Raw genomic sequence first — 134,751 nt, 5'->3', positions numbered from 1 at the left:
GCCCATTTTTCACGGAGAGCTGCACTGAGGAGAATTATTGATGTCGGTCGGTGAGGCCTGGCACGAAGCCGGCGTTCAAAAACATCCCAAATATGTTCTATAGGATTCAGGCGAGCACTCTGTGCAGGCCAGTTCATTACAGGGATGTTATTGTCGTGTAACCACTCCGCCATAGGCCGTGCATTATGAACGGGTGCTTGAGCGTGTTGAAAGATGCAATCGCCATCCCCGAATAGCTCTTCAACAGTGGGAAGCAAGAAGGTGCTTAAAACATCAATGTAGCTCTGTGCTGTGATAGTGACACGCAACACAACGAGGGGTGCTAACCCCCTCCATAAAAAATACGACCACAGCATAACACTACCGCCTGCGATTTTGCTGTTGGCACTACACACGCTGGCAGATGACGTTCACTGGGCACTCACCATACCCACACCCTGGCATCGGATCGACACATTGTGTACCTTGATTCGTCACTCCACGCAACACTCTTCCACTATTCAATCGTCCAATGTTTACGTTCGTCACAAAAAGCGAGGCGTTGTTTGGCATTAAGTGGCGTGATGTGTGGCTTATGAGCAGCCCTCAACCATGAAATCCACGTTGCCTCACCACCCGCCTAACTGTCATGGTACTTGCAGTGGATCCTGATGCAGTTTGGAATTCTTATATGATCGTGTGGTTAGATATCTGCCTGTTACACATTACGACCCTCTTCAACTGTCGGTGGTCTCTGTCAGTCAACAGACGAGGTCGGCCTGTACGCTTTTGTACTGTGCGCGTCCCTTCACGTTTCCACTATACATTGGAAACAGTGGACCTAGTGATGTTTAGGAGTGTGGAAATCTCTCGTACAGGTGTATGACACAAGTGAAATCCAATCACCTGACCACGTTCGAAGTCCGTGAGTTCCACGGAGCGCCCCATTCTGCTCTCTCAGGATGTCTAATGACTACTGAGGTCACTGATATGGAGTACCTGGCAGTAGGTGGCAGCCTAATATGAAAAACGTATGTTTTGGGAGTGACTGGGTACGATGGATTACATACTGTATATGTCTTAAAATTTACTGTATTATATGAAAGTACTAGTAATTGTAAAATAAAGAATAATGTCGGACTTTTGGATTTTTGGTGTAAACTGTGAAATAATGAATATGTTAAAACCGCGTGGCGTGTTATTGCAAGTCGTGGCCAAGAACAGTTTTGAATTTGCAGCCTACTTCGTCAACAGCAGGATATAAACTCGTCTCAATTAGTCTGATGTAGAAAATAGCCACAGTTGCAAAATTCAGTTCCTTTCATTCAGTTGATGACCGGTTCAGATAACCGAAACCGGTCGTCAATTATGGTTGTTTTCTACATAAAACTCGATACACAGGTTTTTCAAAGTGACCCATTTTGTATAATACTTAAGCAAGCACTCGAAAATCCAGAACAGCACCGATGTTGCTCACAATACGACGTAATGGAAGATCTTTGCGCATTTTTGGAAGAGCATATAACCGTGCTGGAACAGAGCTCTAAAGGTCTTAATCTTTCCGCAACTCTTTGCGGAGGAAGGGAACAATCCACCAACGCTCACAGCTCAGTTCCATCATGATTCTATGGTCCTCCAAAAATACAAAAAATGAGGTCTTCCATTACGTATTCTTGGGGGTAATATCAGCGCTCCAACGTATTACTTAGTTAAACATCTAGCGCCTTCACTGAGACCTTTTTTGGGTAAGTGTTCACATCATATTTGCACCTCCGGTGACCTTTAAGGCTGAAGGCACTTCGACTTAACGTGTTCGACTTTCTTGCTTCGATGTCGTCTCACTCTTCACCAGGGTCCCTCTCATGGATTCTTTCTCACTCACCAGCAATAAGTTCAAAGCCGATATAACAGCGCTATTTCATAATGTCCTTTCCTCAATCAACTTTTCATTCAGCAATACTGTTTTCAGTAAATTTACGGTGTGGCTCAGGTAGCAAACTTTTCTAAGGAAGGTTTTGAGGCGAGGGCGCATGTTTTGTCTGTTGGAGACAGCATTGTAGGCGAGCTGGAACAGCTTCATTCAGTTTTCAAAGAAAATAGATATTGGCCCCATCAGATTAGTAAAGCTTTAATGAAGAAGGAACGTGACCACACGTAAGATCAAGAGGACAAGGAGCGGTTCAAGGCCATGGCTTTCTTCTCGTACTTCGAAAACTTTTCATCGAAATTGGACAGAATCTTAAGAATACACCATGTCAAAGTAATCTTCTGCCCACCTACGAAGAGTTGTACTGTTCCCAGTTCGGCAAAGGACGATCTGGGAATCTAAAGAACACCTTGTAAGTGTGGTAAAGCCTAAAGTGGTCAGATGACGCGCACAGCGCGTGAAAGATGCGTTGGACATGATCGCCACATACGCCCTTCACAGTCCGTCATCCATAGTCGAGTATTATATATCCACAGGACATTCCATGGATTACTCTGCCACAGAAATCTTGGCCTCTGAGAGATCCTTCTGGGATTCAGTTGCTAAAGAACTACGCTTAGACCAAGATGTTATTAATCGTGGGGGCAGCATTCAACTGGATAAGGTGTGGGACCCGGTGATTTCATTAATTTCCTCAGAAAACAGTTTTTGACCAATGACTCATCTGCCGACAGTTAGTTTTATTAATTTTGACATCTAAGTTTTTACTCCGCGAGTGCTCATTAGGACAGAGCGGGCGCATGTAGTGCCACATTACGTACGTGCCTGTGCGCCGTAGAGGGAGCAATATTCTAAGAGGGTTCGTAGGAGGACAGATGTCGCTAATTTAGCGACTGCCTTTGCGCATGCGTATTAGCGCCTAATTTTGAGATAAAGATAGCGATGCGAACTAGCAGTTTCCAGTGCAAAACTCTCACCTGAAGATTACTGAATGATGCTCAACTTAATATCGCGACAGGAAGTCGACGTTATCCGGTTACAATCCCGAAACTTCATGGACTAATCTGAGGTTGCTTCCTGGCGTTACAGACCTAAGTTGGTAGCCCCATTTCGCATGCAGAAATGTCTAAATTTGTAAATAGTTTTCGTTTCCTCACTATTTATATAGTGTAACCATCACACAGAATTTGAGGAAGTTTTCTGCGAAAGTTTTCACTGCCCTGTATTTTCGATGAACTGTTATGCTTTTGAACAACGTTTTCAGAAATTTATTTGTATCCTGGTTCGTAGCTTCAGGAACCATTTTCCACAACTCCAAGTCTTTTTTCATCATTTTGGATCATTCTACAGGCTATCTATCTCATTCTTACATTATTTGCCCTTCAGGTGTCACAGGTCTTCGCAAAGCATATGTAGTTTCTTCAGATCGTAGTTTCTGGTTTTGTGCTGCAGTCTAGTCAATCACAAAAAATTTTGCCTCCAGGTCCATTATGATGACAATAATAATCTCAGATTACAATTACACATTGGCATCAGTTACTATTACTTGCGGTTTCAGCACTGTTTAGTCAAATGATGTTCACTTCGAGTAGACGTTCATCACGCCAAAACATCATATTAACCTCAAAATATTTCGTATCGTATTAAACATGTCTTACGAGTTTCTGAGCCTTATTAAAGCTTAGTGCCGAAAAATATGTGCATCACCCTGAGGTCCGTGTTCATTGGCACTCGGTTATAGTACCTGCATAGTGAGACGTTGAAGTGTTAACGATTTATTTGTCACGGTCGTTGGAGATCAGTTGACGCTGAAGAGGCCTGTCTGTGCACCTTCTTTTATGACTCTGCAGGCAGCAACTGTGACGAGTTCAGAGGTAAGAGGTAGCTGCAACAGTCAGTCTAAGTTACAACCATGCCCCCACTGACGTGTCCATACTTCTGTTGAACGAACTCAGGAGTTTGAATGAGGTCACATATTTGGTGTGCGGGAAGCTGAATGGAGGTATGGAGGAATTGCAGTATATGTTGTGCCCAATGTTTCGGTGGTGTGTCACTGCTTTCAACAGCGCTCTGTGGAACACACCCACACCTGTAGACCTGATTGTAGACGTCCGCGTAGTAGTCCGCGCAGTGCAGACGCACATTAAGATGCACACATTGTACAAGCAGCAGCGGCCGTCCAGACATTATTATTGGACGAAATATGGCCACATCTTGTGTATGATGTGTCATTAGGGACCCTTTTGAAACCGTCTGCTTGCAGCAGCAGTAAGAGGACGTATGTATGCGGCCAGGCTACGACTGTCATCACGATACTGCCAACCACGGTTACTCTGGTTGACTGGAGAGTGAAGTGGCACTCTGTTGTTTTCACAGTGATGAGAGTAATTTCTGCCGGTATGCAAATGATTAATGTACACGTGTATGACGTGGAAATGGTTTACTGCCTATTCCAGGGTGCATTCGCCCTCAACACACACGGTCCTATAGTTGGCTTCACGGTATGTGTGAGGGGGCGTGAGAGGGGGGGGGTCATCAGTAACAACTCTCGGTCACATTTGGTATTCCTGCAGGGCAAAGTAAGCAGTGTCCGCTACATTGCAAAGGCTGTCATCCCCTTGCTATTTCCATTTATTCGCCAGGAGGGTGATTTTTCAGTAAAACAACACACGACCATATACAGCTGCTTCGACACGACATGCTGTTCGTCATGTTCAACTGCCCTCATCAGATAGATCACCTGGTCTCTGACCAAATGAATACACTCCTGGAAATTGAAATAAGAACACCGTGAATTCATTGTCCCAGGAAGGGGAAACTTTATTGACACATTCCTGGGGTCAGATACATCACATGATCACACTGACAGAACCACAGGCTCATAGACACAGGCAACAGAGCATGCACAATGTCGGCACTAGTACAGTGTATATCCACCTTTCGCAGCAATGCAGGCTGCTATTCTCCCATGGAGACGATCGTAGAGATACTGGATGTAGTCCTGTGGAACGGCTTGCCATGCCATTTCCACCTGGCGCCTCAGTTGGACCAGCGTTTGTGCTGGACGTGCAGACCGCGTGAGACGATGCTTCATCCAGTCCCAAACATGCTCAATGGGGGACAGATCCGGAGATCTTGCTGGCCAGGGTAGTTGCCTTACACCTTCTAGAGCACGTTGGGTGGCACGGGATACATGCCGACGTGCATTGTCCTGTTGGAACAGCAAGTTCCCTTGCCGGTCTAGGAATGGTAGAACGATGGGTTCGATGACGGTTTGGATGTACCGTGCACTATTCAGTGTCCCCTCGACGATCACCAGAGCTGTACGGCCAGTGTAGGGGATCGTTCCCCACACCATGATGCCGGGTGTTGGCCCTGTGTGCCTCGGTCGTATGCAGTCCTGATTGTGGCTCTCACCTGCACGGCGCAAAACACGGATACGACCATCATTGGCACCAAGGCAGAAGCGACTCTCATCGCTGAATACGACACGTCTCCATTCGTCCCTCCATTCACGCCTGTCGCGACACCACTGGAGGCGGGCAGCACGATGTTGGGGCGTGAGCGGAAGACTGCTTAACGGTGTGCGGGACCGTAGCCCAGCTTCATGGAGACGGTTGCGAATGGTCCTCACCGATACCCCAGGAGCAACAGCGTCCCTAATTTGCTGGGAAGTGGCGGTGCGGTCCCCTACGGCACTGCGTAGGATCCTACGGTCTTGGCGTGCATCCGTGTATCGCTGCGGTCCGGTCCCAGGTCGACGGGCACGTGCACCTTCCGCCGACCACTGGCGACAACATCGATGTATTCTGGAGACCTCACGCCCCACGTGCTGAGCAATTCGGCGGTACGTCCACCCGGCCTCCCGCATGCCCACTATACGCCCTCGCTCAAAGTCCGTCAACTGCACATACGGTTCACGTCCACACTGTCGCGGCATGCTACCAGTGTTAAAGACTGCGATGGAGATCCGTATGCCACAGCAAACTGGCTGACACTGACGGCGGCTGTGCACAAATGCTGCGCAGCTAGCGCCATTCGACGGCCAACACGGTGGTTCCTGGTGTGTCCGCTGTGCCTTGCGTGTGATCATTGCTTGTACAGCCCTCTCGCAGTGTCCAGAGCAAGTATGGTGGGTCTGACACACCGGTGTCAATGTGTTCTTTTTTCCATTTCCAGGAGTGTATATATTGGATATGATAAAACGGGAAATTACTTTTTCTCCTTGGCTTGCAAGAAGCATTGCAGAATTCCGAAAAAAAGGTGCGATTTGCTTGGGAGAGTCCATTGCGGGAGGGCTTTCTACACCTTTATGATCGTTTGCGTGCAAGAATGCACGCTTGGCTTGCCACCTAAGGGAAGTACGCTGTCTCTTAAACTTATAAACTTTTACTACATCGGTTTCAAATGTTTTAGCTGGATCTAGAATAGCTTTAAAGTATCGAACAGCGTCTGTCATAATTGTACACTACTGTCTGTTAACATTGCAGTACCAAGAAGAAATGCAGATGATAAACGGGTATTCATTGGACAAATATATTATAGTAGAACTGACATGTGATTACGGTTTCACGCAATTTGGGTGCATAGTTCCTGAGAAAGCAGTACTCAAAATAACCACCTCTGGCCGTAATAACGGCCTTGATACCCCTGGGCATTGAGTCAAACAGAGCTTGCATGGCGTGTACAGGTACAGCTGCCCATGGAGCTTCAACACGATACCACAGTTCATCAAGACCTGTGACTGGGTTATTGTGACGCGCCAGTTGCTCGGCCAAGATTGACCAGACGTTTTCAGTTGGTAAGAGATCTGGAGAATGTGCTGGCCAGGGCAGCAGCCGAACATTTTCTGTATCCAGAAAGGCCCGTACAGGACCTGCAACATGCGGTCGTGCATTATCCTGCTGAAATGTAGGGTTTCGCAGGGATCGATTGACGGGTAGAGCTACGGGTCGTAACACATTTGAAATGTAACGTCCACTGTTCAAATTGCCGTCAATGCGAACAAGAGGTGACCGAGACGTGTAACAAATGGCATCCCATGCCATCACGTCGGATGATATGCCAGTATGGCGATGACGAATACACGCTTCCAATATGCGTTCACCGCGATGTCGCCAAACACAGATGCTGTGAACAGAACCCGAATTCATCCGAAAAAATGACGTTTTGCCATTCATGCACCCAGGTTCGTCGTTGAGTACACCATCGCAGGCGCTCCTGTCTGTGATGCAGCGTGAAGGGTAATCGCAGCTACGGTCTCCGAGCTGATAGTCCATGCTGCTGCAAAACGTCGTTGAACTGTTCGTGCAGATGGTTGTTGTCTTGCAAACGTCTCCATCTGTTGACTCAGAGATCGAGACGTGGCTGCATGATCCGTTGCAGCCATGCGGATAAGATGCCTGGCATCTCGATTGCTAGTGATACGAGGCCATTGGGATCCAGCACGGCGTTCCGTATTACCCTCCTGAACCCACCGATTTCATATTCTGCTAACAGTAATTGGATCTCGACCAACGAGATCAGCAATGTAGCAATACGATAAACCGCAATCGCGAAAGGCTACAATCCGACTTTTATCAATGTCGGAAACGTGATGGTACGCATTTGTACTCCTTACACGAGGCATCAGAACAACGTTTCACCAGACAACGCCGGTCAACTGCTGTTTGTGTATGAGAAATAGGTTGGAAGCTTTTCTCATGTCTGCAAGTTGTAGGTGTCACCACCGGCTCCAACCTTGTGTGAATGCTCTGAAAAGCTATTATTTGCATATCACAGTATCTTCTTCCTGTAGCTTAAATTTCGCGTCTGTAGCGCGACAGATGTGATTATGTATCGATTATTAACTCAGGTCTCATACAAGTCTGTCACCCATAGCATAATACTACCATTACTGGCAGAGACATCCGTGGCGTCGTGCATGTTAAGTCCATCGTCTGCCTGGTGACTGCTTATCAGGACACGACTATCCACCCAGTGTAACGTGAAGCGCGATTAAGTCGACGAGGCGACATGTTTCTGTTGATCCATGCTTCAATCTGAATTATCTCATCCTCATTGCAACCATAACTGAGTCATTGGGGCAGCACGGGAATGCATAGGTGTCATCCACTGCGGAGCCCAGTGTTCAATAATGTGCGCTGAACGGTGGGCAGCGAAACACTTGTGCTGCTTTACAGAGAAACCATAGGTCCCTCCTCTACACTCTGTGATGGGGATTCGAGGTCCGCCACCTCGTCGACAGAAGCTCACTACAGCAGTACGGGAACAGCAGGCCAACTTCGCTGTATCCGAGACGTGTATACCCAGGCGCCGGACCATAACGATCCGCCGATCGTCTAAGTTGTTTACGTCAATGTATCCGCCACAGTGTATACACGGTGTTTCACGAATTTATGAAAATTTTTTAATATGTTATTCTACAAGTAAAACCAAAGAAAAGGTTCGTATAAACATAGATCCGCAAATGTTTAGTTATGGAGTTGCGGCTAATAAAAGATTTTGCCTGAAATTTAGTGACTTCGCTAATACGAAGCCATGGAAAAATTGTACGACGTTAAAGTAAAGCACGATTTCCAGGTATTTTGTTGTTATTGATCTGGTGAATCTAATAAAAATTGTCCCAGACGTGTATCTCCGATAGTTTTCCGGAGCATCCAGACAAGCAAAGACACAAGTAAATTTGTTTACTTTCCATTAAGAATGTAGAAACGTTTCTGTCATTGTTGGGAACCGTTAGGAGAAATGCGCCGTTTGCTCGAAGATGTTTCACTCGCTACGGGTTTGAAAATGTATTTTCAACATGACGGCGCGCCTCCACCTTTCACCAACGCCATCGCCGTTACTGCACATTTAAGTGACCATTTTCCTCAGAAATAGATTGGTCGTCTAGCTGCACGTCTGTGGCCATCAAGATCGCCGATTTAACACCAATGGATTTTTGTGTATGGAGACGGAAGAAACAAAAAGTTTATGAGGACAAAGTCAACATACATTGGGCATCACTTTGCTCGCGCTATGAATGCAGTATACGAAACTGAGAACAAACCTGTGATACTGAAAAGAGCAACAATATCTGTTCATACACGTGCAGCTAAATACATTTAACTCGGTAGAGATATTTTAGAAAATTTATTGTGACTGTATTGTGAAATTGTTTTTACATTGTACGAAAAATGTTCAAATGTGTGTGAATTTCTAAGGGACCAGACTGCTGAGGTCACCGGTCCCTAGGCTTACACTCTACTTAAACTAACTAAGGCCAAGAACAACACACACACCCATGCCCGAGGGAGGACTCTAACCTCCGGCGGGAGGTACACTGTACAACTTCCAGTTTAACTTGAATTGTCCTGTGTTTGGTATTAATAAAAGCAGATTATGTGACCGTTCTAGTTTCAGTTAAGGATATTACCATCATTTATCCTAAGGTAAATTCTCTACAACTTCTGTTGAAAACTTTATGCAACTGTCTGGAGCTTAAAAAATCAAATTGGGCCAAGTAGCTAATAAACCAAAAAAAATTACGAAATTACCTTTTGTGTTCTCTGGATGTTCTGGAAAACTGCTGCAGATACATGTCTCGGATATGTTTTATTAGCTTCACCAGATCAATAACTACAAAATAAATGGAAATCGTGCTTTACTTTAACCTTGTATAGTTTTGCAATGGCTTCATGTTAGCGAAGTTGCTAAATTTGAGGCAAAATCTTTCATTAGCCGTAACCCCGTAACTAAACATTTGTGGATCTATGTTTATATGAAATTATTTCTTTAGTTTTACTTGCAGAATAACATATTAAAATATTTGCATATCTTCGTGAATAACCCTGTGTATGCCCCTATCCACTGTCTTCTCTTCCTCTCTTTGATTTACAGTATATCCATCTACCACTCTCCATTGTCGAACTGCTACTGTCTCCTTTTGTTTTTATTTCCTTCTACAATATCTCGGTTGCTCAAAAATTATTGGGGCTGCAACTCATTTTTTCCCCTATATCCATGTGCTTAAAATTTCCGTCCGAAATGCATCCTCCTTATACCTAAGTATTAAATACTGATGGTCAGCAGAGGTACTAACCGCCGAAGCCAATGTGTGGTCCCAATTCGCATGTATTTTTCATTCTCACTGTTTCTCGTCTCTTTTGCCCCCACTTCTGTCTCCATCCATGGGTCTTTCTCTTTTACTGCGACTCACTCTCACTGACAGTCAGCATCTCGTATGTCTTTGGCTCTCACTGTCACTGTCTTATCCATGTCTCTTTCTCTTTCGTTGCAACGTTCTCTCTCCCACCATCATTGTTTTCCCTCTCTTTCTCACCCTCTGGCACTGTCTCCTCTTTCTTCCACCGTCACGTTTTCTCTGCTACGGTCGCATGTCAAAATTTTTCGTTAGGAACGTGGAATAAGGATTGAGGGAGCTGGTTTCCGACGATTCTCTCAGCACAAATTCGCCTTTTTTGTGCTCCGACAGAAGCATTATTCCGCTGTTTCCCTTATTTTCCTTGCTACAGTTGGTTATGCTGCTTACAAAAACGAATTCTAAAAGTCAGTGAAGTTCTGAAATTTTATTTACATACTTCTATACATTTATATAGTTTGACACATTTAAACATAAATAAGTACGCATTAACACAAAATCTTTTGCTATTTTATTTTTCTGTCTTGAAGGGTAAAAGTGGTATTTGAAATATCGGACTGTAATCTAAGTCTTTCCGGTTTCACATAATTCTTTTCAAGAATATTAAGAGCGCTTTTAGTCCATTTTTGTCACTTTAGTATCGTTTTGTTAATGTCCTTACAAGCTTCAAATGATCATTACAGAGACAGTGGGTCATAAAGTGTTATAGATAAAGAAATGTTGGCTAGAAACATAAACCAACAACATCAGAACCCCTGCGTGGACCATAGAACTGTGTCAGTAAAATTTATATTTACACCTCAGACCGGATGTTACGTACGTATTTTACGTGCTTGAGTACGATAGCTTTGAACCTCTGAACTTCAGTAATGAATAATGTTACCGACAAAGTTTCAAGGTTCCCGAAATTCTCATCTTAAGGACAGATGGAAAAAAAGTTTGACGATTTGTCACCCACAGAAATTTCTAAAGTGATCATCCCCACAACTGATACTTTTGGTACCCAAAAACCATGGTTTTTCGTCTGTATCTTGATAACGGATACAGATTTGCAAATAAAGGAAAATGGCCGATATAAAAGACTGCCTAAGGAATGCACAGCGAAAATTAGAGTCCTTAGCTATGGTTGGTTATTTATATAATTGCGGCCTGCAGTGCCAAAACGGCTAAGAACCGGTTTTTGCAATTTTCTGCGTAAGTGCGGTAACTTCGATCCTCTGAATCTCGGTAGTGGATAATGATACGGAGAAAGGTTCAAGGTATCCAATGAGCTTCAACTTACGAAAACATGGTGAAAATTTTGATGATTTCCCATGAATAGAAAGTGTAGAAGACTATACCAACAACTGGTCCTTCTCATATGTAAACATCATGGTTTTTTTCAGGATTTTCTCAGGGAATATCAGTGACCAAAAGGGGATTATATGAACCATTGAAGATCCACCCTAGACCACACCTAATGCAAAAGAAAAAATCAATTTGCCGAATCTGCCTGGGCTGGAGGAAGCGTCTAATATTGACCCTGTAGTATAGGATAGTACGTACGCTCTTTCTTTTAATGGCTATGAAAATGGTCGCTATGCTATGGGCTATCCAAAACACAAGACACCTTGTCGCAGCAGTCAGTAGAACAAGAGATACGATTCCCTGTATGGCAGAATTACCGCGCGCGTCTTCTTCGAACATACCGATTCATATTGGTACTGTAATTCTATTTTTTGCACATGAAAGTAGGACAGTGACTGCAAAAAGAGCACCGATGTTCAGTTGTCATGTGAGTAGTAGGAATTGTGGTCTGGGATCTGACAGATAAAGGAAAAGTGCACTCACTGTGCTCTACATGGTAGAGTTTGAGCTTACGGGCGGTCTTGTATTGCCATTTTTCACGTCCGTTGACATTCGATACGTTGGTATTACACACAGAGAGATAGCGCAATAAGTCGATTAGGTAGTATGACATCACACAAGGCTTGAGAACGACGTTCTCGTCGCACAGATAATTTGACCTCTATAAAACGTACTTAGATATCCGCCTGGAAATTTTATACGTGACGCTCAGGTGGCGCAATGGCAAAGTTTGATAACGTCAAGAGACCGATAAGCAGGGTGACAGCAGAATATTCTTCTCAATTTTATCTATATTCTTCTCAATTATCTATCTCAATTACCTAACTATATATCTTCTCAATTATATGTCTTATCTGAGGCGTTTTGTTACGGTCCGCGCGGCTTCCCCCGTCGGAGGTTCGAGTCCTTCTTCGGGCGTGGGTGTGTGTGTGTCGTCCATAGCGTAACCTAGTTTAAGTTAGATTAAATAGTGTGTAAGCTTAGGGACCGATGACCTTAGCAGTTTGGTCCCGTAAGCCCCTACCACCAATTTCCTAAATTTTCCAATTATTTGTAACTCTCTTTTCTGTCTGTGGACACTTAACAACACAAAAGAAATGGGGTGGGTGAAATTGGAACTACACGTCATGTTACGCTCGAGTCAGTATCTCCACAGGGTATACAGATCAGCCTATTAAAATAAGAACTCTTGAAATTGTGAATGCAGTAGTAGGACTATACAACTTTTTGGCCCTTAGCATAAGGACGCATCATCTAAATACATTGAAGAATACTGCGCTGTGACATCCGTTGCACTGCAGATAGACCTTCATTTCATGATGTAGAGTAAAGAACAGCAACAAGAAATGTCGGCAGCTATAGTGCAACGTAATCATATCTCAATCAATGTCAGCAGTCGAGTAGATAAATACCGCGCAAAAGATTTGTTTCGTATGCATTACCCCATTAATGTATTTAATCTGCAGAAATCACGAATTTAATAGACAAACAGAAGGCAATATCCTCTGGATTATTACTCCACATAAAATTTCTTCTATTTGATCGACGTTTCGATCCCTCTGCTCGGATCATCCTCAGGATGTTGTGCTGTACACGGTTCATTGTTCAGGATTCTGTAGAAAACCCCAACAGAGGTGGTCGAAACGACGATCGCATGCACTGATCAGCATAAACATGATAACCTCTGCATACCCAGAAGTCCTATGCTCCGCGTTGCTCTGAGGGCACGTGACGCTGTATAAGAAGTATAAGATCGGAGCAGAAACGATTCGGCTTAAATGCAGAAATCCTCCGACTTAAGCGACTTTCACAAAAACCACATTGTTGTGCCCAGTGTCTGGGAGCAAGCATCTTGGAAACAGCGAAGCTGTTCGGTTGACCGCATACTGCTGTGTGAATATTTATGGAAAACGGTTGAAGAATGCTGAAACCAGGAATATGCAACAAGAAGCTGGACGTCATACCTCATCTCTGAACATAGGGATCCGAGGTTTTCCCGCTCGTTAAAGCAGGATAGACGGCCATCTGTGACCTATCCGACGACGGAGTACAGTGCTGGAGCACGTTCGAATGTTTCGAGCGCACAGTTCATCGCACAGTTTTCAACATACTGTTATGCAGCAGAGGACCCAACGTGTTCCCATGTTGACCAAACATCATCGTCGGTTATGATTACAGTGGGCACGGATCATCGTAATTGGACCGAAAATCGATGGAATGATGTTGCCAGATCGGATGAATCCCGTGTATTGTTAACCCAGGTCGAGCGTCGTGTCCAGATATGGCGTCATCCAGGCGATCGGCTGACTGAAACACGCAGAACGCTACAGACGCTGGCCAGTGGGGCAGTATTATTTTTTGGGACACATTGACTTGGGCTTCCAGGGGACCTGTTGTAGTAATCGAAGTCACCAGCTGTGAACTACGTGAATGTTATTAGGGACCACCTGCAACACCTCTAACATTCTGCGTGGTGTCTGTTGTTCTATGTCGTGTCTCCCTACCACTTTCGCGCAACGACGATCTGAGAGTGTTTTTTAGGGAATTGACTAGTTTGAACCTGGGACCTGTTGCTGGTAAGGAGACGCCAGACCACACATGAAATGTAGAGTTCAGAAGAGTTCAGTGAGAAAAGCGATGATATAACCAAATACTTAATGATTTTAGCGTCAGCTCCACTGCACTCCCTGTAAAAGAATCTTGATACTAACAAAATTTAGTGGAAGGGATTCAAGGCTTTCCTATTTTAATTAGCTGGTAAAATAACGTCGAACGAGCAGTTAAGTTTACCATTGGAAATTTTATTCTACTCACAAAACATTGTTTATAAATTGCACTATTGATAAAAGGAATTGTTTTGATACAGGATGATAAAATCCAACTGCGTTCAACAAAAATGTGAACGAATATTCCCTTAGTGGGTTTCCAAGTTCTACAATGGATCGAAGGATGACCAATGCCGTATCACATCTATAATCTAGGTTTAAATTAAGTTTCACAAAAGAGAAAACTACAAAATGGTCTACAGTGACCCTCAATTATCTTTAATTACTTATCTAACTTGTCGTAAATTACAGTGGCTGAAGTGGCTTCTCAATAATTGTATAACAGAAAAATCATCGCGTTTCAGATTTTAACTTACGTGAAAACCATCAGCTTCAATTGAGGATCGACACTAGTATTTCGTAAAAAGGGGATGTAACAGATGAGACTTCCGCAGCTCTGAGTGAAGCCTTATGCACTCAAAAATGCGGCATCGCGTGCGTTCATTAAGTGTCGGTGTTCGTCAGAGGGGCGGCGGCCGGCGCAGCTCCATACAGCTCGCCATCTCGGAAGCAACTGTGTCCTCACTTCTCCTTACTACAATTTACCGAAGTTGGTTTTAAAAAAAAAGTATCTGTCTGTGTTTTCATATGACCAATCTTGGTATCAATGTTAACCTTAAGCTCCACCTACAAAAATTCTGTCTATCTAATGAGAAACGTTATACTTTTCGTGACGAGGCAATGTTTTTAAAGTTTTCAACGTAACAGAGACGCGAAAAAGTCTCACGCTAAAACTTGCAGCTGGTGTGGCCCTTTTAGTGTTATCGTAAGATCTATACTGTTCTTCTGGAGAGCTCTAGCTTTTAACATGGGCTGGGAGGGTGGTCCTGGCGGTTGGCTGGAGACATGGATGTCCGTCCCTTATCGTAGGGCCTTCTAGCTTAACACGGTTCTGCTCTCGGCTTCTGTTTTCGTTTCTTTCCTTGGAACTGTGTCTGTCTTACGGTGGGAAGTTGTGACATGCATTTAGGCATTCTTCTGTTAGTCTGTGGTATTCCATTTGCTAACCCATTACTCGTATTACTTTGGTTAATTTAATGTCACGATTCATTCGGAGCTATGTGACATACTACTGGATTTGCTTATCATGTCAGGGTTTTAATGGAAGGTGTTGGATTTGCCTGACACCTTACACACCTTAAGCTTCCCCAACGGCGTTGGTATCTTCCAGTAGGGTAACTGTTCGTGTCACAAGGGCAGAATCCAGCAGCATTGGTTTGAGGAGTTTGATAGTGAACTCATGTTGATGTCTTGGCCATCAAATTCGGATTATCTGAATGCGATGAAACCCAGCTGCGGCGCTATCGGATGCCAGCTCCGCGTCCACAGACCAACCGCTCGTAAATTTCGGGAAGTGTGTGACCTGCCTATAGGAATCTAGTGCCACAAATCCCTGGAAATCTATCAAGTACTTGTCGAATCCACGGCACGCAGAATCACTGCCTAATTGCGTTCCAGAGGTTGACCAATACCCTTGTAAGTAGGCGATCATAATGTTTTGGCTCATCGGTGTTGAAGATGTATAATGGTGCGCAACATTACCTTTAGTAGCAATGACAATGAAAGCCTGCAGATTTATAATAAACGAACAGTTTACGGTTATTATCAACATATTTTGGGCCCTTAAAAGGGCAGAGAATGTGACCTCTTTACCAGTTAGTATCTCATTCAAAGAAATTCAGTTTTAATGACTATCTACAGTCTGCAAGGGAGGAATCACATTTATAGGAAAATAAATCTCTCATTTTCTGCCACTTCCTCCCAACCAGCTAGGGTGCCTTCCGAGAGGTCGTAACAGATTCTTGGCTCGGGGACACGTCAGTTTCGTCGCATAATTCGTTTCGTCTCAGCCCATACATTTCCAATAGCACTATTAGGTCTGCTGCAGAAAAAGGCCAATTGACATGGAAACCCCATTCTGTTCTGCAAATCACTTCTGGACCATCGCTGACACGTGTTTATAAGACTGATGGTACCTGCATGTTACTCACAATATGAATATACTAAACTGCATGAAGTCGACCAGGTACCTTGTGAAGCATTCCAAGTGCAATGCAGCACATCCAGCTCCAAACAGCGACTGCGAGGTGACTCACAGATGAACCCGTGGTTGAAACGGTCACCTTGTGGCTTGTATATTCATTCTGGAACACCTTTCACTGAACACTATACCGATTCGGCGGGAAGCACCACGTTCTGCCAGACACGACTATTATTGTTCCTGGTAGATGCTAATGTATAGAGTCATTGATGATTGTCCCTGATCCTGTCCTTGATGACCGCAGGTTTATTAAGTATTCCCGAAACTGACGTCGAACGCTATCTATCGCCCCGGGAAACGGTGCTGTATGTATGAATGGCGCTGCGCTTGGAAAAGTATTTTACTGTGACGTATTGACAAAAAAATGTTTCAAATGGCTCTGAGCACTATGGGACTTACCTTCTGAGGTCATCTGCCTCCTAGAACTTAGAACTACTTAAACCTAACCAAGCTAAGGTCATCACACACATCCATGCCCGACGCATGATTCGAGCTTGCGACCGTAGCGGTCGCGCGGTTCCAGACTGCAGCGTCTAGAACCGCTCGGCCACTCCGGCCGGCGGCGTATTGACAAGTACATTACTATGTACAGATAATTTTAGACTCCAAATTCAGTGCTCAGACACTACTGGATTCTCTAGATTCTTCAGTATCTTGAAAATATTTGTCCATCATAGTGCAGTGCGCTCAGGAACACAATACCGCCCTCATTTATTGTATAACAAAGTTCAGTGTCAGCATCAATATAACCTTTGCCTAAGCAGACGCTCCTCTTAGCTACAGCCTTTTTGGTACTTACCCAGAAATTTTTAGGTGATCTATACATCTGTATTCTTAAAATATCGACAATGACCGCATAGCCTCCGACGAGGTCAAAGTCCCGTCCACCCCAGGAACAATGACATAGTCGCTAATAATTTGCTGGCAATGAATGATGGCTCATAAATAATGTGACTGGACTGAAGGTAGTGGGATTCCGGTATTTGGCCAAATTCGTGCTCTGTCAGTGGCTGTTCCAGAACTAATGATTTCTTGCACTCCTAACTCGCTGCGACAGACCGTAAGTCAGTTAAAGTGTAATATCAGTGAGAATTATGCGAAAAATTCTTCTGAATTATGTCAAGTGCAGCATTAAAATTCATGGTGAAAGGATATATAAGATTCACTGATGATATTATCATCTTCAGTGAAACTAAAGAATAATTACTCGATCTGTTCAATTGAATGAACATTCTAGTGAGTACAGAATGTGGATAGGGAAACACGAAAGTAATGAGAAGTAGCAGAAATGAAAACAGCGAGAAACTTAACACCAGAATAGGCGATACGAAGCAGACGGAGTCAAGGAATTCTGCTACCAAGGCAGCAAAATAACCCATGATGGACGCAGTAAGGAGGGCACAAAAAGCAGACTACCACTGGCAAAGAGGGTCAAGTGAAGTCTAGTATTATCGAACTCAGGCCTCAATTGAGGATTAAATTATGAGGATTTACATTTGGAACACAGAATTGTATGGTAGTGAGACACGGACTGTAGGAAAACCAGAAGAGAAGAGAATCGAAGCATTTGAGATGTGGCGCTACAGAAGAATGTCTAAAATTAGATTGATTCATACGGTATGGAATGATGAGGTTCTCAACAGAATTTGCGAGGAAAGGAATATATCGAAAGCGTTGTCAAGAAGAAGGGGCAGGGTTATAGAATACCAGTTAAGGCGTCAAGAATAACTTCCATGGTACTAGAGGGAGCTGTAGGGGATAAAAGCTGTAGGAGGAGGCAGAGAGTAGAATATATCCACCAAATATTTGACGTAGCGTAAAAGTGTTAATCTGAGATCAAGAGGTTGGCACGGGAGAGGAATTAGTGGCGGGACGATTCAGATCAGTCAGAAGACTAAAGACTTAAAAATATTTCAAAAATAGGTACTAAATTTAATTTTTTGACGCCAGTGACGTCATTCTCCACCACAAGTGTTTCTCACTGATTTACAGTCAAAAAAATCCTACGCGTCATCTCTGCGAAGTTAGCTGTACGCCATCTAATAGTGTTTCATATACTACAATGGGAGGCATCATAGACAACAAATTGTTGAATCAGAAGAACATGTCCCTTAAGGCGGAAAAGATCACATAGATTCCAACATGAAACTTTAAACACAAAGCCTACACGTTATTTATTCAACTACAGTGATCACTTACTAAATTACATCTATTCAAGAAACGTGCCCAGATTTTGAAAATGGCTGAAATGGCTCTGAGCACTATGGGACTTAACATCTGAGGTCATAAGACCCCTAGAACTTAGAACTACTTAAACATAACTAACCTAAGGACATCACACACATCCATGCCCGAGGCAGGATTCGAAACTGCGACAGTAGCGACGGCGCGGTTCCAGACTGAAGCGCCTACAACCGCTCGGTCACAGCGGCCGGCCCACGTTTTGAATGCTATGAGGATAAACATAATATAGCGATACAATAATCGCACGTGTGTTCCAGTAATATTCGAGCTACAAGACTATACTCCTCGGCAAGAGAAGACCATGTCAGACAAAAAACAAATTTGGTATGAGTGAATGTAATCCTTAAATTTCTCTGAATCACTTTGATTTTTGTATCGGTGTGCGCATTCTTAAGGCACTGCAGAACGAGGGTATAGTGCATAATAAGTAACTTTATCTTCATGCCTTGTTTGTAAGACTGTATATTTTCCACGAAGTTGTTTCTGTAGCGTCACAAAATTACGTATACAGCAGATAGATTTACAGATTATAAGTTTGCTTTTATGTGTTACTAGGACCAGGAATTTTATGATCTAAATGTTATTATAACATGCACAAAGATATATCGTTCATCTACATCTACGTGTACATCTACATCCAACTCCGCAAGCCATCTGACGGTCTGTGGCGGAGGGTACTTTGAGTACCTCTATCGGTTCTCCCTTCTACTCCAATCTCGTATTGTTCGTGGTAAGAAAGATTGTCGGTATGCCTCTGTGTGGGCTCTAATCTCTCTGATTTTATCCTCATGGTCTCTTCGAGAGATATGCACTCCTGGAAATGGAAAAAAGAACACATTGACACCGGTGTGTCAGACCCACCATACTTGCTCCGGACACTGCGAGAGGACTGTACAAGCAATGATCACACGCACGGCACAGCGGAAACACCAGGAACGGCGGTGTTGGCCGTCGAATGGCGCTAGCTTCGCAGCATTTGTGCACCGCAGCCGTCAGTGTCAGCCAGTTTGTCGTGGCATACGGAGCTCCATCGCAGTCTTTAACACTGGTAGCATGCCGCGAAAGCGTGGATGTGAACCGTATGTGCAGTTGACGGACTTTGAGCGAGGTCGTATAGTGGGCATGCGGGAGGCCGGGTGGACGTACCGCCGAATTGCTCAACACGTGGGGCGTGAGGTCTCCACAGTACATCGATGTTGTCGCCAGTGGTCGGCGGAAGGTGCAAGTGCCCGTCGACATGGGACCGGACCGCAGCGACGCACGGATGCACGCCAAGACCGTAGGATCCTACGCAGTGCCGCAGGGGAACGCACCGCCACTTCCCAGCAAATTAGGGACACTGTTGCTCCTGGGGTATCGGCGAGGACCATTCGCAACCGTCTCCATGAAGCTGGGCTACGGTCCCGCACACCGTTAGGCCGTCTTCCGCTCACGCCCCAACATCGTGCAGCCGGCCTCCAGTGGTGTCGCGACAGGCGTGAATGGAGGGACGAATGGAGACGTGTCGTCTTCAGCGATGAGAGTCGCTTCTGCCTTGGTGCCATTGATGGTCGTATGCGTGTTTGGCGCCGTGCAGGCGATCGCCACAATCAGGACTGCATACGACCGAGGCACACAGGGCCAACACCCGGCATCATGGTGTGGGGAGCGATCTCCAACACTGGCCGTACACCTCTGGTGATCGTCGAGGGGACACTGAATAGTGCACGGTACATCCAAACCGTCATCGAACGCATCGTTCTACCATTCCTAGACCGGCAAGGGAACTTGCTGTTCCAACAGGACAATGCACGTCCACATGTATCCCGTGCCACCCAACGCGCTCTAGAAGGTGTAAGTCAACTGCCCTGGCCAGCAAGATCTCCGGATCTGTCCCCCATTGAGCATGTTTGGGACTGGATGAAGCGTCGTCTCACGCGGTCTGCACGTCCAGCACGAACGCTGGTCCAACTGAGGCGCCAGGTGGAAATGGCATGGCAAGCCGTTCCACAGGACTACATCCATCATCTCTACGATCGTCTCCATGGGAGAATAGCAGCCTGCATTGCTGCGAAAGGTGGATATACACTGTACTAGTGCCGACATTGTGCATGCTCTGTTGCCTGTGTCTATATGCCTGTGTTTCTGTCAGTGTGATCATGTGATGTATCTGACCCCAGGAATGTGTCAATAAAGTTTCCCCTTCCTGGGACAATGAATTCATGGTGTTCTTATTTCAATTTCCAGGAGTGTAGATTTAAGGGGGGGTCGAACGTCGACACGATTAATCTACATGGTGACTGAGGGAAAAGCCAACCACAAACACAAAATGCTATAAGATTTGATAGTTTTAAACATGTTTCTGCTAGTGAACTGGTTAGTGAGCCAAAGACGTTTTACCAGAAGCGCATACAGCGTGTCCTTTCAGGAAGTTCGTCCACCAGTCACACGAAACTATTCAAGAACATTTATAATAAAATAGTATTTTATGCGAACTTCCGGAAGTTGTCAACAAATATTAGAGAATCTAAAGGTTATTGGGGCACACCAACTACAATATCCATTGCTATAGTTTGTTTTTAATTTAGTGTTGGGTCTATTGTCAATACCTGTGAGGCACTTCCTTTCCTTAATAACTCAAACATAATAAAAATTACATTTATATGAAACAGAAAGCTCTTAGGTTCGAGAGCAGTCCTTTGCATCACGTTTTAACTGTGTTTTGCACCACATTGTTAGAATTGTTTACTGTGTTTCTCTCCAAGCCCCACTGAGACATGATAATTTAAAAACACTACACGTAAACCACATGAATTGAAAATCACGACGCACGCAGACAACTGGTAAAACTGCAAACAGAAGTCGTCTATCTTCAAAGAGCGCCTGTCGAGTGTCACGTCATACGCTTCAAGGAACAGCGTGCGCGCTATCTCAAAGAGGCCGTGCTCCTGCCGCTGACGTCTCTCTCGCCGATAACATCGGACTTCAGTGCCTGAGAGTAATTTTGATGTTTCCTATAACTAGTGTTAACATACAATACTGGAAACAGCCGGCCGGACTGGCCGAGTGGTTCTAGGCGCTACAGATTGGAACCGCGCGACCGCTAAGGTCGCAGGTTCGAATCCTGCTTTGGGCATGGATGTGTGTGATGTTCTTAGGTTACTTAGGTTTATGTAGTTCTAAGTTCTAGGGGACTGATGACCTCAGATGTTGAGTCCCATAGTGCTCAGAGCCATTTGAACCATTTGAACCAATATGGTTCAAATGGCTCTGAGCACTATGGGACTTAACTGCTGTGGTCATCAGTCCCCTAGAACTTAGAACTACTTAAACCTAACTAACCTAAGGACATCACACACATCCATGCCCGAGGCAGGATTCGAACCTGCGACCGTAGCAGTCCCGCGGTTCCGGACTGAGCGCCCTAACCGCTAGACCACCGCGGCCGGCATTTGAACCAATACTGGAAACTTTTAGCGATAAATCATAGGTAACGTCACTATTTTTTGTCACTTTCCTACATAAGAGTCACAACAAATACAGATTCTTCACAGTCTGAAAAGTAATTCTATTTCCTACCAATTTCAGTCTGCTCATCTATTTTTCGGGTTATCTAGCAACCGTACAAGAACCATATTTCTAAATTCCTGCGCTCTGAATAGTAGAATTACAAACTTATTACTCATCTTACCGAAAGAAATACCACCTGGAAGGCAATATCCAGAGTTTAGAAAGAGAACAAGTTTATCTATGCAGTTCTCTTCAAAGAAAATAATCGCTTGACATTATTTGCGGAAGATTGTTCTTCGTAAGCAGTTAATTAAGAGTGACTGTTTTCTGTTTTTATTTTAGAGTTAAAAATCTACCCGTATTTTCACACAGCCATGGCATCACCGTGGCAGCATTTAACAAAATAGCATCTCCTTGAGTCATTAGTTTCCTCATAGTTCGTTCGTGTTGATTCTTCCGCCTTAACGTGTAGTTTCTATTAGCACAGGCGGGAAGTTGCCCTGAAACTCATCTAATCTTTCACCCTCATTTGACAACTCAGATGGCATAATAACGGTTTCTCCTTATAACGGAAACATTCGACCGTCGCAGCAGTAGTAGCTGTGTCGAAACCGGGACTCAGGACACTTGGATTTTTAGTAGAAGGCGCTATCCCTGGAGCACCAACCCATAATTGCCACAAAAGAGTAAACGGTGAGCTAGAACCCGTCAGCACGATGATCGGCTTATGCATTTGTTTGAAAGCGTATTGAGACCCTTTAAACACTATGTCACACAGTGGAGTAGATTTTTTTAATTTCTGTAAAAAAGCCTCACTGTTAAGTGATGCATCTGTGTAAATAGGTTTGACGCTTCTTTCGATGAGATAATTCGTTGAAACAATACTACATAAATCTCCTCCATAACAATTAAGGCCCACAGATAATTCTGAGTGGAAGATCATGTATTATCAGGAAGAATCAAAGCAGCAGTGTACTACACTACTGGACATTAAAATTGCTACACCAAGAAGAAAGGCAGATGATAAACGGATATTCATTGGACAGATATACACTCCTGGAAATGGAAAAAAGAACACATTGACACCGGTGTGTCAGACCCACCATACTTGCTCCGGACACTGCGAGAGGGCTGTACAAGCAATGATCACACGCAAGGCACAGCGGACACACCAGGAACCGCCGTGTTGGCCGTCGAATGGCGCTAGCTGCGCAGCATTTGTGCACCGCCGCTGTCAGTGTCAGCCAGTTTGCCGTGGCATACGGAGCTCCATCGCAGTCTTTAACACTGGTAGCATGCCGCGACAGCGTGGACGTGAACCGTATGTGCAGTTGACGGACTTTGAGCGAGGGCGTATAGTGAGCATGCGGGAGGCCGGGTGGACGTACCGCCGAATTGCTCAACACGTGGGGCGTGAGGTTTCCACAGTACATCGATGTTGTCGCCAGTGGTCGGCGGAAGGCGCACGTGCCCGTCGACCTGGGACCGGACCGCAGCGACGCACGGATGCACGCCAAGACCGTAGGATCTTACACAGTGCCTTAGAGGACCGCACCGCCACTTCCCAGCAAATTAGGGATACTGTTGCTCCTGGGGTATCGGCGAGGACCATTCGCAAACGTCTCCATGAAGCTGGGCTACGGTCCCGCACACCGTTAGGCCGTCTTCCTCCCACGCCCCAACATCGTGCAGCCCGCCTCCAGTGGTGTCGCGACAGGCGTGAATGGAGGGACGAATGGAGACGTGTCGTCTTCAGCGATGAGAGTCGCTTCTGCCTTGGTGCCAATGATGGTCGTATGCGTTTTTGGCGCCGTGCAGGTGAGCGCCACAATCAGGACTGCATACGACCGAGGCACACAGGGCCAACACCCGGCATCATGGTGTGGGGAGCTATCTCCTACACTGGCCGTAAACCTCTGGTGATCGTCGAGGGGACACTGAATAGTGCACGGTACATCCAAACCGTCATCGAACGCATCGTTCTACCATTCTAGACCGGCAAGGGAACTTGCTGTTCCAACAGGACAATGCACGTCCACATGTATCCCGTGCCACCCAACGTGCTCTAGAAGGTGTAAGTCAACTACCCTGGCCAGCAAGATATCCGGATCTGTCCCCCATTGAGCATGTTTGGGACTGGATGAAGCGTCGTCTCACGCGGTCTGCACGTTCAGCACGAACGCTGGTCCAACTGAGGCGCCAGGTGGAAATGGCATGGCAAGCCATTCCACAGGAGTACATCCAGCATCGCTACGATCGTCTCCATGGGAGAATAGCAGCCTGCATTGCTGCGAAATGTGGATATATATTGTACTAGTGCCGAAATTGTGCATGCTCTGTTGCCTGTGTCTATGTACCTGTGGTTCTGTCAGTGTGATCATGTGATGTATCTGACCCCAGGAATGTGTCAATAAAGTTTCCCCTTCCTGGGACAATGAATTCACGGTGTTCTTATTTCAATTTCCAGGAGTGTATTATACTACAACTGACATGTGATTACATTTTCACGCAATTTGGGTGCATAGATCCTGAGGTAAGTACCCAGAACAACAACCTCTGGCCGTAATAACGGCCTTGACAAGCCTGAGCATTGAGTCAAACAGAGCTTGGATACCGTGTACAGGTACAGCTGCCCATGCAGCCTCAACACAATATCACAGTTCATGAAGAGTAGTGACTGGCGTATTGTGACGAGCCAGATGCTCGGCCACGTTTTCAATTGGTGAGAGATCTGGAGAATGTGCTGGACAGGGCAGCAGCCGAACATTTTCTGTATCCAGAAAGGCCCGTACAGGACCTGCATTATCCTGCTGAAATGTAGGGTTTCGCAGGAATCGAATGAAGGTTAGGACCACGGGTCGTAACACGTCTGAAATGTAACGTCCACTGTTCAAAGTGCAGTGAATGCGAACAAGAGGTGACCGAGACATGTAACCAATGGCGCCCCATACCATCACGCTGGGTGATACGCCAGTATTGCGAGGACGAATACACGCTTCCAATGTGTGTTCACTGCGATGTCGCCAAACTCGGATGCGACCATCATGATGCTGTAAACAGAACCTGGATTCATACGAAAAAATGACATTTTGCCATTCGTGCACCCATGTTCGTCGTTGAGTAAACCATCTCAGGCGCTCCTGTCTGTGATGCAGCGTCAAGGGTAACCGCATCCATGGTCTCCGAGCTGATAGTCCATGCTGCTGCAAACGTCGTCGAACTGTTCGTGCAGATGGTTGTTGTCTTCCAAACGTCCCCATCTGTTGACTCAGGGATCGAGACGTGGCTGTACGATCCGTTACAGCCATGCGGATAAGATGCCTATCATCTCGACTCTTAGTGATACGAGGCCGTTGGGATCCAGCACGGCGTTCCATATTACCCTTCTCAACCCACTGATTCCATATTCTGCTAACAGTCATTGGATGTCGACAAACGCGAGCAGTAATGTCGCGATACGGACAAACCGCAATCGTGATAGGCTACAATCCGACCTTTATCAAAGTCGGAAACGTTATGGTACGCATTTCTCCTCCTTACACAAGGCATCACAATAACGTTTTGCCAGGCAACGCCGGTCAACTGTTGTTTGTGTATGAGAAATCGGTTAGAAATTTCGTCTGTCGGTACGTTGTACGTGTCGCCACCGGCGCCAACCTTGTGGGAATTCTTTGAAAAATTTCGCGGCTGTAGCACGTCATCTTCGCGGTGCAGCAATTTTAATGGCCAGTACCTTGGTATACCTACATCGGGTGATCTACATATTTGTATACACTGTTTCACCCAGGTGCCTGTTCATTTAATATTAGCCTCATGCATAAGTTCGTAGTGTTTGTGTTTTGTATGTGTTTTCCTGTTGCTATGGTTTTATTTATCTATTATGATTTTCTATTTGTAGTTAGCTGTTATCATTTTGATAATCATTTTCTCTTAGTGAGTGTAGGTCTGGACGTTAGAGAATAGAGTGCCACGTGAAGAAAACGAAACATGTACCACATATTCTCTTGCTTTGCGTTCAGTACATTAACAGTTGTGCCATGTTTACGGTTAAATGCCATTGGACAGAGCACATAAAGGAATTACTTTCTCATTTTAAGGGGGATCGTTTTGACGTTAGTGACTCTTGTCCCCCCCCCCCCCCCCCCCCCCCCCCATGAACCATGGTCCTTGAAGTTGGTGGGGCGGCTTGCGTGCCTCAGCGATTCAGATAGCCGTACCGTAAGTGCAACCACAACAGAGGGGTATCTGTTGAGAGGCCAGACAAACGTGTGGTTCCTGAAGAGGGGCAGCAGCCTTTTCAGTAGTTGCAGGGGCAACAGTCTGGATGATTGACTGATCTGGCCTTGTAACACTAACCAAAACTGCCTTGCTGTGCTGGTACTGCGAACGGCTGAAAGCAAGGGGAAACTACAGCTGTAATTTTTCCCGAGGGAATGCAGCTATACTTTATGGTTGAATGATAATGGTGTCCTCTTGGGTAAAATATTCCGGAGGTAAAATAGTTCTCCATTCGTTTCTCCGGTGGGGGACTACTCAAGAGGACGTCTTTATCAGGAGAAAGAAAACTGGCGTTCTACGGATCGGAGCGCGGAATGTCAGATCCCTTAATCGGGCAGGTAGATTAGAAAATTTAAAATGGGAAATGGATAGGTTAAAGTTAGATATAGTGGGAATTAGTGAAGTTCGGTGGCAGGAGGAACAAGACTTTTGGTCAGGTGAATACAGGGTTATAAATACAAAATCAAATAGGGGTAATGCAGGAGCGGGGTTAACCACTAATAAGAAAATAGGAATGCGGGTAAGCTACTACAAACAGCATAGTGATCGCATTATTGTGGCCAAGATAGACACGAAGCTTATGCCTACTACAGTAGTAAAAGTTTATATGGCAACTAGCTCTGCAGATGATGAAGAAATCGATGAAATGTATGATGAGATAAAAGAAATTATTCAGGTAGTGAAGGGAGACGAAAATTTTATAGTCATGGGTGACTGGAATTCGGTTGTACGAAAAGGGAGAGAAGGAAACATAGTAGGTGTATATGGATTGGGGGGTAAGAAATAAAAGAGGAAGCCGCCTGGTAGAATTTTGCACAGAGCATAACTTAATCATAGCAAAAAATTGGCTGAAGGATCATAAAAGAATGTTGTATACATGGAGAAATCCTGGAGTTACTAGAAGGTATCAGCTAGATTATATAATGGTAAGACAGAGATTAAGGAACCAGGTTTTAAATTGTAAGACATTTCCAGACGCAGATGTGGACTCTGACCACACTCTATTGGTTATGAACTGCAGATTAAAACTGAAGAAACTGCAAAAAGTTGGGAATTTAAGGAAGTGGGACCTGGATAAACTGACTAAACCAGAGGTTGTCCAGAGTGTCAGGGAGAGCGTAAGGGAACAACTGACAGGAATGGGGAAAGAAATACAGTAGAAGAAGAATGGATAGCTATGAGGGATGAAGTAGTGAAGGCAGCAGAGGATAAAGCAGTTAAATAGACGAGGGCTAGTAGAAATCCTTGGGTAACAGAAGAAATATTGAATTTAATTGATAAAAGGAGAAAATATAAAAATGCACTAATTGAAGCAGCCAAAAAGGAATACAAACGTCTCAAAAAAGAGATCGACAGGAACCGCAAAATGGCTAAGCAGGGATGGCTACAGGACAAATGTAAGGATGTAGAGGCTTATCTCACTAGGGGTATGATAGATACTGCTTACAGGAAAATTAAAGAGACCTTTGGAGAAAAGAGAGCCGCTTGTATGAATATCAAGAGCTCAGATGGAAACACATTTCTAAGCAAAGAAGGGAAAGCAGAAAGGTGGAACGAGTATATAGATCATCCGTACAAGGGCGATGTACTTGATAACAATATTATGGAAATGGAAGAGGATGTAGATGAAGATAAAATGAGAGACACGACACTGTGTGAAGAGTTAGAGAAAGCTTTTGACAATGTTGACTGGAATACTCTCTTTCAAATTCTGAAGGTGGCAGGGGTAAAATACAGGGAGCGAAAGGCAATTTACAATTTGTACAGAAACCAGATGGCAGTTATAAGAGTCGAGGGGCAGGAAAGGGAGGCACTGGTTGGGAAGGGAGTGAGACAGGGTTGTAACCTCTCCCCTATGTTATTCAATCTGTGTGTTGAGCAACCAGTAAAGGAAACAAAAGAAAAATTAGGAGTAGGTATTAAAATCCATGGAGGAAAAAATACTTTTAGGTTCGCCGATGACATTGTTATTCTGTCAGAGACAGCAAAAGACTTGGATGAGCAGTTGAACGGAATGGACAGTGGCTTGAAAGGAGGATATAAGATAAACACCAACAAAAGTAAAATGAGGATAATGGGATGTAATTGAATTAAGTCGGGTGATGCTGAGGGAAGTAGATTAGGAAATGAGACACTTTAAGGAGTGAAGGAGTTTTGCTATTTGGCGAGAAAAATAACTGATGATGTTCGAAGTAGAGATGATATCAAATGTAGACTGGCAATGACAAGGAAAGCGTTTCTGAAGAAGCGAAATTTGTTAACATCGAGTATAGATTTAAATGTCAAGAAGTCGTTTGTGAAAGAATTTGTATGGTGTGTAGCAATGTATGGAAGTGAAACATGAACGATAAATAGTCTGGACAAGAAGAGAATAGAAGCTTTCGAAATGTGGTGTTACCGAAGAATGCTGAAGATTAGATGGGTAGATCACATAACTAATGAAGAGGTATTGAACAGAATTGGGGAGAAGAGGGATTTGTGGCACAACTTGACTAGAAGAAGGGACCGGTTCGTAGGACATGTTCTGAGGCATCAAGGAATCACAGATGTAGCATTGGAGGGCAGCGTGGAGGGTAAAAATCGTAGAGGGAGACCAGGAGACGAATACACTAAGCAGATTCAGAAGGATGTAGGTAGCAGTAAGTACTGTGAAATGAAGAAACTTGCACAGGATAGAGTAGCATGGAGAGCTGCATCAAACCAGTCTCAGGACTGAAGACCACAACAACAACAACGACTCTTGTTATTCAGAAAGTCCTTCGGAGTTTGATTTAAATAGTTTACACGCATTAATCCACCTGATCCACTTCATTGTACTCGAGAACTGGCACATGTCATCACATGTCATTCTATGATGGTGTGACATTAGCATGCAGCGGGGGAGGTTCAAAAATCAGATGTAGGTCTAACGCATGCTCTAAGCCAAAATCACAAAAAATTGCCTATAGCCGTTTTTGTATCTCTGAACGTCTTCATTTCGCTTGTGAACAACACCTACCAATCGTATCCTGTATCGTTGCTAGTGATGAGTAATGTAAGGGAAATACAAGGAATGTTTCTGCCCAAACAAAGCAGAAACTCCCCGTACAAAGACATGCGCGAATCCTCATGAGACAATGTTGTACCTCTGGTGGAACAGCGATGGTGTGGTGCACTGACAATTGCTTCTCCGAGGTGTAACCGTCACTGCCGACATCTGTTGTCAACAACTGAGACACCTTTCAGACTCAATCCAAGAACAACGCCAGGCAGGCTGCATGATGTGGCGTTATTCCACAATAACGTCCGCCTGCATTCTGCTAGTCTGGCAAAAAACTCTGCACAGAGGTTGGGTTGGCAAATCATTCCCGATCCACCTAAGTCACTTGAGCTTGCAGCCTCAGATGTTTCCATTTACCGCTCTCTATCATACAACCTTCAAGTAACTTAATTCCCGGGTAAAAGTGAGATCAGTACATGATGAGTTCTTCCCCTCAAAGCCACATGATTTCTACAGTCGCAGAATTGAAAAGTTGGCAGACTGTTGTAAACAGTGAGGGAGAATACCTTATTGATGACTAAAGTCTCTGTTATGTGTATCTGTTGTGTTTATTGAACGTATCGAAAAACGCTACGAACTTATTCAGCAACCTAGTATTCTGAAGTAATACACATGCCGGCTAGCTGCTGAACATCGACGAAGGGCTTATCTTCAGTAAACCGCACTATCTTTACTTAAAATTTACGAACATGTGACGTGGTAATCTATTTACCACCACTACTAAGACGTTCATGGGCGTAAATATTAAGGTACACAAAGAAATTACAAACTACTGGGCGGTTTGTAAGGGGCTATAACGTTAGTAACACCAAAACATGGAAATTCCAAGTCAAAATTGAGCCGTACTAAAACACTATCAGTCAACATCGGTTTCTGCTATCGTGGTTGTAGATATAGGTAAATGTAGTTTGTGTCATAATAATATCGGGCGTTTGGGTATGAAATCAACCGAGAATCGAAAAGGGCTAAACAACAACTCTTGGAAGACCAGTGTAAAGAGCAGAATGAAATGATCAACTTAGGAACATTGGAATGTGCCTGTAAGTCAGCTGAACAGTGTCCGCTCCAGATAGCTCAGTGGTCACCGGCACGTTAGCTCAGCGTGTTCCATCAGAGGGTTAGCTACTCTCCGTAATAAAAAAACTGAGTTAATCGATCATCAACGAACGTAATCGGATGTCTTACGACGTCCACCCCGAGCAGATACAACGAACAAAAGCGAACAAAATGAGATTAAAAAAAAGTGGAAGCGCGACAGACTGTCAATCCTAAGGGCCCGTGTCCGATTCCCGGCTGGGTCGGAGATTTTCTCTGCTAAGGGACTGGGTGTTGTGTTGTCCTAATCATCATCATTTCATCCCCAAGTCGCCGAAGTGGCGTCAAATCGAAATACTTGCACCAGGCGAGCGGTCTACCCGACGGGAGGTCCTCATCACACGCCGTTATTATTAGCTGAAAAGTTATTTCGAAATAGACGAATAAAATGAATTGGAGTCCAAAATGAAGATGGAATAGTATCATGTGAGCGGAAAAAAATAGCAGCAAAGAATGCCTCGAAAAGCCGTATGCACTAAATAGTGAAAATCTGAAACAGAAGATCGCTGAGGAAGTCGATTCAAAAGAAGGGGACTGTATTTTGCACAATGAGTCCGACTCTGCATTTAGGCAACTAAAACTTTGGAAAGCCGATGGATATGACGATACACCAGCAGAAATCTTCAAGGCTACTGAAAGCCAGCTACATGAATATCAGCTCCCTTTCATACAAGTTATACACGAAGCTGGGGAACTCCAAAAGACTTTAAGAAATGTCCAGAGACCTTTTTCAAGTGCCAGACATGTATGATGTATAGATGTAGGTGGAAGCGACAATTGAAAATTTATGCCAAGGCTGGTTCTTGGTACGAAGTTTTATTCATCGCTTCAGTCTGCATCTGTACATCATCATAGATGTTTGGCACTTGAAAAGTTCTCTCTAACCATATAGTTTCATTTGATTTGTGTGTGGCTTTCAGGCAGAACTCCCTGTATGTTCGACACTAAGGTGCTGTTGCAGTACAGTTGGAGAGCCTTTGCAGTTCTGTTCCAGTCTAGGGGGAATACCAAGTGGGCCTGAGTCGTCAATGGGTATTTGGATTCAGGAGAGAGGCGTACTATGGTACTCCGTGTAGTTGCACACAGCAGCTGAGCCAGGGTGACGTAGTCGTTAGCGAATCTGCTAGTGAATACGAGACCTCCTCGAACACCGGCGTTGATACATATTTTCATGCGTCTGTTTAGTCTGGATATATTTAGGAAACATGTTACAGGGCCAATACCAAAGAAAATATATGATAACAATGGAGGAAACTCAGTTTGGTAACACGCGCCACCAAGATCTTAACCCATATGACTAGAAGTCTCTTCGAAGGCGGGATAGAGGCAATGATCACGGACGAACAAGAAGAAACGGAATACTGGCGAAATTCTTATTAAGACTACGGAAGGCTCATGAAACATATACTGGTTTCGTCGATTTAGAAAAATCGTTTGACAAGAAACACTAGCGACAGCTGTTTGATACGCTGAGAGAGAGAGAATGGCAGACGTAAGCCTATAGAGAAGAGTTGGCGTTGAGAAGATGTGCAGAACATCAAAAAGAACCTCCTGTTAAGCAGAATATACGACAGGGCTGATCACTCTCTGCTGTTTTCTTCAGCGGATACATTAAGGGGGCAATAGATGTAGTTACGGAGAAATTAGGAGCTATACAAGGAATTAAATTTCATGGTAAGAAAATAGACATTTTGGCATTTGCTCATGACATCGCAGTTCTAAGTGAAGAGTGTAATGATCAGAAGGGATGCTGGGCCAGACGGAAACCATCCTGATCTCTTCCTATAACAAGAAATTTAATTAAGGTGAAAGTCTTAGTGGCAGGTAAAACACAGTTACCCACTACTCATTTAACAATGAGCTGCTGGAGGTCATCGAGCACAATGCTTTTTTGTCCAAATTTTCATACACAGAAAGTGAAATGGTCAAATGAGGAACCAAACTGACAAGCGTGAGGTCTAGCTTTGGAAAAACATGTTTAATTGCTTGAAAGTAATAGAGGTAACAGAAAAACTTAACTAGGGATTTGAGGGAAAACTCGAATATTGTACATGCAGCTGCAGCTAGCAACGTATACGAAATATCACATTTGTCTCTTCAAGGCCTATCTCTACCGCGATACAAAAGTTGAATTGATGTGATATTTGTCAAAAATGGCTTCCTTGGAATCAACTAATAAATTCAGGACATTTAAAGCACAAAAGACAGTAGGAAAACAAACTAGGTGTGAGCAAGTTCATGCTTTGTGAACAAAATTTGAAAATAAGAAAATTGAAAAAAAAAAAGACAGTCAATTTTTTTTGTGAAAAGATTTAACTAAAATTAAGAAATAGGGCAGATTAGAGAAATATATGAAGCGTCTTTGAATGATGCTCGAAGTCCTGTACAGCAAAGGTGAGGATTCAGAGTTTATACAGTTCAATGTTAAACTCAGACTTTTAAGGAGTACTAGAGGATATTTGTCTGTTAGAGTATGTACAACACGCCCTCTGCTATTTCGTAGCCTTGATATATTTCTATCATTTATTCCAGAAAGTGCAAAAAGTTGCAAAAAGTTTTCAGTCTCAAACGATTGTCAGTACGGAATCCTTCAAATTTCAGGAAGGATGATCATTTTTACAAACTATTTCAAAGCTTTTTAATTGTGGATAGAATTACTTTGAATGATGTTAGAAGCAGAAATACATTAGATGTGCTAACATTTGTAACAGTAGGCTGCTGTAAAGTCTCTGATAACGTAGATGGAATAAAATTCAATGTATAAAATCTCATCTTTTACTGGAGTGAGACGCGGTCATATCGTAAATTTTAATTTACTTGTCATACTGTCAGCCAGTTTCATTTCATTGCTTGTCAGCAGTTGCATACACGGGCCAGCTTGGGTATAGCTAGATGAACTAAGGGTTTTCCCACACAAGCCTATAATACAAGTTTATATCGCTAGTTTCAGTTCATAAAAATATTAAAAAATAATATCTGTTCCCTTACTGTCCCCATACTGCAGTGTTTAAAAGGCAAAACTGGCTAAAAGTTAAGTATGTACTTAGATTTTCGTGGAAACAGGACTGAAATATGAGAAGATTAGTGTGTGTGTGTAGATTTCCTTTGTGTATTCAGTCTTGCGCCTGTCGTAATGTTGTCTTCCATTTTTAATATTTTGAGCTTCAAGCGAGGCTACGTCAGAAATACAGTGGAGCTTCCTTGTGCCATCCTGTCATACCTATTGAAGTGGAAAGGAGAAAGACATAAAAGTACTAGCGTTTATTTTCAGAAATTTATTTACACAAACAGTGTGTAGAAATATCTGGATTCAAAGCTTGCATACAACACTTGTGGTACTTCATTTAACTGTGCTGTATTTGGTAAAAGATCATGTTGAACACTGCTTTGACAAATTGATGAACAAGTCTTGTTTGGTGAGCTCAGAACATCCTACTGGTTGTACTGGTTGGGCAGCTGCTTACTGCTGAAGATTTCTGCCATGAAGCCAGCCGAGTCCTTGGGAGTCCTTGTCCTGTTTGGACTGCTGAAATCCACTTCGTACAGCCCATACTTAGCCCTGCAGAGAAAAGATGAGTATTCATTTAATCGTCATGATCGACAATAGAATGATAGTATAAATGGTGTGGGATGTCACAGCACAGAGAATCTATTACAACTGACTCCGTTATACTGAACAAGACAGTAACTACGAACATTATAAGACATATTATCAACTTCGGTTTGTCATTTCCGTATTAAACATATTCCGACTCTGGACAAGAGTGGCTAATAACGAAAGAATTCTGTTCAGTGTAGTAACACGTTGCCTTCAAAACTGCTTATCGTTCCACAGCGGGTAGCTTACTTAAAGGGATTTGTACAAGCACATACAGTTTCACACTGAATCCTGCAATGTCACGCAAAACATAAACTGAAGTTTCGCGTCACGTCTCAGCTTAGATATCTAAAGGCGGACCACAAGTTCACACAGCACAAGAATGGGGCATGCACTCGACTCGACTTACTTATGGCGACACTGAAATATTCACTTAGACTGATTTAGAGAAACTGGAAACACCGAAATCAGAATGGAATTTCGATATTCGTCAATTGCATGTAATCCATTATGCCTCAGCGCTAACCAAAACATGCTGCCGGCTTTCCAGCGGTGCTAATCTGCAATATGAGAACTACAGTATATGTAGGAAACAATCTGAAAGGCAAAACAGGCTCATTGATGAAAGTAATAAATTCATATTTTGATTGCTACGGTCGCAGGTTCGAATCCTGCCTCGGGCATGGATGTGTGTGATGTCCCTAGGTTAGTTAGGTTTACGTAGTTCTAAGTTCTACGGGACTGACGACCTCAGATGTTAAGTCCCATAGTGTTCAGAGCCATTTGAACCTCAAGACGGCTAGATTGTTAGCCGAAACTAATAATCACGGATCTTCTGGTTGACATAGCCAACAAATTGATTCCCCCATCTCTGTCCATCTCCTGTAACCCCTCTCTCTGTCCACTTTCTCCACCCACCCCTCTTTGTCAATGTGTTCCTGTCCCTCTATCTATTTGCTCGTACCCCTCTTTGTCCATCACCTCCTCCCACCCACTCTATCCATTTGCAGCACCCCATTCTGTCCATTCTCCTTGCTCCTCTATCTCCTCCTACCGCTCTAATTCTAAACCATTCTCCCCCTTCTCCTTTATTCCATCTCCCCTTACCACTCACCCTATACACCTCCTCCTTCCCCCTCTCTGCCTGTCTATCTGCTGTCCTTGCTTTCTCTCTCCACGTTATCACGCCCATCCCAATAAGAGGCTGGTGGCTCTTACCCCTGTTGAGGTCGTAACTAATATGTGTACCAAATTTGATTAAATCGTTCCAGAGAATTAGAATGAGCTTGTTTCCCCGTGGCTTAGCTCACGTACGCACATGTCAAACATATTTAACATACATCTAACATATTTCACATATGTCTGTACATATCTGTATCTCTACCGAATTTAGCCTTGCTGTTTCATTTTGTCGCAGCTGAATCCTTATGACGCACCACCTGAACTATGTGTTGTGCAATGGTACAATGTAGCGTGTACATCCAATAGTATATGCGGCTACCATCTGCGCAGTGTCTATTGTAGGTATATTCAGCGACCTACGCACATACCGTCTGCTCAATGTGTTGTGAATAGAATTATCAGCGTATAACGTGGCGGTGTGAAGAGCAGCTACGTTCGTGCGTGAGAAACAGCGTTCTGTACTCGACTGTTCCACCTTCTCCTTGAGCATGAAAATGCCTAGACCCCACACGGGTACTGCAGAACCCCGACGCCTTGGTTTCGCCGTAATCGATCATCCTACATACGGTCCCGACTTAGCCCTATGTGGTTTTCATCTGTTTACAAAACTTAAAGAACGTCTTCGAAGATTTCACTTGGATAGCGATGAAGCGATGGAAGAAGTGGTGTGCTTTTGACTCCGTCAAGACTGACAAACGCTCTACGGTGTAGACATGAGGAGTAAAGATTGGTAGTAACAACTGTTTTATTTAAAAATCTTTAATTTTTCAAATTACAAAGAGTTAGTAAACAATAATTTTCAGCGCGCCCTCGTATAATGGGAATTAATCTTCTCGTTTCCCACAGTACATAAAGATTTTCTCATCGCAGGTAATGAATTGTAAATTGGTTTTCATGTCATTACTTAATTTGCTTGGACGGTACAGATATTCTTAAAAAATGAAAGTAGTTGTTGATCAGTAGGTTAGGAATGAACCGAGGAACACTGAGAAACACGTCCTTTGAGACCGCAATAGCTTAATTTCCGTTTATTCTTGTCTTTGATTATTCGTAGAATAATGTGTTGCTTCCTGTTATGAAGGTATGATTTACCACATGAAGGAACTATGCTTTTAATAGTTTGACATTGTCACTCTTAACGTTATTGTTTATGGACATCCTTCTTGAGGGTCGTCTTCAGAAAATGCTTTACCTCAATGTATCGTAGATAATCATTTCTCAAGCACGGACATATGGTCTAAGGACAGCCTGACTGTGGTGACACCAACGTCGGTGTTTTCATGTCATACAAGCTGATTTTGTTTGTTAGGTGTTCTAGCTCCATCGTGCGTGATTTCGGTATCCAGTAGCTAGTTGATATTTGTTGAAAATGGTATCGATGGAAATGTTATTGGTTTACATTTGTTATATCCACGTTTTTATCCTGTTCCTGTATGGTCGCAGTACTGTATGGACTCACTAGTTAAATTTCAAATGTCAAACCGGTTTTCAGCTGTCGACGTTGTGTGAGTGTATGAATTTGGGATCTTCTGATTTTGAGTATTTGATGGAATTTGAGAATAATAAATCTTAAATTTGTCATAAATTAGCTTTTGTAAGTTTGATAGAATAATACACGCAGCATTCATATAGCTAGAAAGCTTTTGTCTCTGTAGGCATTTCAGTCCATTTCTTGGACATTATAATAGAGTATAGAAACTAATAGAAACTACCTTGTACACCTTCACTGCGAGTTCTCATTATTTGATGGATAATTACATCAGGCCGAGGTGCGTGGTTGTTATGCAATTCTAACACAGAGCAAAAGGTTCAGTTATGATACTACACAGTCCATCTCACATGAAACGTGACTGAAATGAAATAAAATACAAGATATAATTCATTTTCAGGTTTTATGGCGGTTTATTCAAAATAGGCTCCTTGGGGAGCAATACACAAGTGGAAGCGTTGGAAAAATGGCTCTAAACTATTCTGATACCAACCTTCAGAAACGTCTATAGTAATATGTTCTTGCTCTTCTGCATTTGTGAGGTCGTTTCGAAATGCCTTCTGTTCATTGCAATTTTTCAATTTAACAAATAACCAAAAGCTATAAACAGACAAATCAGGCGAAGAAGGGTATTCAAACACTACTAAACATTGCTGAGCCAAGCAATTCCGAGCGATGTCGCTTCAGTGCGCTGGTGGGTTGTCGTGCAACAATCTTCGTTGATGCTGGTATTCAGGTCCTTGACCATGAACGATTTAAAATACCCAGGTGGTAGTGTTGATTCACCATCTGAGGTTCTGGAGTGAATTATTTATGGATAATTCCTTTTAATCAAAGAAAGCAGTGAACGCCTTTTCTACACACATACTTTTTTAGGTCACGGTGATTATGGACCGCTTCCATTCCGAACTTTGGAGTTCTGTATGTGGTTCTTACTGAAAACATCATGTTCGTGCACTTGTTACGATGCAAGACATGAAGTCTGAGTCCCTAGCGGCTGATCTTTTCACATCCCAGCAATGTTCCTCTCTGCAATCTGTCCAATCGTCAGTGATTGAAAGCTATACAAAGCAGACACTATTCTTAATTTTGCCCAAATTTTCAGTTGGAATGGAATCACAGTTGTGTTAGCAATTTCAGAGAGCTACGCAATTACCCTGGTGGATTAACAACCATCATTTGAGCTCCAACCTCTTTTCAACATTTTCCTCGGCTCAGATTATCGACTTTGCTTCTCGACATGTAACACCTAGAATGCTGTGTCTACCATCACTAAACTTTGCATAACACTTAAAAAACTTTTACATATCTCATTAATTCGCTACCATAAACAGTCTCTATCATTTCAAAAGTGTTTGAGGTAAATTTTCCAAATTTAACTTCGGGTGTTGCAGTGCCGCAACCGAAGTTAAAAAAATATTGTTAAAATTATGGGGCGTTACTACCAGTCTGTGATAACAACGCAGTTGGTTTTAAAATGGCTGGTATTCGGAATACCACGCAATTTAATTCATGCATCCGTTAGCAGATGGCATTATTAGTTACGCGAACATGAAATCTGTCATCTTTCCTCTGGTGCGGACTCTGTATGTGATTCCTTTCAGGAGGAGAAGATATTTATTGCTGTGTGGATTTAGTGTTGTTCATATTGAATATTTTCATTGTACATGGTTATCTTGGCTTACATGCTCATAATTAATTGGAACGTTGAGTGGATAAATTAAGAGTTGTGCCTGTTGTAGGGATCATGCGAATCGTACTTAATCTGTGACCATATGAATGATAAATTTAAGTGCGTGGAATTTTAGGCTATATTTTACATTTATGTGTTGTTATTTAAGGCTTTATAGCTAGACAGATTAGTACATTTTTTTCATATTCTGTCTGACTATCTTAAATTAAGATTAGGACGACCCAATTTCTTTAATGGTTTACTCTGACTGGAGCATCAGCTATTTCACTATATTTTTTAAGTCTTACACGAAGTAATATACTTGTCCACTGATGCCTTAAAATTTCCATTAGATATTCTGACGTTGAGTTTATGGATCAGATTAGGGGAAATGTTTTTTGAAAAGCGTGTGGAGGTCGTGTGCATTTTTCACATTTCATTTTTCCTTTGTGAATGCTGTAATTTGCTACAGGAATTACGAATTAACAGTACACTGTTTCAGGGGCTATTGAGTTTTATCTCAGGACAACTAGGTGAAACATTTAATCTTTGGCATGATCACATGTTAGTAACAGATATTAGCACAATTTTCTGCAACCAGGTCGGATTTGAGATAAGGCTGTACATGTGCATAGAAATATGGTAGTTTCTATTTTTGGTAACTATAAAGTGAGTACGGACTGGTGGTGACTCTCTTGGTAAAGTAAGTACAGCCTAACTTATATATTTTGTGTTAGAGTCAATTTTCCAGTCCAGTGAGGTTCAAGATGGATGTGAATGCTTTCGTACAGGTGAAATGATAGTAAGTCTGAATAGCTTGGTGAGTTTGCTTAGGATTGCAGAGGTAGTGTTGTATGATTACTCATATTGACTATTTATCATTAGGACTGATTAGTTGATTTAGATTAAACTGTAAATTGTGTGGCATACACAGGGGTGGAGTGCGTTTCAACTGAATCTTGCTATGGATTATTACTTTACGCTGGAACTGATATGACTGAAGCTGTTGATGAGGATGCTGCATAGGAATATGTGGTTGTTATTTAAGATGTGTGTAGCTCCTCTAAGATTCTGTGATTTTTCTGCTCCAAGCAGAAGACATGCTTTATTCGTGCTGCATAGTTTTCGCCGTTTTGGCATAGATAAACTGCCATTGTCAGAGAATCGAATAAGTAAAAGACCCACGTATCGCTCACGTTTATTCACGGATAAAAGCCTCTGTTTGAGACAGCATTTGCAACATTAGAGTGGCATTTCGAAATTCTAGATTCTGATATTTTATTGTACCACTGCTTCTGCTTAATCTTTCATTTATTGCGCCAATACCCCAACCGAATCATGATACGGTGTGAACTTTCTAACTTTCCTGAGTGCTGTAGCAAACTTATTCTAGTATTATCAATTAAAGGCTTAAACTTAAACTGTACACTTTTAAAAATTTCTGATACAATAGGGCTAACATTCTTCAAAAACAGTCGTCCCCTAATTTCATTGTATAATCGCATGAGAAATAAGAATATTTTCAAGAATTTGTGGATATTTAGAAAACTACAGTTTTGAAAAGTTTCGTAAGTTGCTAGTGTTGTGGATTACTTATTTCGTACAAAATATGTTTGTGATTTACGGTTGCTGTCAAAGAACAGTTCAGCCCTAATTTAAGTGTACATCAGTACCAACGGACGTATATTTTGGAAAATTTTCGGAAGTTACCATTGATCTTTGAATAAAATATTTTGTAGTTAACTCGATGTTTTGCTTTAGTTACTGTAGTACATCCTGTCACTTACATAAAGTATTACATCTAATTTCTTCTGTGAAGAGTGTTGTATATTATCTACATTTGTCGTAAATGTTTTCCACTTTGCTAGCAGCTATAAGGTCAAAAAGCTTCAATAATTAATAAATTTTGCAATAGCTTTGTCTGCTGCTTCACTTGAAATCTAGTTTTGTGTACCAGTTGCTCCATTTCCCAAATGGAACCAGTAATACACTACTGGCCATTAAAATCGATACACCACGAAGATGACGAGTTACAGACGCGAAATTTAACCGACAGGAATGATTAGCTTTTCAGAGAATTCTCACAATGTTGGCTCCGGTGGTGACACCTACAACGTGCTGACGTGAGGAAAGTTTCCAACCGATTTCTCATACACAAACACCAGTTGACCGGCGTTGCCTGGTGAAACGTTGTTGTGATGCCTCGTGTAAGGAGGATAAATGCGTATCATCACGTTTTCGACTTCGATAATGGTCGGATTGTAGCCTATCGCGATTGCGGTTTACCGTATTGCGACATTGCTGCTCGCGTTGGTCGAGATACAATGACTGTTAGCAGAATATGGAATCGGTGGAGGATCCCAATGGCCTCGTATTACCAGCAGTCGAGATGACAGTCATCTTATCCGCGTGGCTGTAACAGATAGTGCAGACACGTGTCGATCCCTGATTCAACAGATGGGGACGTCTACAAGAAAACAACCACGTGCACGAACAGATAACGACGTTTGCAGCAGCATGGACTGTCAGCTCGGAGACCATGGCTGCGGTTACACTTGACGCTGCATCACAGACAGGACCGCCTGCGATGGTGTACTCAACGACGAACCTGGGTGCACGAATGGCAAAACGTCATTTTTTCGGATGAATCCAGGTTCTGTTTACAATATCATGATGGTCGCATCCGCATTTGGCGACATCGCGTTGAACGCACGTTGGAAGCGTATATTCGTCATCACCATACTGGCGTATCACCCGGCGTGATGGTATGGGGTACCATAGGTTACAGGTCTCAGTCACTTCTTGTTCGCATTGACGCAACTTTGAGCAGTGGACGTTACATTTCAGATGTGTTACGTCCTGTTGCTCTACCCTTCATTTGATCCCTACGAGCCGTCTGCGGTGGCTGAGCGGTTCTACGCGCTACAGTCTGGAACTGCGTGACCACTACGGCGGCAGGTTCGGATCCTGCCTCGGGAATGGATTTGTATGGTGTCCTTAGGTTAGTTAGGTTTATGTAGTTCTAGGTTCTAGAAGACTGATGACCTCAGAAGTTGAGTCCCATAGTGCTCAGAGCCATTTGAACCATTTGATCCCTATGAAACCCTACATTTCAGCAGGATAACGGACGAACGCATGTTGTAGGTCCTGTACGGGCCTTGCTGAACACAGAAAATGTTCGACTGCTGCCTTGGCCATCACATTCTCCAGATCTCTCACCAATTGAAGAGTCTGGTCAATGGTGGCCGAGCAACTGGCTCGTCAAAATACACCAGCAACTACTCTTGATGAACTGTGGTATAGTGTTGAAGCTGCATGGTCAGCGGAACCTGTACACACCATCCAAGCTCTGTTTGACTCAATGCCCAGGCGTATCAACGCCGTTATTATGGGCAGAGGCAGTTCTTCCGGGTACTGATTTATCAGAATCTATGCACCCAAATAGCGTGAAAATGTAATCACATGTCAGTTTTAGTATAATATATTTGTCCAATGAATACCTGTTTATCATCTGCATTTATTCTTGGTGTAGCAATTTCAATGGCCCGCGGTGTATCTTTACCTGAACGAGTTAAGTGATAATCAGCAGCTTATTTCCTTCACTCTCCTACAAAACATCTGCGCCAGCTACAATGCAGCCACGGGATCAATCGAAGACTGTCAGAAGCAACTGGATATTGGCCTTACGCGAATCAGTGTGTTGGGAGAGCTCCCGAGAGTTTCGTACAAGAGGTGCCTTCGTTTTAATCTTCTGTCGGTTCCCAGTAACGAAGTAAAGCAATTTATTAAATAATGAAAGCATGATCGATTTGACAATATATTGTACTTAGTTGAAAGGATAGCTTAGTGCTACATTTATAAGTAGGCTACCTGAGTACCCAGCATTGACTGTGAATCTCCTAATCCCAATCTTCTATGGGTCCACCTCCTCCTTTGCCTCTCTTCCATCTCCCGCCTCCTGCCTCGTCTCTGTCCATCTCTTTCTCTTTCATTTCACTGTTCATGTACTCCTCTCTCTTCCAGTTCCCCCACTACTGAAACCTCCCCCCCCCCCCTACATGTGCCCATAGCCTCCTTTCCCCTTGCAATCTGTCCATCTGTCCATCTCCTCGTTATCACCCCCAATCCAATAGGAAACTCGTGGTTCTTAATCCCACAGTATTTCTGTCCAGATCCTAACTAATGCGTGTACCAAATGTGAATGAAACTGTTCCAGAGATTTAAAATAAGCTTTCTAAACGTTGGTTTGCTCGCGAACGCACATGTCAAATCCATTTCAAATATATATAACATATTTCACATGCATTTGTAAACATGCATTTACCTGTATCTCAAGCAAGTTTCGACCTGCAGTTTTATTATAGCGTAGCTCAATGTTTACGCAGCTGTATCTCTTGCAATACTTGTCGTATAATTCAGCAGGTTCCTCCAGTGATATAGATGGCTTGTGTCTGCGCAATGTGTTGTGATTAGAGTTGTTAGTGAAGAAGTAATAAATTAAAACGTCATGGATGATGTGGCAGTTTTTCACGCATCTCAGTGTAATGACGCCATCTCTCCTGAACTAAGTGTCATACTATGGTATAATTTTCTACGTACATTCGGTGCCATATGCAAAATGTGTCTTAATTAGAGCCAGCAGTAAAGAAGAAATAAATGAAAAAGTCATGTTTCATGCGTCACTTTTACTATATGAACAAGATAAAGTAGTAAGCGGTTTTTTCCATTCATAATTTTGCGGGTTTTTTCAGCGAGAAAAAGTTTCATTAGGATTTTAAATTGTATGTAAAGTTTGCTGCAAGTCACTGAATACTGTCATTGTCAAATACTGGATGAATAGGTACGGCTATTCGCGCATCTTGGTCTACACTGCTTTTTCACACCACCCACTTCACATTGATAGGAAGGCGGATTTCCCCCAGCAGCGATTCTTTCCTGACAGTACGGGATACGTGTTTCAAGTTTGGTTGAAATTGACCGAGTGGTTTAGGAGCAACTGTAGAACATACTTAGACACTTATATACATACATCTCTTTTTATATGGATGTGTTTATGGTTTTCTGCATTGTTTAATTCAATAGATGAATTACTCACGTTGTGGACAGTACTTACGTAAATCCTGAGTTCCATTCTAGAGTGTCCATGAGACTCCATGCCAAGAATCCGATAACCGGAACACCGTCTTCGTGTATCGACTCTAGCACAGCTCCGAGATATCCCTAGAAATAATACAGCACATTTCTGGTAATGAAATGACTTTAGGAAGATGAAAATGGTTACTATATCAGAGTGTAAAACCATACTTACAGTATAGAATTCAATGCGATCGCTGTCGTTTCGCCCTCCAGAATTGGATACGCCGTTCTCTGTTATAAAGACTGGGTAACCTGGGTATTCGTTGGCTATCCAGTTCAGTTGACTGCGCAATCCCCAAGGAACAGTCTGGAAATTAAAATATCTTAGATGTTATTTCTATCTCCATCTGCCCCTTAAAGATGGATGTGCAAGTATAATATTTAGTTTGTTGAAAAATTCATCTCTTCACTAGTTACTACCTGGCAGTTACCAGTTACTAATGTCCAATTATTCAAATATTTATGTGAAAGGAAAATGACAGGAATCTGTCCTTTGTGTAAAATTCAATAATTTCTTTGCATACTCTTAAAGGGATTAATAGTGTGTCTAAGTTGAAACACCTTCCTTTTCTCGGTCCGTTGCACTTCCATAGAATAACTAAGCTGTATACGTAAGCGGCGCATTTCCCCGAAGAAAACGTCAAAATCGTTTTCATAACAAGGAAGTGAGACACAGGCTCCGATCCGAGAATCCCGTTATTACCAACCAGAGCATGTTACTAGTGGTTATTTGCCATTGCCTTCTTCTGAATTATTGTGAAGTATCAAGTATCCTGTGCTGAAAGTAAGGAGTGTTTGTGTAGTGTGGCGATCTGTTTATGTCGTTCTAGATAAAAGAAGGGCAAGGCGAGGAACCCACATAGGCTGCTGCTCTCTCGCAAAACACCAAGTGGCTGTCAACTTAACCTCCCCATCTGAGCTACGGATCACCGACAGCAATGTCACATTCCCTCACCGGAAATTGAATTGGAATATAACTCATCACATTGGTGTAAGTCTGCTCATCAGGAACTTAACGCCACCAACTTTCTTCCCTTGGAAGCCTTAAACTGGTTGTGAAAATTTCTTCTGCCCTTAGGCTTCTAACAGGTACGTCCATTCTGCGCCACCACCAAGTGTGCATTAGCTACCTCAGATTCTGGAGCGGCTCCTCAGAACATAAGGCAGTGTTAATTCTAAAAATTTGATATAGGTTTATTTTTATCAGCTCATTTCATAACAATATGTTTTCATATAAAACCTCGTCCCCTATTTCACTCCCTTAGAGGTTCAATTAAAAAAAAACATTAAATAAGTAATTTTTATTTGTAACTGAGAAGTAAAAACCCTGTGTTCATAGATGTAGCTCTCAAAACACCTTAGTAGTCCTTTAATAATTATGTAGCTTTTTTTAAAAAAACTTTCAACCACTATTTCACCTCCATAAGGTTAGATTTCAAAAATGCTAGAACACGTATTTCTTTATTTCTGACCGCAAAACAAACACCAATTTTCGTAACTCTGGCTTATAAATTGCCGGATGAGCCCTTGTCTCGTGTTTGGCCCCACTGTTTCCTTCTTAAACAACGCCTACAGCATAAGATCTACACCTTCTCCAAGTTTCAAATTTCTGTCCTTAGCATTTTGGGCTGGACACTGGACACATGATGAGTCAGTCAGTCAGGAAATTGCCTTTTGAATATAGAGAAGATCTGGAAATAAACTGCCTACGGAATTTGATTATGAACGTCTATTACCAAACTGAGAAAACTGACTCGAAAATATAGCTTTGTTCATTAACGAGAACATAATTACGATACTGTGGTGGAAAAAGGAAGCAGTCAATAAGGGACGACAATTGTTTTGCTTATGGCACTGTTTTATTAATTATTATTCTTTATAGTAAACAGCTCATAATATTTTTGATTTCGTATGATCTCATAGATAAGTTTATTCATGATGTACGCCTCGAAACGAAAATAGGCAGTCTTAAGCGCAATCAATTGAAAGTCACACTTTCACTTTTCTGTGAGAAAGAGTTCATCTCATTTTTTATCGTTCTCCTTTTACCTAGGCTTAATGAGGGATCAAACGATTGATCTACCAGATGATTTTGCAGCAGTTTTAAAGGTCTTTAATAATATTTCTTGCATGCCATTACCATTTCACTAGAAACCGAAAGTTCATTTCCAGAACGGTCGTTAATACCAGCTTTATCACTGTTGATTAGATTGCTTTGCTCGTAGCATTCAGGTAGATAAAATGTTTTTTCTACCAACTCCAAAGAAAAGTAGCTTGGTAACAATAGTTGCGAGTAAAGTTATAAAACGAAATTTAATTTTGTTGTCCAATTAACAATACAAAAATCGTCAAGCAAAATTGCGGAACCCAATAGAGAAGTGAACAGCGTTTTAGATGAAAGTGTGTAGCAAAGTCAAGAAAACCCCACGGAGGGAGAAAACAATATAATAATTGAAAATGCAAATGAAACGTTTGTGTTCGATAACACCTCGTAAGTAAATGAGGGCCCAATGCAGCGCAAGGAACTACTACAGAACATCGATTAATGGGAAGCTCTGTGAGTTCAGCGGCAACCACCTTGCCGCAGTGGATACACCAGTTCCCATGAGATCACCGAAGTTAAGCCCTGTTGGATGTGGCTGGCACTTGGATGGGTGACCATCCAGCCGTCATGGGCAGTTGCCATTTTTCGGGGTGCACTCAGCCTCGTGATGCCAATTGAGGAGCTACTTGACCGAATAGTAGCTTCTTCGGTCAAGAATACCATCGGAACGACCGGGAGAGCGGTGTGCTGACCCTCCTATCCGCACCCTCCTCGGAGAATGAGACGGGGTTCAGATAGTCCCGGTAGGCCACTCGTGGCCTGACGACGGAGTGCTTTTCTATGGGTTCAGCAGATGACGTAGTGATCCAGCCATATGATGGCATTTTAATTATGCAGAATCATTTGGAAAGTGAAGTGGCTACAGGACTGGATATTCCTGTAAGTGTGTGAGCATGTGGGTGCTATTCTGTCATTCTGCGCAATGGATTAATCTGACATGTACCCTTTACCCTGTGGCTCGTGCAAGATGCAATTTCCACCCCCACACTACAGAATTCAGACAGACGCTCCTAACGTTCTAAAGAGAAATGCCTGAAAAACGTTCAGCAATAAATATCTTCTGGAGTCATCCGCAGTAAGGAAATGACACAAAAATTCACAAAATTTCTTAAGTAACTAGTGGGATACTTGGGTATTGGAGTAGTGCTAGTTAGTGTAAGGAAAACATGAAACTAACGAAAATTATTATTTATTTGAAAAAATTCTGAGAAAACACATTGGCACTTTTAGTTATGACCTGAACAAGTCAATCGACGTTTCATTTAAGGCGACCAATTAGGAAATCTGTAGCATCGGCGTTTGGCGTTTGTTGTCTCCCTGTGAAAACCTCTGAAACTGCGTGCTATATTTGTAAGGAATGTGCAGGCTTGGGAACTCCCACACAATGTAGCGGTATTTGCTTTTAACCCAAACACCGGGTCGTTCTGCCTTTCACTCAGGCAAATGCTGTCTGCTCTAAGGGCGGTCGTCGGCCGACATAGATAGGTTGACTCATCCTCTGAAGGGACTGACCCCCAGGTGTGCAGTTTGCCTCTCACGAACTAAAAGCCTCTGCGACCGTCGTGTCTTGAATGTGTGTACGCCAGCCTCCAGTATTTCAATCTCGGTGCGCACTTGCGATTTACCAGTTATTTACACATCGTTTACATGAATTAATACAACATTGACTTAATCTTATCGAGTTTGGGTACGAATGAAGCGTCTTGATGTGAGGAACATGATTGTGAGGGCGAAATATGTAAGCAATGAAGGTCAGGTGACCACAACGTCTTTCAAGTGTCATATTGGGAAGCCATACGTGCTCCAACACATACTTCGCGTCACCAACAATTAACGGTACGGCATTAAATGATACTAACAGCGTAATCGCGCTAGCACAATGTATCAGAAAAATGCCCACACAAATAACAAGTTATTCAAACGAATAGTTAAATAAATAATAAAATGGACGAAATATGTGGACAAATTGACATGAAAATTTATAATTAATTTTCACAACAATTGTCAGAACAACAGAAAGTACCAAGCAGGTTAGATGAAGTCACAACTCAACAAGATGTCTTGCAAGTAGCACATAATGAATTAGACGAAATTGTGTTTTATTTTCAGACGAAAGCATTGGACTTAAAACAGGCAATCAATAATGATATTGCAGATGAAGTGCAAAATCTGTCTGTGGAAGTTAGTTTTGTCAAGTTAGAGCAAAGTTGAGTAAATTCCGAAGTCAAAAAAATAAATGAGCGCGCAAAGCTAGTTGCAATTGATAGTGACACCACCCTAGCACAGAAAATAGTACATCGAACTTGTTAACAAATAGAAAAATTTACACCAGACTAGGAAAAAGAATCCGAAATCGTTCTGACGGTACACGTGAGCGTCAAAGCCACTGCCCAGCAAATGCAAATGCTGTTGGCATTAGGTAAGATTCTGGTACCGCATTCCTGAGTTTGCCTCAAGGGGGTGAAAATGTGTATCCTCCTTAGGCCAGGAACCACGCCGTTGGGGGATTATATAGGGTGGCGCAAGTAAAAGTGGCCAGAGAACAGAGTTGCAGGGTACAAGGAAACTCAGCAGAGGAAAGGAAATACTACCTGACTTCAAAAAGTGACCACCATCGAGCTCTTGGCACTTCTGGGTCCTCAAGGTGCATCGAAGCTGGACTGCTCGAATTGCTGCATTCTCATCCGAAATGTTCTGCTGCCGTTCTTGAAGACTATGAGGATTGTTGCGATACGCCTTATAATTTAAGGCCCCCACACGCAAAGTAATCACACACTGACAAAGCGACCTGCTTGGCAAGCTCGGACTGCTGCCAGACTGACCTCTACTAACAACACCGCCAGAGAGGAGATTGTTTAAGTGGTTACCAAGGTGTCTGTATGAACAGTTCCAGCCTGCTGGAAGTAACTGTAGATGTTTTCTTCCTCCGTTACTGTTGCCACTAATTCACGTCCAGTCGCATCCACTCGTTCGGGCCACCTTTATTTGCCCCACTCTGTAGTAAGGTCACTCAACTCCCAGTTTCCACTAATGATCATATGCGTTACGGAGTAACTATACCCATGACAGAGCCGTCTGCCCCAGCCGCAAGACTGTCACTTTCATCTGTACTACTGGATAGAAGCTTGTTAAAACATCATCATTTCCAAGCATTACGGGTGAAATTAAAGAAAGTGCAAACTATGTCGCTTATAAAAGATTTTTAAAATGTGCTACAATGTAAGTGGACGGAAAGTCAAACGATACAGTACACGGTAGATTTCTTTCAAGGTGATACGTTTCTGAGGGCAACGAATGTAGCAGAAAAGTGTCAAATGAATGCTCACCTCGAGCAAGCTTTTCTTGACAAATTTTGGTCAAATTCGGTGCAGGAAAGATTGAGACATGAAGTGTTCTATCTGGAATCCTACAATAGTAGACAAGGGTGCTGAACAAAGTATTCTGAAAAGCATATGCAGGAGGTTCAAAAACGCTAAAGGCAAAATTACCGTCAATCGTCCTTGAAAAACTAACCACATGGCCTGAGTCGGATTTGGAGTATTTTTTGTCAGTCTCAGGTTCCACTGTCATATCCATGAAGGTACAAACGTACAAACTAACAACTCGAATTAGCAAGGAAAACCAAGAGGTATGGGAACTGTAAAAACGGTAATAACAGTAATCACAATTCCGGCGGTTGGCACCCTCCTACTTCCCAGATAGACAACAGCAGTAATAAGCGTGAAGCGCAAGTTAGCGCGCGATTAGTAATAATTACAGGGGTAAGGGAGAACGTAGGTATAAGCCCGGATATCAGAACACGGCACGCCATAACAACAGTAATGGACATGGAAATAGTTGGGAAAATGTGGAACATTTGGTAACAACGACGTGAATGATAATGGAGGACCTAGAAATGCTCCGCCAGATCACGATTTGGAGGCGAATCGTACTCAGCGAAGCTCCCCCCAACAGGATCGCCAACTGGCGTGGTAGGGGGCATGCAGTACTTAATTGTAGTTGTAGACAGCAACAGTCCACCGGCTAGTGAGAAGAGTGAGATCCAATCCCAATTTAAAATGGAATAACTACTTACATTTGAGAATAAAACGAACACGAAGAAACTAAACTACGAATCCAAAACAGCTAAATGCTACATAAGGGGACTGATGACCTCAGAAGTTATGTCCCATAGTGCTCAGAGCCATTTGAACCATTTGAACACAAAGACACGTGGAGAAAGTATGTAGAAATCTAAATCTACGATACATAAATAGATGAGTGTACAGAATAGAAAGCTCCTAGTAAGAAATAAAGATTGGCCAACGTGACATGTTTTAAGAAAAAAGGGGACTGTTGACCTCAGAAGTTCAGTCCCATAGTGCTCAGAGCCATTTTAACCATTTGAACACAAAGACACGTGGAGAAAGTATGTAGAAATCCAAATCTACGAAACATAAATAGATGAGTGTACAGAATAGAAAGCTCCAAGTAAGAAATAAAGATTGGCCAACGTGACATGTTTTAAGAAAAATTGTGTTCACGAGAAAACGCTAACAGAGTACTGAGCAAAAATGGCTCTGAGCACTATGGGACTCAACTGCTGTGGTTATCAGTCTAACAGAGTACTACTTTGAGCCATGAAAGCAAATATCTAAAAGGTTTGGCTAAATGTAGTGTTAGCAACAGAAAATAATTATCAGTGCGGAACATATTTCACAATGTGTGATACGTGATACAACATGACGTTTCAAAAATGCTATGCTACGTTATGGTTGTGGTAAGACAGTTCCATAGGAAATCTCACAAGGGGACCCTCCATACTGTAAATCACGGATTTTGATGAGCTTCAAATATGTTGTAGAGGTACTTACCCTGAGTACCTGGCTATCCGGTTTTCTAGCGACGACCTTGGTTTTAAAAAAAAATCGGTTTTGAAGTTCATTGTGGGCTATGTATACCCGTAACATACCCTATATTTCGAGGAAGTCAGTGTAGCGCCGCGGTAAAAGTTCACAGCTAAAGTGCTGGAGGTACTGTGTTCTATTCCTGCTCCTGTAATATTCTTTTCAAAATCGACCAAATTTTTCAATTTTATTTCAAATAATATCAACAAACAGTGCTAGATGTGCGAAATAATAAAGATATATGCAGTTATTATTTTTTTCAAATATTCATTCCGTTTGTGGTTCTCATGATATTCTCCAAATTCATTTTCATCGTTGTAATCTATCAATTCATCATAAATAAGGATCTGTCTTTCGGTCAAGAGATCCTGTATTGCGATACATATCTCATCGCCAAATGCAACGGAATTGGCAGAGATCGCACTAGGTGGTGCATTCGTTACGATAGTCAAATCGCGGAGTAGATTTTCGGCGTATTTAATGACATTTGTGATTTCGCCTTTTGATTCTTCGTTCAGCTCCTCTACTTGTGGATCTTCTTCTGGCTGCAATACTGCAGAAACACTTGGTACTTCCATTTCACAGAATTTTTCTAACTCACGGCACTAGAGACGGTTTGCGAGAAACTGACGCTGTAGTTAGGTTCGAACGTAAAGGAATGCAACTAGCACCCTCATTGGCCGCAACTACGAGCTGAGCTGGGATTCCCGTTACTGAAACGGCATTCACGGCAGAGGGGACGATAATGGGCGGAGATCGATTTCAGGTAATACAAGAAGCGACAGTTGTACGGACATTTGGAACTCCAACTGCAAACCACGAACGGAATGAATATTTGAAAAAATAACAAATTGAATATATCTTTATAATTTCGCACACCTTACACTGTTTGTTGATATTATTTGAAATAAAATTGAAAAATTCGGTAGATTTAGAAAAAAAATTACACGAGCAGGATTCAAACACAGTACTTCGAGTGCAGTATTCGTGAACCTTTACCGCTGCGCTACGCTGACTTGCTCGAAATATGCGTTGTGATACAGGTATACAAAGCGCACAATGAACTTCAAAATCGATTTTCTCAAAACAAAGACATGTCGCTAAAAAACCGGATAGCCGGGTACTCAGGGTAAGTGGCTCACGAACGGAATGAATATTTGAAAAAATAACAAACTGAATATATCTTTATAATTTCGCACACCTTACACTGTTTGTTGATAATATTTGAAATAAAATTGAAAAATTCGGTAGATTTAGAAAAAAAATTACACGAGCAGGATTCAAACACAGTACTTCGAGTGCAGTATTCGTGAACCTTTACCGCTGCGCTACGCTGACTTGCTCGAAATATGCGTTGTGATACAGGTATACAAAGCGCACAATGAACTTCAAAATCGATTTTCTCAAAAACAAAGACATGTCGCTAAAAAACCGGATAGCCGGGTACTCAGGGTAAGTGCCTCTACAACATATTCGAAGCGCATCAAATCCGTGATTTACAGTATGGAGGGTCCCCTTGTTAGTTTTAAATAATTTAGAACACATGTGGGGAATGATAGGAGAGCATGTCATGAAAGATAGTTAAGGTTTATTTAAAGAATAGAGTGGTTAGTGCCGAGTAAAGGGCCACGCAGTCATTTTGTGTGAGTGTGTGTATGAAAAGATTTATTTGTAATAAGCTGCATGGAAATACGACATTCACTCGTAGCAAATGTCACAGAAGTGAACAAGTGAAACTATTATAGTTCCGTGGAAATAGTGAATGCGAACTAAACAGCGTGTCCTCGCTTCTCAAAACAGTTGTGAGCTCAGAGTTAGGATTTTGGGTTATTACTCAGTTTAAAGTGTAACTAGAAGAAAGAACTAAAGATAGTGAAAAGTAGAAATGAACACACTTTTAAATGTGGACGTCTCTACTACATAAATGCTTGACAGCATAAATAGCACCCTACTTAAATAAATCCGAAATTACCAGCGGGTTATGTTGATTGAATGCTAACATACATTTACAGGATGATAAAAGTCCATTTTAAATTGTCATACATCATAGTAGCAATGAATGGTGATGAGCATGTGAATGGGCTAATACTCGTATTTCTTCGCTGATATGTAAGTAGGAATGATTTTCTTCGTAGACAGTTGATATTCCTATTCTTTTCTTGATTGTTCCATCACAAGTAGAATTTACCCTCAAAAATGTATACGCTTGAAAGATCTTTCTTGGGAGCTGCAAATTGCTGGATGGATTGGTTGAATTGGGTAAAATACTTGAGCTTGTCGGTTCACCCTCACAAATCGTGCTATGAACTTTGATCGCTACCTTTAAACGAGAAAGAAATTGCTTGGATATCTTTGTCTAATAAATACATTTACTCAGCTCGAATTAATAAATCTATGAAAGAAAGCACGTGTTTGTCTGTGACTATATATATGTCACGCCTGAGCGAAAAAGAATTATTTATTACCAAATACAAAAAACTATGCTTAAAAAATTTTACGAGCGGACGTCATGTAGCAATGAGAGCAGACATGTGAAATACTGTATGGCCTACGTACGTTGAAAATGTGACTTTGAAAAGAGTAACTGTATAAAACACTATGTAAAAGGTGACAATTATTGGGCTATATGAAAGAATCGCAAATTAGTTGCAAAACTACTGCGTGACACACCCTTTATCCAAAATGTAAACGTCACTACAGATATTCGGATTCAGGTTATGACATGTTCGGTATGCCTGCCATCATTGGCGATGATGTAGCGCAGACGAATAGAGAAATTCTGCACAACCCACTGACGTGTCGGTACATTGATGCTGTCGATGACCTTCTCAATGGCTGTTCTCAGCTCAGCAGTGGTTTTGGGGGTTATTTCTGTACACCTTGTTTTTATGATAACCCCACGGTTTCCGATCTAGAAACTATGGTCGCCAATGGAGGCCCATGCCAGTGGCCTCTGCGTATCCCAGAGTCAGAATGCTCCTCCAGGACATCACACACTCCCCTGCTTCGATTGGATCGAGCTCCATATTGTCTGAATCACATTTTGTAGAAATCAAACTACTATGGATAATGGGGATGAAATCATCTTCGAAAACCTTCACATGTCTTTCGGTAGTCACCGTGCCTTCATGGAATATTGCAACCGATTGTTCAGTGACAGGAAACTAAACACCACACAGACACCCGTTCAGAGTGAAGAGACTTCTCCATCGCGAAATGCGGGTTCTCATTCCCCCAAATGCGCCAATTTTGCTTATTGACGAACTCATCCAAATGAAGGAGCGCTTCGTCGCTAAATCAAACCATACATAGGCTTCATAATTCCTATCGTGCCCTCGGTGAACCGTGCAGTTTGTTAAGAAATTATGAGGATTTTATTTCAGATAGTTCAATAATTGTCATCGCATAGATGTGTGAACGCGGGAGATTACGAATCTACACTACTGGCCATTAAAATTGCTACAACAAGAAGAAATTCGGAGGATACACGGGTATTCATTAGACAAATATATTAGACTAGAACTAACATGTGATTACATTTTTACGCTATTTGGGTGCATAGATCCCGAGAAATCAGTACCCAGAACAACCACCTCTGGCCGTAATAACGGCCTTGACACACTTGGGCGTTGAGTCAAACAGAGCTTGGGTGGTGTGTACAGGTACAGCTGCCCATGCAGCTTCATCACGATACCACAGTTCATCAACAGGAGTGACTGGCGTATTGTGACGGGCCAGTTACTCGGCCACCTTTGACCAGACGTTTTCAATTGGTGAGTGATCTGGAGAATATGCTGGCCAGGGCAGCAGTCGAAAAAATTCTGTATTCAGAAAGGCCCGTACAGGACCTGCAACATGCGGTCGTGCATTATTCAGCGGAAATGTAGGGTTTCGCAGAGATCGAATGAAGGGTATAGATACAGGTCGTAACATCTGAATTGTATCGTCCTCTGTTCAAAGTGCCGTCAATGCGAACAAGAGGTGACAGAGACGTGTAACCAATGGCACCCCATACCATCACGCCGGGTGATACGCCAGTATGGCGATGACGAATACACGCTTCCAAAGTGTGTTCACTGCGATGTCGCCAAACACGGATGCGACCATCATGATGCTGTAAACAGAACCTGGATTCATACGAAAAAATGACATTTTGCCATTCGTGCACCCAAGTTCGTCGTTGAGTACACCATTGCTGGCGCTCCTGTCTGTGATGCAGCGTCAAGGATAACTGCAGCCATGGTCTCCAAGCTGATAGCCCATGCTACTGAAAACGTCGTCGAACTGTTCGTGCAGACGGTTGTTGTCTTGCAAACGTCCCCATCTCTTGACTCAGGGATAGTGACGTGGCTGCACGATCCGTTACAGCCATGCGGATAGACGCCTGTAATCTTCACTGCTAGTGATACGAAGCCGTCGGGATCCAGAACGGCGTGTCATTTTTCCGTATGAATCCAGGTTCTGTTTACAGCATCATGATGGTCGCATTCGTGTTTGGCGACATCGCAGTGAACACACACTGGAAGCGTGTATTCGTCATCGCCATACTGGCGTATCACCCGGCGTGATGGTATGGGGTGCCATATTCTGCTACCAGTCATTGGATCTCGACCAACGCGAGCATCAATGTCGCGATACGATAAACCGCAATCGCGATAGGCTACAATCCGAACTTTATCAAAGTCGTAAACGTGATGGTATGCATTTGTACTCCATACACGAGGCATCAGAACAACGTTTCACCAGGCAACGCCGGTCGACTGCTGTTTTTGTATGAGAAATCGGTTGGAAACTTTCCTTGTGGCAGCATGTTGTAGGTGGTTTGACCTATGTAAGCCATACGCACCGTGAAAGAACGCTGCACTGAACATCAACGTTACACCCGTCTTTTGCAGCCAAGCAAGTCCGCTATTGTTGAACATTGTATTTCTACTGGACATTCAATGGAGTATGAGAAAACAATCATTTTGTCCACAGCAACGCCTTTCTGGCACTCCATTATTAAAGAAACCGTAGGAATACACCTGGCGGAAAATCTGTTAAACCGTGACAGTGGCTACCAGCTGGACAGTGCATGGAATCCTATCGTCTCCACGATTTGTTCTAACCGAAGACGACGGAGTGCGCGACGGCCCTGGCAAAAACAGCAACGCAGAGGGCGAATGAGTTCCACTATTCCACCAGCGAAGGCGGCAGTGCGGTTCATCTATCAAGTTTTCGACGCATGCGCAGAATAGTTACAGTACGCTATATATTGCGGAACGGAGGACGTTTTCGCTACCCTCTCCCAGCACCGGATTGACTCCTTCATCCTTAATGAAACCTTCCTCCAACCCCACCATGTTGTCCGCACCTTCCCTTATCTCCTTCACCGCACTGACAATCCCCTTCCCCCAGCCGAGGAGGGGTCGCTATAGGCCACCTCAGGCATCTCCCTGTCCGGCCACAACCCCTCCTCAATGTCCCGACCGAAACCTTCTCCTCAGACTATTTTTACCTCCCTCACCTTCACCTGTACCACTATCTATATCCGCCCCGCAGCTCCTCTTCCCTTTGACTTCATTTCTCATGTAGACCGTACCTTCTCCATCTATGTGATCGCCGCTGACCTTAACAACCTCAGCCGTGACCGTGCCAACGGTCGGCGGCGGCATCAGTTCCTTGTCATCCTCCATGGTGACCTTGTTCCTCTTCCACAGCACACCCGTCCTGAAAGTAACTCCACCCCCGATGTTATTATCGCTTCCCCCAACGTCCTTGGTCGCATCGCCGTTGATGTCCTCGATCCTGTCGGTAGTGACCATCTCCCTGTCCTTCTCACCATCTCCTCTACCCGTCCCGCCGCTGCAGCCACCCTCCCAACTGCCCCTCCAAAGTCTGTCCATGACTACCACCGTGCCAGTTGGGATGCCTGCCGGGAATCCATTGCTTTACAGGTCGAAAGCCACCCCTCACCTTTCACCAGCCTTATGACATCACCCATTCCTCTTCCTTTCTTCAGAAGACCATCACTGACGCTGTGGAGGCTCATGTCCCTACCAAACTCATCCACCCTCACCGCCCTACACTGCCTCCACAGGCCGTCCTTCTTCTGTGTGAATCCCACAGGCTCTATCGTTCCTTCCTCCGCACTCGTGACCGGGATACTCTCCCCCGTTACCAGCAATTACAATGACATATCTGGAACCTTCTTACAGCAAAGAAACGCCTCAACTCCACCCTCCCTGTTAACTCCTCCAAGTACTGGTCAGCCTTCCACCGCCTCACTGGTAACCACCCCACCCCGCATTACCCCATCTTCCACGACGATCAACCCTTTCCTGACTACCTCAGTAGGGATAACAATTTTTCTTCCCACCTATCCGAGATCTTCTCCATTCCTGACGATCCCCATTTTGATTACTCCCTCTTCCCCACCGTCCTTGACCGCACTGACACCTCTGTCGCCCTGCTCGCCTCTAGCTTCCAGTACTTGGATCAGTTACCTGCCTCAGACATCAACACTCCCATCACCACACAAGACATCACACTCGTCCTCTGCTCCAAACGCAACACCGCCCATGGTCATGATGGCGTCACCTACTGTCACCTCAAGGAATCCCCTCCATCCTTCCTGTCTGTCCTTGCTACCTTGTACAGTGTCACCTCTCCACTGGATTTTACCCTGACCTGTGGAAGACTTCCCATATCCTGCTGTTCCCTAAACCTAACAAACTCCTTTCTGATACCTCTTCCTATCGTCCAATCTGCCTCACCTCTGTGTTCAGTAAGGTCTTCGAGGCAATCCTCTCTCGCCGTATTCAATGCCACCTTAACCAGCACCGCCTCCTTCCCCTTACCCAATGTGGCTTCCGGCCTTCCTTCTCTGCCGACGACCAGCTCCTTAACCTTACCAACCTTCTTTCACTCCATCTTAACTCCCGTCACTCCGCTATCTTTGTTTCCATTGATCTCCAGAACGCCTATAACCGTGTCTGGCATCCTGGCCTCCTCTTCAAACTCCAGACCTATGCTCTCCCCATCCGTTCGTCTCGTTGCTTCCTTCCTCTCCAATCGTCCCTCCTATGTGACTATCCACAATTCCAACTCCCATACTTTCTACCCCTCTGCCGGCGTGCCCCAAGGTTTTGTCCTTTCCCCTCTCCTCTATCTCCTGTACACTGCTGATATGCCCAAACCTCCCCCTCCTGTACATCTTCTCCAGTTCGCTGATGACACCACCTTCCTAGCCCTATATCCTACCCTTCACCGGTCCCAACATACCCTCCAAACCCACCTTGACCAATTCACCACATAGTGCAACCAGTAGTTCCTCCGTGTTAATCCTGCCAAGGCCCAGGCGATCATCATAGGCCGCATCACCCGCTCCTTCCATCTCACCATTTATGGCCGTCCTATCCACCTTACTCCTACCCTCAAATACGTTGGCCTCACACTCGACCGCCACCTCACCTGAACTCCCCATCTCCTTACAATCCAAAACAAAGCTCACAACCATCTCCGCCTCCTGAATCTCCTGTCCGGCTGGACGTGGGGTCTGCATCCTTCCACCATCCTTCACACCTACAAAACCTTGATCCATCCCATCCTTTGTTATGCCAGCGTCGCTTGGATTTCCGCCCCTTCCCAGTTCTATAAAGACCTCCAAATCCTCAAACGCCATGTGCTCTACCTCGCCTTCCGCATCCGCCTTCCGTCCCCCACGCGCATCCTCTACGACCTCATCCCTTCCCCCACCTTCTTCTTTTCCTTGAACATATCCACACATTATATATTGTCCGCCGCCTCGATCCCCCTCACCCTCTGGTGTCTCCCTTCCTCTCCACCCCTAACCAGTTGCCGCGCCTTTACCATTGTCTCCCATCCTCTCTCCATCTCCACACACTCCATCTCCTTTCCTAACACAACTTCCACCGTCTACCCCTCCTGGATGATGAGCTTCTCCCTGACATCTACCCTTCCTACCAGCTCTAACCCCATCTTCCTGCCTTCTCCTCAGGGCTCCCTCTCCACCCCCTCCGTCCTCCTGAGCGGCTTCCTCCTCCTACACCCCCTCCATCTCTTCTGCCTCCCTTCAGTGTCTCTGCGCTCTCTCCTGCCCTGTCTTCCCTCTTCCTCTCCCGCCCCATGTATCCCCTGCCTCTTCGTGAACCCACTGATGTCGCTCCTCTCTTCATTCCGCCGCTTCCACAGCTACTCCATGCTCTCCCCTCCTTTTCCATCCTCTGTGACCTTTCCCTCGGCAGGTCCCACCTGACAGTTTTATTCTTCGCCCTGTCTGCTCCAAGTGGGTTTTAAGTGTGTTATTCTGAAGTGTTTTTAATACTGTGGCCGACCTTTCCCTAAGCATTCAGTGTCTTCTGTGTTTTAAGAATCGCCAACTGTGTTTTAAGAATCGCCAAATGTGTTTTTAACTTTCTAGTGACTTTTTTTAACTCTCCCCCATAAACGTCTCCATGTCCATGTATTTTTACCTCCAGTTTCTCCCCTTACTGTGTTTTATGTTCTCCTTTTTTATCTCCTTATGTATGTATCATTTTATTCCTGTTTTAGTTGTCATGTCACTCGGCTGAAGAGCGGCGGATTGTGCTGCTGACAGCCCTCCCCTGTCCATATGGGGCAAGGGAATCAATCACAATAAAGAAAAATAGACGTTTTCGCCAGTCTGCGACGGCTCACCTCAAGATGACTGGCAGGTGCCCAGTTGTAATATCGTGCAAAGTATTAAACGACGACCGGCTGGAAGCCTGAAATTTGTTTGAACAGTCAATTCGCCGGGAAAATTTTAAAATTCACAGCTCCCAATATTTTTTAATTTAGTATGATCTCATAGATAAGCTAATTCATGATGTACGCCTCGAACTGGAAAAGATGCACTCCTTGATGCAATCAATTGGAAGTGACACATTCTTTTTAATGAGAAATAGTTCGTATCATTTTTGATTATTCTGCGGTTATTTGGATTTAGTGAGAGAGACACAGTAGTGTTGCTCTCGTGAATGTATGCTGAAGGCCATGTTTTAAAATATAGTGTACTGAGATTCAAGATTGGTCTTACTGTTTCAGATACGAGTCGGCACAGGCGAGAAAAAAAGGAAAAGCAGCAGGTGGTCATACGGATGGCTGAATGTACACGAAATATTACTATTACCGAAAATCTCTAAATTTGATGACTCACTGAATCACACTATATACAGAATTTTCTGTGTGCCACTCTAATTACATCGAACACATTAGATACGTTCGCAACCGTCTATTTTAGTGTGATTCCATTTGTGAACTCGTAACAATTACGGCCCACACAATTCTCTTTACAAAAGACATCAAAAAATTAGCTAATAATATTGAACTCTAAATTACCCCACCAACCGCACTACAATACATCATGATTATGAGCAACAGGGATTGACACCTGTTCTGTTCCTGTTGCATCCCACGTTTCAGAAGACATCCTATAATATTTCAAGGCAGCAATCATCTGCCCTATTGAAAATCTATCAATAGCATTGTGTGCTAGTTAGAAATTGTGTGGTACGTATGAAGCTCGCTGGGCAGCTGTTACATATAAATTACAGCATATTTACCCTAGAAAATGTTTAATACACTCCTGGAAATGGAAAAAAGAACACATTGACACCGGTGTGTCAGACCCACCATACTTGCTCCGGACACTGCGAGAGGGTTGTACAAGCAATGATCACACGCACGGCACAGCGGACACACCAGGAACCGCGGTGTTGGCCGTCGAATGGCGCTAGCTGCGCAGCATTTGTGCACCGCCGCCGTCAGTGTCAGTCAGTTTGCCGTGGCATACGGAGCTCCATCACAGTCTTTAACACAGGTAGCATGCCACGACAGCGTGGACGTGAACCTTATGTGCAGTTGACGGACTTTGAGCGAGGGCATATAGTGGGCATGCGTAAGGCTGGGTGGACGTACCGCCGAATTGCTCAACACATGGGGCGTGAGGTCTCCACAGTACATCGATGTTGTCGCCAGTGGTCGGCGGAAGGTGCACGTGCCCGTCGACCTAGGACCGGACCGCAGCGACGCACGGATGCACGCCAAGACCGTAGGATCCTACACAGTGCCGTAGGGGACCGCACCGCCACTTCCCAGCAAATTAGGGACACTGTTGCTCCTGGGGTATCGGCGAGGACCATTCGCAACCGTCTGCACGAAGCTGGGCTACGGTCCCACACACCGTTAGGCCGTCTTCCGCTCACGACCCAACATCGTGCAGCCCGCCTCCAGTGGGTCGCGACAGGCGTGAATGGAGGGACGAATGGAGACGTGTCGTCTTCAGCGATGAGAGTCGCTTCTGCCTTGGTGCCAATGATGGTCGTATGCGTGTTTGGCGCCGTGCAGGTGAGCGCCACAATCAGGACTGCATACGACCGAGGCACACAGGGCCAACACCCGGCATCATGGTGTGGGGAGCGATCTCCTACACTGGCCGTACACCTCTGGTGATCGTCGAGGGGACACTGAATAGTGCACGGTACATCCAAACCGTCATCGAACCCATCGTTCTACCATTCCTAGACCGGCAAGGGAACTTGCTGTTCCAACAGGACAATGCACGTCCACATGTATCCCGTTCCACCCAAAGTGCTCTAGAAGGCGTAAGTCAACTACCCTGGCTAGCAAGATCTCCGGATCTGTGCCCCATTGAGCATGTTTGGGACTGGATGAAGCGTCGTCTCACGCGGTCTGCACGTCCAGCACGAACGCTGGTCCAACTGAGGCGCCACGTGGAAATGGCATGGCAAGCCGTTCCACAGGACTACATCCAGCATCTCTACGATCGTCCCCATAGGAGCATAGGAGCCTGCATTGCTGCGAAAGGTGGATATACACTGTACTAGTGCCGGCATTGTGCATGCTCTGTTGCCTGTGTATATGTACCTGTGGTTCTGTCAATGTGATCATGTGATGTATCTGACCCCAGGAATGTGTCAATAAAGTTTCTCCTTCCTGGGACAATGAATTCACGGTGTTCTTATTTCCAGGAGTGTAGTAGTTTTGTGTCTCCAATAACTATTACAATAACACCTGTTTCTATTTATAAGCAATGAATAAAAATGCTAAAATGGCCTCAGTTCCTTAGGGACTAAACTGCTGAGGTCATCGTTTTCTAGACTTTCACACTATTTAAACTAACTTATGCTAAGAACAACACACACACCCATGCCCAAGGGAGGACTCGAACCTCCGGCGGGAGAGGCCGCATAATCACTGACATGGCGAGCGCGGCAATAAAAATGTGCTGTTACTATTTTAATCATTGTGATCGAAAGTTTGTGTACACTGTCGCCGTTTAAGATCGGTCCATTAGCACACTTAAACTTACCTCAGCAGACGTCGTAATTACAGCAGAGTCCCGCGTTTTTGAAGGTGATTCGCCTGTCACACCAGGGGTCACGAAAGATGTTTCGAAGTGGATTACTCCGAGAAAGTCGGCCGATCCTGTAAAAAAATTTGTTCCTTCGGTTTTAGTTAAATAATAAGCCGACACGACATTTCCAACCTCAAAACAAATTTTATTTGACTTCCCCTCAAATAAGGAATTCTTCCACTGCGTAATTGCGATATTGTGGAAACTCAGCACTAGTAGCGATCCACGAGAATGTGTGTCAAAACACATCGGAAAGTAATCAGTGCCGAGTTAACTCTTCTACACGGTGTCTGAGATGGGTTCTGAAGGCGTAATGAAAAAGATTGTGATTATAGCCCGAGATTTGGTCCGAATCACAATTTTACGTTGTCACACAGATATTACAACAGCATATTTAACTACAGAAAATGTGTAATAGTTGTTTTGTGTCTTCAATAATTATTAGAACAGCACCTTCTTCTCTCTGTAAGCAATTAATCATAAAACAAAGACTGCTAATGCTTGAATACAATACTTGAATTTCGTATTTTTAAAAAAGTGTCTATTGCAACCACAGAATTAAAAAAAATAGCTTACCTAATTCAAAGGGCCCAAAATAAAAGTTGTCACTACGCATTGCAGCTTCTAGCAACCGTTTGCTACATTAGAAATAACGCTTGGTAAATTATATGCACAAACTGGCAAAGAAAACTTGTGTTACAACCGTCAGTAGCTACTTGTTACAACAAGGCTGAATGTAGTTTCTAATGGTTCAGTTTTGCCAGGAAGTTTTTCGAAAGACATCACTTCAGTTTTTGGACAACCATTACTGTTGCTCTAAATACAGAAGTAAAATTGCTACTACTACATTGTTTAATCATCGGGAAGGCCTCTGAGCCGTGGTAAAAATCGCTGTTTTGAAGAGCGCGCCGCAGCGCGTTGTGTGAAGCAGTCGCCCTCCGTTTCTGGCGTTGGCGCCGCTGTGGCAGTCACAGCTTTGGTGTCTCCCTCTGGTTGGTAAGGAGAAAGGTTGCCTGTTCACGTGCATTTAAGGGGCGCTATGAGCTCGCCAGTGGGTCAGTCTTGGTGAGTTTGGAGTCAGTCTGAGTCAGTCTGGGTCTGTCTCTCGTCTGCATTTGTGAGGCAGTTAGAGTGTCTGTAGGTCGTCCGGAGAGCTAGTATGTCTTTAGTTCCGATCAATCTTTAAAACCGGATAAATGAGAGTCTTTCCACTCCGCCAGTAAGAGAACTCAGCAGTGGTCGCCCGGTCGGGACTTAGTTCCTGCATCTGAGTCTGCGCGTTAAGCCGCCAGTCTGCTCGAGTTGCTCAGGCGATGGTCAGGGGGAAAGGATCGATCGATTGGTCAGTCGCGCACTGAGACACAAGATGACTGCTCTGTCTTGAGCGTCGGCGCATGAGGTCGCCACGTGAATTCAGTGGGCCGCGCCGTATAGCGAGGGGTAGTGGCTTCGCCGTCGACACGAGAGCAAAAGGAGTCAAACCACAACATCAGTCAGGCCGGTGCGAGCTGGTTCTCCGAGCGCTTCTGGGCACTTTCAGTTGCCATCTTGTGGAGCTTGGCTCGGTCCTCTGCAAGGATGTCGCTTTCCCAGTGGGCGTGTTTCCTCTGCATGGTTGGGTCCAAGCCAGAATTTCCGCCGTCGTGTGTCTGGAAGTGAGTGGGAGACGCACCAGCAGTGCAGTCGCGACGGAGCAGCGGGCAGTCGGTCCTTTGGTGCGGACCAGGAAAGACGAGAGATCGGAGAGCCTTCCTGCGTCCGTTGAAGCGGCTGGCAGGGGACGGTTCGGGAGAGCGTTTTGGTAGTGCTGCGCCAGGTCTTCTCGAGAAATTACAGTTATTAGAAGTTAAGTGATTGGTGATACGTTGTGTGATTTACTCTTGCTAAATTTTCCTGTTTTCTTGGTCAGTCTCGTCCTCAGTTTGCTCGTCTGTGTCTCATCCGCATTTGTTAGGCAGTTAGTGCCTGTCGTTCGGAGCTGCCGCTGTCGTGCTTCTCGGGGTTTCATGTGTTAACGATTTTTTTGCTCGGAGTGTAACGACCTAATACCTGAAATATGTTTTTGTTTTGGCAGGAGAGCCAACCGTACTGCCAAAGGAGGCCGAAATGCACGCGTTTTAGCTCACGCAGGATGGCGTGAGGTCTGGGACATGATAAGGGAATTAGAATTGAGAAAAACGGACATAGCTGGTGGAATACTTAACTTTAATCCATTAATGGAGAACGTCGCTCGTTATGGTACATGATTCACAATATCAATAGTACGGATACTGGCGCCTTGCTAGGTCGTAGCAAATAACTTAACTGAAGGCTGTGCTAACTATCGTCTCGGCAAATGAGAGCGTAGAAGTCAGTGAACCATCGCTAGCAAAGTCGGCTGTACAACTGGGGCGAGTGCTAGGAAGTCTCTCTAGACCTGCCGTGTGGCGGCGCTCGGTCTGCAATCACTGATAGTGGCGACACGCGGGTCCGACGTATACTACCGGACCGCGGCCGATTTAAAGGCTACCACCTAGCAAGTGTGGTGTCTGGCGGTGACACCACAGTTTTGATCTTGTTTATCATCTTGAGAGGCGGTATCTGTGTACTGTAGAGCATCTTAATTGGTTTGCCCAACCTTGTAGAATTTTATATAAGATTGCTTTTTATGGATTTTTATTTAAATGATCATTTTAGTATATAAAGTTGTCACCCTTCCGCCGTAAGACTTTTCTTAGAAGTGAAAACCAAGTTGCAAGTTAATCTTTTAATTTTAGTGTGTTGTACCATTACCATCCCTTCTCCGGGGTGCATATTTTGTGTGCTTGTGTGAATTGTTAAAACTTTTACTTTAAGGTAATCTGGCGTGTTGCAGATATGAACCTGTGTAGTCTTTCAGAGGTTGTTGTGAGCGGTCGTGACTGCGGCCGTGTCAAAAGGGAGCGGCAAGGTTCTAAGTCCGAAAGACCGTACACTCGAAATTTTGTTTCTTTCTGCCTCTGAATAAATTGTAACTTGATATTTAGAGGGTGCTTTCTGTTCCTGCAATTATTTGCACTGCAAATCTATATGCAATTCCCAATTAACGTTCAGCTGATAGTGTTGATTGCGGTTTCCTCATCAACATGAACAATCTTTTTTTTTAAAAAAGAAAAACCTAGAATATATTTATATATAGTGTGTTTCAGAACTCATGTTACACACTTCTAGAGGTTGTAGAGGGGACTTAGTAGATCAAGTTCTACGTAGGGACCCTAGTCCGTGTAAATATATGTAAACACGGTGTTTCTAGGATGATGGGGATAAAGAGCCTCTTTATTGGAAAGGAACGAGTCGTAAGTCACATGCGAAAACCGTTCTGATACCTCTGACAGTGGAATACATGTACTGGTACTGTTGTTCCTAAGATTGTAGCGTAGGCGACTGTCAGTGATGGTAGTGTGGACCAAGACAACGAAAAAATGTAGAGTGAATTTGTGCTCAAAAATACGTACCTGAGGAGTCAAGAGTAGTTATTCATTTTCGCTGCTGTATTGAACGAGTTTTCATAGTTCTTAAGATATGCATTTTAGATCTCGTTTTTATTAGACATTTATTCTTGTTTCGGCCCATAGGCCACCTCTGGAAGCTGCCAACAGTACAGGCTTAGCAACAGTAGTACAGTATATGTATTCCACTGTCAGAGGTGTAAGAAAGCTTTTCAATTATAAATTTCGGCAAGTTAATTTCCAGTATATGGACCCTTACCTCAAATTGATACGTTTATTCTGTTCCACCATCCTATAAAGTTTGTAACATCATCAATGGAGGGTCAAGTAAGGAACCTCCACGAGTACACTCGATAGCAACATCATCAGACTATAGAATGCCGGCGTCCCCTGGAAATGTTACCAATAACGATAACGGCCAATCCTTCCACCACCCGAAACCATGGAAGAAGCCTTGGACGTGGCCCTATAGTGAAATGAAAAGTTGTGACCTGGTTTCCGGACATTAAACTGTAAAGTAAAGTAAAAAGTAAAAAAGTGTAACATCAGGACGGACATGTCTAAATGAACAAACGGCACGCATATATATAATTTCCATGTTAGAGCTCATTTTAGTTTCGTCAGTATGTGCTGTACTTCCTCGATTCACCGCCAGTTGGCCCAATTGAAGGAAGGTAATGTTGACTTCGGTGCTTGTGTTGACATGCGACTCATTACTCTACAGTACTAGCATCAAGCACATCAGTATGTAGCATCAACAGGTTAGTGTTCATCACGATCGTGGTTTTGCAGTCAGTGCAATGTTTACAAATGCGGAGTTGGCAGATCCTGGCAGATCCACATTTGATGTATGGATTAGCACGAGGCAATTGCCGTGGCGCGGTACGTTTGTATCGAGACAGATTTCCAGAACGAATGTGTTCCGACAGGAAGACGTTCGAAGCAATTGATCGGCGTCTTAGGGAGCACGGAACACTCCCATTAATGACTCGCGACTGGGGAAGACCTATAACGACGAGGACACCTGCAATGGACGAGGCAATTCTTCGTGCAGTTGACGATAACCCTAATGTTAGCGTCAGAGAAGTTGACGCTGTACAAGGTAACTTTGACCACGTCACGGTATGGACAGTGCTACGGGAGAACCAGTTGTTTCCGTACCATGTACAGCGTGTGCAGGCACTATCAGCAGCTGATTGGCCTCCACTGGTACCTTCTGCGAATGGTTCATCCACAAATGTGGCAATCCTCATTTCAGTGCAAATGTTCTCTTTACGGATGAGGCTTCATTCCAACGTGATCAAATTGTAAATTTCCACAATCAACATGTGTGGGCTGACGAGAATCCGCACGCAGTTGTGCAATCACGTCATCAACACAGATTTTCTGTGAACGTTTGGTCAGGCATTGTTGGTGATGTCCTGATTGGGCCCCATGTTCTTTCACCTATGGTCAGTGGAGCACGTTATCATGATTTAATACGGGATACTCTACCTGTGCTGCTAGAACATGTGCCTTTACAAGTACGACACAACATGTGGTTCATGCACGATGGAGCTCCTGCACATTCCAGTCGAAGTGTTCGTACGCTTCCCAACAACAGATTCGGTGACCGATGGATTGGTAGAGGCGGACCAACTCCATGGCGTCCACACTGTCTTGACCTCAACCCTCTTGACTTTCATTTATTGGGGCATTGGCTATGCAAACCCGGTATCAAATGTAGAGCCTCTTCGTGCTCGTATTGTGGACAGCTATGATACAATACACCTTTCTCCAGGGCTGCATCAGCGCATCAGGGATTCCATGCGACGCAGGGTGGATGCATGTATCCTCGCTAACAGAGGACATTTTGAACATTTCCTGTAACAAAGTGTTTGACGTCACGCCGGTACGTTCTGTTGCTGTGTGTTTCCATTCCATGATTAATGCGATTTGAAGAGAAGTAATAAAATGAGCTCTAACAAGGAAAGTAAGCGTTTCCCGACGCATGTCCACATAACATATTTTCTTTCTTTGTGTGTGAGGAATGTTGCCTGAAAGTTTGGCGGTACCTTTTTGTAACACCCTGTATATATATATCAGACTAGATGACCAGTGATCTCCTCTATGCAGATGCGCAGCAGGCTCAAGCCCTGATGGTACTCGGCGAAATGCCGCGAGTAATGAGGATAGTGAGCAAGAGGCGCTGCTACAGTACTAGTGTGTCGATAAGTTGAAAATCTGGGTCTGATGGAAGTTATACCAGGGCAATAAGTGCATTCTGGTGACCACGGCGTCCGAATGCCCTAGTAAACAAGACACTGGCGTTCCAATCCCTGTCTTTCACAATGTGTCAACTTCTCCCATCGATTAAAACCAGAGTCAATTCACAGTCAATCCCTATACGTCCTTTGGATACTTAACTTAAATTTTTGGTAACAGGGACAGAGGTAATAGGGAACAGACCAAATAGTTTGACATCAGGTGTTTATAACACTTGGGGTAGTCATAAAACTTTAATTTTCGTGTCGAAAAAAGATCAGGTTGTTATATTTAGTTTGTGTGTGTTTGCTGGTTTATGCCTGCACTACCGACACACACTGAAATCACCGAGACGCTGTACAATTGCACGACGCTGCAGGAGACACAAAGATACGTCGCAGCCCAGTGTTAAAGTGGGGCATCGTGCGGTGGCACGTTTTCTGCATTTGATGAGCAACAACGAGGGACCAGTCCATGCTGAATGAATTGAACGGCCACACTCCACCATCGTATGAAGCAGTACCAATGAGAGATGTGATGTGTCGTCTGAATAAGACACAGTCAGAGCAAAAAACACCACAGGTGCAAAGATGTGCGAAGATGCGACATTGACTCTTCACTTGTAAACGTTCCACCTGCGCCACGGGCGGCGCTGAGTATGAAGATATCGACTTCGCCTCGGCCAATTGACGGCTGAGTACAATCCGCCAAATACCGGACAACACGGACAGAAGCTGTAACATTATGTGATTGCCCTACCATTTTAAATCATTTACTAACCGAGCAAACGCTCGGCAACAGTTCACAAATAATTCTGGGAGAATATGTAAAACGAACGTCCTGTGACGTGACGTGTTTATTGTGGAAGCGCCGTCAGAGATGCACTGAGCTATTGACTTCGAAAGCCGCTGCGCGAAAGGCGGACAAAAGAACACTTTTACACTTTTTTTGATGTACGAAATATTCTCGATGAACAGTTACTCACTTCTTGGTCTCTTGTAATTTGCGTCGGACACGCATATCTTGCCACCGTATTATTATTGTTTAAAAGAATTATTTTTAGTGTAATGTGAACGTGTCATACTGCATAGCAGTAGAGTTATGTGAGAAGCTATATTGTGCGATGTTTATCTGGAAATGTCAAAGTATTTATTTTCATTATGAGAAGAGAAGTGCCAGTCAAAACGGCATCCATGTTAAATTCTTCAGTGCATAAGAAGTTCGTTATCTATTGATTGCCATAAATTCAAAGTTAGATGGAACTTGTACATGGACTATTTATTTAGTATAGAACCTATGTCTCACTACTTCATGACCATATGTATTTGATTTTATTCTATGTTTCTGCAAAGTTTGATGGTTCACAGTCGCGGGTTGTTTCGTCGAAATCGGACGGAAGTTCCATACTGCGAAATATTTTCTCCGCGTCTTATTCTACTGGTAAATGAATGATGAACTTTGGTCCCTTAGAAAATACATCTTGAGCTACCCAAAAACAATTATATTTTCAATAGTCATTTACCTTCCTCTGCAAAGCGACTTCTGACTGATCAGATGATTCAACGAGAAACAGCTGCACACAGTTGGCGTAAAATTCCTGACCAGTAAAGGTATTCAAAACCACTACAATAACTAGTTATGTCTATTGGCCTAAAGTACAATACATATCATTATGTGCTTTTCTCTGCAAATATATTTCCACCGCTGATTATAGCTGTGTGTTAATGCACAAAAGTAAACATATTGTTATAAAGCCTACTCGGATTACAGAAGAGCAGCTCTCGCTCACTTGGTTATAGATCACCGTCCAGAACTCACTTACACAGGGCACGTTGTTTGGTAAACTTAAAAGACAATTGATGTAACTGCATTTGCTGTGTACTATGAAGTTTACCTTCGATTATTTGCACATGACCATTCAAGGCCTTTTTTGTGTTATATTACAAGCAGTGTTGCAGACATTCTTATTCAACTAGCCAGAAAGTGAAGTAAACCTTTTTAACACATTTGTGTGACTGTGTTACTAATTTATTATTTGTTGTAGAACATTCGTTTTTCTGTGTTACCTAAACCTGGGGCATAACTGCGTAATAGTATCATGGAGAAATTGTCTTAACGGTGTACTGGATCAGAAACCGTTTCACGAGTTCATAAACTCGGCCTACCGTAACTGTGGCAGCTCGGTCTCCAGAGCAGTAGCGAAGAGGCCTCACAAACCTGGCGACGAGGGTTTACAATATTTGCAATATAGGGAGTGTATGTGGAAACTTTAGGCTGTAACTTGCATTTATAGCTGAAAATATCAAGTGTTTACTTTTACTACGATCCTTTTACTACACGTTCCGAACTATCAGAGACGTACCGAAGAATATTTAATAAGAAATCCAAAGTCCCTCCGAACAAGCCTTGGAAGCCGCAATGGGACCGACCGGCCGCCGTGTCATCCTCAGCCCACTGGTGTCACTGGACACGGATATGGAGGGGCATATGGTCAGCACACCGCTTTCCCGGCCGTATGTCAGTTTACGACACCGGAGCCGCTATTTCTCCATAAAGTAACTCATCAGTTTGTCTCACAAGGGCTGAGTGCACCAGCCTGCCAACAGCGCTCGGCAGATCGGATGGTCACCCATCCAATTGCTAGGCAAGCCCGACCAACGCTTAACGTCTTTGATCTGACAGGAACCGATGTTACTACTGCGGCAAGGCCGTTGTCACTGAAAAATATGCTTATTAGTAATCGGGTGTCCGTCAGAGGCCGAACTGGAAGGACTTCTGTATGATTACAGAGTGTCAGTTTCTCCGAAACTACATTCTTTGCAATCGTAATCAAATAAATTTTTTTATCAGCTATACCTATTCACAGGAGTTACACATTCTTCAGAGAAAAAGAGATTCCAAAAGTCCAGTACCCGCAAAAAAAAAACTGATCATATATGCAAAAATGACTGTCCATAACAAAGTTCACTGCAAATAATGTTATTTAGCGCAGTGAAAGAATTTAGAAAACATTTTTGTTTAGATCTGCTTAACATCTCGCGAAGAATGATAATGTTGGAAATGTCGTATGGCCATTACAACCGGTAGAGACTCCAAAAACTATTTCACCCTTTTGGTAGACATATTGCATGTCACAACAGTAGGATCTTTAAAAAAACTTTATTTTGGAACTAACTTGACGCTTCATGTTTAATCAGAAACGCTTTATTGAAGTAAACCATCACACTGTGAAACAAAATAATGTAATTGATCCGTTTACATTCTTTCCGGGTGTGCCACTTCGCTAGATCTCTGTTTCTGCTCAATGCATCAGCAACAAAACTTATCGCTGAATGCCGGGGCGCTCTAGTGAGACAGAGTACAATATCCATCGCCGTTCATTTCCAGCTCCTGACATGATTCACTTACAAAGTATCGTAAGAACAGAGATCGCAGATGGATGAAAATGTGAGAAGAACAGTTCATTATACAGTAAAGTCAGGAGAGTACTAGATTAAGTTATGTCCTCAATTGCTGAATCGTAATGGTCTGCCACTAAATTTCTATACTCACCCCTAATGTACTCGATCTCTTCCTGTGGGAAGGTTGGCAACCTTGATCGGGGCCGCCCCTCAGCCTCACTATTGGCATCCACTAGCTGTCGCACCACAGCAGGATAATCCCCATCCTGACTGTAGATAGGATGTGCGAAGATACCCACCTGTGACAGATTACTTTTCCTCAGTCATTCGTGTCCCATATATAGACCTTACATGTCACGAGATTAAGATCAGTTGCACTGTCCGAGCAACGAGAAATACACTGAAATGTTACAGGAGCCCCAACTGGGTGACTGCAGAGCTCCAGCACCCACCTGAAACTGTCGTGCCCTTTCAGCAGCCTCTGCATCCTCTGTTGAATTAGTCAGCGGTTCAAGTCCATCCATTTCAAAAGTAATTCCCACGCTACCTGTACAATATATCAGAACAACATTTACACATAAGTTACGCAGGATAGAAGAAAACTAACTTACATTATACTCTGTACTGTAATATTATAAAAAGGGTAAGTTAATTAGCTCACAGTGTACAGAAATTAAAATGGTACTCAAAATAATATCGATTGATTAGAGGCTTCGAAGTGGTTACCAAAACTTTTATATCGTTGCATACAAGTTTTATATCGTAGATAAAAGAAACTCAGTAAGGAATACTCTTCTTACATACACTACTGGCCATTAAAATTGCTACACCAAGAAGAAATGCAGGTGATAAATCGGTATTCACTGGACAAATATACTAGAACTGACATTTGATTACATTTTCCCGCAATTTGGGTGCATAGATCCTGAGAAATCAGTACCCAGGATAACCACCTCTAGCCGTAATAACGGCCTTGATACGCCTGGGCATTGACTTAAACAGAGCTTCGATGACGTGTGCAGGTGCAGCTGACCATGGAGCTTCAACACGATACCACAGTTCATCAAGAGTAGTGACTGGCGTATTGTGACGAGCCAGTTGCTCGGCCACCATTGACCAGACTTTTTCAGTTTGTGAGAGATCTGGAGAATGTGCTGGCCAGGGCAGCAGTCGAAAAAATTCTGTATCCAGAAAGGCCCGTACAGGATCCTCAACATGCGGTCGTGCATTATCCTGCTGAAATGTAGGATTTCGTAGGGTTAAATGAAGGGTAGAGCCAGGGTTCGTAACACATCTGAAACGTAACGTCCACTGTTCAAAGTGCCGTCAATGCGAACAAGAGGTGACCGAGACATGTAACCAATGGCACCCCATACCATCACACCGGGTGATACACCAGTATAGCGATGACGAATACACGCTTCCAATGTGCGTTCACCGAGATGTCGCCAAACACGAATGCGACCATCATGATGCTGTAAGCATAACATAGATTCATCCGAGAAAATGACGTTTTGCCATTCGTGTACCAGGTTCGTCGTTGAGTACACCATCGCAGGCGCTCCTGTCTGTGATGCAGCGTCAAGAGTAACCTCAGCCATGGTCTCCGAGCTGATAGTCCATGATGCTGCAAACGTCGTCGAACTGTTCGTGCAGATGGTTGTCGTCTTGCAAACGTCCCCATCTGTTGACTCAGGGATCGAGACGCGGCTGCACGATCCGTTACAGCCTTGCGGATAAGATGCCTGTCATCCAGACTGCTAGTGATACGAGACCATTGGGATCCAGCACGGCGTTCCGTATTACCCTCCTAAAGCCACTGATTCCATATGCTGCAAACAGTCATTGGATCTCGACCAACGCGAGCATCAATGTCGCGATACGATAAACCGCAATCGCAATAGGCTACAATCCGACCTTTATCAAAGTCGGAAACGTGATGGTACGCATTTCTCCTTCTTCATGAGGCATCAGAACAACGTTTCACCAGCCAAAGGCGGTCAACTGCTGTCTGTGTATGAGAAATCGGCTGGCAACTTTCCTCATGTCAGCACGTTGTAGGTGTCGCCACCAGCGCCAACCTTGTGTGAATGCTCTGAAAAGCTAATCATTTGTATATCACAGCATTTTCTTCCTGTCGGTTAAATTTCGCGTCTGTAGCACGTCATCTTCGTGGTATTAATTTTTATGGCCAGTACTGTAAATTAATTAAACAGCGGGCCACTTAATTGTGTACGCGGTGATAGTACTTGATAGCGACGTAAAAGGGTCCATTGAATTCACATCAAGCTGTTTCCGTAGCGAAAACATCAACCTGAGTACACATTCACTCTCTACAAACCACTGTAGCACGATTCTAGCTTTGAAATATGTACAATTACCCTACTGGAAGATGATATCGCGGAGAAGACATCAAGTATGAAGGGGTAAAGGCGGCCCACAGCTGTGAGCGAGTCTTAGATGACTACCATACTCCCACGCAAGCGCTGCAGTGCACCTGCAACGGCATAATACTGCTCCCATCCATGGCGAGGTGCTCATATCGAACTGGCGATCGCTTAGATGGCGGCGTTTGTGGAGACGACCATTGACCTGAAGTAGCACAAACGTGATTCACGCGACGAAGCGACACGTCTCCAGTGATCCACGGTCCAATCTCGACGATCCCGTGGCCACTGCAATCTTACTTGATCATGTCGTTGGGCCAACATATGGACACGTAGGGGTCGTCTGCCACTGAGCCCCATGGTCGACCATGTACGATGAATGGTACGCTCCGAAACACTTATGCGTGCACCAGCATTATGCTCTTTAGGCAGAGATGTGACGAATCGGCACCTGCCCTGATTTACAGAGCAGGCAAGCCGCCTCATCCCTCTTTCTGTGAAGCGTCGTGGACGTCCAACCACTTATCGCCCAGTGGTCGTTCTACGACCTTCAAGGATGCTCACTAGAGCAGCACGTGAAAATCAGACAAGTTACTTTTAGAGATACTCGTTCACACGCTCTGGGGAATAATACTATCACCTTTGTCGCTTATGACAGTGGATTTCCCCACTTGAGGACCGTGTTCTTACCAGAATGATTCCCGATCTGTCTCGGACCACTTATATGCTTTCCCCACCGCGTCAAGTTCCCGCAACGCCACCAAGCGACATACAACCTCGCAGTGACCTGGGGCCATAATGTTTCGGCTGATCAAGGATAATTCAAAAGCTCTTAATATAAATTTAAATTTAGAAACTAAAGGAAATTAAAATTTTCAGTTTCACTTACATCCTCTAGTATACAGGGTGCTCCACTGATCGTGAGCGGGCCAAATATCTCACGAAATAAGCATCAAACGGAAAAAACTAAAAAGAACGAAACTTGTCTAGCTTGAAGGGGGAAACCAGATTATACTATGGCTGGCCCGCTAGATGGCGCTGCGATAGGTCAAACGGATATTAACTGCGTTTGTTTTAAAAATAGGAACACCAATTTTTTATTACATTTTCGGCCGTCCGAGGTGGCCGAGCGGTTCTAGGCTCTACAGCCTGGAACCGCGCGACCACTACGGTCGCAGGTTCGAATCCTGCCTCGGGCATGGATGTGCGAGATGTCCTTAGGTTAGTTAGGTTTAAGTTGTTCTAAGTTCTAGGGCACTGATGACCTCAGAAGCTAAGTCCCATAGTGTTCAGAGCCATTTGAACCATCTTTTGTAGTACGTAAAGAAATATGAATGTTTTGGTTGGACCACTTTTTTCGCTTCGTGAGTTATTTGCCCCAGTCACTATCAATGGACCACCCTGTATAACAACATTTCACATTTTCTACACCATCGTGACTGAAACTGTCTTCAATGAGTGCTGTTGCATGTAAGGAAAAATTTAATCACTCAAATTGTTACAGAACGTGCTAAATTATTGACACTACCTGTTACCTTTCACATCTTTGAAAATGAAAACTTGTGTCATGTGTGAAAAGAAAACACAAATGTAGCCGTCTCTCATATTCAGGGCTAAATCACTGGTATGCATTAAAGAAAGTAGACGGTGTATGGCATCTGCGAATTCACAAACTTCCAAGCAGACGTGTTGCACAAATTCCAAGACAGCCTTCCCGCTTCTAGGTTTCTAGAAGTCTAATGAACCACTAGGGAACTTTTGCCTTTTTTTTAATTACCCAGTATACACAAAGTATAAGATGTGCGTTGTTAAATCAAGAATGATACCTACGACTGCGTATCGATTAACTCTGACTTTTAGAGGAAAGGAAAAGATGGGTTTTCTAATGTGGATTCCTCCCTGACTACAAATTGCAGTCTAACGACAATTACATGAACTGAAATTTCCAGTTAAATTCTGATACTGGTAGAAGGAAAACTGCAACATATTAGATAACACCCAAACCTCCAGATGTCAGACACTAAGTTCTGTACCAAACGACGTGTATCGACAGAGTATCAACCAAAATTCCGAGTTAGCTAGAACTAAGTGCTGTAAATGTTAATTAAAAGTAAATGTTAATTAAAAGTAACACCGGAAGTACCAGAGCACAAGAAAAGCATATCTGTGAGCTAAGAGTACATATGCCTCCCGTGGGACGAAAACTTCTTTTGCGATTTTCTCGGACTTGCCAGAGTAGCAGTTCCGCTTCGAGCGCCGAGCGGGAAGGTTCTTGTTTATTTCACTTGCCGCAGCCCCGCTTGTGTGGAGTTTTCCTTGTTAGTGTTGTTCTGTCTGCCGAGTGAGCCGTAGCGCCTCCGTCCGCCTTATTGTCTGTTTGTGTTCGTTTACTTGCAGCGGCGTCGGCTGCTCCGCTATGGCTGCCATGGTTCCACGTGTATTCAACGAAAAGGTACTGTGAGCTTTATGTTCGGTGAATCAAAGTGACACCTGCAGCCCGGCTCTCTAGAAATCCGACAGATGACCTCAGCAATTTGGCCCTTTAGGAACTTACTTTCTAGAAATCCACGATTGGCTTGTCGATAGAATTCATGTGAACTCTGCTCTGGTCCACACCGCTTAGGTTGACGCAGACGAGTACGTGTTTTACCTGAAATTTATGGATCACGTCACGTTGAAATATTACTGTTGCGACATGGTTCTCAAGTCCCGCTAAAGCATCGCGATAATTCCGCTAGTATGGTGTCACTCGTAGATGATGAAATTGACTGTACCAAATTTAGATTGTTCAACGTTCCGTCGGAGGTTGATGACAACTTTCTAAAGGACATATTGAATCCTTACGGGAACGTGAAAAATGTCCGTCGTGAACGTTGGTCTACTCAACGCACATTACAGTGTTACTGTGGAATTCGTTCCGTGGAAATGCATGTCAAATGCAATATTCCATCACATTTAGAGGTGTATGGTTACCGCACTCGTCATGCATTCTGGTCAAGTGGGAACCTGGTACCTCTGTAATTAAAGTGGATACGTCCGGTCTTCCGGCCGCTGTGGTCGAGCGGTTCTAGGCGCTTCAGACCGGAACCATGCGGCTGCTACGTTCGCAGGTTCCCATGCTGCCTCGGCCATGGATGTGTGCGATATCCTTAGCTTATTTAGGTTTAAGCAGTTCTAAGTCTAGGGCACTGATGGCCTCAGATGTTAAGTCCCATAGTGCTTCGAGCCGTTTGAACCACGTTCGGTCTAATTGCCCGTGGAGGCTTTTTGTGTTAACGCCGTCATTAGCACAGCATCGCAAACCGACGGTTGCTGATTTTGTTCCTTCCACCCCCGACGTCGGATCTACTTCTGCTTCAGATCATAATGAACAAAGTCAGTTCTGATAATCGTGTAAATGAATATCCGTCTTTACCTCCGTGACGGGTTCAGAATCCTATGGCCCCCCGAGATGGAACCTGTAACAGGGAGAAACAAGCGACGTAGCACTCATGATGGAGATTGTGAGGATTTGGCTGTGCCTTCTGCCCAAACCTCCTCTGCATCGATTGTGTCCCCTGCTCCTCTCGGTGCTACGATATTGCATCCCTCCTGCTCGCTTAGTGGCTCCTTCTGAGTTGCCTGTTTGTAGAGAAGAAGCGGGGTTCACCCCCCTCCTCCCCTACCAACCCCCTTCGTCTTTGTGTCCTCCGTTACAGTCTGATACGACGCTATGTCCTCTTGCTACTTTCTCTTAAGTCGCCGTCGGTTTCCTGAAGTTGCCGCCTACTGCAAATCCAGGAGAATAAAAATGTGCCACCAACTATCACCTGTTGCATTGGTAGCTCGACAGAATGCTTCGGCCTTAATGACTGGGCCTGTGTTACGTGACCCCTGTTCTGAGGGGCTCCAAGTTATGCCTATGAGCCCTCCTACACCTCTGTCGGCAGAGGCCGCCATGCCACAGCGTGTTCAACCTGACCGTGCAGTGGCACGTAAGACACATAAGAAAAAAAGGTTGCGATGACGGGGGTTCTGGACCCCCGATGTGTGCTTCATCTGTGGACTCCACAATGGACCTTGTCTCTTAGCTCTCTACCTATTTCTGCTCGGTACGTTCCGTACATCCCTGTTTATCTGTGATCAATGGCCCAAGTGTACACGTTCCATTCCTAATGTTAATCGTGAGGAATCATAATTTCGATTGGCATCACTGTATCAGTTCATGTGCGAACATAGTCTTCTTACAGAAGATGTTATTTTGGCAATTTCCCTTTCCTGGTTTTCGAGTGATATTTAATGTAGCAACCGAATATTCTACTGGGACCGTCTTATTCTTTCGCGAAGGGATTCCCACAGCTAAAGTTAACATGTTGGATTCTGGGGGGGGGGGGGGGCATAGATTGTCCACTTTTTAATCTTACTTTGCTTCTTTTATATGCCCTTCTGACACTGGTCACGCAGTGAATCATTCGCGTGTATCTGTTGCGTAAGAATCCTCCTGGTTTTTTGTTGGATGGTGATTTTAATTGTGTGTTGCGTCCTGCAGATAAATCTCTAAATTTTTTTTCTGTCGTGAATGGCATGTATTCGTCCTCTCCTTACGCCTGAAAGACGTCTGTATATGTGAAGACCTGACGTTAGTTAAACTGACCAACTTAACTGAGACTTCTAGTAGCACGTTAGAGAGGTTTTACTTATCAGACAGCCTGCTCGATTGCATTGTTAATATTGAAGTCATCCCAGTTTCCTTTACGGGGCACTGTGCTGTGACTGCAGCTCTGTCTTGAACGGCAACCAAGCAGATTGTTTCGCACTTCTATATTAAACATCGCTCACCTAGGTAACCCATTTCTACATGACGTGCTGCGAGCCGTGTGGTAGTGTAGTCTACGGTCCACCGGGAAGTACTCTTTCATCCTTGTTTAGTGGACACAGCTAGCAAGAACGGGGCTCAGACAAACTCTGATAATTTTCTGTGCTGCCAAAGCGCGAGACTTTCGGAGAACCTACGAATATTACTATTCAATCCTGAGTGAACTTCATGATGCTGCAGATCACGCCCCTCTGTTACGCAACAATCAACCACTTTCCATAGCTACTCAAGACAGTAGCATGTACACAGCCCACCATATTCGCCATTTATAAACTATTTCTTTCCAACCACTGGGCAAAAACAGTCTGTACAAGTGACTTATGTCAGTGGATTTATTCATTTTTAGTTCATATCGTCGCTCGAATGTTTACCCAGTCATCTCTGATCCACTTTCACGTGTCCCTTTTCACGTCACTTGTCACGACGCCAGCCATTATTGACTGAGCAGAGCTCGCAATGTTTTGGTTAATATGTCTACTTATCTGACTGAACTCTTTTTAGCATAAGAAATTCTCGCCAAGCTGCCACGAACCACTGACCATTCTGCGAGGCTCTGAACTGTTCATCGTACAGATGCCACACCCGCGCGTGGGCTTTGATGACGGTGTGAGTCGCCAGGTAGTCGCCAATTCCCGATGCTGGCTGAGAGGGGGCGACCTCGTTCATCGCATAGCCGTTTACCAAACCAGCTGGAGCATTGATTGTGATCCACCATTTCACCTGTGGAACCATAACCGATAATTATGCTCCTAGGTAGCGTGAATGTGAGACAAGCTTATAACTACTTTTAAACATTTACTTACCCTGTCACCGAAGTTTTGGAAGAGTAACCTGGCGTATTCAACGAAGTAGTCGACCAGCAACTCGTTGGACCAGCCTCCGATGTACTGCAGTGCTTGAGGAAGGTCCCAGTGGTATATTGTTACCTGCAAGCGGCATACTACAGAGTCACGCTTTGTCATTCGAGATGGAGAAAATATTTTTGGTGAAGCAATTAGGAACGTCTAATCATGCCTAGAGGTGTTGTGGGAGCCTACTAAGTGACACAGGCTGGTAATTCTTAGAGGAATTCTGTACTTTTGCTTTTGTAACTGGTGTTTCACAGATTTACGATGATGCTTCCCTGATATTATAATCACAACGAGAGAACTGACTTTGATAAAAAATAGATATGTGGTCATTTAAAGCATTTAATCTAGTTTCTTAGCTGGAATTTCTCGGAATCTAATTCTGGAATAGTTGCAGAAAGTGGAATTGAAAACAGAATTGGACAGGTGGGAAAATGGTCAAACGATGATATCAATGCAATGATAGGCGGGCAGGCGCTGCTTTGACATGCGGAATGAAGCTTTGCGTGGTCATCAAGTTTCTGCGAGGTATTCATAACTAGCTGGGACGATAATTCTGTGCTTCTGCGCTTCGCATACTGCTTGATATGTTAATTACAGCTGTTCTTACGGCAACAACCTTAAGCCTATGATGACGTTGCACGCTGACATCTTTGTCGATTTTTCATCATTCATTAAGGATGTTGATCAATTAGAAAAGGGGATTTCAACTGTAAATTTAGGTTGTGGGGCCCATGGAAAAAACAACAGTATGAGAGAGGAGCGGTTGGTTACTTGCAACAAGGATAGAGTTGGACATTAGGAATGGTTTTACCAAAGATGTCATCACATCGTACAATGTGAGTTGGAATACAGTGGCGACCCTAGGACCAATTCAGCCTTTGACCTTTGTGTTGCCTGTATTCAGGGGCAAGGGTCAATGACGTTTGCCTTTGATCTTGAAATTTACATATCCTTATTAGTGACAGTATCAATGAATAAAACCCGTCAATCAAGCAATAATGCGATGAAATAGATTTTAAATATCCAACTGGCTGAATTGTGGTTTATACTCCCCCCTCCCCACAGTCACACACCCTTCTCTTCTCTCAAACCTATCACAGCATATTTTTGAAATATTGTGTGAAAATCAAATCAGAATGTAGCTTCCATACATAAATTAAAAAATATCCAAGACAACTTAATTGGGTCTTACACCCCATGCCGTTCCATTGATTTTACAGCCAATCAGAAAGTAATATTAATGACTGGTGAAATTTGACAAAATTTCATTATTTCTGCGATATTTACACAAAATCGCATAAAGACACATTGAGAGGCTAGTATTTAAGCTGTTATTAAAGTGAAAGAGCCCATGAAAATGAAGTACAATCTTGCCTGTGCTCTAAAGAGTCAGAAGCATTTATCAAAAATATTACGTCTGACGTATTTCCTCGCCTAGAATACCTCAATTATGTAAAAAATATCGATTTCATTACTGACTTCAAAAATTGTTTGTTGCATCAGCAAATTTCATCGGAGGCTATGTATCAGTCAATCTGGAATACTGGAATATGTGACATACTTCCACAAATAGTTCAAAACCACCATTTCATCGCAGTACGTGACAAATAATTTAGTAATGAGCAGCTACTTAAGATGAGTTTTACTTTGAATACGAGGATCGTTTCGAAAGTAAAACCTCCTGTTTTTATGTTGTGACGTAGGATGTCCGCACCAGATGTCGTTGGTGTAGTACTAATGTTTGAACCTTCCTCTTTCACTTTCAGGTTGTTCCGTTGTTCTGTGATAGTTTGTGCCAGCACAGGACTGTTCCAAAATGGAGTCTGACATGGATGCGCATATGAAACAGCGATGTGTGACTGAATTTCTAACTGCTGAAGAAACTGCGCCGATTGAAATCCATCGACGCATCGACGGTTGATAATGGTGTATGGAGACGTTAAACAGACGTGAGCATAGTGAGGCGATGGGTGCGGCATTTTCAAGATGGTGAAAACAGTGCGCCCGGTCGACTCTGCACAGCAATGTAGAGCGTCCTGATCAACTCGTCCGCACCAATCGGCGGATAACGACCAGAGAATTGTGCGTAAGGCTCAATGTCCGCTGTAATGCTTTGGAAAGATCTTGGTTATCGCAAAGTCTGTGCGAGATGGGTCCCACGGATGCTTACAGAAGAACAAAAAACTTATCGAATGGAAATACTGCGGCAGACAGAATCCTGGGCCATACCTTGCATCTAACCAGCCTGTGGATATTGTCAAGTGATTAGTTGAAACAATGGAGGGCACTCACAGGAATTAACTATGGACATCTACTATAGTGTTTACCCTTTAGGACAGTATCTTCTAGAAAATGGGCTAATCTTCATAGGGGCGCTGAAAAAGAACAAGAAGAGTATTCCTCCCGAATTTTTGCCAGAGAGATCGCGAGAAACTGAAAACTGGCTTTTCGTATTTCAAGATGACTTCTGTCTTGTTTCGAGCCCAACGAGAAGAAATAAATCTGTGCTTTTTCTGTCGTCAATGCATGAAACTGATGAAATACACACTAGTACAGGAAGGTCTGTTGAAATCTGGACTACAATGGAACGTCAGCTGAAGTTGATACTGTTGATTACATGTGTACCGCACTCAGAGGACAAGGAAAAGACGTCTCTTGACCTTGTTTTTCCTGCATCTTGATACTGGGGTCACCAATTTAGTATTGCAGGGCAGCGTGGAGGGTAAAAATCGTAGAGGGAGACCAAGAGATGAATACACTAAGCAGATTCAATAGGATGTGGTTTGCAACAGGTACTGGGAGATGAAGAGGCTTGTACAGGCTAGAGTAGCACGTAGAGCTGCATAAAACCAGTGTCAGGACTAAAGACCACAACAACAATAAAGGATTTAAGCGTGCACGAAGCTCACACGTATATGGTGGTGTGTGATTGTTTTCGTGGATCCTCGAGTGATTTCGCTGCTTGTACATTTGCTCATCATGCCTATACGATAGACCTTTATGTCGCAGGCCAAGCCTTCACCTACTGGGGAGTTGCAGCCTTGCCCTGCCTGCGCTATGATGGACCACACCGTGGAGCTGAACTTTCGGCATGTTACTGCTGCCGTGGGTATTGGACATGGCCGCGTACACCGTCTATGATTCGTATTGTGCTGATACAGGATCTACGGTGAGCTCCATTTCTTCTGGGCGTCAAGTGCTGGTCGTGATTTACGAGGGACGACGATAAGACACTCTCGTCTTCATGATAGTAGGGAACGACTTGCAGAATTGGTGGACAATATGTTGTAATATTTTAAAGAAAAAGCTGGCTGACCATTTTGCACAAGCTACTGCCAATGCAGGTCAGGATCCAGCGTTTCGTTGCAACCGTGCGACTGTCGAGAGGGAAAAGTTGGACTTTAGGTGAAACAGTTCTGAGGTCTACAACTCCGCTTTTTCCATGTGGGAGCTCGAATCGACACTGAGACTTCTGACACTGCACCCGGTCACGACCACATCCGGTACTGCATGCTTTGTCATCTGCCAGCGGTGTTAAAGGAAATCCTACTCGAATGTTTTAAACTAATATGGCAGACAGGTGTCTTCCCCAACTCGTGGAGGGAGCCAATTCTAATCCCTCTCCTCAAACCAGGAAAGGACCACTCATGTCCCAGTAGTAATCGGAGTATTGTCTTGACGAACTGTGTGGGAACGGATGGTTAACCGTCGTCTGGTCTGGCTTTTAGAGACCAGGCTACTCCTTAGTGGCTCTCAGTGTGGATTCCGAAAATTTCTTTCCACGGTCGGCAATTCCTCTGTCAGCATTACTGTATCGGCATTTCTGCATATTCTTTGATATCAGCAAGGCGTGCGATACTGCTTCAAGACAATGTATTCTCACACAACTGCATCAATGGGGCTTAGTGGCCACCTCTCCATTTTCATTCGGTCTTTTTCGGACCCGAGTTGGTCGTACACGATCTGATAAATTTGAGCAGGAGAATGGTGTCCCTCAGGGCAGTGTTTTAAGTGTTACACTCTTTGCCATAGCCGTCAATAAGATCTACAGTGAGGAGTCTAGTACAGCGCTCCTTCTTTGTGGACGACTTTGCTGTTTTCTGTTCCTCTTCCAGGGTTGTAACGGGGAGCCATCAGTTGCAACTTACAGTGCGGCAGATAGAGGACTGGGCTGAAAAGATGGGTTTTCAGTTTTCTGCCGATACGTGCGTGTGTGTGTTCATTTTAATCGTTCTCGTCGTCCTTTTAATTTGCCTGCCTTGCTTATAGGGCACATTATCCTATATTGTAGAGACACAGTGCGGTTTCTGGGCCTCATTTTTGACTCCAGATTATCATTGTTGCTACACCTGCGAGACTTGAAAGCCAGAACCCTGAAGGCACTGAACATCCTCAAGTGCCTCAACCACAGGTGTTGGGGAGCGGTCAGGCAACGTTTCCTCCAGTTTTATCGGGCTTTTGTGCATTCTCGGCTGGACTACGAGTGCACGGTGTGTGGGTCAGCGAGGCCCTCTTATTTACGGATCCTTGAAGCTGTCCACCATGCAAGTATTCGACTGGCCGAGGGACCACTCCCATACCCAGCCTCTGTGCTGAGGCCAGAGGACCACCACTTACCATCCGGCGGCAGCTCCTCCTGGTGCACCACGTGTGTACGTTTCTTGCAGCACCAATCTCACCCGCTCACCATATAGATGCTAATACGCCTCTGGACCGTCTTTTTCTCACCATCCCCAAACCACGATACCGTTTAGGATAATTGTGCAACGTGTGCTGGAGTCCCTCGGTGTGGATCCCGTGCGGCTCCAAATCCAGTATTTTAACTGCCTGCCACCCTGGTTACTGGAGAGGCCAAGAGCGATTTTACATTTCGTGCTGTACAAGAGAGATTGCACTCCTGCATCCATTTTAATGCCATATTTTCTGCTATTTCATCTGAGCACCACAACTATGCTGCTGTTTTTACAGATGGCTCGAAACAGAGGAATTTCTTTGGTTGCTCTGTTGCTCTCCCAGATTGTGTCCTGAAGGTCCGACTGCCTCAAGCGTTTACAGTCTTTGATGCAGAATTTTCTGCGATCTTGCTGGCACGGGAGCAGATGAGACGCTCTCCCCGTCCTAAATTTCTTGTCTGTTCCGAGTCACTAAGTTCCCTTCACTCATTGCAATGTTTGTATCCATCAGATAAAATAGTCCAGACCATTTAGGATGCCCATCTCCAACTACAACGGCTGGGGAAGGAGGTGGCTTTCTGCTCGGTTCCAGGGCACGTCGGTATTGCTGGGAACGAAAGGGCAGATGTCGGAGCCAAGGAGGCGTGTCTCGATCCGCAAGTATTTAAGTGCGCCATCCCCCTGCACGCACACACCTCGCTGTTGAGCTCACGAGTCATGCGTCGGTGGGAGGATGAGTGGCTGGAAGTGACTGTCAAATAAGCTCCGTTTAGTCAAGCCCACAACGCGCGTTTGGTGTACTTCCTTCCAGCCACGTAGACGCGACGAGGTTCTCCTCATTTTTAATCATTTTCCCTCTTTCTTTGCGTGTATGCTTCCATTTTACTAAATTAGTCCACATTCGTTTCTTTTAATAGTGTCAGGGCGCTGATGACCTTTACGTTGAGCGTCCTTAAGACCCAACACACACACACACACACACACACACACACACACACACACACACACACACACACGGAAAAGATTAGATGACGGCATAGCTGTGTCGAACCTGGTGATCCATAATACTCTTTTTTAGCGATCTTGACTTGTGTTGTTTTCTTCCGTCACCATACATTCCAGGTCACCGTCCCATAGTGATAACGGCATAAATATATATCTCTGTTTGTGCATATTCCTGAATTTGTCAAGAAACTTAGCTGTTACTGTAATTTCTTAATCCATTTCCTCTAGGTCTTTAAGTTACCTTAGTTTCTGTTGCTCATAAAAGTGGTTGATAACGTCCTCAGTCTACTTCGTAGATGTGTACAGTACTGTAAATTTTTTGTTTTCTATGGTTACGCATGTTAGCAAGTTAGTGAATTAGTAACTCCATTTGGCTGCTTCACAGTCGTGTATGCGAAGTTAAGGTTTTAATACTAATTTTCTTATTTATGTGGTTGATATTTTTGACCCAAAAGCCTGGATCACAGACGTAAACATTATGAATTTTTATGCTTTCCGTGACAGGACTGAGCAACAGTACCTTCTGGTTGATTCACAGTTGTACATGCATTTAATTAAAATTTTTCACTAGTATTTTTACCTACTCATTTTGGTAATTATCTACTTTACAGATGTGTATATTATTTCAAGTTTCAGACACCTGTTAATGCATATTATGGAAATTCTTGTTAAAAGGAATAAATAATAGCTTTAAATTTTCTACTGCACTAAGGTAGACTAAGATTCCCCTGTCTTCTTCACAGCTGTTTGTGTAAATTTAGTACTCTTAATTATTGCACTTATGTGTGCTAGTATCTATTGATCTACGATCTATTCAGCAACACATCTATACATTATTTCCACTGTCAGGTATTTGGCAATGTGAATTTCAGAAAATGTTGTTTTAGACACTTTGATAAAACTAGGGCATGAACAAGTATTACTTGCTTTGGTAAATTAAAAACTGACTTCTATGGTCATTAAAGAAATCATTTTCTTTCAGATACTTTTTTTATTCTCGCTGAGCACCTTACTGCCAGACCCCAGCTCCCTGCCAGTTCATACTGACTAATTCGTTAATTACATGCATACGCAAGCACTACTTTTTAATGGAGAGTATGGTTTATACTCGTTCTCATATTCCATTAGATGTTCACCTGCCTGTTCAGCAGCTCAAATATGATTCAGCATGAAAATAGTGTTGGGGTACTTACTTTAGAGTCCATGCTTTTGACGCTAGTTTGAGATGCACTGTTTTGGATTATTGATGAATTTTTGCAGACTGGGAAAGAATATTGTGATATTCGACAAAAGCCATAAATGTGGAAAATAGTTTATTGCAGTTCTATTGTATTATACATCAAGGGTGATACACAGATCGAACTTCTAATGTTTTTACCAGTGCAGACTTATGCTGCTGACAGTATACAACTGGCACATAAGTCAGCACTTCAGTGATGTCCCATTTTTTCAGGATTTGCATAATAGTATTTAACATAAAACTCATATTCAACATATATGTTTTTCTAATTTTTTAATTGCATTTTATAATCAGATTTTGATTTTTAACTATTTATGAAGTGTACATTACATAATTACTTCCTATATTCTATAGCGAATGATACAGTACAGCTTCTGACGAAATTCATCAATGTGACTGGTGATCCAGTCCCCAATTGATTTTTTAAAATCATTAATGAAAACATATCTGATACCTTTCCGTTGTTTGCACAGTTGAGATAATATTGTAAGTGAGACGCGTAATTTTTGATAAATAATTCAGGTCGTTCTGATACTTCAGGATAACGTCAGTATGATGCTACATTGTAATTGGTTGTTCCTTTCCAATGGCGACTAAAATACATGCTTTCACTAGACGAGACGGAATGAAGTGCTACATTATGCATTGTTTCCAAATTAATGTAATTTTTATGCATCATTTTAATATAGCAGCGGAAATAACTAAATATCTCTCTGAAATAATAAATATCTTTCGGTTTAACGGGAAAAACGAATATTTTCAATTTCAAGTGGAGGTTAAGTAATTTTTACTGCATATCTGTTCCCATTTTTGCACATCATTTCAATATTTTCTACTTATCGGTTGCTGACAGATGGAGCTGTGGAAAATGAGACACAGAGCTAGTTGAATTTTTAATAGTATTTTATTTATGTTGTTGACTGTTTGATTGATTTTATTGTTTGATAATGTCAATGATAAGGATTAGTCAAGATCAAGGTCAGAGGTCAAGGATCATTGACCCTTACCCTGAATGTAGGCAACCCCTGGTCAAAAGTCAAATTGGAGCTAGAGTCGTTATTGCATATATGTTTCAGAACTGAAGTATTCGTTGGTCGACCTTATAGGTCATGTCCAGAATATGTAACATTAGCTCTCTTTCACACTTTTTACTATTCTTTCCGGGCGGTTTCTAACGATGTGAAGACCAGGTAACAGGTACCAAGAACCCGTGGTTCGAATATAGCCTGTGATATCCACAGACTGGATGTAGGATATGCTCCTTAGTCGAACAGGGGTTCTGTTGGAATTTGACTGTGGAAGAAATTTGTAAAATTTACGATGGACCTGAATGGGAGAAGAAGTGTTGGTGTATAGTTTTGACCCGACCACCTATAACTATCTCGGGTTCAGTTTCACTTCCACAGTGGAGGATGTGGATAGTGTATGCGTATATCTCTATAATTTCCATTATGAAAGCATTTTTATAGCTAAATCTATAAAACTTTGAATATGGCTTTGCGGTTAGAATTATTAACTGGAAAGTGGAAGCTCAGACCCCTAGGTGAGGGATATAGTCGATAAAAGCTTTTATTGAAATATTTCAATATTCAGGCATTTTTCAAACAAAAAAATGGTTCAAATGGCTCTGAGCACTATGGGACTTAGGTCATCAGTCCCCTAGAATTTAAAACTACTTAAACCTAACTAACCTAAGGACATCACACACATCTATGCCCGAGGCAGGATTCGAACCTGCGACAGTAACAGTGCCGCGGTTCCGGACTGCAGCGCCTAGAACCGCTCGGCCACCAGCGGCCAGATTTTGAAACTAAATCTACGATTGTTTTTATTTGGCTTCTCCGTTAGAAAAAAAATGAAAACTCGTTGCACTTCTGTAAAAAATTCAACAGATAAGGGGATGAAATAGGCCAAGACTGATTCATTTACACATCATCGTTGACTCGAAACCAGTCTTTGGAAATTCAGCCCCCTAAGAGACTGAAAAACAAGATGAAACATTTTAGGAAACTATTTCTTTATGAAAGCATTTTTAAAGCCAATCAGTGAAATTCGTATTTTGCTCCTCTGTTAGAAGTAGGAAAACACATAGTCCACTGTTTTTGGAAAAGCAACCCCTAAGGGATAGAAATAGGGGATGAAAATTTTTAAGAAAGTATTTCTTAATATCAAAAATTCTTGAAGTGAAATCTATGAAAACTGGTATTTCACTTCTCGGTTAGATGTAAAGAAATATATGTTAGGGGGTGAATGTTTTGTGGAAATATCACCAGAAGAACGCAAAAGGCATGATTAACAAAATCATTGAACTCCAGCTATCAGAAACGATTTTTGAACAGAAGTACATTCGAAAAAGACAATGCTTCTTGTAAAAAGCTTAGAAGGTGTTGCAAATTTGTGAAAAATATAGAAATATGATTAAAGGAAGAAAAAATTTTTGCATACCACAAAATTGAGCGAAGCAGCAGATGATAAACAAGTAATACCATATTTCTGTGTATCTTAATTATTACTGCTTGTTTGATATTACGATTCATATTACAGAAACATACTTCCTACTATTGCAGAACAACTATTGACCTCTTACCCCATATCAAAATCGTAATATTTGTCTTACTGTTAACACTGCTTTGTCTCTTGCCATGGGAAGAGGCACACTGCTTAAGATACCGGATTCAGGATGCAAGACAGAGATACAACTCTCCTTCAAGTCATCCGGATTTAAATTTGCGGAGTTTCCCTGAATCATCAGTCCTGATTGATTCGGTTGAAAAGGATAGAGAGGATTTCTTTAGCAATCCTACTTTACTTAAATCTTGTGTGTTCTATCTGTACGTATCTCGAGTCCGACGCTACCTAAAGCACAATGTATCATCAGTTTTGCTTCGTCTCGTTAGTTAACTAACTCTGTGCTCCATTACCTTCTGGGCCTAATGTGCATAGATTTTTCACGGTAGTTTTTTTCCTATGGAATAGTCCTGAGACCATACCAGTCAGCAGAAATGTCCTTGAATACAGTACTGCTACTCAGAGACGTTTCGCTGTAGCATACGAACGTATGCACCTTCACATTAATTACTTTTTTGATACCGCTCTGACACAATTCTCTACTTAGTTATGGTTTTCTCTGCTGTCAGACAACCTCGTATGCCTTCACTTCAGTTCCATTTTATCCATCTTCATGGAACATTGAGTTCAAAGAAGGGCAGCTCATGTTGTATTATCGCGAAATAGGGGAGATAGTGCCACAGACATGATGCGTGAATTAGAGTGGTAGTCACTAAAACACAGGCGTTTTTCGTTGCGACGGAATCTTCTCATGAAATTTCAATCGCAAGTTTTCTCCTCCGATTGCGAAAACATTCTGTTGGCACCCACCTACATAGGGAGAAATGATCATCACGATAAAATAAGAGAAATCAGGGCTCGCGCAGAAAAACTTAAGTGCTCGTTTTTTCCTCGCGCCGTTCGAGAGTGGAGAGGTAGAGACAGCTTGAAAGTGGTTCATTGAACCATCTGACAGGCACTTTTTGCGAATAGAAGGATAATCACGTAGATGTAAATGTACAGGGAAAGTAACTCACAATCGTATAGCTAAAGCATTTTTAATGCCTTTCCTTGTCTCCCTGGACACTGTGCCCATCGTACTGCCAAACACGCACGGAAATATTAGCTTCTCAAATTAATTTAGGCAACACACGCCCTTAATTTCTATCGTGACCCAGTGCACATGTGTGGGGTGTTCCGCTCGCAATGTAAGCTTCGGACTGGCCGAAATATCACTATCAAAATTATCGTTCTTCAGTCTTCATTTGAAAGAAATGAACTGTATATGGGCAATGCTCAGTTTGGTAGTGAACTAGATAATCCGATTCGATAAGGAGTTTCAGTCAACAATACCCATAAGATAGTAAGGAAAAATTCGCACTCTATTCTTCTATGTCAGAAACGGACAATTAATTTAATTAATGCTCCGTAAAAGCAGTGTTGTATATTTTTTCATATTGACATAATTCCCAAGGAACCCATATTTTATTTATAGGTGTTTGTAAATGTGAGAGACAGTTATTGTATGAGAGGAAAAACCTGTGAATACTTCTTACTTACCAGAGGCTGAATTCCGTTGGCGAGTAGTTCATTGATGAGGTTGTTGTAATAATCGATACCAGCCTGGTTGATAACATCGAGGTCCCCAGTAGGTAATACACGTGACCAGGAAATCGAAAATCGATACACGTCCGCCTGTTCAATCACATCGCATTATTAGTTGCAACAAAAGGGTTGGGCGCTGATACCTTATATTTGGTTTTTAATTTACGTAGTAATTCTGAACTCAGAGAACGATATATACATTTAAAGCTATAATCACCTGACTGTCCAATATATTACAAGACACTTGGTAGAAGATCAAACAATATATCACAAATGATGGCTATTGTTAGATAACTAGTTTTACGTTCTGACTAACAAAGCAAAATAATTGAGAATATTTGAAATTGAACCATCCTGTCTTTGGAAAATACAAGAAACTATTCTGGGAAACCATCCTGAAATTATTTATTTGTCTTCTGAAAAGTTACAAGTGCAAAGGGCAGATATTTAGAAGTAGACAATGACAGGTATGCAGTATGCGAGAGGGAAATTTCTGTAATGAGCAACAAGGCAACCTCGCATTTTCTTAAGCAGATCACTGGATACAGCAGCGGACATTAAAAATTAAGAACTGAATTCCTTTTTTTATTTTTTGCGTCGCCAATCTCCTGACTGGTTTGATGCAACCCGCCATGAATTCTTCTCCTGTACTATTCTCTTCCTCTCAGAGTACCATTTGTAAACTACGTCCTCAATTCTATAATGAAATTTTCACTCTACAGCGGAGTGTGCGCTGATATGAAACTTTCTGGCAGATTAAAACTGTGTGCCGGACCGGGACTCGAACTCGGGACCTTTGCCTTTCGCGGGCAAGTGCTCTACCAACTGAGCTACCCAAGCACGACTCACGCTGGATGTATTTCAATCTCCGTTTTCCTCTACAGTTTCTACTCTCCACAGCTCCCTCTAATACCTCCCGTTTTACACCCTTTTTAATGCTAGCCCTTTATTGTCGTTCTTCCACTCTTATTATTCTGTCTTGGCTCTTGTACATATTGAATACTCCTAGTCATTCCATATAGCTTATCCCTATTTTTCTCAAAACTTCGAACACCTTGCCCCGTTCTATATTGTCGAGCGCTTTTTTCAGGTCGACAAATCCTATGAACGTGTCTTGATCTTTCTTTAATCTGGCTTCCATTATTAAATGCAACGTCAGAACTACCTGTCTGGTGCCTTTACCTTTCCTAAAGCGAAACTGGTTGTCAGCTAACAGATCTTAAATTTTCTTTTCCGCTTTTCTGTTTATTATTCTTGTCATCAACTTGGATTCGTGAGCTGTTAAGGTGACTGCAATAATTGTCTCATTTGTCGGCTCGTGCAATGTTCGGAACTGTGTAGATGATGTTATCCTGTAAGTTAGATGGTATATCGCCAGATTCATACATTCTCTACACCAACGTAAATAGTTGTTTTGTTGCCACTTCTCCCAATGACTTTAGTTTATCTATTCCTTCTGTATTATTCGATTTTGAGGCTTCCGAATCTCATTTGAATACTGATTCTGATACTGGGTGCCCCATCTCTTCTATACCAATTCGTGTTTCTTTTTATATCAGGTGATCAGAGAATTGGTCCCCGTCAAGTGGGCCCTCAGTGTACTCTTTCCACCTATCCGCTCTCACTTCTGCATTTAGCTGTGGAAATTTCATTGGACTGTTGTTACCAGCTTTACTTTTAATTTCATCGAATGTTGTTTTGACTATTCAACATACTGAGCCAGTCCTTCCGACAGTCATTTCTTTTGTGATTTCTTCACATTTCTTACGCAACCATTTCGTCTTAAACTTCCCTGCACTTCACATTTACTTCATTCATATGTGACTGTTATTTCTGTATTCGTGAATTTCAACGAATAACTTTGTACTTTGTTTTTTCAATGACCAACTGAAGTACATCTTCTGTTCTGCACACACAAATTACGTAGTACTACCGGCACTATAACTCGTTAACCGGTTCCAATAGAAGAAGAATGTTTTTCAGAGTACCTGTTGCTGTTTGTACAAACGTAACCCAAACATGTTAGTTAGAGAACGAGAACTAATTTGGCGCAACATAGTAAGTGGAAATAAGCGAAATAGGTAAATGCATTGAACGTCCTAGCTTAAAATTTACTTTTCTGGGAAAAAACTCACTTTGGAAATAAAATAATGTGATCTAGTTGCATAATGAAACACTTTGCACATATTTGTAAAGTTAAGTGAGAAGTAAGGCTATTATGAAACTGGACAAAGAAATGATTAGTCATATCATGCTGTAAAAAAGTTAGATTTTGATTCCAGGGGAAGACACAGGAATGTGTGATAGTCGGAAGAAACGGGAAAAGGGCAGGACTGCAGGTACAAACGCAATATAACTTCATCCATTATTAATGTCAAACACTATGAATGTGATGAGTAGTGGTTTCCAGAGATAACTGCAACCAGTCTCCATCTGTGATAGAACAATTTTTAAAATCTGAACTATATCAAAAGACGACTGGTTACAGTTATCTCTGAAAATACACACAAAAATATCAATACTGCTAGAACATATACACAACTACAGCAGAAAATGAATAATTTTTATTATATAGAATGCATCTCCCTCGTGATCTCCAAAAGAACTGTAAGTATCGTACGAAGGACGAAGGTCAACAGGGTGGACGACCAAGACTAATTTGAATGGATCTACAAAGTAATAAGGACGTGAAATTTTGTAGAGCTGCACAGCCTACTATGATGATTACGTCGAAAAGAAGATGAAGAACTAATTTGCATATTTGGCGGTTAAAGCGTGTAAGTAGCTGTTTCAGTTTAGAGACATAATTAATAAACACTGATCAGGCAGACCGTTATGACAACCTATCTAGTAGCCGTTACGTCCACCTTTAGCACGGATAACAGCGGCTACGCGCCGTGGCATGGAAGCAATGGGTACTCGGTAGGTCACTGGAGGGAGTTGGCACCACATCTGCACACAGAAGTCACCTAATTCCAGTAAATTCGGAGATGATCATCTCTGACGCCACGTTCAAACACATGTGTTGGATCAGGCTCAGATCTAAAGTTGGGCGGCTAGTACGTCATTTGGAATACGCCACTGTGTTCCTCGAACTACTCCATCACACTCCTGACCTTGCAGCGTAACCATTATCTTGTTGAAATATGCAACCGGTGTACAGTACTACATGGCCGTCATGGTTCCCTGCACGAGCTCCACTGGAACCATGGACACACACGTGAACGTTCCCCAGAGCATAATGGAGCCGCGTCAAGCTTGTCTTCGTCCCGCAAAACAGGTGTCAACCAGCTGCTCTGCCGGAAGACGACGGGTCCGCGATGTCCCATCGGAATAATGAAGAAGTTGTCGGGATTCATGAGACCATAGAACGCTCTGCCACTACGCCAACGACCAGTGCCGGTGGTCAGTGCCCATTTGAGTCGTAGTTTCCGATGTCGTGTGTTAAATCGGCATATGCATAGCTGCGGAGACCAACTGTTAGAAGTGTCCGGTGCCATGTGTCTTGAGACACACTTCTACTCTGCCCAGCATTGAAGTCTGATGTTAGTTCCGCCACATTTCGCCGACTGTCCTGTTTTTCCAGTCTGCCTGGCATACGGCAGCCGGCGTCTGTAAAGAGGGAAGCAACCCAACCCCACGACGTGCGGTGTGGTTTCACTTCGGTTTCACCACGTGTTGAAGACACTAACCACTGCACTCCACGAACACCCGACGAGTCTTGCAATTTCCAAAACGCTATTGTCGAGGCTCCGAGCCATCACAATGTGCCCTCAGTCAGCCTCATATAGATCTTGCGCCTTTCCCATTCTACACACAGACAACACGCTTACTGATACTCCATGTGGCGTTCGTGTGGGTGATTAGCAGTCATTCCCTGCCAGGTGACGCTGCTATCGCCTGTACGGGTTTATTTCGATGATAGGTCGGTGGTCATAATGTTCTGGCTGATCAGCGTAAATGGGTGTTTCGGTATGTAATACTTATTATAACTATATTAGGTCTTTTCATCTTGTTAAGGTAAGCATTAGCGGACAGAAATTCTGATAGTAGCTTTAAATCTATATTTTATTTGTTGATATCAGAATTAACTGAATCACAGAAATCGTCTGCGGTTACTGTTTTCGCGCTTTTTACTTCAACGCTGGCTCTTGGCATTTTCGTTATTCCTGAAAAATCTACATTCGTCAATTTTTAGATCCGTTTCGGACACACTGCTGAAATTTGTGGACTACAGAACTACACTCCTGGAAATTGGAATAAGAACACCGTGAATTCATTGTCCCAGGAAGGGGAAACTTTATTGACACATTTCTGGGGTCAGATACATCACATGATCACACTGACAGAATCACAGGCACATAGACACAGGCAACAGAGCATGCACTAGTACAGTGTATATCCACCTTTCGCAGCAATGCAGGCTGCTATTCTCCCATGGAGACGATCGTAGAGAGATGCTGGATGTAGTCCTGTGGAACGGCTTGCCATGCCATTTCCACCTGGCGCCTCAGTTGGACCAGCGTTCGTGCTAGACGTGCAGACCGCGTGAGACGACGCTTCATGCAGTCCCAAACATGCTCAATGGGGGACAGATCCGGAGATCTTGCTGGCCAGGGTAGATGACTTACACCTTCTAGAGCACGTTGGGTGGCACGGGATACAGGCGGACGTGCATTGTGCTGTTGGAACAGCAAGTTCCCTTGCCGGTCTAGGAATGGTAGAACGATGGGTTCGATGACGATTTGGATGTACCATGCACTATTCAGTGTCCCCTCGACGATCACCAGAGGTGTACGGCCAGTGTAGGAGATCGCTCCCCACACCATGATGCCGGGTGTTGGCCCTGTGTGCCTCGGTCGTATGCTGTCCTGATTGTGGCGCTCACCTGCACGGCGCCAAACACGCATACGACCACCATTGGCACCAAGGCAGAAGCGACTCTCATCGCTGAAGGTGACACGTCTCCATTCGTCCCTCCATTCACGCCTGTCGCGACACCTCTGGAGGCGGGCTGCACGATGTTGGGGCGTGAGCGGAAGACGGCCTAACGGTGTGCGGGACCGTAGCCCAGGTTCCTGGAGACGGTTGCGAATGGTCCTCGCCGATACCCCAGGAGCAACAGTGACCCTAATTTGCTGGGAACTGGCGGTGCGGTCCCCCACGGCACTGCGTAGGATCCTACGGTCTTGGCGTGCATCCGTGCGTCGCTGCGGTCCGGTCCCAGGTCGACGGGCGCGTGCACCTTCCGCCGACCACTGGCGACAACATCGATGTACTGTGGAGACCTCACGCCCCACGTGTTGAGCAATCGGCAGTACGTCCACACGGCCTCCCGCATGCCCACTATACGCTCTCGCTCATTGTCCGTCAACTGCACATACGGTTCACGTCCACGCTGTCGCGGCATGCTACCAGTGTTAAAGACTGCGATGGAGCTCCGTATGCTACGGCAAAGTGGCTGACACTGACGGCGGCGATGCACAAATGCTGCGCAGCTAGCGCCATTCAGCTAGCGGTTCCTGGTGTGTCCGCTGTGCCGTGCGTATGATCATTGCTTGTACAGCCCTCTCGCAGTGTCCGGAGCAAGTATGGTGGGTCTGACACACCGGTGTCAATGTGTTCTTTTTTCCATTTCCAGGAGTGTATCTTTTCTCATGTACTATTGAATACAGTCACAATAAATTTCTTTCTTCGCGAAATCAAGTTACCTTGCTGTTTTAAGGAGTATTTCTCTCAATCTCTACACCCCTAAAGTAATTCTGTGTTCGAATAACTTTCTGATATGATCGCTTGTCTTGAATTCGATTCCTATGGGAGTATCATCTTTTTAATTTGGTGATTTTTTGCCAGTAGAGCCCCTGTGGCCTATAACATTCACACGGAAATGTTGTTATCGTAAGCTTTTGCGACTGTATTGAAAAAAGTAGGCGATGCGGCTGTGTTGGATTTTTTCGACTCTCTTTTCTTCATTTGCATAATCGTTCGTAGTAACACGGTCACAGCACTGTGACTGTCTCGCCACAAAGACACACGTGATTCACATGGGAAAGGAGATACACTATATATCCGTGTTTCTGTACATTACATGAATACCTATGAAAATAAATGACAAGTATCGGAAGAGAGGACATGTGGATCCCTGCTTAAAGCACTGACACACATATGCGAGGAGCGAGGTTCAGATGTCCTTACATCACAATCGAGTTTTCCACGGTTTTCCTAAATCTATTAACTGGAATCATAGAGAAATTTCTTTGTAAATGACACCGAAGTTATACTACTTCATCTTATCTGATTCGGGTCTTATTCCCATGTATAATGACCTTCTCATTGACGGGACTTCATACAGTACTCTCACTTCCTTTCTCTTTTATACTCCCAAAATTCTTATACTATGTTCTTCATAGTTCTTCATTACAACTGAACTGCTGCTGAAATGTTCATTGTATTTTATTTGATTCGTCTAATTGCTGGCTAAGACGAACACATTCTTTCTTCTGTAGCTCTACAGAATTCTAGATCAGTCTGAAACTGTTGTCTCCACGATATTAGACCTTCCAAGTCCTACATTTAACCAATTTCCGCGTAACTGTGGTTCACCCTTTGATTTTATCTTAGATGTTTACCGAAAGCAAATTATGCTTGAAACTAAACGGACGTTTTGTTTTAGAGGAGTTGTAGAGCACTCAGTACGGAAAGCAAAATGGGTAACTAAAACATGAGCATTTTATGTCGAATGACTGAAAGAGAAAATAAGGCAGACGCTGAAATGAAGTATCGATAAGCAGAAATTAGTCTTCTTCACTTTGGAAAGTGTACTTACGTTGAGCGCCTTCAACATCTGCACGTCGTCCTGGTACTTGTGGTAAGAATCGCAGGCGACGTCCCCAGTGTCTCCTGTGGTATATTCCGGATGGTTGTGGAAAAAGTAGTCCTGAATGCTCTCTCCTTTGCCTGTACAGACATACAAGAACGTCATTGTGTATGACGAAACCTATTAACTATTCTCATGGAAATTTATTATTGCTGTTGCATTGGGAAAACAAAAATATGGAAGATACTGAACGCGTGTATTATTGTAAACAATAAATATAATGGAACGTCTTTGAATACACAGCTTTCTTTTGTCCTTTGCTACTTTGCTACGGAGTGCAATTAATGTTTGTAAACTTACCATCTTCATTCCAGGCTCCTTCTACCTGATATGCGGATGTTACAGCCCCAAACAGAAAGTCATCAGGGAATCTATTAGTGGCTGTCTGTGCCGAAGCTACGGCCAATACAGCCGTAAAGGCGATCAGCAGACTCATTACTGTAAATTTTCAGTGCCTGATCGTGAGCTACTGTGAGCCATACACATATATATAATGTGATTAAGCTGCAGTTTCGTAAGACGTCGCAAACCACGAAATAGATTAAATCTGTTTGATTTCTGTTCTCATCATTTAATTACAAGATCGTTTTAGGAATAGACCATGATGTAACATACAAGTGCTTCTCTCTGAAGTTATCGGAGATTTGTGAAGAAAAACTCGTATCTCTGTGATATGCTGTGATATCAGTAAAGGCTTTCTTATCAGTTGCGTTTGGATGCTCGGCTGTGTTACACCTCGACGGTTCTGTAATCGCATGAGTCGGATGTTTAGCCAAGTCAGTCCTGGAGAAAAGGATAACCGTCGTCCATTACAATAAAGTGACTCATCGCTCAGCTAAACACTTATTCTAAATTACAAAAACAGTAATTATTTACATGGTCTGGGACAATCCTAAAAATAAATAAAATCTCATTAAAAACAGATTATAACTTAACAAGGAACCTTTATTTTTTATAAATTGGACACTTTTGCGTAGTAATATTCTAATTGAAATTTTTTCTCTTAAGGAATGTTTAGTATTGCAAAGTATACACTCAGGGTTACAAAACTGTTGAATTTATTCGTTTGATCCACCCATTGATGTCCGAATTTAGGAAATTCGAAGGCAGTGCGTAACATTTGACATCGTACCAGCATTTTGTGTATTATCTTCTGTCCTCTATTGTACCCGGTTTCGATTCATTAGGTACTGCAGTCACCGAAATATGCTGCTGCGCTCAGGCATATTAAAACTCCTGTTTGAAGAACTGTTTCGGGTTACGGATGTATGCGGCGTCATTCTAACTGATTCAAAAGTGTGTAGAAAAAACTTGAGGTATTCACTGCCCAAGTAATCTGATACATGTCAGGAAATTTCATCTAAGAACGTCGCAGGGCATACAAATACGACGAACAGGACATTTGTCACTTGCCCCAGAATTACTAGCCTTCTCTCTGAGGAGACGTGTCGAAAGTGTGGCCCAAGTGTACCTGGGTAGGATACCTGTAGAAGGGGATATTCTTTTTATGACAGCAGAGATCGTGAAGTGAGTGTGTCAGTCCCCTATACGCCTTGCCAGAGGAGATTACTACAGTGAGTGGAGAAAGCAATCTTGGTTCCCACTTAGACGGACACGGGGTGTGAAACAGTGGAGGGAGGGGGCGGAGACAGCACAGAAAGAGGGAACTGAAATCGTCTTATGCAAGAAACAGTACGAAACAGACTGAAATACAGAAAAATTACACAACACACAACAAAACTTAACAGTAAAACAAGAAAGTGAAAAAAGAATTGACCTGGAAGTTAGAATTAAAATATTAAGAGAAATTTGTATGTGATTTTAAAATATATTAAAAAAATTGTACACTAATTTTTCAGTATAGAATCCAACAAACAACTGAAAAGCAAGTGTAAATTGTCGAACTGGACCTAATTTACTGTGAGTAATTCGTGCATAATTCAAGGGCATGTCAAATGTTTCTCTAATCTACTCTATTTGTACTTTGATACAAGTCATTTCACAATATTGCAGTCAGACACAGATGCCAGTTAAGTGAAGTACGAATTAGCGACTTGTCTTATAATGAGTGTTCCTAACATTTATGGTAAAAATTATACAGGCTGTACAGAATCCGAAGTTGAGTACTTCGGATCAATAGTAGGAAATCGATATTTCAAGCTGTTTTGAGATCTTGGACGAGTAATACCCGTGAAGTACTTGGCTCTGCATCTACATTACAACTGATGCTTTGAAAACAATACATCATCATCAGTGATGTGTCTCCGTAGGATGTTTTTTGTAAGGGGCTACACAAACTAGATGGTGAATGAAACCCCGAGTAGGAACTACAAATAAACTGCCTCTTAGGGTTCCCAGATATGTGTCTCACAGTAAAAAAGACTACAGCGGTATACAGTGAGTGTGCCAAAATTTTGTGCATCCCGGTAACGTATGTGTTAACACAGGTGTTCATCAATGTGAACAGTTGCTTTTGACTTAAGTTATTCCTGGAGGAGGCCTGTTGGTTAAACTCTTAACGACTAAAAATTACTGACCTTAGACCCCTATCTTAAAATAATATAAGATCTTTCAAGTATGACGAATCTGGATTTCCACAATTATTCTTTCTACCAGTAATCAACGTGTTCATGCAGAAATGTAACACAGATTAATAGATGTATTTCTTTTATTTTATCCATATTTTGCAGCTTAAAACGTGACTGTACTCAATAAACTCGAGGTATTAATTAAAAAACACACTTATCGTATTTTTTTCAGTACACGATGCATTTCAGACCCTGTGGGTCCATCTTCAGGTGTAATTCGTCTTAACACATGCTTTACTTTTTTTTTCTCTTGAATGTGATGAAATGCATATTCCTGTCAGGAAAAATGTTTGACGTTAGGTTATGAATTTCGTAAGTCAAACGCAGCAAATATGTGAGAAATAGTGGAAAAGATGAAGAGTGTAAACTTACCAAATAATTGAATATTTTGTAATTTTACACTGTTCACCTTTTCCACTATTTCGCACATATTTTCCGCGTTTGACTTACGAAATTCGTGACACAACGTCAAACGACTCCTTTTACAGAGCATGTAGACAGACAAAACTAGAGAACATTCGGTACTCATTTGGATAAAGAAAAACACGTGGCAGGAAAATAGAAGTTCATGTGAAAGTGTTGCCCAAGACACCAAAAGAACGACTATTCAATCGACTGGAAGAAAGTGGAAGTTTACGTGCACAGAAAGCGGGTGCTACCTTTGATGTACTCAGAAACCTACTTGTTTGGGTAGTTTAACGTGTGGCCATGTGCGCCTGTCAGCAATAAAGAAGAGACTGGGCCTTTTTCCGCAGACTCCACCACAGGAAATCTAAAACTTCTTACCGGGATGCCACGAGGCGACGCCACTGAGATCTCACTCCGAATGTGCCATTGACTATCGAGATTTTAATTAATAGGCACTGTTTTGTTAATTTACTTGAAGTTATGTATAATTATTTTATCATACTGAAAGTTTTCGATTTATAAATGCGATATTACTTTTAAACTTTATATTCTGACCTTTACACAGTTATGTGTTATCTACTTCACCAGGCTTGTAGCTTTCTGTTACCGCTTATATCTATTTCAAGAATGGATTTAATTTCACATATTGTGCGTCAGTTCAACATTTTCTGGCAGACCGGCATGTTACTGAATGAAGCAATTTTAATAATGACTACGCGTGTTGCAATTTAGTTACTGAATTTGCGACACCGGTTACTCATGTACACTAGCTATAGTGCACTATACTGCCCTCACTTATGTTTATAAGTACTGGGCACATCCAGGCCATCACCAGCGAACCATTTGTACTGTTACACTGTTAATGCTTCAAAATTTTTAAGTATTACGGTTATAGGTTTCTTCAAAATTCTTTGAAGCTGAACTGCAGTATCCTTAAAAGTACTGAAAAATGTTTGAAGCACAACTGCATATTGCCTAAAAGGGTCCACCACAAAACAACGTACACTGACAAACAAAAAAATTATGATCACCTGTCAACAACTCCGCTTGTCGTGGAACCGATGCGTTCCCGGTAAATTTATGGAGATGTGTGCATGTGGCAGCAGGTGTCTACACACACCTCACGCAGTTCACAAAAATTACGGGCTGGTGTTTTGCGGGCGCGGAGCTGGCGCCCGATAGCACAGCGTAAGTGATGCATCACTCAAATTTGGTGGCCAGACATTAACGCGAGATCATCGTCATTCTACTCAGGCCACTGCAGCGATATTTTAGCCTCGTGACACGGCCACTTACCCTGCTGGAAGATGCTATCTCCGTCGGGGAAGGCATCTGGCAACAAGGGATGTAGGTGGTTAGCAATACTGGACACGTAGTCCATAGCTGTTGTTATACCTTCCATTACTGACACAGGCTTTCACCTGTCGCCAGTAGCATTACACTGCCCATACTGACATACGCCCGTGCGTATCTAGAACATGTGTGTGTCTGTTTGATTTTCCACATCATACTAGATGAATACCGGGCTGATCGCCACGTACCGCCTCAGTTACACAACTCACAGACATTTGAAACACATTCACACTATTTCCCGATTTCCACTAGAAGCAGGCAGCTGGGGTACACTAATTCCATCCCGGGGGGTTTGGGGTGGCGGCAGGAAAAGCATCCGGCCACCCCTTCAAATTAACCCTGCCAAATCCGTGCTTAACCCTGCCGACACTGCGCACATTGCGGGGTAAAGGCAGTAGCAATAGAAAGAAAGAATGGAATCGACGTAGTGTGTCAGGAAACGTTATTAACTCAACGAGGTGACACGTTTCTACTGGTTTACGGTTCAGCCTGAATCATCCCATGCTCGGTGCAATCATAAGAGACGGTGTTCTTCGACAGACATGTCGTCTGCTGCCGAATCGAGTACTCATTAACATTCGCAAAACCGCGTGCTGCGAAACCCTTGTAAACTGTATCGCCGACTGTTCTGCATAACAGAGCAGCGAAGCCTCAATTCTCTACATGCTGTGATGGAAGGTGGATGTCCCACACCTTGTCCGCTACTCGTGGCTTCATCGCCCATCACCAACTTCACGACAGCACCATTCGAACAGCAGACCAGCTTCGCTGTTTCCGAGCTGATCGTTTCAGGGTGTTAGGTCATAACAATTTCCCGTTCGTCAAAATTGCTTCACCAGTAGAAAATGTTCATATGTGTGTGAAATCTTATGGGACTTAACTGCTACGGTCTTCAGTCCCTAAGCTGACACATTACTTAACCTAAATTATCCTAAGGACAAACACACACACCCATGCCCGAGGGAGGACTCGAACGTCCACCAGGACGAGCCGCACAGTCCATGACTGCAGCGCTCCAGACCGCTCGGGCAATCCCGTGCGGCTCGCCAGTAGATTTCCGATTTTCGGCTCCTACTGTTTCTAGACTACTTACCCATTCTTCTGTAGTCCGTTTGTATAGCACAGTTTCTATAGTGCTGCACGCGCCAGTAATCTCACCAGCTGGTAACGATTTTCGTGTTGAGCAATGGTCATAATAGTCCTGCTTATTAGTGTTCATTAACATGTAGGCTGAATGCGAAATGGAGGCACTGACTCCGAAAAGTGCGTTGAAGCACCATTATCATCAGACAAGTAGTAATTTTGGCTTTGGAAGCTCAGAGACCAATAAAAAGTGCGTTCACTATACTCGACAGGGAGGGGTAGAGTTTGAATGTACTACTGGACGTCAACATCATTATATTCAGTTTTGGTTTGGGCATCCTTGCCTGTTCCAATTTCAAGTAGACTGAAGCTGATCTTCCCATCTCTTCTTAGTACACCCAACATTCCTTTTCCTGTTAGGTGTATACTTGTATATTACTTCAGGTAATGTGTTTATTTTTTTTCTGTGCTCCTCTGTTTTCTGAAGTATACTTTTGAAACCCATTTCAATCCATATTTCACTATCTTCTAACTGACCTATGAGTTTGAACCAGCCAGAGGTCTTAGGAGTCTCATCTCTCCCGCCTCAATCCTCCTCCTTTGAGTCATGCGTTAGAACTGGTACTGCGAAAACATTATAAAATTTTACTACTCTTCCGTAACATCTTTGGGGAAAGTATGCTTTATAATACCTATCAACTGCTGAAATTCTTTCAGCTTGTGTTCTTCAACAATATGTGTGATATATGAGACCACATATGCAAGGTTTTTAAAAGTATTCATTCACTCTAAAGGCTTATCATGAATTGTTATTTTTGATTTTAAATGTTACTTGCCATGGAATTCCGTTATATTAGTTTTACCTCTAGATATTGTCATAATTATTATAAACATTTTCTGCCTTCTGCTAGGACCTAATAGCCCTGTGTGGTTTATCTTCTTGGTCCGCTAACATTAATTGATCATCTGCAAACATGAGTGTATTTATAACTTTATTGTTAAGTTAATAATGCTGCAGTACTTTATTCTGCCTTGTCTTTATGTCGTCGTCCTTATGTATATTAATTAATGCGAGTGATAAACTACATCCTTGCCTCACTCCATGACAGATGTTTCTCGCAAACGGGCTTTCTTTCTGTACTTTGATTTTGTTGGGTATATACATACAGTGCATTAAGCTTATTAGATGCTACGGTATACCATTATTTTCTAAAATTTCCCATAACGTAACTCTTTTAACTTCATCAAAAGCTTCCTCATAGTAAATGGTAGTAGACTATGTGAGTTGATTGTATTCTCTGTGTTTTTCAATAATATGTAACCAATATCTTCCCATATGAAACCCATTCTGTTCTTCAGTAAGAAACGTTTTCGAATGTACCTTTGACTGTTTCTTATTAGTTTTGCGAATGACTTGCACCCTGAGTTCATAAGACTAATACTTCGATAACTGTTACATTTTCTGCGATTTCCGCTTGTAAATAATGGGATAACAACTGCCGCTTGCCTTTCCTCTGGTATGTTACCGAATTTCCAACCAGTATTTACAAAATTGAATAGTTTACAAAATTTTAACAGTTGAATAGTTTCAGGTTTAAATTTACATAATTCCACTGAGTTTGTATTCTCTTCGGAATTTTCTTTTTTAAGCGTTTTTAATACGATCTGTAGTTCTACCATTGATACAAGATTAACACACTCGTCACGAATTGCAGTTTTCACATATTCGTCATCAACTGTCCTTAGGATTTCGAAATAATCCAACCACTCATGTTCTCAAACGAGATTAATGGCAACCATATCTCTTTCGTGTTTGTTCAGTTGAGCCAACATCATGTAGGCTTTAGTTGGTTTCCCATGTAAATTTTACCACTGTAAACTGTGCTGAGATACCAGTTGGCTGAGATACCAGTTGGCTGAGATACCAGTTGGCTGAGATACCAGTTGGCTGAGATATCAGTTGGCTGAGATACCAGTTGGCTTAGATACCAGTTGGCTGAGATACCAGTGTGGTACATTTTGTATGAGACGCTCAGGTGACGCAAAGGAATTGTTTGACAACTTCAAGACCGCATGCGACACCGAGAGATAACTAGGGCCACAGAAGATCTTTCTTCTCATGTGTAGTTTTGTTTTCTATCGGTGTACACTTAACAGCACAAAAATGGCTATGGTTAAATTTGAATTACTCACCATGTTACCCGGGAGCCAAGCTCCTTACGGGATTTACAGATTGGCTTATAAAAGTAAAGAACATTATATAGCGCAAAGCCCGCACGGCAAGCCACGCGGTCTAACGTGACGCTTCCCGAGCGGTAAGGTGTACCGGTCCCCGGTACGAATCCTCCCGGCGGATTAGTGTCTAGATACGTTGTGCCGGCCAGCCTGTGGATTGTTTTTAAGGCGCTTTTCCATCTGCCTCGGCGAATTCTGGCTGGTTCTTCTTATTCCGCCTCAATTACACTATGTCGGCGATTGCTTCACAAACACTTTCTACAAGTACTCGTGCACCATACTTAATCTACCACGCAAAAATCAGGGGTTACAAGACGTTTACGGGTGGGGGGGGGGGGGGGGTGGAATCAACTGCGGGCCGAACCGCATAATAACCTTAAGTTCGGACGTGGGGATCGGTGGACTGGATTGTGAACCACTGAGGCTGCGGTGGGACGAAGCCTCCACGTCGTTTCTAGGTCCCTGGTTCAGTGCACAATATACACACACAATACAGTAGAAGGATTGACTCTTTAATTCTAAGCATTTAAAAATAAATAAATAAAAAGAATAAAAAGGGTCCACGTTGTTCTTTGTGGGCATTCCCGACCTGTTTAACAGGTCGCTTTTGTTTGCTTGTCGAAGAAAAACTTTTACATCTTTTGAACTTCCCTCTAATTTCTTCACCGATAGGGACAGAGCTTTTGTGTCGTGAGGATTCTGTGGAGAGGTTGGCACCTCTGGCAGAAAATAAGACTTGTGACATGTCAGTTTTTTTACGGTGAGACAGTTAAAGTGCATCTGAGTCTGTTACAGCGTGGTTTTCGAGCGAGGTTCTTAGTATGTTGTTATGAAGGGTGTCGAGTAGATAGAGAAAATGGGTTAATTCTTGATTGGATATCCCCTTTTTAGCGAGTGAGTATACAACATTTAAAACACAGAAAGACAAAGGGAAGAATTATGCCTGGGGGAACGTTTCTGGAAATGTAGAGGTCAGGTCTGAAGCAGATAGTGAGTCTTTTTCCTCCCAGTGCAGTGCATCCAAGAGGAAACTGAATACTAGTGAACGCAGCTACTATTAAATATGTCAGGAAACAGGTCTAAACAATGAAAATGAAATATTTGGCTTATGTCAACCGTCAGGTATTTTTAAAAATATTTCAGACGTAAGAATTTTTATCAGGAAGGTCTTGACCTTCGAGTCAAGCAACATATTGGTCTTGTATGTGAAATAATGCAATCCTGTTATATGTATGATTAGAAAGTACAATTTTTTAATTGTTGCTCTACAAAAAGTGAGTCAAAAAAGTTAGTTGAACTTAATTTGAGGCTAGTTCATGGCCTTCGCTCTATTGGAAACGTTTAACCGCAGGACATATGATGTGCAGTCTTATGAACATACCAAATCCTCCCACAAAATTTAGTATTTAGAATAAACATTTAGGCCTGTAGTGGAAAATACTGCAGAAAAAACTATGCAGGAAGCAGTTGCAGAAGCTTACTTAGACGGTTCCTGACAAGAGAGAGAGCATTAGTCACTCGATGCTGTGATAACAGTCATTACTGAAGGCACTGTAATGGTGACATTGTAATTTTATCAAAATATTGCAGATGCCCTGACGGAATTACAAATAAACATTCTAATAGCTGTCAAGCTAATTACAGCGGAAGCAGTGGTGGTATAGAAGTTGAAATGGTGAAGAAAAGTTTTGAAAAGTCTATGTCACGGGAAAATGCTAGCTGCATCAATTTCCTAGGTGATGGTGACTGAAAAAGTTTCAAAACAATTGAAAAATTGAAAACATCCAACGAAAAAATTTGGAAAATATTGGTCACATTTAGAATAGAGTGGACTCAAGACTGAGGCAGCTTAAAATGAAATTAGGAAGAAAGCAACTTCCTGATAGTAACCTGTAGGAGGCAGGAACAGCCTGACAGACGACGTCATAGACAGATTGCCGAGATATCATGGGCTTTGTAAAAGGCAGAATACCAAATGTGTAAGTGATGTGAGAAAGGCTATTTGGTCATTATTTATTCATACAATGTCGACGGATGCAAAACCTGAGCACAATTTATGTTCATCTGCTCCATCATCATGGTGCAAGTACAATAAAATGAAAAATACAGGAGAAACCTATGACCATAAACGCAATTCACCCACAGAAGTGATGGACGAAATTAAGCCAATATTTGTAGAATTATCAAATGGAACATTATGGAGAAACGTCTACATTGAAAAACCACAATACTGTAATGAAAGTGTGAATAATGCGATTTGGAGTCGCATTCCTAAAAGGATTTTTGTTTAAATTAGTACACTATATTTTGGAGTCAATGATGCAGTAGCTATTTACAGTAAAGGAAATGTGATCAAGTGTGAAGTTCTGAAGAGGGTAGGACTATAACAAGGGTGCTTCACAATTCACACCATGGTTGCGGTAGACTGAAAGAATAAGAAATTCTGAAAGGGCACAAAAGCTTATGAGAAGAAACTTTAACAGAAAAAAAGTGTAAAAAGAAAACCGTTAGAAGAGATTGAAGACCCTCAAAATCCATCCTATGCAGCTAGAATGTTATATACAGATTACAGATTTTAAACATCGTTTCCCAAATTTTCTTAAATTATAAGTCAGTTTTTTTAATTTTTTTACCTATAATACCTACAGGGCTCAATCTTTCACAGGCTGTTGTGATATGTATGTTTATTATTTTCAAATATTTCTGTTAATTACATGTGACACACAAAATGTTACGAGATATTCTATGCGACATTTTCCGTTAAAATATTAGTCTTCAAATATGTAAATATTAATTTTTCATATTGCAATCCATTTCTCCCATACGATTTTTAAATATTGAATAAAGCCTGTCTAAGAAAGTGTAAAAAATTTCATCATATATCTTAAACAGTTTTCAGAAAAATATACCTAAAACTTGTAATTATAGCAAGGAAAACATTCAGCCTTCGGGGTCCCCTTAATGCAATTACTTTTCCCTTACTCCGTTAATCCGTCTCAGCTGTACAAATCACAAAATTAATCGACGAACAGAAGGTACAGTCCTCTGGGTTGTTACGTAGCGCCGAATTTCCTCAATACTATCGGCGTTTCGATCCCTCTGCTTGGATGTTCTTCAAGATCTTGTAGTGTGTGCAGCTGATTGTTCAGGAGATTGTACAGAAGAGACACAGCAACCGAGGAGATTTTCACCTTCAGTGTCAATGGCTACGAAACTCTGAAGACTTACAATAGATGAACAGTTTACGGGTCTTATTGAGATATTTTCGGCCCATTCAAGGTCACAGCATTTGGCTTATTTACCACTTAATAGACTACACAAAGGGACTCAACATCAATAATTGTCTGCAATTTGCGAGGAATGGAGTCCATGTAGTGGCCAATAAATGTCTCATTTTCTCCCAACTTCTCACAGGCAGCTAGGATGTCGTTCCTGAGGTCATAACTGATTTTTGGAGGAGAGTGAGGCCAGTTTTCTCACATTATCCGATTCCTCTCAGCTCATATGTTACCAGAAGTGTTTAAGTCCGTTGCAGACGTTGCAGAAGAAGGCCACACAAGAACAGATATCTCTCTCCGTTCTACAAACCTCTCTTCCACCATCTCTGAGTTGTGTGTAGGAGACTGGTCCTGCTGCAAACAGATTACTGACTCACGATATGATCGTCGCAGTGATAGGACCGCTAAATTAATATTAATATGGGTATACCGGGTAGCAGACAGTTGACCTTCTGCCCTGTGAAGTACTCCAGGTACACGGGGACACTAGACTCCCAAACTGCCACAGATATGACCTTGGGATATATTTGTGGTCTAAACTGGCACCTTGCCGCTTGTGTACTCGTTCTCGAACATCATTCCCTAAGAACAATACCGATTCGACGCAAAATATCACGTGCCACTTGTTATGATTCCCATTGTCTTCGCCAAATGCTAGTCGCTAGAGTGATTGACTAAAATTACGGAGCCTCTATCTCACTGCCGCACGTCTGCTATCTAGTCAAGCCTCCCAAAGACGATGCCGAACAGTATCCACCCACCTGAGAAAGGCAACAGTCTGCTTCAACTACACCGATCTTAAAAAAGCATTGTGCCTCACATATTGGTAAGCTCATTATCTTGGACAGGTGTTTATGAACGCCATATTCCAGGGCCCAGGTGCCTACTAGAGTCTCTAGATTGTCAAGTATCTCCATGATGTTTCGTCCATCGCCATACAGCGCGCTAAGGAACGCCAATCGTGGCCCATCCCCTCCAACGTCGTCAAATTCCCTTCCGTCACAAGAAAAATGACTCGGTCACCAGTAGCCTGTTGACGACGAATCAGGCCCGATGAATAATTTGACTCTCCTGGAGGCGATATGGAGCAGGTACTTCATCTTGTTCGTGTTCTGCTATTGACTACTATATTGTATGATATTATATTATAGAACTAACTTCCATACCTTGCTCACCGCGACAGACCGTCAGTCAGTTACTGTGTAGTATAAATGAAAAATGTGTGAATAATTTTCAGTTATTATGTCAAATAAAGGTAGCAAATTTTTTTCGGTTTCCACTTTCCACCAGAAGTGATTTTCAATTATTTGCAACTAGAATTTCGTCGCGCCACCTGTGTGAAGTTAGCTATACTTCATCAAAATATGTTTCATGTAATGCAAAGGAGGGCTTCACAGACAACAAATTCTTGAAACAGAAGAACGTGTCTCTCACCGCGAAAAACAAAAAAATCACGTGGACTCATACATAAGCACATTACAAGCAAAGCCTACAAGTTATTTATTCAGCGGCAGTGACCATTTATGAAATTGTACGTTAAGTTGAAACACAGCTGATAGCCTTCGCTTCTGTCTAAGACATTTCCCATTTCTTTAACACTTTTTCCCCACTTTATCACAAACAACTTCTAGTTAATTGAGGTTTTTTTTTTTTTCTCTCTCCTTCACCATTGGCGCTTTGGGTGGTGCTGTCCGAAGCACGAGATCCGTTATCAAGGTCGATACCTCAATACGGGACCACAAGGAAGAATAGTCGCAGCCTGATGCAGAAACGAATGAGAGTCGTCAGCGTAGATAGACTCTACCGTGGTTCCATAAGCCGCCGCTCTCGGAAGAGAGGCCCACAAGACGGTGTCAAGAGTGCCAGCAGCAATCACCGGAGGAGAGCGAATAATAATTTCAAGCGAGTTTTATAATTCTTGACTGTTCGCTTAAATGCATGACGTTCCCGATAGCAGATGACAAAATTAATACCTCCAATGTTTCAAGTGTGTCTCTTTTTTTTGGTCGGCATTACACTTTTAATTACTCTAATGTCCTTATGGCAGCAGGAATAAATTCCAAACTATATTTTAGGTTCGAAAGTTTGCCTGAAATTTCAGCGTTGGTTGTTAATCCTTGCGCTTGTCCTTGTCCAATGGAAGCAACTTCGTTACCATAGTCAAATAAAGATAGTTTTCACAACGTTGAAGTTCTGACAGTAACAGTTGCAGGCATCAATCCAGTCCGCACATCTCATCAAAATGGAAGATAGTGGTAAGAAAAAATGAGGGAGTAACAACTGAAATACTGCGAGACCTGAAGTGGCTTTATCAAGTACGTTTTGACACACACACACACACACACACACACACACACACACACACACACACACACAACAAATTTGTCGACATGTCTTCTTCAATTCTGTGAGCTAAAATAGTCACACGCATGATTTTACTGTATAAGCTTTGAGTTTATCGGTAGCTTTCACTATATAAGACGCAGCATTCGTTACGAACAGTAGTACATTGTAATGCAAAACGCCTTCGGTCCATATTACATCCACAGATCAGTCGAACAATTTAGTAATCGTGGAAAAATTCAATTTCTTTAATGTTCATACTTAACTGGAAACTTTGTAAGGTTTCTCGCTGATTTGCGGATTTGGTGAAAGTGATATGAGCTCTCTTTTCGTTCGATACGTCATACTTCATATTTGTTCATTATGTATTTTTCAGACAGAAACCTTCTGTACTCGACATATTACGTAACAGAGCTCCCGATTACAAGCAGTATGATCATTGGTTGTTAGTAGGAGGGGTTGCAAGAGGAGGAGATTAGTGTTTAACGTCCTGTCGACAAAGAGGTCATTAGAGGCGGAGCTCAAGCCCTAAATAGGGAAGGAGTTAGAAGGAAAGTGGCCGTGCCCTCTCGAAAGAACTATCTCGGCATTTGCCTTAAGCGATTTAGGGAAATCACGGAAAACTCAAAATCGGGAACGTCATACGCGGCTTTGAACCGTCGTCCTCCCGTATACGAGTCCAGTGTGTTGTCAGAGGCATTGTCATTGTCAATAGAACATACAGTAAGAAGTAAGAAAGAGAATTAGGTGTTGGTCATGCTACTAACCGGTCCGGAAATAACTAGCAGAATAGAGAGAGGCAGATGCAAAGGATGTTGCTTATTCGAAACTTGATTTTATAAAGAATGGTTTGAAAAGAGTGAAGATATTCAGATAATGCTGTCGCGCCGTTGCTTACTCGTGCATAATTTATCTTGAATTTAAGAGAGACATACTACTTACATGATCTTCTTTATTGATTCGGATTAGTTAGTTTGATTGTCAAGACGTGATTAAACAAAGTTACCTGCTCAGATGGCTTGTAGTGTGAGGTATAAATTTACTTCCCTTTACCATTCCATTAACTAATTTCGTAGCATAATCATATTTTTTATAAGAAGCGATTTTTGTAAAGATATTAATTTTTACAGATTGAGGTTCTAAATACATTTCTGAGTGCTGCTCTTTCCTTAGCCAATTGGTAAGTTTAGTTTCTTCCACCGTCTCCGGTCGAAAATTTTGTTTTATAATTCTGTGTCCCTGCATTGCAGTGATCAGAACATGATGTTTATGGGATAATTAGTCTCCCTTCCATTGCACCTAGCGAGGTTTTTGTTTAGCTAGTTTGCTGCTGCGCTGCATTTTAATTTTGAGCACCTTCGAGCAGTTCCAAGTAGGTTATGAGTATTTGTCAGGGTCGGTTTAACGTTAAAATCAGTATCCCCGCCCTCTCCCACCACCGCCACACACACACACACACACACACACACACACACACACACACACACACAAGACCGTTTACAGTCAGGCTTTTCATTTCAAAACTATCATCAGGTTCAACTCAGGAAGTTTTGTTCAGATTTCATTTACTTTGTCAGACAGTCTTATTCTTACAGTGCAGTGTTGCATAAGTGTGCGTCATTTAGTGTTTAAGATTTTATTTAGTCAGTTTGAGCGCACAAATTCATAGCACATGTTTACAGAATAGTTCTTGAGATTTATTCTTTCAGAATTAGATTTGTGATTTTATGTAGAATTTTTATTCTCTTAGTTTTGTTTGTTGGAACTCTAAGACAAGCACAGCGGCGTCACGCATTTTAGCACTCTTCTCTCTGCTGCAGGACACAAAATTTCACAAGTTCACATTACAAAACAGACATACATAGAAGTTTAAGAACAGGAAACCAGTTTACATACACAACAATAACAACACAAATAATAATAAATTAAAACTGTTACAACTTTTCGCCTGAACCAAATACACTCTTGGAAATTGAAATAAGAACACCGTGAATTCATTGTCCCAGGAAGGGGAAACTTTATTGACACATTCCAGGGGTCAGATACATCACATGATCACACTTACAGAACCACAGGCACATAGACACAGGCAACAGAGCATGCACAATGTCGGCACTAGTACAGTGTATATCCACCTGTCGCAGCAATGCAGGCTGCTATTTTCCCATGGAGACGATCGTAGAGATGCTGGATGTAGTCCTGTGGAACGGCTTGCCATGCCATTTCCACCTGACGCCTCAGTTGGACCAGCGTTCGTGCTGGACGTGCAGACCGCGTGAGACGACGCTTCATCCAAACATGCTCAATGGGGGACAGATCCGGAGATCTTGCTGGCCAGGGTAGTTGACTTACACCTTCTAGAGCACGTTGGGTGGCACGGGATACATGCGGACGTACATTGTCCTGTTGGAACAGCAAGTTCCCTTGCCGGTCTAGGAATGGTAGAACGATGGGTTCGATGACGGTGTGGATGTACTGTGCACTATTCAGTGTCCCCTCGACGATCACCAGAGGTGTACGGCCAGTGTAGGAGATCGCTCCCCACACCATGATGCGGGTGTTGGCCCTGTGTGCCTCGGTCGTATGGAGTCCTGATTGTGGCGCTCACCTGCACGGCGCCAAACACGCATACGACCATCATTGGCACCAAGGCAGAAGCGACTCTCATCGCTGAAGACGACACGTCTCCATTCGTCCCTCCATTCACGCCTGTCGCGACACCACTGGAGGCGGGCTGCACGATGTTAGGGCGTGAGCGGAAGACGGCCTAACGGTGTGCGGGACCGTAGCCCAGCTTCATGGAGACGGTTGCGAATGGTCCTCGCCGATACCCCAGGAGCAACAGTGTCCCTAATTTGCTGGGATGTGGCGGTGCGGTCCCCTACGGCACTGCGTAGGATCCTACGGTCTTGGCGTGCATCCGTGCGACGCTGCGGTCCGGTCCCAGGTCGACGGGCACGTGCACCTTACGCCGACCACTGGCGACAACATCGATGTACTGTGGAGACCTCACGCCCCACGTGTTGAGCAATTCGGCGGTACGTCCACCCGGCCTCCCGCATGCACACTATACGCCCTCGCTCAAAGTTCGTCAACTGCACATACGGTTCACGTCCACGCTGTCGCGGCATGCTACCAGCGTTAAAGACTGCGATGGAGCTCCGTATGCCACGGCAAAGTGGATGACACTGACGGCGGCGGTGCACAAATGCTGCGCAGCTAGCGCCATTCGATGGCCAACACCGCGGTTCCTGGTGTGTCCGCTGTGCCGTGCGTGTGATCATTGCTTGTACAGCCCTCTCGCAGTGTCCGGAACAAGTATGGTGGGTCTGACACACCGGCGTCAATGTGTTCTTTTTTCCATTTCCAGGAGTGTAGTTCCAATGTTCCCACAATGACATTGGTAATACATCCTCCCATAGTTTCATGAATTGACACCAACATTTTTCTGTTTCCATACTATTGTCTGATTTGTTGCATTGCTTTTTCGTAGCTCCAGGTGACGTAGTTCGTTCTTATTGTGGAATTGTGGAAAAATCACGAAGAGTTTTGCTTTGTATCTTTCCAACAACGACAAAAACTTTAGATTGTTCACTTAACTTAAGAGTATGTTGGCACTAAGGAAAAATGCACAAAGTTGTTAATGATGTATAAGTTTGGCGGAATTCTCCTAAGAGCGTTTCCCGTAGGGTTTCTCCATTTTCACTCTCCTGTACTGCGCCCACATATTGACAAGGTTGTGTCGACAACGCTGCAGAAGATTCGCTGGGATGTCCTTACACATCCTCCATACAGTTCCGACGTCTCCCAATGAGACTTCCATGTTTTGAGTGCTATAAAATAAGACATTCTTGGCCGTAGATTTGCTTTGAAGAGGTGCACACATGGGGCTACACATAATTCCGTATGCAGCCGCGCACGTTTTCCCTGAACAAACTGACCGTCTTGTCAACGCGATAAATGTATTAAAAGCTACGGCCAATACCTTTAAAACAATGATGAGTTTCTTGAGGGTATTTTTGCTTTGTCGTTACAACTACAAAAATGCTTAATTTTTCTCACCAGACGCTTTTCACTTTATTGAGGTAAAGTTTCATAAGTGTTCTGTAATTAAGTTATTTACATTTTGATTTGTCTTTAGATCGAAAAGCAGTTCGTTAAGAATAGGTTGATTTATACTTACGGTGTTCATTCGACTGATTTATAGCTTACATCGGGTATTGCCGTCTGCTAGCACACCATTGTTTTTCTGTGCTAGACACTCGTAATTTCTGGTCTAATTTTTGGATGTTCTGCAGCAGTATGCATTTGTGATGTTTATCAGAATACATTCTTATGCACACCACTGTATTTTGTTTGGTTTTGTATTTCAAGTACGTGTTGTTGTTTGTGTTTTGTAGTGTTGTCAACATAACCTTTCCACTACTTCGTCTATCACCTGTAACATTTTTTAAATTTAAATTAGATTGTAGTATTTGCGTAATTGTATTTAATTATGTCCCTGTGTACTTATGTACGGTGTAAGAGTAGAGAAGGAATAGCGATGGAGGGATATTTTTTTTGTCTTAAGGGAAGGGAAACCATGATGAGTGGACCTAAGTATATAGTAGTGTGATGGAGTGTGAGGAGAAGGTGAGGGGCGAGAAGTGAAATGAAACTGTGAGTGGTGGTGAGGGAGGGGGGTGGGTTGTGGGAGAGCGGGATGGGGTAATTTCACCAATGATTCTATATAGAGACTAGTTTCCAATATTTCTCTGGTCATTGGGCAACTGTTTATTTTGTGTTAATGCTTTTTGTATGTGGAAATTTTCTTTGAAAGGGAGGAGGTGTCTGTCTTTACTGATTTTCATGATATGCACATTTGTACGAAATTAATTGGTCTAAACCACAATACACAAATACACAGAAACATAATTAAATAGAATTTCACATATACTATAATCTAATTTAAATAAAAAAGTGCTGCAGTTCAAAGACAAAGTCGTGGAAATGTTTGGCAACACTACAAAACACAAACAATAACACATACTTGAAGTACAAAACCATCAGAATGCAATGGTGTGCATGAAGTATGTTGTGAAAAGCGTAAAAATTGGGTATTGCTGCATAACATCTAAAAATTAGGCCAAAAATTATCAGAACACAGCAAAACAACAACGTGCTAGCAGACGGCATTTCTCTATATAAACGAGAAATCAGCCGAAAAATCACCGTAAGTACAAATCGAAGTTCTCTTAACGAACTGTTTTTCGATCTAAAAGGAAACCAAAACTTAATTACAGAACACTGATGATGCTTTACCTCAATAAAGAGAAACGCGTGTGGTGAAAAAAATCACGCATTTTTGTGGTTGCAACGACAGAACAAAAATACCCCCAATAATTGTAAAGCAATTACGGACACTATGGCCACACAAATGGGGAAAATAATGAGTTTACTTACTTTTATTCCATTTGCCTCCTTTTCATTTGACTTCCCCTTAATCAACTTTTAATTATTTTCTGCTCATTTATTCAGCTGACATGCCAAATATAACTCCGAATGCGATCTACGTATGCCTTTAAAATAATACACAGCGAAACACTCGGTGACATGTGCTTCATGATGGTAAAGTTTTATCAAAAAGCGTTGCGTGAAGTGCATCACTTTCAGAGCTAACACCTCTTCTTCGAAAGTAACCTGGAAGCTTAAGTGCTGCACAATACATTTTTAATAATCTGTCCAATTCGGAGAGTTCAGTGTGTTTTGTGTTTTTTCAGTTCATCTACAAATATATTTAAGAACGGGTTTTGAAAGTTGAGACGATCGAGCTTGTTTGTGACTACGGGAAAAGGTAACCATAAGCAGGGATCCAGTAGTATTTGATAGTTTTACAGGAATTTCTGGTTGTGACCTTGTCAGTAACTCAAAGCAAAGAAGTTTTATCAAAAGCGAGTGCGGCAGAACCGTTATGGGGGGAGGTTAATCCACAAATCACAGAATAACCTTCAGAAACAAAAAAAAATACTATTTTTATGGCTACGTCTGGCAGTGGTCAACAAAAATTGGCGAATACGAGAATCAAAAAGGTACAGTATGCGTTGCTGTTGTTTGGCATTAATTGTGTTGGGTCAACCGTCAGTAAACTTGACACACTTTCATTCCTCCATAAAAAAATAATAAAAACTCAGTTATTTCTATGAAACCTGTAGGTCTTTGGCTCGACAGTGGTCGTTTGCGTCACATTTATATTGTATTTCGGACCACCGAATTTCTCTTCAAGGCCCGCTCAGAAGTAAGACTTTAAATACACCGTATTTAAAATTTATGAATTAAAAGTCAAGATAGAAGTACTCAGACAACTGCAAACAGATGGCGTCTATCTCCAATGAGCGGCTGTTAAGTGTCATGTCATACATGTCAAAAGGCTGTTTCAAAAAGGCTGTGCTCCTGCCGCTGACGTTTGTCTCTCGCCGATAGCTTCGGATTTCAGTCCTTGAGAGAAATTTCGATGTTTCCTGTAACCAGTGCTAACATAGTTATAACAAATTTTGGAAACAAAAATGGCGTTGCTTGAAATTAAAAAATTTTGCTATATAGAATAATTTTGTGGTAAATTTTGGCCCATCGTCTACGCTCTATTATTGTTCCCATATTGTCTTAATGTAGCAGGACGGCACTTCTCAAGTTAAGTCGGATGCTTCAAATGCAGTCCAACTTTGTATCTTTGTAAGTCAGCAAACTCTGCAGCTGACAATTTTAATTCCTGTTTTGCATCAAATTGTTTTGCTTATTAAAATTCGGTCGTGATAAGGTCGAATGGCGAACGTTAGTACTTGGAAGAACTCAAGTGGCTGCATCAGATGTTTAAAGAGGAGGAGATGAATCGGGTTTATGTAATATAACTTTAGTTGAATCTTGGAACATTGCAGTAGTAGTAGTCCTTGCCATAACGATCGTAATAATCCAAAGACGCTCTGCACGTAACTTTCGGCTGTTTGCCAGTATTATTTTTTCCTCATTCCATTATAAAAAAATGAAATAAAAGTAAAATAAATTAGAGAGAAACCATGGTCTTCCACAGTACAAGGGAATAGATATACGTACGACTAGCTCCTGTGTACACCATATCGTACTGAGAATTGCATTAATTTTATGTTTCATGGTCGAGTTTGTGTGGTGTAACATTTGTGTGTCTGTGTTGCAATAAAGATAATCGAGATGCTGTTTATTGATTATCCATCAAATTATATTCAAGAAAATACACACTGGTGAGTCATTTCAAAATATTATATCAGTTTTAACTCACTAAGCAATTATTTATATTTCATTTTGAACGTTCCTCAGATAGTTTACACAAGTATTTGCATTACAGTTGACTACCGCCTGTGCAAGGACGTGTTATAAATTATAGAAAATAAGTTGAAACAATAGTTCTAAGAATTTAAGGGAAGCAACAGTAATTACAACTGTTGTTCCTTCTGTACCCCAAAAATAATTGTAACCCTAAGGAAAACTAACAAAATTAAAAATATGTACGCCGAGAGAAATAAACTTGTAACAATGGTGCGTGAACGTAAGTTAGCAAAATCTTACTTATGCTATGTTGCTTGTTACCAAGCTGCTCTTGCAGTAGTTCTAAATTGAGCTTTGTATTTTCAGAAAATTTCCGCACTAAAATATTAGCAAACTGGAGTCGAATTTACGTGGACCACAGGTGAAATCTCCGTCCGACCATCCAGATTAAGGTTTACCTAGGTTTCCCTAAATCGTGTAACCCTTTAAGTACTATTGGTTTCTGCCTGCAAGACAGAGAAACCCATCACATCTGGAATGTACTGATTTGTAGCGGTCATTTAGCAACTCATTAACTCAGCAACAGTCGGTGCAGACATGGAGCTATGTACTTGTAGGACATAGTGAATTGCTGTTTCTTTACAGTGGCCATATTGAGGACTTCATTGTCAGTGCAATTAAGTATATATAATGTTATTGTAGCGTATATTTGAATACGTGGTACTGCACTGTTTGCTCTTTAGGACTAAACGATTGTTTACGCATTATGAGGTCATGGAGGTTTCGTGATACGGGACTGTATCAAGCAAAACGGCCAATTTGCTTTCAAATTTATCATTTGGGTCGTTGAAAACTGCATGTCGTAGTGCTTCCCATATGACACCACCTCCCTAAAAATTGATTATTTTCTTTTACCCCATTTGCCGGCCGTAGTGGCCGTGCGGTTCTGGCGCTGCAGTCCGGAAACGCGGGACTGCTGCAGTCGCAGGTTCGAATCCTGCCTCGGGCATGGATGTTTGTGATGTCCTTAGGTTAGTTAGGTTGAAGTAGTTCTAGGTTCTAGGGGACTTATGACCTAAGATGTTGAGTCCCATAGTGCTCAGAGCCATTTTACCCCATTTCTTGTTGTACTCATTGTTTATTGTGATAACAACGGTACAGTTTTATGTAAAATGTTAAACTTGTAAGCCGAAATTAAACCACCTTTTTATACAATCGAAGGTTTGCTTTTTTCGAATTTATTCTTGTATTAGTTGCTTACTACGATAAAGGTTATTTTCGTGGAAATTTTTAACATTATGTTTGTTTTCATATTGTTGACAGTCAACGTGTTAACGTAAATTCCGAGATGGTTTCTTTTAAATGGCGCGGCCGATTTCCTTCCTTGTCTTTGATTATACCGAGGTTCTACTGTTTGTATTGGGCACAAGTTGTCGACGGAACGTTAAGCTCTAATCTTCCTTCATTCCGTTTGTAGTAAAGCAGTTATTGTAATTAGTGACCCTTTGCATACAGTACGTTGGAATTTTTACGCTGAACAATCAGCATGAAAAACATGTACAGGTGCTGCTAAATTGTTTTTGTTTAGTTATTACGACTGAGTTTTTATTGTTGGCGGTTAGATAAAATAGTAATAAGATATTATGTTTTATTTACATTGGTGAAATAAAGAATTTTAATTTTATTGTTCGAATTTTGAAGTTACTGTAAAAGGAAATAAGCAATGAAACATGAATCCTTCTGAGAATATTGAAGTAGAATAAGGAGAATCTACCGCTCAAGACTGTCAGTCAGGCGATGGATTAATCGAATTATTTCCAAAAAATTGATTTAGTGCACGGACGTTGTCCATGTTATAAAAATGCATACACAAAATTTAGTCTATCCAAGCAGCTATGACCGAAGAACAAACAGAAATTTAGCATAGCAAGATCTTATGTCAAGAGAAATTTCGGCGAAACAGGATGCTTTGTCGTTCGAAATTACTGGCAAATATATGAATGGAAAGAAAAATTTCGAAAAAAAAAATCTTCAAAGTCACTAATGATAACTAATCAAAGTGTGCGAAAACTTATTGATGTAAAGCTGGTAACGAGATGGAAATATAGATATGAAGCGGCTACTCTGACTGCAAAAGAGAATTTCAAGAACAATGCGGTATTTGATGATAATTTGGTTGCTACTGAACTGAACAGACTTAACGGGTTACGTTTCTGAAAAATTCTAATACTATATTTGTTTAACAGGGTTTTCGATAAACCTATAGCTGTAAGAATGTCTTTTCTAGTTTCTCTCTAGACTCTTCTTGCAGCTTTTCATTATGGCTATATGTTGAAGAAAACTCAGCCAAAAAATGTTCAAACGTTTTATACTACCATTGATAGCCTAATATAAAGGGTTATCATAAAATTTCCTTCTGAGAGTCTTGCTGAAGCGTATGTGCAACGTAGTACCACTCCGATGCAGGTATATAAGCACCGACATGTAGTCAAGGGTTAAGTGTGGATTCCATATCTTTCCGAGAAGCATGGATTAAATGCGTAAACGTAACCATGGCGACGGCATTACCAAATGTGTCCATACAGCACCAACGTGCTATTATTTTTTCTTTGGCTGCCGAAGGACAGACCAAGAATGTGCATGCGGCAGCATATCTGTTGTAAACCACCGTTGTGGAGTGGTGCACCAAGTCCCCTGCATCTGCGTCTGGAAACATACGTCTCCATATCTCAAATGTGATGGCCCAAAAGTTTAGTTAGTTGTGGTTTTCAGTCCTCAGACTGGTTTGATGCAGCTCTCCATGCTACCCTATCCTGTGCAAGCCTCTTCATCTCGCAGTACCTACTGCAACCTACATCCTTCAGAATCTGCTTAGTGTATTCATCTCTTGGTCTCCCTCTACGATTTTTCCCTCCACGCTGCCCTCCAATACTAAATTGGTGATCTCTTGATGCCTCAGAACATGTCCTACCAACCGATCCCTTCTTCTGGTCAAGTTGTGCCGCAAACTTCTCTTCTCCCCAATCCTATCCAATACTTCCTCATTAGTTATGTGATCTAATCTTCAGCATTCGTCTGTAGCACCACATTTCGAAAGCTTCTATTCTCTTCTTGTCTAAACTATTTATCGTCCATGTTTCACTTCGATACATGGCTACACTCCATACAAATACCTTCAGAAACGAGTTCCTTACTCTTAAATATATACTCGCTGTTATCAAATTTCTCTTCTTCAGAAACGCTTTCCTTGCCATTGTCAGTCTACATTTTATATCCTATCTACTTCTCATCAGTTACTTCTAATCAGTTATTTTGCTCCCCAAATAGCAAAACTCGTTTACTACTTTAAGTGTCTCATTTCCTAATCTAATTCCCTCAGCATCACCCGACTTAATCCGACTACATTCCATTATCCACGTTTTGCTTTTGTTGATGTTCACCTTATATCCTCCTTTGAAGACACTGTCCATTCCATTCAACGGGGGGGAGAGGTTACAACCCTGTCTCAATTAAATTCAATATTTCTTCTGTTACCCAAGGATTTCTACTAGCCCTCGTCTTTTTACCTACTTGATTCTCTGCCGCATTCACTACTTCATGCCTCAAAGCTTCTTCTAGTGTATTTCTTTCCCCCATTCCTGTCAATTGCTCCCTTATGCTCTCCCTGAAACTCTGTACAACCTCTGGTTCTTTCAGTTTATCCAGGTCCCATCTCCTTAAATTCCCACCTTTTTGCAGTTTCTTCAGTTTCAATCTACAGGTCATAACCAATAGATTGTGGTCAGAGTCCACACCTGCCCCTGGAAATTTCTTACAATTTAAGACCTTGTTCTTAAATCTCTGTCTTACCATTATATAATCTATCTGATACCTTTTAGTATCTCCCATGTATACAACCTTCTTTCATGATTCTTAAACCAAGTGTTAGCTACGATTAAGTTGTGCTCTGTGCAAAATTCTACCAGGAGGCTTCCTCTTTCATCTCTTAGCCCCAATCCATTTTCACCTACTACGTTTCCTTCTCTCCCTTTTCCTGCTACCGAATTCCAGTCACCCATGACTATAAAATTTTCGTCACCCTTCACTATCTGAATAATTTCTTTCATTTCATCATACATTTCTTCAATTCACTTCAATTTCTTCGTCATCTGCACAGCTAGTTGGCATATAAACGTGTATTACTGTAGTAGGTGTGGGCTTCGTATCTATCTTGGCCACAATAATGCATTCACTGTGCTGTTTGTAGTAGCTTACCCGCATTCCTATTTTCCTATTCACTATTAAACCTACTCCTGCATTACCCTTATTTTGTGTTTATAACCCTGTAGTCACCTGACCAGAAGTCTTGTTCCTCCTGCCACCGAACTTCACTAATTACCACTATATCTAACTTTGACCTATCCACTTCCCTTTTTAAATTTTCTAACCTACCTGCCCGATTAAGGGATCTGACATTCCATGCTCCGATCTGTAGAACGCCAGTTTTCTTTCTCCTGATAACGACATCCTCTTGAGTATTCCCCCCCCCCCCCCCCAGATCCGAATGGGGGACTATTTTACCTACGGAATATTTTACCCAAGAGGACGCAATCATCATTTAATCATACAGTAAAGGTGCATGCCCTCGGGAAAAATTACGGCCGTAGTTTCCCCTTGCTTTCAGCCGTTCGGAGTACCAGCAAAGTAAGGCCGTTTTGGTTATTGTTACAAGGCCAGATTAGTCAATCATCCAGACTGTTGCCATTGCTACTACTGGAAAGGCTGCTGCCCCTCTTCAGGAACCACACGTTTGTCTGGCCTCTCAACAGATACTCCTCCGTTGGGGTTGCACCTACGGTACGGCTATCTGTATCGCTGAGGCACGCAAGCCTCCCCACCAGCGACAAGGTCCATCGTTCATGGGGGGAAGTAGAACACGGTATTTTTCCAAACAAATATCTACATCAGGGTACGTCGATGCAGTGAATGCCTCAATGCCAACGGCATTTTTACCAGAGTGGCATGCCGATTCTGGACTGTACGGCCTTCGAACGTAACATTTTTGATCGTCTCTTTTATAACAAGCAACCACCGCAATTATTGATGGTGTTAAGCGTCTGTGCTTTCACAGTTTTCAAAAGTATGCAATAGATGTTTGACTCTGCATGTCCCGTTTATAATCAATATAAAATTAGACTATACCCAGTAGCACTACTACATTTAAAAATTTGTGCGTTATGGCTGACAGTAGTGTCTGTTGTATCGATACAGTCCTCCCGTCCGGTTGTAAGATAAGATGGAAAGAGTGTTGACTTTGTCGATTGGTTTTTCTGAACTGGTTAGGACGAAGACCGCGAGTGTCTAGTTGTGCAATTTTCAGATCAGAGTCACCTCGGATTGTTGGAAATGACCACCACGAAGGCAAAGCAATGGCGCAAGCTGATTTCCACCGGCAGCGAAGGCACATAAAGGTCCTCTCAGGGAGTGATTAGTGAAGGAAGTGTTTTTACATATGTTTCTGATAGAAAAGGATTAAATTTAATTTAAGTAATCACATGTAATCAGAGGCTCAGACTGTTGTGTGACCGTCCAGTCTTCAGATTTCTTGATTTGTGCCGTGGGTGAGGAGGCATTAATTACGTGCCGCTTAATAAGTCAGAGGTCCATTACACACAGGAGGCGACTGCACCGGTAGCGAAGGCAGTAGGGGGTCGACTGGGAGGTTTTTCTAGGTTAAAGGAACTCGAGAGAGAAGAAAAGAACTGAGGTGTCGAATGGTGCAGGTCAAACACAGGTGAGGGCAGACGTACGGACGATAACTACTGTAGTTGTGTTGTCGTAGCAGTGTTGGGAGAGGACCAGAGCTTCAAGCGCTACCACAGAGTACTGAAGCTTAAATCGTTGTACGTACTGAAAACTGGCTAAACCCGAAAAGCAGCCGAAATTTGCAAAAGAAACAAGCGGTGTTCGGAAATGCAGTTTGTGGTGGCAGGTAGATTATCTTATAATTACATTGTAGTAGATAGTTCTTGTTGGTTAGTATTGTAGAGTTTGTACTTGATAATTGGATGAAAGGAATAATTGGTTTCCTTTACCGAACCGACTAGGAGGAAACAGTTTACGAAAGGTTCGAAATTAGTTAGTTACTTAGAAAGTGAGCTACGTCTTCTAAAGATACTTTGAAGTATTCTTATATCGAACTGATGTGGAATGAGCCAGTATACAGAATATGTACACTGAATAGTCTTAACATTAATGGACACATTATCATTTTATTCATACATGTGCAACTACACATAAATTTTAAATAGAAATTCGACAATGTAATGGAAGATATTGACCAAGAGAAATAATTTTACTTTACATTTAACCGTGGTTTCACTGTCTATCCGACATTTTATGTTATTGGACAAATGATCAATTATTTTTATTTTTGCTTATTGTACTCCTGTCTTAACCACTGGCAGCTTTAACAGTGGGTAATAGAGGTCACTTTTGCCTCTAATGTGGTAGGTATGTACACCACTGTTCTTCTCAAATCGTGATGGGTTATTGATGATGAGTTTCATTAGCGAAAATATGTATTGTGATAGCATAGTTAAACTGCCTAGTTCCTTAAAGAGTTGCCTGCATGATTGAACACCAAATATCATTCCTACTGCTCCCTTTTGTGGAGTCAATACTTTCCCCTAAGTGATGAGTTATTGAAGAAAATTATTGTGTACGACATTATCGAGTCAAATATGCAAAATATGTGAGTAGGTTGATATGTTTGTTTCCAAGATCATCAAAATTTGCTAAGCTTCACTGTTTGAGCAGCTCAGTAATAAGCTTATTCCAGTGTTTGTTTTCATCAATATATTCACCCAAAAACTTGGAGCATTCTGCCTACTTACTGATTCCAGGTCATGTGCTCCATCAGTTGTTGGTATGACTCTATTTGATGTACACACCTGAACATGGTGTGTCTTTTTCAAAATTTAGGGAGAGTTCATTTTCAGAGAACCACTTAATAGTTCTTTGGAAAGTATTATATAGCTCTTTTGTTGCTTTCTCTCTAATGAGATTTATTATAACACTAGTATCAGTTACGCTTGTTGAACATTAAGTGGAAGGTCATTCACATATATAACGAATAGGAGTGGAATGGAAGTTGAACCTTGTGGGACCCCCTTTGTATTAATATTTTTCTCAGTAACTAAAATTTTCCATCTTTATGACGTCTGAATTATGAAGCACAACCTTTTTCATTCTGTTTGGCAAATATGATTCAAACCAGCAGTGTGTATAAAATCCATCAGTTCCATAGAACTTGAGTTTTTCTAAAAGAGTATCATGATCTACACAGTCATAGGCCTTGGACAGATCAGAAAAAGAAAACCAGCAAGTGATATATTATTATCTACGTCTTATAGTGTTTGATGAGTGAATGTATAAATAAACTATGATATGAAAGTAAATTGCTTCCACTTCAATTTGTTGCTGTTGGGTACATCACTTTTTCAAATATGTTGGAAAAATATGTCAGTAAGGAATTTGGGCGATAATTGCTTAAGTCTGTCTTGTCACTTTGCTTCTGAGAAAGATTAACAGCTGTGTATTTTAATCTGTATAGGAAAGTACATTTTGTCAGTGATGCACTACAAATATTACTAAGGAGATTGATTATTAAGTTGGAACAACTTTTCAGAATTCTGTCTGAAATACCATTAACCCCATAGCAGCTTTCGTTTTCTAAAATTTTTATAACTGTATAAATTTCAGTGAAGGATGTGCTATTTATAGTTGCTTCAAGTTTTGCAAAACGGCATGTTTAATATATTCTTCTGCATCTTCAACTGAACCATTTAATCCTATATTTACTGGTACGATTCTAAAGGGCATGTTAAAAGTATTTGTGACTTTTGAATTGTCAGTCACAACACTGTCATTTAGATTCATTGTTATGGAATCTTTTACACTGACTGATTCTCCTGTCTCCCATTTGACAGTGTCCCATACAGTGTTAATGTTGTTACATTATTTATTTCCGTCAGCATATGTATAACACTTGATATTGTAATGATTTTCCTTAAAAAACTACAGAATTCTTTCGTATTATGCAACTCATGTCAAGTCTTGACTTACCCTGGCCTTTCAATAAATATCCCTCTCCCTCTTATATGGAATTTTAATTCCTGCTTACTAATTTTTTTAACCGATCATCAGGATAAATTTTTAGGAAAGCAACTTCCAAGTACTAACATAAATTTACAACGGAATAAACTGATTTTGACTTTAACATCTCCCTCTGTATGTGCTCCATCCCATACTATCTATTTTAGCTTACTCTTAAAACCTTGTATCCTGTTCTCATTAATAAATCCTACCGTTAAGAACCTGCCACTGAGTTTCAAGGTGTCACACTCTTTATTTCCATTAATTGTGCATAATGATCAGATAATGATTAGCAATTGGGTGTATATTAATTGTTTCAGCATGAGCACTGTCTATAAAAATACTGTCATCAGTCTCCTACTATTTTGCTGTACATTAGTTGAAAAACTAACCACTGAAATGAAATTGGAACAGCCACATAATAATTTAGAAATTCTTCCAATCCATATGTGGCATACAGCAAAAGGCGTACAGCAAACCAGTGCTTAACACTATTGGTTAAAAAAATCGTGGTTGCAATTTTCGTTTTTTATTTTTCAACGGCGCGTTTCGTCTTATTTAGGCATTTCCAGATTATTTTATCTAGATGGACGCGAGAGGCACGCGTTATGCAGATCTTGGTGCCTCTTGCGTCCATCTAGATATGATAACCTGAAGATGCCTAAATAAGTCGAAACGCGTTGTTGAAAAATAAAAAAACTAAAATTGCAACCAAGAATGTTTTTAACCAATACAAAATTATTTTATTTTTTTACAGTCCGTATCTTTTAAGAAATCTGCATTGAAATCTCCACAAACTGCTAACTGTTTCTTCTTGCCTGATAGGTAGCTCAATAACGCATCTCGATTTTATAATAAACAGATGAAAGTTTCCTGGAGGGGCTCTGTAAAGCGTTAGAATTAGCAGAGAAGTATTCTCCAGAAACAACTAATAAGCACATGCTTCTTGGTTCTGATCAGTTCAAGAGTTATTTGTTATAATAATTTTGACTCTGCCTCCATGTTTCACATATGTTGGAATTCTTCCTTTTTCTATGTTAACACTACATGAAAATGATACAAGTCTACAATATCTGAGGTTTAAGTTCCCCATCACTACGGGTGCATTGTCTTCAGAGAGGCAGCAAACATCTATCCCTTCAGAATTTTCCACATCTGGACATACAATAAGCTTATTTACTTTGTCTTTCAACTATCTAACGTTCTGATGAAACAAATTAATTTTATATTTCTGGACTTTGTTACACATATTACGGTTTGTACTGCTCTAATTTCTTTCAATACTTTCTGTGTGTAATGTGACTCTAAACTAAAAAATGGGTCCCTTTCATTCCAGTAATATTCCAGTAATAACAGGGAATTTGTTTTGTGTGCTAGTGACCCCCCTTACGCTTTCTGAAAGGTCCTCAGCTAATCTTTCCTCAATTATTCTAGGTGCATGCCTTGACTAGTGTGTCCCCAGCTCCATATTGAAGCAACATGGACGGCAGAGAATGAGACTTTGTTGGAGTCAAAAGTAAATCGGTCAGCTCTTTGTTCACACGTCTTACAGAGGTATTAATCCAGAGCTGGTCATAGCGCTGCAGAACTTCGACGAGCCCTACACTAGTATGTGCTGTTGCTAATCCTGTTTTCTCCAGGTCAACTTTAATTCTATGTTCTAAGTTGTTAGTCAGGCTGTTTCCTGCTGCTCGTACAATAAGTAACTTACACTTGCCATCAAAATCTCTTCACAAGACACCTGGATAAGCTTGACGCTAAATTTCACCATGCTTGGAACATGGTATACTATATCTTTTCCTGCAGCAGTTGGCTTACATCTCTAATGTGACTGCTTCCTAGTAGTAAGACATTTCTTATTGCATGACGTTTCTAGTGAGATAGCTTTAAAATTGTTCCTACGAGTCTGCTGCACCCTCCTAAACTCAAAAACTGGTTTAGACTCTTCGCCTCGCTTGCTTCAGTCTTATTTCAAATAGGTACCCCAATCACTGCTGCGTCACAACATGTACTCGTACAAACATTATGTAATTCACGTACAGGTGAGGACAATTTTAATTGAATGTCACTGCCTGGTATCGCCGGTTACATACGATGTCAAATGTTTCTTCGGATTTTATTCTTCTAGATGTTAGTAACTGGTTCACCTGTTCAAACGTTGTCTTTCTCATGGGTATCCTCCGCGTTATTGATCCGTACAATTTCCATTCCATGCCATTCCATGGTGGAGAAAGAGTTTTACTTGTTACACTCTTCCCGTCAAGGAATATGTTAACTGGAACTTCCTACTTGCTTATTGTCATGAATTTTGTATTTCCTATATCTATGTTCATTGCAGACTTCTTGCCCCTCGACTTTTCTCTGGTAATTACAAGTCCTCTGGGATCGTCTCCGTTTTACCTTTAAGTTCTTCTCCATACATATCAAATAGTGATGGTGAGTATTCTTGCCTTACAGCTCTTCCACCGGTATTCTATTCAGTCTGCTCATATACAACTCTAAATGTCACTTTTTGCTTTGTGCACCTCTCCTTTCGTACGTTGTACCTTTGCAGTCTGTTTCCACCTCTATTACTCCAGATGATTCTGTCAAAGCCTTCTTCCAGTGGATAAAACAGATACAATCCTCCTTATTAATTTCCACCATTGTTTCTCCAATGAACTTCACCTGTAACATGTTTTGTTTCTTTATCCGTTCTGAACCCAAACTGGTCTTCCCCAGTATTTTCCTCAAATGTGCTTAGAATATATCTTATATAATATTTACGCTCCAGGTATGAGTTAATCAATAAAATAGCTACTAATGGAATTCATGGAAGCAGCAGTATTGTAAGGAAGTTCGAGGAATTGTAATCGGTCTTCATAATTCATGAAAAGATAATGAAGGGAGGCTCTATAACTGATCGTACAGCTGCGTGGAGTGGCCGCGCAGTGAGAGGCGCCGTGTCACTGACTGCGGGGCCCCTCCCGCCGGAGGTTCGAGTCTACTCTCGGGCAAGGGTGTGCGTGTTTTCCTTAGCATAAGTTAGTTTAAGTAGTGTATAAGTCTAGGGACATATGACCTCAGTAGTTTGGTCCCTTAGAAATTCACACATACACGCACACGCACACTGATCGTACAAATTTACACGTACGCTGCTATAATGATGGCCGATCAGTTGCATCACCTTATCAAGACTTCCACTTTGCCTCTTCTCAAACTGGCACTGAAACAGATAAATACGGGTCATTTTAGATAAGACATTCTATATCTTAACTGATATAGAAGGTGAACATTAATAGTTGTTTTTGGGGAATTTGACCAGACAGCGTGGTCATCGATCTCATCGGATTAGGGAAGGGTGGGGATGGAAGTCGGCCGTGCCCTTTTAGAGGACCATTCCATCATTTGCCTGGAGTGATTTAGGGAAAACACGGAAAACCTAAATCAGGATGGCCGGACGCGGGACTGAACCATCGTCCTCCCGAATGCGAGGAACATTAATAAAACCCACAAAAGGTAGGGACAGATTCCTGACTTGAAACGGAGGAATAAAGGTCCTGTGAACATGTTTCCGGACTAGGACAGTGTGCGTGCAACACCAACGAATCGTCCCTGAACATAGTACAGAGCTGCAACGCATCCAGGACACAACAGATGCTCAAAGTGGCCTCCATGGGTTTGCAGGTGATAGGTATAATAGTAGTGGTCATGCAGCATACGCATAATCATGCTTTGGCTTGCACCATGTTAGCAGGTAACTTTCCTGGGGCTTATACCAAAGCTCGTCTCAATATCCTGTACAACCCTGTCCTCCAAATCTCTTAGAAGACCAATGATCACACAAAAGCTCAAATCGTACTTAAAATTTTGTGTCATGTGGTTTGTGTCTTTGAGGGTACTTGCTTTGATATAATCGTGTTGCCTCTAGACTTTTTCCATGTGCTTGACCGTTCACAAACGTCGTCTCGGCTTGTACCCGATATGAATGTCAGACCATTTTGCTGAGTACGGTAAGCTGCTTCAATCACACAGCATGCAACACACAAGAAACACAACAGCACGTGGTGAGAGGATCTGTCATTCGTCACTACCATCTTCAGTGGCGATGACGCACTTTTGGACACCTGTTCATAGGACCTTTTTTCCTCCAGGGAATCCGTCCCTGCAGTTTGTCAGTTTTATTAATGCTCACCCTATATTGTCACAATATACGGATGTATTAAAAATACCGCACCTCTTACCAAAGCGTGAGTCTGGGTCGGAAAACTAACACAAAATTGAGTGAGGGAGGCAAAACACCTCCCGACCGAATTTGTTTCAAGATCAGTTAATTCACATTTGATTATTCACAGGTTACTTTAACATAAATGTTTTACTACGGTGCATCGTTCCGTCTGTGGGTCAGTGGGTTGTCCAGTTAATGGGCAACACATTTTGCAACATGAATGATAAAACTAATCTTCATATAGGCTTTCCAGTTTTTGCGTGGCATTTTTTAGGTAACGGTACTAGACTGGTCGTAAGTAGATCTAGATGCCTGAGTCATAAACTGTACTTACTACATTAGTCGGTCTGGCTGTTGAGGCCAAACCTAAGACTTCCATTGCCTCGGACGGTATTATGTCACTGCCCAGTGCTTTCTTTTCCCCAAGTTCCTGATTTGCTTTCTCCGGTTTTAAAACATTAGGACCTCGGTCTTACTTTTCTTTCCCTTCATCTTCTACATAATCCATCCGAATTTCCGTCTCCTCATTTATATAGCCTGTCTTCTTCCCTCGTTTGTTTAACGTTTCTCGTTTGCTTCTCCTTACTTCTCTACCTGCTAAGAATTTTACTGCTATGTACAGTTCTTCAATTATCATTTTTCCTATTGTTCAATTTCCTCACGCTGTTTTCTCATCCAGTCCTCTCTAGGCAGTTTAGATTCCTAATCAACTGTTCACCTTTAGGTACTGTCATCATTTCTCTGTTTCCTTTGCTCCACCATTTTGTGAAACGTACTTCGTGTCGTTCACCCATATTTAATTCTTGGTCTTTTTACTCCTACAATTTCTCACTCCATCGAACATTGTATTTCTAGTGGTATTCTACATCTACATCTTCATATACATGGCTACTCTGCAATTCGCACTTAAATGACTAGCAGAGGGTTCATCGAACCATTTTCGTACTGCTTCTCTAGCATTCCACTCCCGAGTGGAGCGTGGGAAAAAGGAACGGCTAAATCTTTCCGTTCGACCTCTGATTTCTCTTATTTTATTATGATGATCATTTCTCCCTACATAGGTGGGTGTAAACAAAATATTTTCGCATTCGGAAGAGAAAGTTAGTGATTTAAATTACGTAAATAGGTCTCGCCGCATAGAAAACCGCCTTTGTTTCAGTGACTGCCACCCCAACTCGCGTATCATATCAATGACACTCTAACCCCTATTGCGCGATAACACGAAACGAGCTGCCCCTCTTTTTCGATTTCAATTCTATCTGGTAAGGATCCCACGCCGCGCAGCACTATTCCAGCAGAGGATGGACAAGTGTAATGCAGGCTGTCTCTTTAGTGGGCTTGTCGCATCTTCTAAGTCTTCTGCCAACAAAGCGCAGTCTTTGTTTCGCCTTCCCCACAATATCATCTATGTGCTCCTTCCAGTTTAAGTTGCTCGTAACTGTAACTCCTAGGTATGTAGTCGAATTGATAGCCCTTAGATTTGTGTGATGTATCGTATACCCAAAATTTATTAGGATTTCTTTTATTACCCATGTGGATGACCTTGCAGTTTTCTTTGTTTAGTGCCAATTCCCACATTTCGCACCAATCAGAAAGTCTCTCTAGATAGTTTTGTAATTGGAATTGATCGTCTGATGATTTTACTAGACGGCAAAATACAGCGTCATCTGCAAACAATGTAAGAGGGCTGCTCATATTATCACCTAGATCATTTATGTAAATCAGGAACAGCAGAGGACCTATGACACCACATTGCGGAATGCCAGATATCACTTCTGTTCTACTCGATAGCTTACCGTCTATCACTAAGAACTGTGACCTCTTTGTGAGGAAATCAGGAATCTAGTCACACAAGTGAGACGATACTCCATATGCACGTAATTTAATTACTAGTCGCTTATGAGGAATGGTATCAAAAGTCTTCTGGAAATCTAGGGATATGGAATCGACCTGAGATTCCTTGTAAACAGCACTCATTACTTCATGGGAATAAAGAGCTAGCTTTGTTGCACAAGAACCATATTTTCTGAATTCGTGTTGGTTATGTATCAGTAAGTCATTTTCTTCAAGGTGATTCATAATGTTAGAGTGTAGAATATGCTCCAAAACCCTACTGAAAATTGAGGTCAGTGATATGGGTCTGTAATTCAATGGGCAACTCCTATTTCCTTTCTTGAATATTAGTGTGTCCTGTGCTACTTTCCAGTCTTTAGGAACAGACCTTTCGTCAAGTGGGCGGTTGTATATGATTGCTAAGAAAGGCGCTATTGTGTCTGCATACTCTGAAATGAACCTGATTGGTATACCATCTGGACTTGAAGACTTGCCTTTCTTAAGTGATTTGAGCTGTTTAGCAACACCTAAGATATCTACTTATATGTCATTCATGCTAGCAGCTGTTCTGGTTTCGAATTCTGGAATATTTACTTCGTCTTCTTTAGTGAAGGAATTACGGAAAACTGTAACTCATCCTTAGTGACACCATCATCGGTGACCTATCCATCGCCTTCGAGCAGTGACGGTATTGATTGTTCTTCGCCACTGGTGTACTTTACATACGACCAGAATCTATTAAAAGCACCTCGCATTGACGTTCTCACTAAATTTTGAGCTTCCGCGAAACTTAGCTAGTCTAGGGGATTTTGCGTTCTTCTGAATTTGGCATGATTTTTTCGTTGCTTCTGCAACAGTGTTCTGACGTGTTTTGTGCACCATGGGGGATCATTCCCGTCTCTTGTTAACTTACGCGGTATGAATCTATTTATTGCTGTCGGTACTGTACCTCCAGTGACACCTTCTCCTAACGTGTTCCAATTTATTTTCCACACGACTATAATAATTCTTAAGGCTCTCATTCTTCAATTTCTCAACATAATATTAATTTATTTGTTGCTTTTATTAATATGCTCTAATCTTGGCGACGAATAAATTGTTATGTCTATCAGCATCTGGACCTGGAAAGGTTCTTTTAATCTCTGTTTGACTGTAACGAAGTCTATTCGATTTCTAGCAGTATCACATGGAGCTTTCCATGTATTTGATCTTCTATGATGGTCCTTGAACCAGAGATCAAATCGTTCACAGAAGGATTCATGTTTTTCTATGTTTTCGTTGGTCTTTCCTAGCCGTAGTCTCCAACTACATTGTTTCTTCTCTCTTTCCCACTACGCTTTTCCAGTCCCCCCGTCAGTACGGTTCTCATCTGTCCTTTCCCACATTCGTCAAAGACTTCCTCAGTCTCCTCAGATATTTTGCTCACCTCCTCTTTGGCCGCATGTGTTATTGCCATATATACTTGAATCATCTTTGTATCCGCAAGGTTACTGTTTAATTTCACAGTTAACACTCTTTCAGTAAGTCGAATAACCCTCATTATGTTCTTGTCCAGACGTTTCTTGTGTGTAACACCGACTACATTTTCCGTTCATACCGACCCATTTGTAAATTACCTTGTATTCTCCAGATTAAAATTCTCCTTCCCATCGAATCTCACTCAGGCCTAAAAGACTGGAATTTTGTCTCTCTTCACGTTTTCAAGTTTTTCTTTGTTATACATCGTCTTCGCATTTCACGAAGGAGTCCTCAGTAAAGATGTTTCGAAATGGAACTATATGGTTCCAGAGACCTTTTCAAATCTCAAACATTTATGACGTATATATGCAGAGTGAAGCGGAGAGTGAAAATTTGTAGCAAGCCAAATGTCCTGCGCACGAGACAGATGTTCTAACCACCACGGCACCCTGGCAGAGTGGCTTTGTATAACTGCACTGACTATCCTATCATGCCTCGCTGCTCAACCCAAATTCCCATTCACGTCTCTGCCCACTTGGTATTACCCATCAACTCAAACAGCATACCAGAGGTTCTCCAGTTCTACTGCTATAGCACGTAAGCATTGAATGAAACGAGATAGCCAGCCAGAAACGCAGGCATAGGTGCTCTAATCAAATGAACACAAATGGTTGTAGTCACTCGTCTATGATATATACAAGGTGTTCGTAAATTCCAGCTACAAAGTTATAGGACTTGTAGAGGAGAGTGAGTACTTAATATTTTGCATACGTACCCATGTCCGGAAACCTACCGTCTTCCAATTTACATGTTTTCCTCGTCCACTCCTGCTTGACGAAAAGAATTAGGTGTGACGCTGTACAGTTATCAGGAAAAAGTTAGAAAGGAGTCATAACGCAATAGCGTTTTATCACTTAAGGACATTTCTTTGTATTAACACTTGAACAAGGCGTGTTTACATTATTCCAAAGCAAAAATAGAACACAGAATACGTACAGAACAGTACTGATGCATTACAGCAGCCACTAAATGTGGCAACGTCCAACGTTGTTACAGGAAGTGAACCTAGGAAGCGTTTCTGGTACACATTCTTCATTCCACCTGGCGTCTCTTCAGTTTCTAGTGCGGCAGCCACAAGTGGGCCAGCAGATATTCCTGTGTCCCTACAAAAACCTCGTAATTTATCTTTGCAGACGTTAAGTAACATTAGGTAACCGTCTGACGTAGTACACGTCACCCTGTCTGCTCTGTTACATACCAGTACAAGCAGATCTGAGACTTTTCTCTTTTCCTCAGCAGACGTAGATGCGTTAAACATCTGTAACGGTATGTTTCCAGATATGTGTACCTCTGAAAGTATTATGTGCTCACTCTTCTGTACAATTCATAGAATTTTCGAAACACCCTGTGAATGAAAACTGAAGCGACGACTGAAAATTTGTATCAAGACTGGGATTCGAGCTGAAGTGTGAATGGGAATTTCGACCGAGGAGGTAGGCATGCTAGAGTATTTTGTGCACTTGTGCATA

The 134,751-nt window shown here is 42.6% G+C and overlaps 1 protein-coding gene across 2 annotated transcripts; it reads right to left on the bottom strand.

The window, feature by feature from the left end:
• Window positions 1–33,654: 33,654 nt before the first annotated feature.
• Window positions 33,655–97,651, bottom strand: LOC126281549 (myrosinase 1-like). Of its 2 annotated transcripts, XM_049980610.1 has the most exons (12): window positions 97,605–97,651; window positions 97,326–97,463; window positions 96,975–97,105; window positions 90,104–90,238; window positions 79,031–79,153; window positions 78,767–78,947; window positions 71,438–71,532; window positions 71,137–71,284; window positions 61,829–61,944; window positions 43,658–43,792; window positions 43,463–43,569; window positions 33,655–33,967 (listed from the first exon to the last, which is right to left on the bottom strand). In XM_049980610.1, exons 1-12 carry the CDS (start codon window positions 97,636–97,638, stop codon window positions 33,841–33,843), a joined length of 1,470 nt encoding a protein of 489 aa, XP_049836567.1. In that variant the 5' UTR covers window positions 97,639–97,651; the 3' UTR covers window positions 33,655–33,840. The 2 variants fall into 2 exon arrangements, with proteins under 2 accessions (XP_049836567.1, XP_049836568.1); XM_049980611.1 differs by lacking the exon at window positions 97,605–97,651 and having other exon boundaries at window positions 97,326–97,562.
• Between the last annotated feature and the right edge of the window lie 37,100 nt (window positions 97,652–134,751).

This window comes from Schistocerca gregaria, chromosome 7 (assembly GCF_023897955.1).
Source record: "Schistocerca gregaria isolate iqSchGreg1 chromosome 7, iqSchGreg1.2, whole genome shotgun sequence".
NCBI classification, from domain to species: domain Eukaryota; kingdom Metazoa; phylum Arthropoda; class Insecta; order Orthoptera; family Acrididae; genus Schistocerca; species Schistocerca gregaria.
Note: the sequence above shows the minus strand (reverse complement) of the source record. Positions and strands in the feature narration are given on the sequence as shown.

Excerpts from the sequence above, each read along its gene's own strand:
- LOC126281549 (XM_049980610.1), bottom strand. The coding sequence starts at position 97,638 with ATGTTACATCATGGTCTATTCCTAAAACGATCTT. Across the intron at positions 97,464-97,604 it reads TCTATTCCTAAAACGATCTT|TAATGAGTCTGCTGATCGCC; the intron begins GTAATTAAATGA and ends GAAAATTTACAG. Across the intron at positions 43,570-43,657 it reads ATCGCATTGAATTCTATACT|GGATATCTCGGAGCTGTGCT; the intron begins GTAAGTATGGTT and ends TATTATTTCTAG.